Source organism: Sander lucioperca, chromosome 1, assembly GCF_008315115.2.
Source record: "Sander lucioperca isolate FBNREF2018 chromosome 1, SLUC_FBN_1.2, whole genome shotgun sequence".
Lineage (NCBI taxonomy): Eukaryota > Metazoa > Chordata > Actinopteri > Perciformes > Percidae > Sander > Sander lucioperca.
Genome location: NC_050173.1, coordinates 43,715,666 through 43,851,150, shown reverse-complemented (window position 1 = coordinate 43,851,150; position 135,485 = coordinate 43,715,666). Strand labels below are relative to the sequence as shown.

Sequence of the window (135,485 nt, the reverse complement as noted above, 5' to 3'; positions counted from 1 at the left end):
TCTCAGAATTCTGACTTTTTTCTAAAGTCTAAAAAAAAAATTTCAAGTTTAAACTCACAACTCAATACATTTTGTTCACATGTGGCCCTAATCCTCTTCCGTAAAATTCAGATTTGATTTTGATAAGAAATTTATGTTTAAAGTTTGGGAACAGTCAAAATAAAGCTTGTAAATTGTCTGTCTTGGCTGTGCTTTGTGCTGAGGGTCACCCATGATGGCAATGAGGCGTGCTAAACACATTTGTTTCCATTACGAATTATCTGTAAACTGTGATATTTTCTGGTAAACCTAAGCTGTACCCCAAGTTCGTACTTCATACAAATAGTATACAGTATAAAAAACACATTTTACCATTTTGCACTTCCAGGAAATTATAAAGCTCATGTGCAGTTTAAGAAAAAACATGTGATTTTGAAATGCCACTGCTAAATAAACTTCCTAACGGGAATTTTTTTTCCAAAGTACAAACAACTGTAAAAAAAAAAAAAATCAAGAACGGCCAACCAGGAGACTCAGCTGATCATGATAAGCCTGCTTAAAACGGAGCTCTTATTTACAGCAGTTTTGTACTGAGCATCTCTTTTAAACCAATAGGGAATAAATAGAAGAAGAACAAAAACACATTTGTTCTTTCATGCTGGCTGTATTAAGCATTATTACAAACCGTTATTATTCTTTTTCCAGCCATTATTTTTTACGAGTGAAGGTTTGCTGAGCGTGCTCTTTACAGCTCTTTTATAGCCTGGCTGTACATTCCTATAATTAAACTCATTCACAGGAAGCTGCCCAGCAACACTAGGCCCCTGCTGTTGGCCGCTGTGCATCTGCACCTGAACAGCTGTTTTATAGCTGAAACAACAAAACAAAAGTTGCTCAATTATATTACCATCATATTGGCCTGTGGAGTATTTTTTTTTTTTGGTCCCAGGTGAGCACAGTGAATTAATGCTCCCAAAACCCTTATTTAACACAGCTTCTATGTTTAAAGAAATACTTTTGGTAAATGCATTTACTTACTTTCTTGCCGAGAGTTAATAAGAAGATTGACACCACTCTAATGTCTGTACGGTAAATATGAAGCTGGGGCCTGGGGCTAATTAGCCTAGCTTTGCACAGAGACTGGAAACAGGAAAACAGCTAGCCTGGCTCTGTCCAAAGCTAACAAAAATCCACCTAGAGCTGAGTAGTTAGCACTAGAGCTGTAATCAGGCCTTAAAAGTTAGGCCCAACAAGGCCCGAGCCCGACAAGTACATTTTGATTGCCAGCTTTTTAAAAGCCCAAACCCGTTTACAGCCCGACATTATTCAAATGTGCACACGCACACAGCTCTTTTGCCTTTTGTCAAGAATGAGTCATTTATAAAAACTTTTAACATAATTTATTCACGACTAACGTAGGCTATAGGCCACTTGGAAGTTGGAACAAAGAAATAAAATAAGTCCTCCAGAGGCCAGCCTCCGTTTCACCTCCTCAGTATCCATTTTCGTGCTAATCAAAACGCATCACCTGACCGCTCATTTACCGTGCAACCCGGAGCGCAAGCCGAGCCCGGCCCAAGCCCGTGTACAATGATAGAAATTAAGACTGGACCCGATGGGTTCGGTCGGGTTCAGTCTTAATTTCTATCATTGTACACGGGCTCAGGTCCAGTCGGGTCCCGTCGGGTTCGGGCAAAGATCTTCAGCTCTAGTTAGCACAAGCAACGACAGCCAACATGACTGAGCAGACAATACATAGGCACGTACAGAAGATATTGCTCCCCCTTAGAAAAATGCTCCCATAGGTTGTTTGTTCAAGCAGCAAGTACGACTCATATCAACGTTTATAGTGGTAGCACCCTCTAGTGGCAAACAAACACAGGACTTATACCCAGGAGACCAGGGTTTGTGTCCTATTTTAAAGTGCTCATATTATGCTTTTTGGCTTTTCCCCTTTCCTTTGTTGTGTTATATATCTTTTTGTGCATGTTATAGGCTTACAAAGTGAAAAAGCCACTCCAATGGCACTTACCATCTCCAACAGAAAACACTGTTCACAAACTGCTCCAAACAGCTCTATTGTAGTCCAGCCTTTACTTCTGTGATGAACGTGCGTCACTTTGTAACACGTTATAATGCTTGCCTAGCTGCTAGCATGGCACTCCCTCATACTCTGCAACTGACAAGCTAGCAGTACTTACTGCACATGTGCGACTCCCAACAGTGATGGGATAGAAGTGCGATGCCTAACTCTGTAGCTAAAACAGAGAGCTCAACACACAGGGTGAAAAGAGGAGCTGTAGCAATGTGCAGTACAACAAATATGTGGTGAAATTTCTGAAAATTAAACCACGTAAACCTATTCTGGTACAACCTCTAAATACAATTATGAACCTGAAAAGGAGCATAAGATGAGCACTTTAAAAAATAAACTGCAAGTTTTGAATCAAACGGAACTATGTCACGTTGTGAGTCACATGCATTATTTTTTTGGCATTTTAGGCCTTTAGACATAATACGGAAGAGAGAGGGGGAAACGGTCGGAATCGAACCCGCAGCTGCCGCATCGAGGACTGAGCCTCCTCTATATATGGGTGCGTGCTCTACCAGGTGAGCTACCCAGGCGACCAAGGGTCACATGCATAACCAGAAGTTGAGTAACGTAACAGATTATTTTAACCCAAACCACAATTTTTTTCTATACTCAACCAAGGAGTTTCTGTGCCAAAAGGTTACCAAACTGCGACCATTTAAAACCGCAACCATTACATTCTGTCGTGGGTTGTCTTAGAGGGTAGGAATACACGACCTGTATCGTCGTATGGTTTAGAGGAACTGTTGGTACAGAAACATCACAGCAATAAAAAATATTAAAACAAAAGAACAAAATGCCATAAGTATATCACAGACATAACACTGGAGGCTGTCTGTTATTTCACCGTTGCTGGACATTGCATTTTGCCACACTTTTGTATTTCTTCCAACATTTCCCATGTAACCATTAGAAACCACGTTAAAAGCCAAGACTCTATTATGAAATTAAGCTTTAAGAAGATTAGGTCAATAATATCCTCATATTGATAGGAGTGCTACGACTGTAGGCACTCCCACTGAATGTGTGGCCCTGGATAAACACACCCAAACACGGCTGCACATTAATCATCTGCTCCCACTCAAATGTAAACTAATGACGTCGACTTCTTAATCATAATTGAATTGGCTTGAATCACAAGATTCCTAACGTGGCAATGTATCATGTTTTGGGAGCTTAGTTCCACCTGACAGGTTCATTCTCTCTCGTTTTCCCCTCATTCAGCTCTGGAGAGCCCTTTCAAGTCTTCCCTGCTGGCCCTGTTTGGAATCATGGATTCAGTGAAGAACCACATTGTCTGATCTGTGGGCTGCACTCCAAGTCTTTCTGTGCCTGAACACACACAAAATATGGTGTAATTACAGCAGTGACTAACCCAGCGCACAATAAATTGAACATTAAATCCTTTAACTATTTGATGATAGCATCAGGGGAATTGCAAATGATCCTCTACTTGATAAGGATTACATTTCAGAGAGTGTTAGTGATAAGACAGTTCTGCTGCGAGTATGCTTTTATACTGGGGTGAAGATTGCCCTGAACCAATCAAAATCCAGTATTCTAGCTGTACATAAAATAAATGATCTTGGAATTCAGACCACACTTCTCTGTTGTGTGACAGGCAGACATGTTCCATATTTTATATCTTACCAAAGAGAGAAACCTCCATCGGTCAACAACAACAAGCTTCTCTCAAACTATATTTCTTATCAGCTGATGCATCCGTCAACACAGAGCTGAGCAGCAGCATCTCCAGTGAAAATAATCACAGCCGTGACTATCCTATCTGACATGTCATCTGGCTCAGAGTGATTGGTTTCTTTTTCATCTGGACAGCCCTGCGGCTATCTCTGTGTCGCTTTGAACACACAAGGAAATTCCCGTTAGTGTTTATTTAAACATTATTTTTTTGCTTCTGCATGTACGTGCCAGTGCAGGAAATGTCTCTTTCAGCTATGTGTTAATGTGATTGATTGGCCACTGTGATGCTATTGAAGCAAACATGTATCATCTGCAGTCTGTGCCCAGCTGCCAGGACGCCTGTGTATCCTGCACTCTGCAGGCTTATCAAGGATCTGAAATTTGTAATAGCAACACTTATTTTTTGACCTTTTGTTTTGAACGCTGCTCAATCATGTTTACAGCGAGGAGCTACACAGTAACGGCTTTGTTTTACAATCCTGCCAAAATCATTAGTTTCTCGAATGGCTCCTAAAGCCAGTCCATCATAAACCCCCATGTTAAAATGGCCCAATTTACAGCAGAACTAAACATGTTAACAGCCTGGTTCAAAATACGGTTTTGGTCTCTACAGCTAATTTCCCCCTGTGGGGAGTTAATTTTTTTATAACTCACCATTTAAATCATATTATTGCCTAAAGTTGGGCATAATTCCGCTTTGATTGAGGTGGCTGCCAGGAGGCGGGTATAGACTTTTTGGAATAGGCAACTTCAGGCACTGCCAAGATGGCGATGGCCAGAGCCACCAGTAGCCACATACTTTGAGCTTCATTTTGCTCTTCGGAAACCTATGTATGACATCAGAGATGACGTCCATATTTTATACAATGTATGATGGAAACATACATGTGCAGTGCATGCAAGCTAAATGACGTCCTTTGCTTTTCCGCTATTCCACGGCACAGGGAAAGTAAAAACAAATCGCTTATTATACCACTAAAAAGGCTCAAAATATCACCAAACTTCAACGGTAGCATAATGAGGGTCCCTAAATGTTAACCGAAGCATTGAGAACTTTGTAAGTGTACAGACAGTTTATTAAAAAGATAGATTATAAAGACAGTCACGTTCTCGTATACAGGCGGCCTCCGTCTTGGGAGCTACTATCTTTGTCAATGCTTCGGTTAACATTTAGGGACCCTCATTATGCTACCGTTGAAGTGTGGTGATATTTTGAGACTATTTAGTGGTATAATAAGCGATTTGTTTTTACTTTCCCTGTGCCCCGAATACTAGCGTTGTAAGCTAATCAGGGGTCCGCGCTAGCTTCTTTCAAGCTATAAACACATTCGATTAGCATGAAAACATGTCCCAGAGAGCGATTGCGTGGGTACACATCTGTTATTAACCCCTAGGTTCGTTTTGCGCCGGAATTGTCCTTTAAGAAGACATAACTGTTTGTTTACAAGATAACATAGGATACATTGTCTGATGAGGTTTAGTTTTCTAATGTAAGTTACTTTCAGTATTTTCACAAAACACCAAAATAATCACTATGAGGTGCAGCTGCAGAAGACTTAGCTCAGTGAATTTACCAGAGTAAACAGTTAATCTGTAGATTTTTAAGACTCGCAGTGACATTTATTGTGTCAATTTTGTTCACATGCAGCTGATAGAATTGTAAAAAATAGTTTGTACTTCTGTCGGATGTTGTTAGCTGGCATTCAGTTCTTTCTTTGTTGTCCCACACGGAAAATGTGCCTTGCAATATAACAAAATACAAAAAAATTAAAACAGACTTATACACCCGTAAAACCAGAGAAAGAGAAGCAGGAGAAATCCTGCTCAGTTCAACATAAAATTATAGCATTATTAGCTGTAGTAGCTATTTGTCCTTAGTCCAGTTAAAAGAAACTTGAAATCAAAAGGGCCATTATGTACCTTTGGGCTTCATTGTATGCAGGAAAAAGGTTTATACCGAAATGTATTTTTCTGTTGTGGCTTATTTGTCCGTTGGCTAGCAAACAAAGAACAAAAAAATCATAGCTCATGTTGCCTAAAAAGCCTCGCTGACACCTCCGTGATAGTTCTGACTACCTACACAAAATTGAGGGGTCTACAGTGTTGCCCAATTTTTAAACAGGAAATAACTTGCAAAAGAAAATACTTGAAGGAATTAACAATTTGTACATTAATAGCAGGGATGCAGCGAACCCGGGATTTGGCTTCGGATTCGGCCGAATACTGGGCTTTTTGACGGGGTTCGGTTTCTGCCGAACCTTAGAATTTTTTTCTACCGAACTGAACCCTATGTTTGCACTACGCACGCTACACTGGTCGACGTAATGACACCGCCGTTAATTACGGGAAGGTATTTATGTAGATGGACCGTTCAATGCTGTAAGAAAGTAAAAATGGAACTTGTGAGCAGAAAAAGTGTCGTTTGGCAGTACTTTCAGTCAAAAGAAGGCCATTCAAGTTGAGCTACATGTTCAATTTGCAATGCCGATTTGTCGCGTGGTGGCAAGGACCCTAAACTATACACAACATCGCCACTGTTAAAACCTTTGCATATGAAGCATCCAAAAGAATACAAGTTGTGCATGAAGGAATCTACAGACAGTAGCCAAAATGCAGCAACTTCAGGTACAGCAAAGGTAGGACAGTCACTGTTTACTTCATTAATGTGTCTACTGTGTTAATGGGAGTAGGATTCGGCAGATTCGGATTTGGCAGAATCTTAACCAGTGGATTCGGTATTCGGCCAAACCCCAAAAATCTGGATTTGGTGCATCCCTAATTAATAGTAGAACAACAACTGACTCTAGGTTAATAACTGGTCGGAGGTTAACAAAGTAGGTTTTGACTCAATTCGATGTCCTATTGAGAATCCATTTAACACTGTTAACAACATCAACAACAGGCATGCTGAGTTATGGCTAATATGACCTTTCATGTGTAGTTTACAGGCTTTTGTATCGTAATGATAGTGACAGAGTCTGAGAGCGGACATGAAGCCAAACAGGAACGTGGAGGTCTTTAAAGCCGAGGGTAAACATGTCACAAATGGGTTGTGAGCCCAGTGGGAGAGCTTCTGATTGCTTTCATTATTCCGTTTCACATCAAAATGTCAACCAGCATGAAGAAAGCAGTCCCACTGTGTTCGTTGATAATTAGAGGATCTATTTTCCCGTTTCACGTGAAGCCAGCTCTCTGGAATAAAAAAAAAGATTGGCCGAGCAAGAAAGTCCCGAAAGTTGTTTTTTAACTTTGTGCTTCGCTTCCTCCTTCAGACCTCCATCTAATCTTACAGTATCTTTTCCATTCACCATTTTACAGTAGAAAGGCTTTGCTGCGGTAATATGAGGCAACGTCCGTTGATGTGTTTAACGTCTCACGATCACTTGTAAATAACTTGTCAGTCAGTGCCTTTTTTTGTTTCAGTTTCTGAGCTTCATATTTCACTTAACACCTTGATCAAGTCTCTGAAGTGAAGAAAACAAAACTGACAGTCATATAAAAACAGAAAAAGAAAAGGCACAATAGTATTTTACAGTTTTTAATTACGATACAACACACAACCTGCAAATGTTTGATTGGAGCCTCAAGTTCATTCAGTACTTTTATATCCCGTTTTAATGCAAACCCTGCAGCCAATCAGAATTGAGTGTTCACCCAGACCATGGTATATCAGTCCTTATACTAAAAGGCAACCACTGTAGTGCAGCTTAGTAAGAATCTTCAATTCCTATGCCTATAGAGGGGAAATATTTGTTTTAAAGTGATAAAGTATAGATATATTTTTTCAATAAGGAAGTGAAGAAAGCATAACTGAACAATTCAATATCACATTTCAATCTTCTGCTGCAGGCTAAATGTTGTCGGAAAAGATGTTACTATACTTGTGAATAAATAAGTATTTATAAGTATATAAGGGTGGCAGTAGCTCAGTCTGTAGGGACTTGGGTTGGGAACCGGAGGGTCGCTGGTTCAAGTCCCAGTATGGACCAAAGTACAGAGTGTGGATTGGTAGCTGGAGAGATGCCAGTTCAAGTCCTGGGCACTGCCAGGTGCTCTTGAGCAAGGCACCGTACTCCCCCCCCCAACCGCTCAGGGTGCTGGTCCAGCACTGGCAGCCCACTCACTCTGACATCTCTCCATTTGTGCATGAATAGGTCCTGAGCGTGTGTGTATTTCAGGCCTGTGTAGTGATTTCTAACAAACAGAGTGTAAATTGTAATTTCCCCACTGGGGGATCAATAAACATACAAAAAAAAAAAAAAAAAAATCAATACAGGACTGGTGTTGCACTGGCCAGCTCCCTGTGATTGGATTTAATTTCTGTGCATGAAGCAGAGCAGTGTGAGAAAAAAAGAATCATGGTTTGCAATAATGTTTAATGCAGAGCAAACACCATGAAAGAAACAAATGTGTTTTATGTGCATTTCCACTCTTTATTCCCCATTGGTGTGGGGGAGCTGTTCAATGGCAAAACTGCACAGTGGACACATGTGAGAGTGTTGACTCTGTGTGTCTGCATCACCCCACCCCAGGCTGCTGCTATTGTAAATACAGAATGAATCCCATCTCCCAGAGGCTTTAAATGATCTCTGACCTCTGTTGGACCAGCAGGAATTACCACAGCATCATTAGAGCAACAGGATAGTCTCCTGCATAACGGAGGCAGCTAATTGGAGCAGAGATGCAACAGAAACATTGAGTGAAGAGGAAATATTTTCCTGTGTTAAACACTGGAATAGCATAAGTGTTTTGGTATTGTTTTTTGGTTTGTGAACAAGGCTTTTAAGCCTGAATTGTTTTGTTGCCTATTGTCCTTTTGTTGTTAAGCGGATTTCATGCGCTTCATTCTTTGGCTATATATATATATATATATATATATATATATATATAGCTATGAATATTGCTGAGTAATTGAGGAGCTGAGTTTCTCTGTGAGGTTTTTGCTGTCACTGCTCATGAGCTCTGAAAACCCAAGCTTTCAGATTCAGTAACATCGTTTAAGTCATTTATAAAAAAGTAGCTTTAACAAACTTACTTTTATTAATGTTATGTTTTTCTTATCTGTTCCTATTTCATTGTTAAAGTCTCTTCGGTCTTTTCAAAACAAAGGATTAAAGGATCAAAACATTAGGCTGTATATGAGTAGAGTTTATTTGATGTGCTGTTTTCTTTTGTAAAATTGTAATGCATTTTTTGATAGTTGTGTTTGTCTAATGTGTCCAGTTATTGATAATCCTTAGGGTTCATTTGCAATCAAAGCCAGTATTGACCTTAAAGGTTAGTAATGGAAACAATGTATTTGTTATTGTAATTTAATTTTAAACAATATGTGTTAGAGGCTAGTTATGTATTAGTACACGTGTATTTTTTGACGTTATCTAACAACTTCAATCAATATATTCATTATTTCTTTCTCTCTATTTCTTCTCTGCACCACTTTTTTCATTCTTTTTTATTACATTGTTTTGATTGGATTCTCTAAGGTTTTTTGCAACTCTAGTTTTAATGGTGTTGTATAAATAACTATTACTAAAGTCTATAAAATGCAGCCATGCTGGTCATTTTTGCTCCAAACCAGAGCAGAAAGTAGCTATAAAGTGACTTACGTAAAGCTCTGCACCTGCTCTGCAGCTGTTCCTCAGGTGCAGATTCACATGAATAGTTCATACCTTAATTTCACAGAGCTCTGGTTTTGAATATATGGCACAAAACTCCAAACAAACTTTCTCGCAGGTAGGAAACAGCAGCTGTTGCATTTTCTGATATGCCCCTAAACAAGTTTGGCTCAATTTTTGTGCAGAGAAAACACAATTTGGACTCCGTCCCTGAATCATAAACAGGGGACTGGTGGTGAGAACTTGATTATGATAGCACATTAGAATATAGGGGTAATGCCCACAACCCATAAGATTCAATTAGTGATGTGTCTTACAACTGATTAACAAATGAGTGGAGATGTGTTCATGCTGTGGAGGGTTAGACACGAATATTTGTCATACAATAAATTATGTTGGTGAGGCCCATACGGTTCTCCAGGAAAAACTGATTAATTCTCAGCTACAGTTTTTTTTAAATATTCTTTGACATCCACTAATTATCTTCCAAAAATATCCCTTAACTTTTATGTGAACGTAAAGAGATGTCATTGGTCACAACTCTTACAGAAATAATGCAGTTTCTGTTTTACTTATCCAACTATTTTGGTCTCATCAAAGATTGCAAAGATTACCATAGTTGCACACTAAGTGGTATCTTATTCCATTTCACATTTAATGGCTACAAGGCCAAAAATACATTTTTTTATTATTATTTTGTTAATTGTGCTGTTTGTTGTTGTTGTTTTTTAGTGCATCATGCCTGCACACTCTAGTTTAAATGGTGTTGTATAAATATATATATATATATATATATATATATATATATATATATATATATATATATATATATATATATACATACACACACACACACACACACAAAGGTAGGTAGTTTATCCTTGTGGTTCTCAACCTATGGGTAAAGTCCCCTGCAGTGGATCACAGTATGCTGTAAATCTGGGGCGTTGTGAGATGATTAAAGGGGAAGAAATAAAAATCTAGTTTATCACATAAATTTGTATAATTATTTTGGACTTAAAGTGGATTATGTACTTGGAAATGCTAAATAAGGGGTTTACAGTAAAATAATTATGGTTGTATGCTTGACAATTGTATGTTTGGACAGAATAAGTCAAATAAATGTATCAATCTAAAGTATGAACAACAAACTGTCTCTGCATGTGTATCAAACTAAGAGACACCATTTTTTAATTTATTTTAATCTGCTTTTTCTACATTTTTTAACTCCTCTCCAGGTTACATCTTGCTTCTTGCCTACTTTAACTTTAGGGATGAATTAGTCTCGCATTGCCAGACCTTCCTCCACAGCGCTGCGGAGGAGGGTCTGGCTAGTCCACACAGCATTCTGGGATGGGAGAAAAATATGCTCTGGTTTATTGGTTTATCGTCTTGGGCGGCGCTACGCGCCGGACCACAATGATGGTGCCTCTGCAAAATAGCCTCGGGAAGGAACTTGTTTTGGTGGAACAAGTGTACGTTCAAAGGTTGTTTTAGTCATGCGACAGAAAACTCAGATTGGACAAATAGTCTAGCTAGCTGTCTGCAGAGATCTGAGGAGCAATTAACCATAGTCATCATAAATTAAGCAGAGTTTAAAATTACAACACAAAGAAAGCAGAAAGTGACGGACATCCGGCCAAAATGAGGGACATCTGCGGAATGTCGTGGATACAGACTAGGGATGAATTGAGGTCTTTCTTTATTTCATCCAATCAGCTTTAGCCCTTCAATGACATCTTCTCAGTTGGTGCAACAAGTGTAATATCTATGAAATAGATGAGACGAGAGCACAGGGAAATCTCTGTATAAAGATCAATGTTCCCTGCATGGACAAAGTCAGCAGAGAGAGCCGACTGCCTTTATTGTTGCTTCCCATGCAGGGAGCTTCACAGGGTCACACACATAATTTCCTAGCACAGCATGAATGGAGATGAACCAGTGCTACAGCATGAATCTTAAAGCAAGCTGCAGTCTTTCAGCTCTATGTTATCTCTGGGAGTTTTTTTTGCTGGTGTCAGTGGTTTATCCTTCCCTAAACGTGTTGTCAAAGAGGAGCTGGATGTAGGGATCATGATGAAATATTTCTGTTCCTGGGTGAAAGCTCACCTGCCCTGTGAAACGATCTGTGTTCTGCTTTCTGTTTGATGCACCGCTGAATTGAAACGCTTTTCTGCACTGAGATAATTTCCTCTTAGGGTTGACTCTCTAAATGCCTCTGCAGTTTATCCTATAAAAGCCATGCCTCATTTATCAAACCTCTGCTGGTTTTATTGTGACAAAGAATAGCAGTAATTGACAGTGAGTGCTCCCTTCAAATTTCGAACAAATGCAATTTTCAAGCCCAGACAGAGATGCAAGTTCACTGATAAAAGTCTGGTTCATATTTTTGTGAGGGAGCAATCAGACTACGCTCCTTTGGCGATGACTTCACACACGTTTGGCAGCCGGCGCTCGCGCTGCAACATAATGACTTGTTGTTTTCCAAAAGCATCCACTCCAATTTCTGCCCTCTAGTCCAGCTTTAGACTGTGGATCCAAATTTGTCTAAATGAAAGGCTATTAACATGTGTCACACCCAATTATGTTCAGCATCCTTGTCTATAATTGCATTCTGCCCGGCAACACAATGCTGGGAGAAGTTTCCTCTCATTAATTCAGACCACCCAGCTCTTTTGCACCAGCTGCACTGAAGATTTCTGACATTCGACTAGGAACTAGGACTAGGACTCTGTGGTAGTTTTAGAATGGAAACTCACATTACTTGTAGTTCTCTGCTCAAGCGACAGAACCACTGATGTACAATCAGCCTTGAAACCAGTGGGAACCTCTTTCACAGCTCAAATCAATCCACAGATGTATGTGGGAATTGCTGGCCCTGGGTCGATTTGCTCTCATTTGAAGCACAATACTCTTTTTTTTCCCCAAAAAATATTGTAACCTTCTCCTCTCTGTGCTTTAAGATTGTGAAACAGCAAAGAACACAGAGCCTTTTGTGTCGTTGGGATTTCTTCAGATGGAAAAACAAAGATGAGGAACAAAGGCTAAAACTACAACTGTTATTTGGACCAGCAGTTGAAAGAAAATTAATACAGAGCCTTGAAAAAGTAAATATGACTGTAGCTTATGACTCTTTAGTTTCTCATACAACAAAACATGTTTTATCTTAATGATGTCTACATTTAATTTGTATAAAATTGCTTCATTTAGACCATTCAAAGCATTTTGCATCTTGGGAGCTGTTAGGTAGGTGTGTGTGTGTGTGTGTGTGTGTGTGTGTGTGTGTGTGTGTGTGTGTTTGCCTCCCTCTCTTTTCCAGGTTGGCTGTAAATTGCTGACTGGGTACACCTGCGTCAGCCAGCTGCCTGGATAAAGGAGGGAGGAAACCCTGCAATGGTTGGTTCTTACCTTAGCCTTTGTGTGCTGGCAGTAGGCTGCACTAGGCCAGCGTGTATTAGTAGGTTTTACTCATTTTTTTCTGGAAAAGGAGTGTTTATCTTGTGCTTGGTTGTGATCTAGTTCTGGTTTTGTTGCTCTCTAACATTAGTTGTTTAGATAGGTCCATAGATTTGTTTAATAAATTATATTACATATGACATATTTTTGTAACAATCGCCTCCCACCCTTCTTAAAGTTCTTCTTAACATCAATGGTTACTCTCTGGTTCATAGGGTCGTAACAGGAACATTTACCCATCCCACACCAACTCCAAAACTGGCCCTCGAAATATCACACTAGTTTCTCTGTTTAACAGATACATTCCCTGGAGAAACCTGTGGTTCAAAGCCATCTGGACCTTTGGACAGTCTCAGCTTCATTAGAAGAAGAAAAAGTCCTCTATGACAGCTACATGTATCCTTACTCGACACCAAACTTCAGTTCCTATAGAAACTTTCCGAGCCTATGTCTTCTATTTCGTAACAGTTTATTAGTTTCCTGTGGAAATGTACAGCTCTCATAATGACCTGGGAACACAGAGGAAGCTTAACCTCGCCGACGCAGCAGCAGCTCCAAATAGCTTCCATCGGATTCCCGAAGCTCCCCTGCCATCTGCAGCACAACACCCACCAGCACCCAATACACTCGCTAACGGAGGTGGGGGTTAATTAATGGAGCCCTTGCTCAGAAACAGCAAGCATATGCATTAATCATCTCATCTATATTTAATATTCAAAATGCTTCGCTGATTTCTGGTGCAACCCAACAACACTGGATTTTTCCTCTTCCAAGAACCAGACTGCAGAAGTAAATCCTGTTCATTATCCTCCTTTTCCCAAGTCAGTAAAGCAGTCACAATGACCACATGCAGGCCCGGATCTTGGCACAGGCATTCTAGGCACATGCCTAGGGCCCATGTGCCAGTAAAAGGAAGAAAAAAAAAAAAGTAATTAGTTTAGTTTTCGATCTAACACTTCATCTATTAGTAGATTTTTTAAGTATATATATCATATTATATTAACAAAAAGTACAGTAAAATAAAAACGTTTACTCCAATCGCGGGAAAATTTGTTTTCGGTTCCGTATGTTAGCTAGCCATAACCGTTACACTACCACTTCCTTGGATGCCATTGGGTGCAGCAAAGCGGAAAAAAAGATAAATGAAGAACAAAGAAAACGACAAAGAGAGTTTTTAGACAAAGTTTATCTCAGGTCCTTCAAATAAGCCTAAATTAGATGCATTAAAATACCTCAATAACAAATTTGCATAATAATTGTGGCAGTTAAAAGTAGCCTAATCTTGTTTATTCACCAAATAGCAAAGTATCCATTGGAGGGGGGCCCAAAAAAGGTTGTATGCCTAGTGTAATTTTTCCATTTAATCCTGCTCTGACCACATGGATACACAGATGTGTTTCACTCCAGTGCTGCTGTGTTTAGCCAAGTTGGCAGCCAGTAAAGTCCCCCATGCCGTCTTTCCTGTCAGCTCGTCCAACATCTTTCCCCCCGATTTTTTTGGATGACCCAATCCAGAGACAGATGGACCAGACCAGGCGCCCTTGTTCCCTCCCCAGTGTCGAGACAACCTGCCAAATCCACTGCAAAGTTACTCTGAACTTGATTGGCCTTTATTGCAGGCTGACTCACTCGTCAAGCCATTGGTGCTGCTGCTGCTGCTGCTGCTGCTGTTTGAAACAAAGAGCACTTTCTCAGTTAGGATCTTCACATGCAGCTGCTTGATGAGTTAAATAGTAGTTGGTGATGACGCACAATAATTTTGTGATATGTTTAGTGCCACTGCGTGTCTCACTGTGGTTGTTTTTCCCTTTCCAGAGATCACTTTTCAGTCAGACAGTGTGGGCGGCACAGCTACACAGCTGCACAGTAAACACAGTATCAACTTTTGAAAAGTAACCCTTTGATGCAGAAGTAGGTTAAAATTGCCCTGGCTGGTCGGGTTTTTTTTTTTTTTTGCAATACTGTTGTGACAAAAAATATCTTAGCTTTTACAGTAGGTATACTGTTCCTCATAAATCTTATTTTTCTTTTTTATCTGCTAATATAATAAACTGACCCTTCTTTTTATCCAGCTAACATCACTGTAGATGTGCTGTTGCCATAGCGAATATGATAACTTAAGATAAACTCTTTCTGCAAGTTTGATAATTTGTTAATGAACATAACAAAAATTACAAATTTTAAATAGTTGTTTATAAACAATAGCATACACTTCTATTATGAACAAAAACAATTGAATCTAGAACAGGTAATTTTTGATGATCATCATTCCACATATGTTTATTGATTGATCATGACTGTACTTCATGTATGTTGAAGATATATGCTGACATTTCCATTTGTCACATCTAAATGTGCCGGATTATTGCCTGCTAGTCCTTCTAAGAATTGCTAGATTCATGTGTTTGATAAAGGAACTTTACATTTTTCAGCCAATAAACTCCAGAAGGGATCAGTCGATTTGACTTATATAGCAGCATAATGCATGTTAACCAATCAACTCACAGTACTGGCACCTTTTTAAGTGGCACTCACAAACTCACAGTTTAGCTCTCTGACACTGCTGCTGCTGTTCTTTGTTGTTGTGAATTTGCTGCTATTTTTAAGCAAAGATCATAGCTAAATCCCTGCAAACGTGTGTAGAAAGCTGTCAGCGTGTACGTCGTATCTGTAAATGTGATGATTGTGATCTGCAATGAAGGCTAACAGAAAACAAGGCCAGAGGAGGGGATAACAAGACTCACATTTAGTGGTGGTTTACTTGACTAAGAAGTTGCATCGATCAATACAAGAGAGCTTGAAGATTTGAGTGTTTAGTGTTCAATATAGAACTTTTTTTTCTTTCCTGACTAATTAATCTAAAAGGGAAAAGCAGTTCCTGTTTCTATTCTTGTTGTGTGATTGCACAGGTGTGGGTTTTAAAGGGAGTTCTGATAAGTTCAGTAACTCAAAACAATAAAAGCCTCCATCTCTTGTTGTTTATAATCTTCACACGCAGATCTGAACAGGCGACTTACTTCTTAATTATAAATTCAGCTCTTTCAGGTGCATTACATGACGGAGCTAAAGGTCACAGCTGCTTCACACAAACTCTAGAAGCCTGTATTTTTCTTGTCACATTATCATCTCAGTGCTCCTCATAGCAACATAACACTAGCATTGTTCTGCTTCAGCGGCTGTGAACGTGAAAAATCAGTGTCATGTGTGATTGCTGAGCATGTTGACCTGACAGATTAATGTGTGCTGTGCGAAGTAGCATAAAAGCATAATTGCACATGCACCACATCCACCTCTTGTGCTCTTCATCATGCTATGCCATAATTGCTGCTTTGACATAAAGGTAGGTTGCCAGGGTACAATAATTGCTGTCTGGAACTTTGCGGGATCAATCAGAAAGCATATATAGCATGTAATATGCACACATAACAAAACAAGTAATCTTTGCTTTTTAGATACAGAACAAACTTTAACAAATGGCAGGAGTACACATAGAAAAACAACCTCTTACACCAAGTTTCTGAGAAGCTTATGATTAGAAAGTGCAAGTATGAGCTGTTAAAGCTATAGTGTGTAGTTTCTGTCTGCCCCATGAGGAATTCTAAGTAATGACAACAAAATTGTCGGCGCGTCCACATGATACAAGCCTTCCATGACCGCGCAGTTGCTAGTAGCCAAGGAGGACACAGAGGATTAAAAAAACATGGACTCTTCAGAAGAGGTCATTATCTTCGCTCGAGTTTCTGCATGGGAAAGTCACCGGATGCCACAATCTTCTGAATGTAGTCATACTGAGAAATACAGAGCGTTGTGTGGAGCTGATAGTCTTAATTATCTTTGTAGCAACTCATTTGGCAATGGCTTGAATGTCACAGATGTTCATTAATATAAAAAAGTTACACACTAAAGCTTTAAGCATTCTAGCATTTCCTTTGGCTTGTTAAAACCAATATATTTAATTAAAATCTAATGCAGCTCATGACAATGTTGGTGGAAAAAGTATGAGCGTATGAGTCATAAGACAGAAGTGATATAAACCAGTGGAAGCATGAATAAGAATAAGAATCTACGACCATGCCAGAGGCTCAGTGGGGCAGTAATGAGTAAGGGTGTGAATCATCACTGGTCTCACGATTCGATTATGATTATCCTGTCAACGATTCAAATCGATTCAATATCCCGATGCATCACGCTGTGTCACCTCCTTAATATTATCATATATTGCTACACATGGTTTTCATCAACTAATTCAAGCAGTCAGGTATACATGAACTAGCCTGGCTCCGCCCTCCTACATACTTCCGCTCAATTTTAATTTCCCTTCAGTACTCCGTCTGCGTTTGCGGTATATTATTGGGTTTTCTCTGACCAAATATTTGGCGGTCCAATCAGCGAACAGAGGGAGTGGCTGAGAACGATAATGTTGAGGTTGTGGTACCGTAATGGCGGTGAAGAAAGATGTGGTCCTTTGTGGCAACGCTGCCAAATATCCAGAAGTTAAAGCCTGAGCAAGAACAATCTTTGCTGAGTTGTGTTGGTGGCCGTGATGTTGTAGCCCTCCTCCCCACAGGGTTCGGGAAATGTTTGATTTCCCAGCTTGCTCCATTAGTGGTGAAAGAGTTGGCTAAGGCGAACGCTAGCAATGCTAAGCCGATAGTTGTTGTCGTCTCCCCTCTTGTTATCCTGGTCCTACTAGACAGTACGTAGAAGGGAGGATCCAGGCTACCAAGTTATCAAAGTTATTATTAAAAATGACTCAAATTTGTGATGGTATTGTGATGGGTACTCCTGTTATACTCTTTTTTTATTTTTTATTTTTTTCGAAAGCAAAGTAAAAAGAATTTACCTTCAAAGAAAAAATTGCTTGAAATAATGTATTGAAAAATTAACATATCTGTTAATTATTGTTATTCATCTTTTTTTATTTTATTATTCCTTTATGCCAGTTATTGTCAATAATCAACCTTAAATCTAGACTGAATAAAAGATGATATTCTGGTACAAGTAGAAAATGTATAACAAGCCTGGATATCATTAAATGTTAATACAAAATCCAGCTTGTTATCGTCACCAGCAGTACCTAATGGTTTCATATGACATTTTCATTGCAGGGAAATACTCCCAATGTAGGCCTCCTTGTTAGGTTTCCTGTCAAAGAGAAAATATTAAGAGGATTTAGGGATTATATTCAATACATGCGGTGACACCAGTCCTTTACATATTATTAAAGTTGGGGGAAATACATCACGTTTTGTCATAATTGCCTAGGAAGTTGATGCACCACATGCAAGTCTCTAGGACTAGGAAAATACCATTAATTTACTCCGCTCACTCCCTGAGGATTTCTTTGTGGGAAGCCAACTGCCAACAAACAAGACACTGATCATCACACTTTGTTTGCACAGTCTCGTATGTACGTTTTTTGTTCCATACATTGTACCTATAAAGTTTTTTGTGACATGCAGGTTCATTTTCATCATTTTCATACAGTATATCATTTGTTATTTTACACTATATTTTCCATCAGCCTCACATATTCAAATGTGGAAGCTTCCCAGTAAATATTTAATTATTTAACTTCAAATTTGGTCTACTGTAGGATTCAAGCGATGTAGATTATTGACTACCAGACTTCTTGTCAAGTAGGTTCTGGTCTGAAACAACATTTAGGCCATCATAGCACACACTAAAAAAAATGTTTATTAATCAGATTGAATGTATAAGTAATAATACTAAAGGAATTCAATGAAAGGGAAAAGATCTGGAATAGTTTTACTAAGTATAAAAAAAGATTTCCAGCTCTCGACTTCCTTGCTTAATTTTACCAGCAATTAGTCTGCATTGGCTATTAAAGAACGAGCTAACGCGCGTCAACGTACATTTGCATTAGCACAAGTGGGACAATGAAATTAGGCAATGATCCCTAAATCAGCATTTTTCATTATAAAAGGTGAACAACTGGAGATTAATTGTACTTTATGTACAGTGTATGTATATACACACATCTTTTGGATGAAGACGAGTAAATCTCATAAAACCTCATACAGCAATGCACTCACAGGCCAAAGTCATAAAGAGGCACATAATGTTTTCTACACAAACCCACGCACATGATAAGGTGGACCTTCTGATATATGGCACCATTCATCATGCTGCTCTCTGCGCTCCATCCGAGTATTACTCATTAAAGTAAAAGAAGCTGCATATATTTCTTGTCTTTACAAACGCTCTGCAGAAGAGAATAAGCAAAGCACTTTAATTTAATTTGCCTAGTTGGTGGAAAGAGTGGAAAAGGGTTTAATAAGAACTGTGGTTCTCGCCTCTGCGGTTCAACTGATGCCATAAATAAAGCTGTCCCATAAGACCAGAACATGCAGTATAGCAACTATAAAAGTGTCTCCCATGAGGTAAAGACTCCTGCAAGAATAAATGAAAGCCACTCTGAAAGTGCACCTTTTTGATTAAAACTGCCAGATATATAAATTTCATGTTAAGGTTCCCTGTGTCCCATCATCCCATAACTTTATTAAAACACCATTAGGATGTTACCGGCTGAATTAGTTGTGTAACCAAAGTGTCTGTCCAAAATGTCTCCCTGCAATGCAGAAATCCTGATGCAATTAGGAGTTTCTCAGTTGTGAAGAAAGCCCAGAGGGACGAGGACGTGTGTCTTATCCAGTCCAGTGAACCAGTTTTGGTTTTGACACGAATAAACCTGATTTTCTCCAGGACACTGTGGTACTCTCCCAAGCTGATTTGTCACAGCATTTTTTTTAACAGATACAGTAAATCTATTAATAAAACATTCCTCTTTAGTCAATTATTAGATCAGAAATCAGAAAAAATTGAGATTTTATAAGCTAATGAGGAAGAACGGCTGAAGCTAGGATACATTGTTGTTAAAGTAAAAAGACCCTGCAATTGTCAATATCAATATAGACTGCATTAGTTATAGTGAGATGTAGCCTAATAAACTGTAGTGTAGACAATCTGAAAAGTAGCTAAGTGTGTTTCCGCCAAGTGAGCAAAGATTGTATTTATGAAGACACAGTTATCATATCCTCCAAATGTTAATATACAAAGTAAAATAAATTGCTTTTAGGGACCGTTCGGTATTTATGGAATGGACCACCAGAGGAAAATAGGGGAGGGTCATGTATTTTTATTCTTTGCTGAGGAGAGGGTCATCCAACATTTTTCAGTCCAGAGGGGGGGGGGGGTCACCCAACTTTTGCATTCATGAAACAGCAACATTTCAAAGTGGCTTGTTTGGTGCATATTTTTCCATGTAGCTCTTAGTCTCGGCCCTCCTTCGCTACCAGATGGTCTGACCGCATACGCAGAGTTTGCTGGGGGGCAGTGGGAGCTGAAGTGGGTGGCTGAAACGGGTAATTGCATTCTTTAAAAAATGAGTGGAATAATTAATTATATCTGGCATGACCAGATATTTTATAAATATCTTAAATAACACAAAACAACTAAATGGTGGTAGGTAATACATCAGATTTCATATACTGCTTTAGTAAAAAAAATATTTCCTGGCTGACGATGAGAGCAGCAGGAGGCAAAAAATGAAAGTTGGGAACTGTTTGTTATTTAATTAAGGGGCCACTGGAGGAGTTTTGGGGCCTTTAACCTAAAAAGACATGACCCTCCCCTCGTCAGTAATAATTTTCCTATGACCTTCCAAAATGATTTGAAAAAAAGGAATGACCCTCTCCTTGTGTGTAAATTTGCACTTAGCAAAGAAGTACAGATATCATTTGGTTTTTACAGCCATGACATACAGGAGTTAACCTCTGCATTCTCATCTTACACATCACACTCCTCTGTTATGGTGTGGTGGCCATTTCAGTAGATTTACTCACTAACATTGTTGTAGAAACACAATAAGCATGGAAACTAAATGCAAACTTCATGCATTGCTGCATTACTTCAAATACTAAGTTACTCCTTTAGTAAACTAATATTCACGTGAAATAAAACATTGAGGCCATTCAGCAAGGGACGCTGGGATATAGGCTAACCAATTCAACACTGGTTGCTATGGACTTGTCACTAGGCTTCGTCATTGTATATTTTAGCACATAGGTAAAGCTGCTGAAGCTGAACATTATATTCCAAAACATATATGTTTATTTTTAAAGCAGATTTTAAGTTACATTGTAACAATTTAACAATTCGCCCTTATGAAATCCAATCGCGGCACGGCTGTTTTGGAACGCAATAGACAGACGCTTAAATTCAACTAAAATGTAACGGTGAACAATCAGTGTTGGACCTACAGTCTGTTGAGATGCCTCTCCAAACTCACCATAAAACGTTAAGACACGTTGAGAAAAAAAGATCCCTATTTTGCCGTAATCCAACGACACGAAAAAAAAGTAATCCACAGAGATAAGTAGATCCACAAAAAGGTAAATGATACGGTGTATCCAGCAAGGCCGATATGAGCGTCACATTCATCAGCCAGCTCCAAACAGGTGAACGATGCCTCTCCACTTCACCGTTTTAACAAAGTGGAATAAACGTATAAAAGTCCAAATCTACACAAAACCCGCAATCAATTAGTAAGCTGACATCACATGTATATATACATGGCATTTAGGAAACCTTTATTGCAAGGTTGGCACGGCAAGATGTCCAGACATAGTGCAACAGTAACTTTCATTTTTTTGCGTCCTGCTGCTCCCATCGTCAGCCAGGTAATATTTTTTTTACTAAAGCAGTATATGAACTCTGATGTATTACCTACCACCATTTAGTTGTTTTGTGTTATTTCAGATATTTATAAAATATCTGGTCATGCCAGATGTAATTATTCCACTCATTTTTTAAACAATGCAATTACCTGTTTGAGCCACCAGGGTGGCAGTGCTCCTCCTGCCACACCCAGCAAACTCCTCGTATGCGGTCAGACCATCTGCTAGGGGGCCGAGACTGAGAGCTACATGGATAAATATGCACCAAACAAGCCACTTTGAAATTTTGCTCTTTTCATGAATAAAAAAGTTGGGTGACCTTCCCCTCAGCATAAAATAAAAAGACATGACCCTCCCCTATTTTCCTCCGGTGGTCCATTCCATAAATACCGAACTGTCCCTTACTGTTGCTAGTCTGGACATCTTGCCGTGCCAAGGTTGCAATAAAGGTTTCCTAAATGCCACATTTGATGTCAGCTTACTAATTGATTGCGGGTTTTGTGTAGATTTGGACTTACGTTTATTCCACTTTGTTTAAACGGCGAAGTGGAGGAAGCCTAGTGACGAGCAACCAGTTTGTGTGTTAAATGTTACCCAGAGTGCCTTGCTGATTGGTCTCAATGTTTTATTGTTTTATTTCATGTGAATACTAGTTTACTAGAGGAGTAACTTAGTATTTGAAGTAATGTAGTAATGCATGAAGTGTGCATTTAGTTTCCATGCTTATTGTGTTTCCACAACAATGTTAGTGAGTAAATCTACTGAAATGGCCACCACACCATAACAGAGGAGTCTGATGCGTCAGATGAGAATGCAGAGGTTTAGTACCTGACACTGTTGCAGCTCCCTCCACCAACCAAACCTCCACCTATTTGCTAAGCTTGTGTTAGTGTTGATTTGATGAGGATTTAGCAGAATCCTTGCTCCCTCAAAAGAGCAGATCCTTTTTGGCCAAATCTACCTGTAAAACCAATTCCTTGATTTCATTCAATTTCAATTCAATTTTATTTACAATGTCAAATCAGAAGAGAAGTTATCTCAGGACACTTTACAGATAGATTAGGTCTAGACCACACTCTATAGTTTACAGAGACCCAACCATTCCCCCCAAGAGCAAGTATTTGGTGCGACAGTGGTGAGGAAAAACGTCCTTTTTGATTTCATTTCATTTGAGTTCTCATGTTGAAATCCTAAAATCATGACTCACATTCACTTACTTTCATGCATTTTTTTCTTTACTTTGTACCTTCTAAGAGCACGGTCAGGACTATTTTTTTTGTATTTGGTTACATTAAGCTTGTGTGTGTATTAATGTGTGCATGTGTATATTTATTAATGCTTATTTAAGAGTGTGCGCGGGTGTGTTAAAGTAGAACCAGTGAAGTGTATCCCTGCATTGTTTCACACCAAAGAGGTGAGCTGACCTTCTGCAAGCTAATTAGGGTTTGCAAGAGTAGAGATAATGAGAAGCAAGCACGCCACATGTGAAAAAATACATGACTCTCCCATTTACCGACAAATTAGCTGCTTAGATGGTGTGTAACTCAAAACAACAACTAGTAGGTCAAAAAGGAGACACAGCTGGATAAATATCCTCAGGTTTCCCACCACTGCCTGCTTTCTCTTAAGATGCCTGCTAATTCCTTTACCTGTGGGGCCTAATTAGTCATTAGTACGGATGAAGTAGGGCAGGAGGAGAACAGACCTAGGTGTTTTTACTCCTCTGCCATCTCCCCTGGAGCTGGATGATAACATCGTCACCAGTGGCCGGCACTCATTACAGCCTGGGCTGTGCTTCAGGACAAGAGCTGTGACAAGACTCACATTCTCCAGAGGTGAGGGAGAAGAAAGAGCCCCCTGTCATTTATTCATATAACAAAAGTCATTATCCCGGCCTCAATAGCTGTCCGCAGTTCCAGTCTGAAGTCTGAGAGACCGCGGAGGGCGTGTTCTCCATGGAAGCGGGGAGCTAAAATAAAAGATTATTCACTGAGAGTGTGAAGAGTTCATTCCCGAATAATAAGACATCTGTTTTTTTGAAATGTTAGTCCCTTGCATAAAAGGATGTGATAACACAGGGAGCGACAGGTTTAAATTGACTCAAAAGTTCTAAAATGAACAAAACTAATAAACAAAAAACTTTTGACATAAACCTTTTTTTCACATAATATACAAGAGTGTGAAAAGTGTAAATTTTTTGACTAAATACTGTAATAACCACTCAGCCAAGGTCAATAATTGACTATACTGTAACTGTAAGTTGGAAGTTTAAAATCATCATGTATTTTAATTCTGTCCATCTTTGCTGGTCAGCAATCTGCTGATCATTGCTGCAGTGCACGTCTTAAGATGTGTTCAGACTGAATGTGAAACAACTTTCGGAGGCATTGTGACAAGTCATTGCCAAAGGCAATAAACATGTTTCTCTCATGGTTAGGACAACTTTTCATCACTGTTTCCAGTGTTGCCAGATTGGGCTGTTGACCTAAGTGTGTGTGTGTGTGTGTGTGTGTGTGTGTGTGTGTGTGTGTGTGTGTGTGTGTGTGTGTGTGTGTGTGTGTGTGTGTGTGTGTGTGTGTTAGAAATTGGGCTACTTCTGACAATTGGGCGGGCTCTAGGCTCTGATTGTGCTACTTTTTATCAATCTGACAACACTGGCTGTTTCTTTAATGCTTTTATGTATGAAGGTGAAGCTATGTGTGCGCCATGCTGCACAGCACAGATTTGGGAGTCTGCCAGGACATTTACTCATATACAAAGTTGTTAACAATACCTCATTCATTTTTTAGAAGATCCGAGCCTTGACATGCAAACAAGACAAAAGTGCTAATTGGAGTTCTTCAGTTATCAACTACACACAAAATTTGGCTTTGGCCACATTGCACAGAATTTGAAAGTGTAAATACATGAAGAACTATAATCTCAGCACAACAAACATTCATGCTTAGCGAGATGAATTGTGGCAAAGACACAAAATACACAGGTCTTCTACTCGTAGACGAAGCAGAATTTTAATGCCAAATATGCTGATGTGTATAACAGCAGATTAAGAGGCATTGACAAACATAAGGAAATAATCTTTGAATTATTTGTGTTTGTGAAAGGTACACTATCACTATTGCTAGCATTTAAACATCTTTGACTCCATAGGAGTGTATAAAGTGCTCTCTCAAAATAATCCATCCCTTATAGGTAATGTTAGAGGTGGTATGTTTGTGTTTTTCTACAGTATGTAGTGTGTACAATGCCACATGTCTTACAGTTCCCTTTATAGCTTGTGTGAAAACTGTGTGATTTCTATGTTCTGTATACTGAATGAAAAACATTTTATCATTAAATGTGATTACATTTTAATCAGTTCTGGCTGTAACCAGCTACAGAAAACCTCTTTCCATGGGCTAATATATTTACTTAAGTCCACTGTGTAGTATTTTCTTTTTCATTTCTTCTGGATGAATGAAATGAAAAACAACAATTAAAAATCATATGTTCTTAATGACTTTGTGATCACCAGTCAGACACTGGAGATGTTCCATTCCATTAACAGCTGCATTAGTGTTACTGTATTAAGCATCATTGTACTGGCTTCTCTCTGAAGGGAATTTCTGTCTTTTGTCATAAGATTAGACTCTGTTCCAGTGATTACTCAGAGCTCAACACTCAACCTGCAGGTGAGAATCATGCCTATGCATATCTTTGCATACTTAAGCCTGAATATTTAAATGTAGAACATTCTAATCACTCAATATTTTCATGTCCTTGATGTTGATACCGTGATATGTTATACTCATGTTCCTGTGAGGCTGCAGAGAGTGACAGAGGAAGATGTATTCCTGGGAAATCAGGAAGTGGGTTAATGTGGACACATCAGTGGCTACTCTATGCACACACACCACACACTTCATCTATGATTCATGTTTTATTCCTTAGCCCAACGTTTCCCAGTCTCAATTGTTACAAATAATAATGTATTAAGGAAAGGCAATTCATACATATAGCACAATTCAGACACAAAGGCAATTCAAAGTGCTTTGCATTAGCATAAACATATAAAGCAAATACAGGACTGTTTGTTATTTATTTCAGGGGCCATCGGAGGAGTTTTGGGATCGTTAGTGAAAACAGACCTAACCCTCCCTTCACCAGCAATACATTTTGGATGACCCTCCAAAATGATATGGAAAAAAGGGATAACCCTCCCCAACAATTTATTGATGCCTTCTGTACTGGTTGGTGTTTGGCAAAGACATACAGATAGCCATTGTTTTTTTACAGCCAGACATACATGACTAAACCTCTGCATTCTCATCTTATGCATCACACTCCTCTGTTACGGTGTGGTGGCCATTTCAGTAGATTTACTCACTGACACAGTTCTGGAAACACAATAACTGCTGGGGCAGTGGGATGAAGGTCGCAGACACCAATAGACTGAACAAACTGATCAGGAGGGCTGGTGATGTCGTGGGGGAGGAGCTGGACACACTTACGACCGTGGCTGAGAGGAGGATGCTGTCCAGGCTTCAGTCCATCTTGGATAATGTCTCACACCCTCTCTATGTCACACTGGCCCAGTAGAGGAGCACCTTCAGCAGAAGACTACTCTTACCCAAATGCACCACAGAGCGCCACAGGAAATCGTTCCTGCCTGTGGACATTAAACTTTACAACGCCTCTCTCGGAGAGTCGAACACCCCCTCTCTGTAATCTCTTAAACATAGACAATCACTCTCTTTTTTATTGCACTACAATCATCTCACCATAGACAATCATTTCTCCTTTTTATTGCACTATTTACACGTTAACACTGTACATTTCATATTGTATATATTATTTCTGTATATTTGTTTTTAATATATATGTTAAAAGTCTGAATAATATATGTTGTTTGTATATGTTGTTTGTATACCTGGAGTGGTAACAAAAATAATTTCCTCCTGGGATTATTAAAGTATTTCTGATTCTGATTCTGATTTCTGATTCTGATAAGCATGGAAACTAAATGCACACTTCCTGCATTACTGCATTACTTCAAATACTAAGTTACTCATCTAGTAAACTAGTATTCACATGAAATAAAACAATAAATATTGAGACCATTCAGCAAAGCCCACTGGGTAATAACGAATAAACACTTTTTTTTTTTTTTAAACAACACTGGTTGCTATGGACTCGTCACTAGGCTTCCTCAGTCATTGTATATCTCAGCGTAGGTAAAGCTGCCGAAGCTGAACATTATCCAAAACTCCATTTCTCAGACGAGCATCAATTTGGGAGCTTGCATGCTACCACTCCTTCCTTCTCAAATGCCTTGAAAAGGCTGTTGTTTATATATATAATATCACCGGGACCGAAAGGATATTTGAGTTGGGTATGGCTACAGCCTGGAGACCTCCCGTCTCATGCCCTGCCAGCTGGTGCTGTCTGCAAGCTTCGACTTTTCAAAATAAAAGCTTGCATCTGGTCCGTTATGTTTTCGTATGGTGTTTTGGATGTTTTTGAACTAAACAGTATGGCAATCATGCTAATGAATAAAATTATTTTTTCATCAGATGTCTTAGTTACAACACGGTGGAGCTAGCAAAACAGTTTTGTGTTTAATATGTGCGAGCGGGACTTATTCAGTTTGAGAAATCCCACGGTCTCTAAAGATACAGTTCAAATTGTCTGGCTGACTAAATAGGAAGGCACCCATCTTTTAGTGATAGGGGCCAAGACTGAGAGAGCTACATGGATAAATATGCACCAAACAAGCCACTTTTAAATGTTGCTGTTCTCATGAATACAAAAGTTGGGTAGCCCTCCCCCCTAGACTAAAAACAATTGGATGACCCTCCCCTCAACAAAGAATAAAAAGACATGACCCTCCCCTATTTTCCTCCAGTGGTCCATTCCATAAATACCAAACAGTCCCTAAAACACAAAATTCAACAAGTCATAAAACAAAACAAAATAAAGCCAGTAGAATTAAAATACTTTATAATTACACACCATTTACTGGTTTCAATTAATATTAAGCATCAGCACATGCCATGTTTAATGCAGTGAGCTGAAGCCTCTCTTCACTGTAGACTTTATATAAAAACTGCTATATTAATGCAGTCCATTTACCACAGGGTTAGGGTTGAACTCATTAATAATGCATGTCAACATTCACCAAATGTGTGTGGTTAGAAAAATTACAGAGTGGGTCCTCTACTCAAGCGCACTGAATATCAACAACCTGAGAAAAGCCACAGGGGCCCATGATATATCAAGACACGTCAGAAGCTCAATAACCTATTTATACTGCGAGGGGGCTGCGTGAAAAACTCACTGCTGTCGGCTCTCACCAAGGGGGCCTCGATGCAAAGCGACAATTCACAAGCTGCTAATCAGCAATGCCAGAGGATAGTAAGAAACAACGCCAAGATCAAGGCACAATACATCATCGGCTCTGTCACATTTTGAACGTTAACCGAGCAGTGGGAAGTTCGTCTTCAGGTCTCCCACTGTTGAATCTAGAAGTGCAAGAGAAGGAGAAACCTCCTGCGTCTTTTCTAACACCAGACTAACACAGAAGTGCCTTGTAAATATTCTCTTTGATCCGGCCGGCCTGGCACAGGTTGACTAAAAATCCAAGTACAGGCATTAGACGACAAAGGGATCTGAGTGAGCACAAGCCACATGCATGCCAGGCTCTGAGGAGGGCCAGCTGATCACGCCATCTGGCCTTCCCAAGCAGGCTTGCGCTCCTTGAAGAGACACTCGACTGTTCTGCAAAGACTCAGGGAAGTGAGACTTTGCCACATGACAATAGCTGCTGGTTCGATGTGGAGAGAGAGTGGCCTATTTTTGATGAACACACAGGTTTCAAGGATTATTTCAGCTGGAAAAGTTGGAAAAAGCAGAGCTGTTTAATTCAATTCACTTCAATTCAATTTTATTTATAGTATCAAATCATAACAAGTGTTATCTCGAGACACTTTACAGATAGAGTAGGTCTAGACCACACTCTGTAGTTTACGAAGCCCCAACTATTACAGTGGTTGCCTCAAGAGCAAGCATTAGCATTAGCTATTGCGACAGTAGCAAGGAAAAACTCCTTTTTTTGTTAGGAAGAAACCTCGGACAGACCCAGACTCTTGGTAGGCGGTGTCTGACGGCACCGGTTGGGGGTGTGGTGAATGGTGGCAATAATAGTCATAATAAAGATAGTGAAACAGTGACCACAATGGTAGTCGTAGTAGTTCATGTTATAGTAGGGCACAGCAGGGCGTGTGGTGTGGCACAGCAGCCTGGGTGGACGCGGTTGGACGCGGCAGGACGCAGTCGGACACTGCGGGGAATCGCAGAGCGTAGCAGGGTGTAGTAAGTCCATAGCGTCAGCTGCACCCAGGACCCCGGTGTAGGTGCCACCCAATTCCAAGGCGATGTTCTGGGTGAAGAAGAAGCATATTTAAGCACATCTTGTTATGAATCTTGAATAATGCTGACTTCTAATTACGGCAATTCAAAGTAGGACATACAGCATCGATGAGAGTTGTGTGAAAGCGTCCTTGTTTCAGACATTGTTCAGTATGTGAATGCACAAATGAACACAAACACACAGACACTAAGGCATGGATACCCGACCCGAGCCCGACGGGTCCCGACGGGTCCCGACGGTACCCGACGGGCCGGGCCGGGTTCGGACAGATATTTAGAAATGATGGTCGGGTTCGGGCCGGGCTCGGTCACATCAGCGTGATAAGGCATTTGTTGTAAAATGGTGCTGCGGCTCCTTTAAGAGAGCTCAGTGTGTGTGTAAAGTGGGCAGAAGAGAGATAGAGAAAGTGGAAGCAGATGTGTAGATGCGACCGGAGCAGAGTTGGTGGAATAAGTTTAAGTTTTGTACACAGTGTGTGCGGTGTCTGAGATAAACCCCAGACTGAAAACCAAGTTCATTCATCTGCTCACCAGAAACGGGATTTTAACCCCGACGTTATATAACGTCGGCCCTGGAGGAAAATTCAGCCCGATCCAGGCTCTAACAGACACACATGGTAAAAATCCTAGCATCTGACAGGTATTTTTCCCATGAAATTAAATTAAATGGGGGCCAGATTTCATAGAAAATACTGGGATCTCAATCACCAGTATTTAAGGATTATACGGATGCTTTAGTATTGTGTTTTGATATTCTTTCAAAAAGCTACCAAGAAGGTCTTTGAAGATTGCAAGTAGGGATTTGTCGGCCCAGGATTCCAGGCTAAAGGCACTAGTTACTGAAATGGAAGATTTTTTAGTTTGAACTGTTTTTTCCAGCCAATTTCCTGCTACAGCAGCAATATTAGTGTGGTATGGATTTTTGTCTGCAACAGCATGAGACTGCAGACTTTTAGCAGGTCAGGGTCAAAGTCATTCTGAGAGGAGCACAAACTACAGGTTTTATTGTGAAGGAGCTCATGTTGTGTGTATACTGAAGCTCCGGGAGACCTGCTGCTGTTTTGCCCTCTTAGGTCTTTTCTCACACAGTTTTGTTTAGATTATTGGGATTCACCTCGGTCCATTACTGCTTGTGTTATGTTAAAATAGCTGTGTTGCACTCGCTGAAGGCACATCATATCTTTAACCTTCCCTTTTTTTAATCGTCTGTTTCCCGAAGCAGTGTGCAGCGGACAGAGAGGCAGCAGTGTTGGACCCCCTGCATGTATAGACCTGCATGCAGTCGATTTATGTATAATAATCGTTTAATTCTGTGGAGTCTTTGCGGTGTCTCATGCACTGGTGGTGGTGGTGGTAGTAGTTTAGTATTCCCTTCATTAGCCATCTTAAATTATTTCTTAGTCCAACCATCATTATTCATAAGAGGTGGTATTATAAGGACAGTAGTGACAAGTCTTTGGGTGATAAAGATGTTACTGCTGTGCTTAAGGCTTGGTATACCATGGTCTTCATTATGTTGGCCTTGCTAACCTGAAGTCAATCACAGCTCCATGATTTTATCACACAATAACTAAAGACATCTGGAAAAATAATTATATTTAGTATTTAATTCACCTGATTGAGGATCTGAAACTGGTTTCTATGCCGCTACATATGGTCTTTATAGTGGATCATGAATAATAAACCCCAAACATCCAGTTTTGGGGTCAGGGCTGAATAATTGATTTTGTAGCACTTGCCACATATCTTCTCTTCTTCTTCTACTTTAACACATTTGTTAGGTTTATTCAGGTTTCCATCCAAACGTAGCAGATATTTTTACAGAATTTCCAGAAAAACTGCAAAGGATTGGTTATGGATTTATTAGATATTAAGCCTGCTTTGGACAAGTGTAGAACTCCAAAAGAAGTCCCAGAAAAACATCTAAACCTATTTTGGTCATTGGTATACTCCCAAATAATGTCGCAAATCAATCTATTTTAAATGTCTGCAGACATTCAGAACAGGTAGTGGGCAGACATCAACATTTTGAACCTGCCTTGCACATCTGTAGATCTCCAAAAATGGCCCTGGCTTGACTTTATAATACCTTTACTTGTACGCCCACAGACTAACCCAAATGTGTCATGAACAAATGTCCAGGTATTGAACCTCTGTTGGAAGGGATACAGATATAATTAAGATGTGAATTTTCACTGAAGATTCAAGGGTCTTATCACTTATATTAGTAATAACCTATAGTCCTAAATCCTTCCACCTTCCCTTTTTTCTGAAGCAAGTATGTTCTAACTCACTGCAGTATTTGTTATTGGAAGATTTTATTTTTTTTTATCACAGCGAGTGAGCCTTCCAAGCGTGGGCGTCTGCTGGAGGCGGCATAATCCTCCTTGGTCTCAGATTCCAAACAAACCAAACATGAAAGGAAAGTGCAATTACCCAGCCTTATTCCAGATCAATTGGATGCCATCTCCAATAAATGTAGTGTTATTTCTCTTCATTTTGACTTTGCTGCCTCTTCTATCGCTGAAGGACCATATGGGCTTTGTTTCTGGGATCTGTGAGAGAATTCACAGATGAAAAGTAGGTGTACATAACAGGGATGGATTGATATATCACTCTGACATATTTGGTTTTAAGGCGCAGTATTTCCCTGCATTTCTCTGTAACACTGAACAGGTCAGGTGGAAATAGGTCAAGAATCAAATTTTGGCAGAAACATTGATAGATACTGAGTGAATATCTGCACAAAATATTCCTCAGTGACTTCAGCATTAAACATAATGTTTCTCTTTCACTCAGTCACTCTGTCAGATATCAGATTCACATGCCTGATATATTGTCTTTATGAAAAACTGTTTCATTAATTGCTTTGCATGCTCATTTCCTATTTCAAGAACTGATTTATTTGATGTTTTATGTACTATTTTAGGGTGATGTAACAGACTGGACATCAGAGTTATATTCATTAACATAATGTATTATTTCCCTTTTAAATTCAAATAATAATAATAATACTTAAAAAAAACACATACCTCTTAAAAAATATAATTTAAAAATCACAAAGTTACCAGACAACAGGATTTTAGAAATGGAGATAATAACCTATAGGGCAGATAAAGCTGTTGAGGTACAGCCTTGAAAAATAGCAGATTTAATTGACTGACTGTAATTGTTGGATGAATAGTGAATATGGATGATTAATTGTCATCTGGAAAACACAATGCAGTTTAGCATTGAATCAGAGTGCAAACAGTAGCATGTATATTCAGTAGCCAGTTTATGAGGTACACCTAAACTGATGCTGTCACTTCAACAGTCCTGCAATAAATCCTGTCTTCATGGAGGTTATAGGCCTAATGGACAGGGTTTTAACCAAAAAAAGTTCTAGAGATGTGCTTTTATTAGAGGGTAAGAATAAACAACCAATGTGACTGTGAGGTTTGGAGGACTTGTTGATCATTTGTATCTTAATGTTATTCTTTCATTTTTTATTATTATTTTTACCTTAGCATAACTAGTTTTGTTGCTGTATGTGATCATCTTTTTCTACATGTTTGTCTTTCTTTTTGTATAAAGTGAAAATATACATCATATTGTAACAATGCAAAAATGACGCAGAGAAATCTTAACAAGTGCACAAAATATATCTACTGTAACCTAGAAATATATTTGTTATCATTATTATTGTCTGTTGGGCCTCAGAAATCCATGTGTTCAGACACATTGGATTGTAAAAGAAATTTTGGCTTTAGGTGTATGGCATGGTTACATATATAACCACGTTTCTCTGAATGAAGATACTATCTCTCAGCTCGAGGCCAATCAGAGACCCATTATTAAGTAATAGTCTACATCAGTCCCCATACATTTAAAATAAGGAACGGGATAGAGAGGTAGTGACTTCACTTAGATAATCACGGTTAACCTTCTCTTCTCATATTGCTTGGTGTGAAATTACCATTTCAGATTTAAAACCTGTCAGACTGGTCAAGGTGCACGGCTCTGACAGTGACAGTCCATTTCCACAACTCATTCCTTCTGGTCTGTCACCTTTTAGCTAAATATAGTTCCCAGTTTCTGCTCCAAAGTATCCGTCTGACAGGTGATGAAGGCATATTCTCTGCCACTCAATCATAGTGACATTCACTGAGGGACCGTTCTTCCATACCACACAATAGCTGCTTTCCATTAAATATGTATTTTATTCTTTTTTTTAAGTCTTTCAATGTACACATGGAAATGAAAACCACATCAAGGTGAACCAGAGATTTCCATAAACATTTTGCAACATGTTTTTCACTCCAGAACAAACTTTATTCTGCTCTCACATCTCTTGCATACAGATTCTCAAAGACATAATCCGCCTACAACCTGCTCGGCTCATGACAAATCATCCTGATGCAAGGCAAATTCTTCCATCCTGAGAGGCCCAGAGAGAGCTACGGTCTATGTGTTTTACCAGTAACATCCTATTTTAGCTCTCACTGAACCATAAATCTACAATTTAATCATCATGTACACATAGTGTGTGCTTTGCTTAGTTATATAGATGCCAAATTGAATGTCCTCAAAGGAAAATGTGAGTTGGACTGAAAGCTGCAGCATAAAGACAACATAGCCTGCATGTCAAATACATGTAAATACAATCTGCCATGTATCAGACAACATTATAAAGACACCAAAGTCTATTGTGCATCTTTATTTTTAGAAAATTACATTTTTAATTCACACTTCCAGCTTTGCCAACATTGTGGAGCATTATTATTACATTACAAATGAGATGACATATGTATTTGAGTCAGAGGAATAGCATGCTAAGGTGCACCTGATAATTAAGATTATAAAGTTATTTCAAATTAAAATCTCTGTTTGAAAATGTTACAAATATAACTGCAGCATTCAATTTGGTTGTCTTAGACTTGGACATGATGTGGGAGTTGTTGGTCTTGACTTGGGACTTGACTCCACTCTTCATTGACAAGATTACTCGTGACTTGCAAAACTTGCTGAAATTCGCCACACATGCAATTAGGCAGGGGCCGGTTATCGTTTTCAAGGTATACTGTGGTTTGAAAAAGTCAAGGTTTCAAAACCACAAACATTTTCTGTCATACCGTTTCTAAGGTATGACATGTTTTTGTGTGAGTGGACATAACGCCAGGAAGTGAAGTTCAGAAATCTCTCTCCCTGCCAGTATGCATTGTGCTTAAAAATAAAACACATTGTGTTCTATGGGGGGAAAAAATGTTTTCTATCCAGACATTTAAAAAAATAATACATTTTAAAGCTGGAATTGCAGTACCGCAATATCGTGAACCTGTGATATTTTTCCTGAAGGTTATCACACCGTCAGAATTGTATACGGGCCCATGCCTACATGCAATATGCTTTGATAACAAAAAACAATTTTATTCACCTCAGCGGTGTTGGGTGCGGGCAGGAATCTTAAAATCTTAAAATCAAAACTACGTGCATGACAGGACACCATTCGACACCCATTAGAGCTCAAAGGCACAATGAGTAGGATTTCCCCAAAAAAATATTTTTCAGACTCCAACAAAAACAATTCCTCTCAAGTAGAGCTGTAATCGGGCCTTAAAGGCCCAATATATATTTACTGTAATAAATCCAAAAATGACCCCAATGCATCATCAGATATTAAGGAAACATGCTAAGTTGAAATACTATCTTTTCTGACAACAATGCTAATGCCAGTATTTTCTCGTTTTGAAATTTCCGTTCCATGACGGAATTTCTGTTTGTGTTTTGGCCTGTGTGTTGGTATCAACTGCCCAGTTTGTCAGCCAGGCCGGGTTGCCAGATATACCTGTAAAAACGTAAACCCAGCGCGCTATAGCTGTGAGGTTAGTACAGCCATAAAAGCAACAAACAAACGAACAGGATCAACGGAGATTGATTTTACCCGACAAAAAAAACGGCATGTTTCTAATAGTTGCGTGACCAGAGACGTAACAAACCCGTCTGGGTAAATATTGGAGATGTATTTGAAAGATGGAGACAGCTTAGAGCCCAAAAGGACGCAGAGTTGGCTAATTTCCTCCTGAACAGGTAAGCATTAGCTTCAGGCTAATTTATCACAGCTACTAGGGACGGGCATTTTATGTCATTTCGACATTTGTGTAGCTACTCACATTGAATTATATAGCTAGGGTACTCGAGTTGGTTACTCACAAAAACAATTGAGACACAGCCAGTGAAATGATCCTGACTGGTCCTGGCTAACGCCGCCATGCTAACCCTGCTAACTGCTAACGTTACCAGGACCAGGCAAGCAGCCACGGCTGTTTACAACGTGTAAGCGGCTGTAGCCGACAACGGTGAGTTATTTGAAGCCAAGAGAGGGGGGCTGTAAATCGGAAAGAGAGGACCTTGAGTTTGCAGTGTGTTTAGCGATTGTTACAGTAATTCTAAGCCAATAAAGTGTGTTCAGTCGGGTGGAAAAGGACGGCAAGGTCCTATCGTAATTCTAAGCCGAGGAAGTGTGTCTGTCTGGCGTGTGGAGAGGATGGCTAGGTTGTGGGATTTTTAGCAGTTCCTACAGTAATTCTAAGCCGAAAAAGTGTGTCTGTCAGTTGGGTACAGAGCTCCACGTGAGCACGGGTTTTTATGACTGATATCAATATAGCCGGCATCTAACGTTAGCTACGCCGCTGTGCTGTGGAGTAATGTCTGGCTATGTGAGACAAGCGTCTAGCAACATTGTTGTGGATGCTCCGGTATCAGCCTGGCAACCAACGTGAACTTCGAGTCTGGGGAGGAGGGGGCGGAGGAGACGAGTCTCTCCAGTATTTTGAATTTGTACTGTTTAACTATTTAAACACTAGCTGTCAGTATTACATATTGCACCTTTAAAAATTAAGCCGACAAGGCCCGAGCCTTACAGAATTCGGCCCGTGCCCGACAAGTAGATTTTGATTGACAGCTTTTTAAAAGACCAAACCCGTTTACAGCCCGACATTATTCAAATGTGCACATGCACACAGCTCTTTTGCCTTTTGTCAAGAGTGAGTCATTTATAAATTTTTTAACATCATTTATTCATGACTAACGTAGGCTATAGACCACTTGGAAGTTGGAACAAGGAAATAAAGTAAGTCCTCCGGAGGCCAGCCTATGTTTTACCTCCTCAGCAGAAATTTACGCGCTAATCGAAACGCATCACCTGACCGCTCATTTACCGCTTGCTTTCACCCGCTGGCAAACATCGTGACCCTCATTGAGCCGAGGAGGATGGGCCAACTTTGAATATTTACAAACCGCAGCTGATAAATCCTACTCATTCTGCCTTTGGGGATTATTAATTGATTTATTTGTGATTTGGTCGAACAGACCCTTTAAGCAGTAATCAGGTTCCTGGACATGCAGCCAAGTGAGAAGCAAAGTAGCACCATACTATATACACTCAATGTTTAGTGCAAGACAAAAAAAAACACCCATTCTGCAAAAATCTGTTTCTTATCTGTCTCAAGAGACTAAGAGTTTTACTTTATTGCTCACTCATGTGAATATAAGCAGTGAAAACAGTGAGAGACCATACATTTTACCCAGTTTCAGCCAAAATATGAAAAATGTAATATTATAAAATATTCAAGAACATCTGTGTTCAAAAATGCATCTTCTTTTGAAGCTTTGCTGCATCACATCACATGTGAGCACACATAACTATCACGGAGGCAGAGATTTACTGTGGGAGGGGACAAGCATTACATCAAAGACTTAACAAGCATGCACTGCTTCAATCCTACATCTTATGCAAATCATCATGCAGGGCTTTACATTGCCAACACAAGACACACACAAAGAAAATCAGAGAATGCACAGGAGAAGATGCGAGCAGGATGATGCAACTGTTTGGAATGGCAGCCATGTTCCTGGGAGGAAGAAAAAAAAGCCCTCCCAATGTGGGAAAAACATGTTTCATGAAAAACCAATGAGCATCACAAATAAAGGGAGGAGTGACCTGGTATATTTAAAATCTAGGTAGCTGCTTTGATCAAAAATTGACACTTAAAAGAGACAGAGATGGTTTTCAGGCTACATCAGGCACTTGAGATAGGTGATGCAAAAATATTGACTTATTGAAGCCAAGCCACATGTGCTATCGACTTCTGAAGAACCTCCTACTAAATAATTGCTCCCCAAGGCTTCTGTCAGTTGCTACTCATTGTGAAATATTGCACAATCCGCTACGGGTAAACAGGAAGGATTTGAAAGTGTTTCATAATATATAGTCTATTCTGGCTGGCAATTCAGATGTGCCATGCGAGTCATAAAGGGATGTTATTATCTTTTGAAAGCCATACAATGACATTTCCCTCTTGTATTTTTCTCCGTTAGTTTTCTCTCTAGCAATTTTTACCACCGTAAAAACACTCACTGAATACCTATTGTTTGCCTGTTTTCCAAAATACTAAAACTATTTAATAAAAATACAACTGAAAGAAATAATAACACAAGAGAGAGAGAAAACTGTGGGGAAATCGTGGCTAAACAGAGCTGAGTGGCAATTACCTTCTCAGGGAGAATTATTTTTTAAAATGCTAGAATAATGACCTTTCTGGCACTCTGGTCATCTTCAAATCACTGTGCATTGTACTGGTTTATTGCATGCGGGAAAATCCCATGAGGTGCAATCCGAAGTAATTTAATGGAACTGCTGCTGGCTAATAACCAGGGAATTATGTTAGTTTGCATTGTGTACATGTGTCATCCCACTGATGATAATTCAGTGTTAAATACCGCTGGATTTCGCTTGGGCCTCACATTCCTATTTCCAATTAATGTTTTAGGCTCTTGCTTTAAGCTTTATAAGCCTTCAGGCTAGTGTTAATTTCCATCCATTGGTGCGTCTTTCATTTCATGTTCTAGAAATTTGTGCACAATATTCTTCAGTAAAAAGAAATGGCCTTTTCCATCACGAAAATTTAAAATGAGACACACAAAAAATTGAAAGAGCAAAAGCAATTGTTGATCAGTGTGAAATATAGTAAGACATTGCTAAACTGAATACCTAATCAGGGCTCAAGTAAAGAGTTTAGCAATCCCTAAAGATCCTTTATCCTCTGGGATCAGACATGGAGAAGTAATGTATGCTCTAATTGCTTTTCTAGCCCTTATTATTTATAATTCATGCAATTCTTTATCTTGCTTTGGGTTTTCGAGCCATTTGTAAAAGCTTTAAGCATCCAACTTCTTCTGTACAGGATTTTATATGTACATGTATTTGTGTCTATGTAGGTGTAAAGGGAATGTCTACAGCAGCCGCAGAGTGAAAGCAGCACAGCAGCAGCAGCTTCAGTTTTGACAGAGCTCACATCTCAATTCAAAGTCAAAGTACATTGGCATGCATACTGTTCGTTAAAAGAAAAATAGACTTGAGCATAGAAATACAGAGTAAAGCGTAAATGTGTAGACAGTTGTATTGATAAAAATTTGTAAGCATATTGATGAAAAATACACATACAAATCTATTTACATAATTGCCCTGAATGGCCTAATTCTCCCAGAGATGTTACAGTAAAGGGATGGATAGAATATAAACAGCACAAGAATCTGAGACGATTGACAAATATCTCACTGTAAATGTCATCAAATAATACAACACTATTTGTCCATATGTACCATATATGTTATATATTATACCTTTTAAATGTCCGTTTTTTTTATTTAAAAAAAGGGTGTTGGACAGGCCCGACAGGAAGTGGAAGTGCTCGAGCATCCAGTCATTGTTTTTTAAATAAACACCCTTCGGAGACTCCCAATCCACATCACTACACTATTTTAACAACTAAAACACAGCCACAGTTCTTTGATCCGTGTCATTCATAACTGGCCTTAATGTAAGGAATCATTTAATATGTAGACCCTTATGGCAGAAGCACAAATATCCAGGAAAAATGACAAAACCAGCGAGTCTTGCAGGCAAGATGCTCCACTTCCTGTGTGGTATGGCACATGGCGGACTACGGAACAAAGTAAGAGGCAGTCGGAAAGTGACACATCTGCACCTGGTGGACTGCCCATATTAGAGATAACACTGGACTTGGAAGTCTCATGTCAGAAAAGTGTTAGGAATATTTACCAATACTGTAGAAAACAGTCATCTTAAAGAATGGCTGTTGCTGGGCAAAATAACACATAGTGATGCATACTAAGGCATGGATACCCGACCCGAGCCCAACGGGTCCCGACGGGTCCCGACGGGTCCCGACTGTACCCGACGGGCCGGGCCGGGTTCGGACAGATATTTAGAAATGATGGTCGGGTTCGGGTCAGGCTCGGTCACATCAGCGCGATAAGGCATTTGTTGTAAAATGGTGCTGCGGCTCCTTTAAGAGAGCTCAGTGCGTGTGTAAAGTGGGCAGAAGAGAGATAGAGAAAGTGGAAGCAGACGTGTAGATGTGACCGGAGCAGAGTTGGTGGAATAAGTTTAAGTTTTGTACACAGTGTGTGCGGTGTCCGAGATAAACCCCAGACTGAAAACCAAGTTCATTCATTTGCTCAACAGAAACGTGATTTTAACCCCGACGTTATATACCGTCGGCCCTGGAGGTAACAAGTCTCCCCTGGTTTTCTGATCACGGTCGGAATCGAAGCAAGCAGGAAAGGTTAACACATTGAACATTTTAAATTAAACAGCTTATTAACGTGAGCTTGTTCCCTCGTGTGCGCTGATGCCTCATCTGTTGACATTTCCGAATGCCTTCCAGTTGCTTAATAAAAGCGGGCTTTCCACACAAACAAACGTACATGTGTCATTAGTATGAGAAAAAAAAAACAACGAGATTTTAACTGTGTCGGGCTCGGGTCGGGCTCGGACATAAATATCATAATGCCCGACGGGCTCGGGCCGGGTTCGGTCAAGGCTCTGTCGGGCTCGGGCCGGGTTCAGACGGAAAAATTTGGCCCGATCCAGGCTCTAATGCATACACACACTCAAAGCATTGACACTTAAGGGTGGAGAGGCAGTCAGACTGGTTTGAACCAGTTTGACTTCCTCTTAGTAAGCTGACTCCCTCCTTGTAAACGAGTGAACAATACCCGAGGTGAGGGAGAGCGGGAAATCTCTCTTTCAGGGTGTTGTCCTCTACCATTGGATGATTGAGTGTCAAAAGGCTGGGACCAGCCTGTGCACCAACAAGGAAGCGCCAAAGTCTAAACCACGGCTGCCTCCCACCTTAGTATTAACCAATCACAATAGCCTGCACATTTTACATATATTGAACTGTGACTGTTGAACTGTACTCTTTTTGGGGCGAGGAAAGACAGAGAAACAGCAATCCGCTGACTGTGGCTTCTCAAACCAGGAAGATCCTTGTATACAAGCTCTATTATTATTCCAGCTTTAATAAACCAGCCTTAACTGAGAGAAGTTATTTGTCTTTTGTCCTAACTGACCAATTGGACCACGTCAAACTTTGCAGACAAAAATCCCTCTCTGGTCTTGAGAACAGTTTGTCAGTTTTTGTTACAGTCGGCTATGTCTCCGTGCCAGCCGGCTCTAAGTGTTGCATTAGATGAAGCTGAGCAGTGATCCGTTCTGAGAGGAGACATGGATGAGATAATTACAGTAATACATTACACCAAATCAGTCTAGTCCTGTTTTTACCTACCTCACTGCCTCAGCAGGTCAAACTCACACACGTAGACAAACCAAAGCTCTTGTCATCCGTGCTATTATTGAGAGCAAGATTCAAGAAGGTTTCTGATTGCATCATTTTGTATGCGCTTCACTGTATTATATTTCTTTGCTGCTCTTCTCCATTGCCAGTGGAGAATATATTCTTTTTTTAGGTTTCAGAAAATTTTCCAAATTGCTTTTTTAGCACTACAGCCTCCCTCAGTTCACACTTTAGCATGACACATACCGTGTAACAGTGACACATGCAGTTGTACGTAGCTCAATTTTTGTCTTTAAGTTATCTAAATAATTTCCCTTATTTCACAGTTTTCAGTCAAATGAACATTATTATGAGCTTGTTTACATAACCTCATCTAATTGCACTATTGAGTTTATTTATTATTTGTTGCGTTTCAAAAGCATATTTTATATTCTACTCAGGTTTTGACTTTTGCTGCTTTATTGACGTTTCTTCATCCATAAGGATCAATAAAGTGTAATCTTCTTTTCCGTTAACCAGATTCTCTCCAAACTCATTACATAATGTGCAGCATCCCACCAATTTCAGTGTTTTCCTGACAACAATGTACATTACCAATGGAATTGTGGGTGTCAGTGCCGGCTGGTTACAGGCTTACAATGCACAGGTCATCTCATTTTCCATTCAATTCCAAGTGGTTGCCATGCAACTACACGTTCGGGTGCCTGAAGACCCAAAGTAAACAATCTTTCTTCTGTCTTTGCAATGATAACTCTGAAAGCTTCATTCAACACCCCGGGAGCTCCAAATGCGGTGTCATCTCCAGTTTATTTGCCGGAGTGTGTACGGTAAACATCTCAGGTTGTCAAGAGAATTAGTTCTCAGCTAAAAGCTCCACGTCTGTCACTATTTGATGATGCTTTCAGAGTGAAATTCAAAACACAAAAAAATTGTTTCAAGTTCAAAACTAGAATTTCAAGTAGCTCAGGTTTAGAGTGCTATTCATACAATAAAAGATGTCATCTACATCAGCACACCACAAATCTGAAAAATGATCTGCATACAATTACTCTATAGGTGGAGGCGCCATTCTGTCATTCAAATAAATCAAAGTGGACGTTTTAATGGAATTTCACTTTATCTTTCATCCATTTCTAACTTGTATTTAATCCAAGTGACGTTGATGCATAAACCACCACCTGTCTGCCTTTAAGCAACATTAAAAACTATCTACAGCGGGTGCATGGGTGTTGAAACTATTTAGTAGGAATCCATGGCCATAGTGAAAACACAATTTGATTTGAAGCACTTTGATTAAGGCTTTAGAGACTGTATAGTTCATTACTGTGTACATGCACAGCACATAAAATATATGAAATGCAGTGATGAGTCTGTGTATAGGTGCTAATGAATCCATGCCGTTGATAACAACACGGGCGCCAATTCTTTTGAAGCATCCAGAACGAGAGCATTCTCTATTCACAACCCGTTTCCTGTCTGTGTCGTTTCAATGCAAAGGCAGAGAGGTCAAATGAATCACAGTGCGTGCTTTGATGCTGTAAAACATTTCTTTACATTTGTGATAATTGTAAAACTAGAAAGGGAGTACACTCAACATGAATTTTGACTGTTTTTCTAAATTCATGATCCTGGTATAGTGCATTATGGTTCACCAGTATGGCTTGGTTCAACACGGGAAGTGAGCCATCGTTTATGTTATCAATTGCACCTGGGCATCATGGGCTGATGTGACATGACAATTTAAAGGCATGTACCCTGGCCTAGAAAAATGATCTGCAACATCTTATTCTATCCAAGAGTGAAAGAGTGTGTATAAATTCACTGTGCATTCCCCTGAATAAAACCAATGAATATCCCACTTTATGACTATGAATGGCCACAGGTGCAAATGAATGGCTCTAAATTGACGACAACAAGGCTGCCTTTCTCTCTGCTGCCTCAGTATCTGCCAATTACAATCCATTTCCTTCCCTCGCATTTCCACTCCAAACTTTGCTCCAGCTTCCTGCATTTATCTCAAGTTATAAAAAGAGAAGCTGCATTCCTGCATGGAAAGAAAATTTTAACAAAGCTCCCCAGAGGCTGGCGTGCCACAGGGCGATGAGGCAAAGATAGCACTCCCTGTGGAAAAAGAGCTAAGCACTCTGGGGTGAACTCTATTTGTGAGGATTGTGATAACCTGTGCATGTAAACGACTACAGTTTTTTTTCCAATTGCTAACACACTAAAATGACATGCATAGCACAATTATTTAAACCGACACACAGAGAGCAAAACCTCTTTTCAAGTCTCCAAAAGTCTAAACACATTTTCTGCTTTACACACATTTTGCAGTTCAAAATGGCACTTTTTAAATGAACTGAACACAGTTCTCTGCATAAGACCCAACAATCTGACATAAAGTTACATTTCAAAACACTGCCATTAAAAATGACACTACATGAGCTAATTGGCCATTATATGTGCCACCTGGCCAAACACCTCGATGGTTAATTATTACCACTTCAATCAGGAATTAAGCACTATGAAAAAACCCCAGATGAACACATTTTTTCTGCAATTTTCTTTTTAAGTTTACTGTTTTTTTTGTGAGCATATTTTTGTTCAGTCCAATGTAAATATATCTGCTGTGCATATGTTGCACAGCAGATATATATGTTGACTTGTTTGGTGAAAAATAAAAAAATAAATGTTTCAACAGCATGTGTGTGTATCTGCAAATATTTCTGTGCATGTGAACAAATCTGAAGACTTTTCTACAATTTGAACTATTTTAGTATTATGGCAAAGCATATTAAAGATGAGAGTGCTCTTCATTATGCCCAACAGTGTGTAGTTGGTTAGACAAAAATCTGGTAATATGAATGAAGTGTGTGTCATTTGGTGCAAAAGTTTGATTTTGATAATGCTATACACGTATGTAGTTTTGGTTGCAGTGTTTCATTTTGCAGGATATGTGAGGTATTTTGCAGTTTGGGTGTGTGGTTTTGTAGTATTATGTAGTTTGTAGTATTTTGATAAAACCAGCCTAGTTTGCAAAATTGTGTTTTAGCAATTGGAAAAAAAACTATAATAAAAGGAGGTCAATCCACTGAAGCCCATCAAGGCCCGAGAAAACAAAATGTGTTATCTGGTGCATTTCCATGGGACTTCAGTGACATTTCAGCTGATTGGTTAATGGTCAATCTTCTTTAAATGACAGCTGTCACTTTATAAGTACACTAAAAGAAGAAAAGTTATTGACCACCTTAAGCTGTTCGCATACAGTGGCAGTAGCAGGTGTAGACATCAGACTGCTGGCAAGAGCCATGGATAGATTAGGAGAAGACTAGGCTATTTCATAGTCTTTTAATCACAGATTAAAAAGACATAAGACATAAGTAATAAATATCAAGATCATAAAAAAGATATTAAAAAGCTGAAAACCTAACATTTAATTTCCTTGAACCTTTTATGAAAAGATTTACACTATGTGATTTGTACTTACTTAATGTTCAGAGGCTGCTAGTTGAGATTGTTTAGTTTGTTGTGCTGCATTTAAAAGCAGTGGGAAAACTGCTCCATTTAAACCCAAATGAATATCTATTTATCATAAATCTATTATTAAAAAAAACTGTATTCCTGATATGTTGACTACATGCTTGCCTGTATAAAAATGTCAAATTTATTTTTGTTCTGTGCACTGACTAAAGATCAATGCAAGCTCAGTGTTTCAAAGTTAATTGGAATTTCCTAATTGTCTCTATTTCACCTATAATTAGTGCTAAATTAAATAGTTTTTTTCCAGGCAATGTCTTAGAAAAATAAAAAATAAGAAATAAAGCAGAATTATTCTAATTAAGTGTTACCAATCCCTCCATTGATATACACAAGTATGCCCCAGAAAGTATTTGTATAATTGCCCTGAAATATATATATTTCAGGGCAATTATACAAATACTGTACATTTTCAAAACCAAGGCACCCCATCATAATGATCATTATGATGGGATGCCTTGGTTTTAAAAATGTTGTTGCATTAAGCGACACAAAGTCAAATTTAGAAGTGGCAAGAATGCAGTTGACAGACTGAGGGGCGTAAATGGAGACAAACAGACACTGATTGGAAGTATTCAACACAAATTAAGGCAAAGATGTATGAAATGTTTTAATGTGATCAAAACATTGCAGTTATGTTTTATGACTCCATTGTATTATATACAGATATGACATTTCAAAATACAAGAAACCACTGAAGCTTCCTGAAACTTAGGAAATCAGTCTGTCTGTGTCGTCAAACACAGTCATAGTCCACACATAGAGTGAGTGTGTGTTGATACAGCAAACATCTGTGCTGTCAGTTGGGGAAACTGAATTTTTGCTTTGAAATGTATCTGAACACAGGCTCATTGTGTCCTCAGAGGTTAACAGTATTTTCGCTGGTACCCCATTTACACGTACATGGTTATTTTGAAAAACTGAGATATTTCCCTTCGTTTGTGCCCTTCGTTTACACGCAAACGGAGAATTTGCATCTGAAAAAGATTCTTTCTAAAACCTCCGGCCAGAGTGGAGATTTTGGAAAACTTTGTTTGCATGTAAACAGACGTTTAGGCAGCCGAGGAAGTGAGGAAGAGAAGAGAGAGGAAGTGATTAGTTGCTGTTGTTGCTATTTTCAAGATTCTGATTGGCTAACGAGCTTCTCGTTACACTGCCACCTACAGGTTTGGCATGCTCTTGACGGCATTGACGGCATATATACACGGGTATGTGTAAACGAACACTTTTCTGAAAACTGACAGCTGTGCACAATGTTATTTTTGAAAACTGAGAGGTTGAAATGTCCGTTTATGAAAATAGCCGGCCACGTGTAAATGTAGCAAGATTTTGTGTTAATCAGTACAGGTGGTTTCACCTGTGTTGATGGCTCTCATAGTTTGCACCTGTGGTCTGCCTATTTAGGTTCCTTAGTGTGAATGTTTCACCCTTTTGTCCTTTTTTACACCGAAGAGGAGAGAAGGCACGTGTTTCTCTCCTCAGTCTGTCACATTGCACTGAGGGTTTTAAAGTTTGTCTCAGGAGTCCCCAATTGTGTTAGAACGCCTCCATGTGAGAATAAAGCTGTGGAACATCCATCTGCCTCCTCTGCATCTGGGATCACTCTGATGAAACCGTTACACAAGAACAGTCAGAAGCTCTTGTTTTACACAGGGCAGGGATTTTGTTTAGTTTTAACTTTTCTGTTTTTTAGACATTGACACCTGGGACCTAATTAATAAAATGTTCGGATCAAATTTTACCTTGAATAATGAGTTGTTCAGAAACCTTGTATCAGGTAGTTATTTCTAGAAACTTGGTTTGGCATGAAATGATCTTAGCTCTGTAAAATGGGACATGACATGTTATGCTGCTTATATTGGAGTATGACATTTGGGAGTGCTTTTACTCTCAGATTGAGGAGGAAAAACTGCACAGTGGCTCACAAGGAGAGTGCATTTTCTTCAGTTATTAAAACATCAACATTTATGAAATTAAACAGTATCTGAAAGATTGCTGCTGGGTGACAACTGTTTTCAGAAGACAGCGACGGAATCACTGAGTAAGTTTACATGCACACCAATATTTGACTATTATTCCGAATATGACAATATTCCAAATTTGATACAGATCATGTAAACAGCATATTCTGGTTGTCATGGTTAGCGAGGATGGTGGACCCAAATGCAGAGAGCAGGCGAAGGAATAATGAGCACGAGGATTTATTAAACACAAAAACAGGAGCAAACCAAAGGCGGTCCAAAAATGGAGCAGGCAGAAAACAACAGAACAGGCTACGACGTGCTGACAGGAACAAAACCAGACACAAACAATGATCCGACGAGAGACAAGGGAAAACAGAGAGGCTAAATACACAAGGTAACGAGGGAACGAGAGGCAGGTGACACAACAGGTGGAACAAATCAAAAAAAGGCGGGAAACAAACAAAGACAGGAAGAAAGCTAGACAAGACAAGGGAGACAAGACAGACTACAAAATAAAACAGGAAACAAGCACAATACAGAACAGAAACCGACTACAAAAATAATACACACCACTAAATACCAAAACCCTGACACTGGTTGGATATTCTGAATAAGGCCTTTTTCCGAATATAGCATTTTCCAATTAGGACATGTATGATATTCAAGTAATATTCAGGTTTTAGAAGCATTCTTTGTATATGTATACACGAATTTGGAATATGAGTCCCAATCAGGGTTTTTACAGCAGTTTACGCCCAGTATACGGCCTCTTGCCTGTTTACGGCTTATGGTCAGCTCGTTGCTATGGTTGCTGTACACAAACCAACCAGCCAACAGTTTGCAAGGCTGTAGACCCAAGGGGGTAAGCTTCTCCTCGGACCGCGTACCTCCTATGGTGCCATTTTGATGCTACCAAGCCATCACTTCCCGTTAGCATTCCATTGACTGCCATTCATTTTGGCGCCACTTTGACAGCGAATAACTTTACATCTGAAGCGTTTAAATACTCTATTTGTCCATTGTTTATTTCTAAAGAAACACGACAATGTATAAAAGGCTCCATTACCTTGTACCTCACGTTATGGCTCCGTAGCAGACGTTTTTGTAAAAATAGGCTAACGATTGTGTCATAACCACGCGACTTATTGACGTATAGTAGAGGCATTACCGTATAGTACAAGAGAAGCGCGCAGGCAGTTTTGTCTCACATTAGCTGTTTAAGTGTAATTACTAATGTTAACTAGCATTTTAGTTAGCAATAATTAGCCTGTGTCCATGTTATCTCCTTACATATACCTACGCTCTCCGTCTCTGCAAGATTGGGAATGATTGAGATTTCTCTTGGCACAGCTACCAGAAGACTTACAACTTTCAGACACGTTGCTCACGTCACATTTACGTCGTCTCTCTCAGTTGGAGGCTGCGCAGTAACACTCGGCCATCCCCGGAAAAGTGCTTCTAATGGCCTTCACTGGTCTCCGTCCAGAGCAACGGGATCTGTCGCTCCATTCTTATAGTTTGTCTATGTGTAGACCAGATAAGAAGGAGAAACACAGCTACTTTTAAACATTATCGAAGACTTGGATATCAACGGGTTTTTGGATATTCGCACACATTGCTACGCCAACCTTTTCAAGAAGCTGGTTGAAGAATGAAAGAGGGACGCCACTGCTGGTAAATTTTGAAAAAATCATATTTTGCACGGCTACATGTAAACGGGGATATTAGTGGAATATTCACTTTCATTAGCCATGTAAACAGCTTAGTCGGAATATCGTCTTTTCGGAATAAGGTCATAAACCAGAATATTATGTGCGTCGTAGTCACTGAAATGTAGTTACTGAGAATTATGTACTTCGTAAAAAGTGATAAAAAAAAGTCAAAGTATACTATGTAAAAAAAAAAAAAAAGTCATAGTATAGCATGTAAAAAAAAGTGATTAAAAAAAGTCACAGTATAGCATGCCGAAAACAATTATGAAAAAATCATAGTATAGTATGTCAAAAAAAAGTGATAAAAAAGTCAGAGTATATTACATTACATGTCATTTAGCTGACGCTTTTATCTAAAACAACTTCCAATTAAGTGCTTTCAACCCTGAAGGTGCAAACTCCAGACAACAAGTAGTAAGTGCAAGTACATTAGCTTTAAATAAGCAAAACTACAAAGAGCCATATGAAAGTGCAGCTTTAAGAATATATATTAAGTATATATTTTTGTTTTATTTATTTTTTTCATTTTTTTTTTTTAAATTTGTTGAAAAAAGTCATAGCATAGTATTACGAAAAAATTTATAGTATAGTACGTCCAAAAAAGTGATAAAAAATTCATAGTATAGTATGTTGAAAAATTCATAAAGTCATATATATATATATATATCGAAAAAAGTCATAGTATAGTATGACGAAAATTTGTCGTATAGTATATTGAAAAAAAGTAATGAAAAGTCATAGTATGTTGAAAGAAGTAATGAAAAAGTCATAGTGTAGTATGTCAAAAAAGTCAAGACATAGTATAGTATATCAAAAAGGTTGTAGTATAGAATGCCGAAAAAAGTGATATAAAAAAAAAGTCATAGTATAGTATGTCGAAAATGTCATAAAAAGTCATATAGTATATCAAAAAAAAGTCATAGTAAAGTATGACGAAAACATTCATAGTATAGTATGACTAAAAGAGTGAAAAAAGTCATAGTATAGTATGACGAAAAAAGTTATAAAAAAGTCATAGTATAGTATGTCGAAAAAGTCATAGTATAGTATATAAAAAAAAAGTCATAGTAAAGTATGACGAAAACATTCATAGTATAGTATGACTAAAAGAGTGAAAAAAATCATAGTATAGTATGACGAAAAAAGTTATAAAAAAAAGTCATAGTATAGTATGAAGAAAAAAGCCATAATAAAGTATGTCAAAGAAAGTCTGGAAGAACAAGCTCCACACAAAAAGGCCCAGTCCAGACTGGGAATCGAACCAGAGGTCAGAGACTGCAGTGCCTATTTGCTGGAAGTATGTTGAAAACAGTCATAGCATAGTATGTCGAAAAAAAGTCATAAAAAGTTCATAGTATATATAGCATGTCAAAGTAAGTCTGCAAGAACATGCAAACGCCATACAAATGAGGGTCAGAGTCTGCAGTGCCTATTTGCTGGTGCTAGTTGGAGCTGTGCTGACCATTGAGCCACCGTGCCACCAAATGAAGTAAAAAAACAGTTTAAGCATAGTATGTCAAAAAAGCCATTAAAAAGTCATAGTATAGTATGTTTAGAGAAAAAAAATATTTTAAAGTCATAGTATGGTTTGTTGAAAAAAGTCAAAGTATAGTATGTCAAAAAGGTTGTGAAAAAGTAATAGTATAGTATTTTGAAAGAAGTCATGAAAAAGTAATAGTATAGTTTGTTGAAAACAGTCATGAAAAAGTAATAGTATAGTATGTCAAAAAAAGTCATAGTATAGTGCTTCAAAGAAAGTCTTGAACTTGCAAACGCCACTACCCGGACTGTGGATCAAACCAAGGGTTAGAGTCTGCAGTGCGTATTTGGAGCAGTGCTAACCACTAAGCCACTGCGCTACAAAACAAAGTGAGTTGAAAACAGTCATAGCACAGTATGTTGAAAAAAGTAATCAAAAATCCATAGCATAGTATGTCAAAAAGTCATAGTATAGTAGGTCAAAGAAAGTCTTGAAGAACATGCAAACTCCACAGCCCAGACTGGGGGTCGAAACCAAGGGTCAGAGTCTGCAGTGCCTACTTGGTGGAGTGCTGACCACTGAGCCACCATTCCGTCATAGCATAGTATACTTTATAGTATGGTATGAAGAAAAAAATCAAAGTCATAGTATAGTATGTCGACAGGAGCAGAAACTTTCGTTTCACATCCTGGTAGCTCGTGGTAAGTCTACCTTGGATGGTTTAGATGTTATGGCTGATAATCAAAATCCTTATGGAGAAAACCAATGGGATTTTTACTTCCGGAACCACACTGTTGAACTCTATTACTTACTATTTTAATTATTTTAATTTGATCATTTGTTACTGTATCTTTATTTACAATGAAGCTGCATAAATCTCATTATCTACTGCACGTAACACTGGAACAAACAAGAAGATGACCATTACTCATCCAGCTGATTTCCCAGCTCATTGGGACGATTGAACCAAAAACCTTTGGGTCACAAGACTGTGTCTCTAATCTAATTACCCAATTACTATCCTCCCCATCAGCAGAACAAACACAATGGCATTGAAATGAAGCACACTGTTTATGTGTTATCTGTGGGCAGTGCCTCTGGGAAATGAACCCTCAACCCTGCTGATGAGTGCCTTGCTCTACATATTAAACTCAACAGGACCACACTTCAGCTCTCTAAAATCCCAACAGGCAGCTGATTCACTTTTCTCAGCACCTGGGTGAAAGCAGCTTAATGGTACCTCGGGTGAATTCGACGTCGAGTTGAGAGGCCCTTGAGAAAGTAGATAAATGGTCCTGCCTGTTATAGGCTCTTGTTCTACTCAGCACTGAGGAGAAGGGGACATTTTCCTGCATTTAGTGTGCACGCTCAAAATCACAGTAAGTGATTTCCCTTTGTTTTCTTTTCTACTTCAACTCTAAATTGCAGTGTGGAGAAAATTACTTTAGCTGCCTTCCGAGGAAATCATTTGATCAAAAGCCTTGACTCAATGTGCCACAAAGGCCAGAGCAGAGAGATTAATAGACCTGAAGCAGCTAGATGCATTAATTCACAAGATTCCAAAGATTACATTTTTATATCAATTCATTCTTTATTTTAAATGTTAGCATTTAACATGCTGAGCACGTTGTTTTACTTCAGTACCATCATTCTTCTCACACACCCACAACAACCAGCCTCCTCCTGCTAAGCAACACCTGAGGGAAGGAAAAGCATTAATATCCCACTGCAGATACTTTCACACAAACCAGCCGAATGTCCCGGGTTTGAGCAAAGCCTAATGTTCACCATGATAGATGTCATAAGACATGTGTTTATTAGTGAAACAACAGCCGTAACAAAATGGGGAAAATAAATCCACATCCATCTAAACTCTTCCTGAGGGGTACTGACCAGCCAGAGGAGCTGCTGTAGTTATGATTTATGTAGAGTGAGGTTATTTTGAAAGATTTTTACTGGGGATTTAGGAATGAAAACTTGGATTTCAAGGGACAGGATTTAGGTTTAGATTTTAAATTTTAAGATTTGCCAGTGGGACAGTTAAGTACATTGCACAGCGGAGTATTCTTCAATCCTAGTTCAAATTCTAGGCCTTTCATGTGTGCAAAACGTATGTTTTTCACAAATTGGGGAACAGACTGGTTTAGTGTTTAGAGTACAGCCCCTTTTAAGATAGCCAACTCGGGTACATCAAATTGTACCCGAGCTTGTTGGAAAAATGCGTATGTGTGACGTAGTGGGGCAGGTGTGTTCTGGGTAGTAAAAACAAAGTATAGCGTAAAAATCAGTCTGAGCCTACGGCGCGAATGTAACAGTAACGCAGTCCATGCTCCAGTCGAACGCTAGCAAGAACAGCGCCTTTTGTGCCCGTGAATGTGTACCAGTGTGAGTAATAAAGCCCGAGTTCATTACTGCAACTAATCGACGCCTCACTGTTTTGTGCTTCGGCTCTGTTGACCCGGACTACTAGACGCAAGTAACCTGCTACGAGCCAAGTTATTAGTTTGAAACCAGCTCGCTCCCAACTACGGTTCGGAGTGTGGAAGCTGAAAAGGTAACACTGACCACCTTAGCAGAAGACCTTTACAAGGTGGAGCCTAATTGGTTTAAACCAGAGGTGTGGAGGAGCAGATCAGATGAGGTCAGTGAGGGGCGGATCGATGAGGAGTTGTTAAGATAACACAGTCAATAGAGGAAGTAGAGAAGCTGATTCTTTGCATTGATGTCTTCCACTTCATGTGAACAACCTGAAGAAAAAGCGGCCTAAGGGGGGGATTATGGAGTAGAAAGGGAGTGACTGTGTTCTTTGGTGGGAAACGGAGAGTCTCTTTTCTCCCAAGAAGCTGCTGAAAGAATATGAAGATGTCTGTATTTATCAGGATGGTACTGGTGTTGTATCTAGTTCTACATATTCTCCAGTCATCTTGTACTGACTGGAGGATATATAAGATATATAAAAGGTGGAGGTAGCACCTCATTTGCATTATTTAAGGCCCATCTGTAGCAAGCAACATACTGTATGCTGTACCCAGCATGTCGTTCTGCGGTGTTATAGTTAGCAGGGTCCCCTCTCAATACACTACACAATGTGTACGTAACGCACTACTAATATGTTCCGTATATCTCAAGAGCTCCTACTGCACTTCCTTGGGTCCTCAGCAAAAGCCTACACTCGACAAGTGTGAAGTCAATCGGATGAAATGTTGTCGTGAAGAGCGACAAACAGACAAAGACTCCTTCCATTTTAGATAGATACATTCTCTGGCTCCAGCTTTCTACATTTTTTAACTGTTTTTATATTGTTGTGAATTGAATATCTCTTGAGGACAAAACAAACTATTTTATAAAAAACTATTTCATAAGAAATGTAACTTAATATGTAAATGTCATGTAGTGTTTGACAGTCCTTTTGTACTGACTGTGATGGCTGCTTCCCCTTTCCTAGCTGGTTTTTAATTTTGGTGTTAGACTTCTGTTTATTAGGATTACAGATTGTTCTTTTTTAAAACACAAACTACATATACCTTAAAGCTAATTGGTGTCCTAGCAATGATGACCTAAATGAAGACATGGACATTTAATAAAGTGATAATTTTGAAGTATTTTTTTTCCAGGATGAGACATTAAAAGCACAATTACATCAAACTTTTCTCATCTCTGTCTTGAAGTTTGTCATTCTTCACAAGGATGAACTATAGAGATATATAGACTTCCTCTGAGGGAGGAAAATGAGCCCTGATGTCTTCAACTGTGCAGGACAAATGGAAAGGAGAGTGAACAAGCAAAACAAACCATCTTCATCCGCTTATCCGGTATCGGGTCGCGGGGGGAGCAGCTCCAGCAGGGGACCCCAAACTTCCTGAGCCACATTAACCAGCTCCGACTGGGGGATCCCGAGGCGTTCCCAGGCCAGGTTGGAGATATAATCCCTCCACCTAGTCCTGGGTCTTCCCTGAGGCCTCCTCCCAGCTGGACGTGTCTGGAACACCATTCCTAGGGAGGCGCCCAGGGGGCATCCTTACCAGATGCCCTAACCACCTCAACTGGCTCCTTTCGACGCAAAGGAGCAGCGGCTCTACTCCGAGCTCCTCACGGATGACTGAGCTTCTCACCCTATCTCTAAGGGAGACGCCAGCCACCCTCCTGAGGAAACCCATTTCGGCCGCTTGTACCCTGGATCTCGTTCTTTCGGTCATGACCCAGCCTTCATGACCATAGGTGAGGGTAGGAACGAAAATTGACCGGTAGATCGAGAGCTTTGCCTTCTGACTCAGCTCTCTTTTTGTCACAACGGTGCGATAAATTGAAACGCAAAACAAACGTTATCCTTTATATTGGGAGGAAGGTTTCTTGTACAAATCTCTGAGCTGAGAAAACAAGGCTGTACCAGATACAACTATAGTAAGACTGTTCAGGTAGGATTTGGGGTGAAGAGAGCCTTTTATACAAGATACAGTGAGCTTTAAAGGAACAATTTGAATCATGGTTACATACACTTGTTTGGCTTTAAGCCCACAGTCAAATAAGAGTAAGAGAAGTCTGTAATGTGTTTGTGCTAAACTAGGCCAAAAATGTTTTACCTGCCACTTGAATAAAGGTTTTGAGATTGCTGTGTTGACATGTTGACTGAGTTTACAAAACTAAGGTTGAATTATTGTATGTAATATAATACCAGGGTGAGCTGAGTGGTGAGCAGGGTTAACGAGCCCATTCAGACAACAAATTAGTATAGTTTATAAGTTTATAGTAACTTATAGTTTCCCTCTATATATATGCCTCGGGCAGCAATGACAGAGGTTACTTTGGCTACAAAGTGGCCCAAATCTGATTCTTTTTTTTTTTTTTGGGGTCAAGTGACCAGGTCAGACTTCTTCAGAAGTAGTGTGAACACTCAAATCTTGCCCAAATCTGATTTTTTCAAATCAGATTTAGACCACTTCCATATGTGGTCCTGAATCAGACCCAGGTCAGATTCTTTTCAATGCGGCCACAGCGTGAACAACCAAGACGGATTTAATGCGACTTTTACGTCAATCTACATCGACATTTGTCACAATTATGTGCCGGCGGGAGTTAGCCCTAGACACAGACAGTAAAATTAAAAACTTGACTAGGCCTACAAAATACAAAACAGTGATGGAGCAAGTCAATGGAGGGAGAGTGAGGTGTTAGACCTAATTAGTGTATGGGGAGATACTTCAATCAAAACTAGAAAGATCATACCGTAACCACTCCGTTTTTGAAAAAATAGCAAACAAAATGGCTCTCTTTCTCTTCATTCTTCTCCTCCTCAGCACCTGCTCATTAATGTTACGGCTGCCATTACACAAACATTTTGAAATAAAAGCGAAAAATGCTTAATTCCTCCATAACCTCCCTAACTTTAGTGCAACAGCGTGCTGCGTCTGATGTCATTGTTATTGTTGTTTAGCGCATGCGGGTCAGTTCAAAACCGCAAACAGTTCACACTGGAATCTGATATAGGCCACATTTTAAAAGGGACTTTTAACAGACAGACAGGGCATCGTAAGAAGAAGCATCTTTTTTTTAATGTATTTGACTCATAAATAATCAAACCATTTTCTCATTCTTAACTTCAGTATGGTTTTTGATGTGTGCCTGTGTGCGCATTAGATTGAAATATTGGCAACGCCATTATTATATCTAATATGATGCAAGAAAAACTCCTAGTTAAGTACTGCACTAGCTGCAGGTGTACGTTAATATTCCATAAGAGTGTAAAAGAAGGAACATACGCTAACAGACAAACTTTTACTAAACACAGACTTAGCGAGCAGTGCAACAATATTATAAACTGAGTAATGTCTCTAAAGTATGACAAATAAGGACTGATATGTCCAGGTCAGCCTGACGTTACAATAACAGCATATGGACATTCTGTTATTCTCAATATGACTCATATGCAAAGTCCTGAGCGGTTTTGGCTCAGGCTTTACAGAACTCCTGACTCTAGTTTTTAGACAAAAGTTAGGGTAGTTCATGCAGAGATTAAAGAACATTTATTAAAACACAGACCTATACTTCTGCATTAGTCTCCGGAGAGGTTGTAATGCGATGATTTGTGTGTGTGTTTGTGTTTGTGTGTTTGTGTGTGTGTCTAAGTAAAAGTGAACCTGTGTGTGTTTGTGTGTGGGGGGCTGAGGTTGACAGCTGTTGCCATGGGGACAGTTGATGCTGGAGCTTTGGGAGATGCTCCTCTGACTGTCGTTACTCCCAGCTCATGACTGTTGACACGATCTGTAGTCTTTAATCCAGTCGACATGGATCACAGTCTGCAAATGTTGGGGACTTAACTTCAGAGCCATCACACAGCTGTTTCTTCTTTGGATTGCTGAAATAAGAATGGCTGATTTTCTGAAGCAAAAGCTGAATGTCTTTATCCATAAGAATGTCTTTCTATGCAGGTTTTTTTTTAGGTTTTTTTTTATTTCTTGACATTTACGTAAGGTGCACGTTTTCCTGAAGAGCAGTGGATTTACAAAATGTAGAAGGTTGGATACTTTTGAAAGCTGGAGGTATGTTTGAGTGGAATACATTCGTGGCTCTTCAAATCAAACAAGTTCAAAGCAACACAAATTATATGCATCCAACTTCTCCACTGCTCCACACCCTTGGAAACACACTTATGGTGTATTCATACCGGAAACACTGCTTTGACTGTACGCCATTAGAACGATTGATAGGATGCAGTCCCAGCTTCTACAGAAGACTTTTCCACATCATTGGGTGACACCTAAATGAACTCAGTTAGCCGCTGTTTCTGGAGCTCTGATTATTTACTGCAAAATGCAGTAGATGATGTATTTGTATTACTTCTAAATTAAATCATAATTCAGAAAAGTTACATACTGCAGATTGAAGCAGCAATAAACACCCTGTGAGATTGCAAGAAAGAGGAAAAACTGTATTGATCCTAAACCAGGGTAATTCACTTACAGCAGCACAAGAGTCAAAAAAGCAAAGGAAAGACAGCTGCAACACTGTTGAGCTCTAGTATGCTGTTACGTTTCAAAAAACAGTTACTTTTCATAGAGCAAATGCAGAACAGTGAAGTTGTGATTTGCAGCAAAAAAGTGCAGAAATGTAAAAGCATATTGCACAGAGATGTGCTCTCGTAATTAAGATAAGTAGACTTGTTAGGAACCGTAGGCACAGAAGCATCCCCAGCCAAACTTAAAGGGGCGCTATGCAGTTTTGGCAATTTCTTCGCTGTTTTCTCGCTTTTTGCTGGCTCAGCCATGACGATAGTGTGAAAAACTCCATCGCTACCTTGTTAGCCGGTTCCTGAATGGCCGTATGTGTGCAGTGCCATGAAGCAATTTGTTACGTCGCGAGACCTGATATCACGCGATACTTCCTGACGCTGAGGCTGGCGGCTCGCCGGCCAAAAGTTGCAAGGGTTGTTTTTCCGCTCACAGGCACCCAGGGGGAAGCGAGACGACCACCATTCAACCCGAAAAAAGTCATATAACCATTCCAATGACTCCGAAGCTGTTCAGTTAAGGTAAATTAAGCTAAAAAAAACTGCATAGTTCCCCTTTAATTGAGATAGATATGTTTGCCAACTCAGTGGTTAGTTGTCATCTTCAAAGACTTTGAAAACTGTGAAATATACTGTTTTAAAAACACAGTGAAGTATATATTTGTTTCCAAGTATGCCTTTCTACAATAAGCATCCAAACAGGGTAATTGTAGAACAGAAACAGTCTCATCACACATTTTTCATGCTTTACGTTAGTAAACAAGCTACCCTGCAAGACATACTGTATAGTACTTTTGGGGATGCTGACTTTTTGCCTGCATGTAGCCAATACATTCTTGTACAATTTCATAAACACGTGATGTAAAATAAGAAGTTTTAGTTTAGTTTTGTGGCATCCAAAAAGTGTTTTCCTTCTGGAGCCGAAAGATATTTTTGTGTTGCCACCTCTTTATTATAATAATATCATAATATTGCCAAATACATAAAGGGAAAGACTTGATAGTAAAGAAAATAAATAAATAAGAAAAAAATCAGTTCATAAAACACAGGAAGGTAAAACACCTGTAAGGTTTTTCATCTCGGAGGGGCAACCCTCTCAAGCTCTAAAGGTTACATTTTGTGGTGGAGTACAATTTGAGCCACTGTCATATTATACTCACTGTAATGTTCAAACTAATTGTTATTTAATGGCAATGACCAAAGATCCCGTGTTTCATGGAGCTGACATACTGACAAGGTTCAATACTGAACTGATTCACAGTCACAATGCTAACTGTAGATGGCATGGCTTTGATTTTTCAGTCGAGGGGAGACGGACGGGGAGGCTGCTGTCAAAAGCCGCAGCACTGAGGATATCATGCAGCCCAGGGCTGCTCTCGCTGTCATTCCAGCCATGGCTGTCTAGACACATCAAGAGAATTGGGTGCTGAAGCTGTGACACTTGCTTACAGCTACAGAGGTAAGCGTAGTGACACTACGCTTACCTCCTGCTAGCATCAGACCACATCCTCTGGGTCGCCCAGTACGAGGGAAATCTTGCTCATCCATGGTGCCTGGCTCAGACTTCCCATGATCTGCTGTAACCCCTCAGCTGTCAGCATGTTCGGATGACACGGACGGGGCCGTTTAAGGACAGTTGTAGCCTACCAATTAGGATCAACCTAAAAATGTGGACTTGCACAGCACCGGCTGCACGTCTCCCTTGTTTAGTTTTAAAGCTGTGCAAGGCAACTTCCCAAGAGAAAACTAAAACTAGTGCAGTGGTGTATAGTAGTGCAGTATTCAAATCCTTTCATTAAATTGCAATACAACAGTGCAGAAGTACTGTATTCCAAGTAGAAGAAGGTACAGTAAACGTTAATATTGGTATTGGCAAAAAAAAAAAAAAGTAAAAGAACTTATCTGGGAGACTTGGCCTTTTTTAGAGTGTAAACTTACTGATGTGTTGATGTGTTGTAGCGGGTCCCTGTGTTGCTTAAGCCAAACTGCTTTTTTATTATTGTTGGGTTTAAACTACAACAATACATCGCATCATCTTGTATAGCTATTTGATATGTAAAAAATCATCATGATAAATGTAGTGTTAAGTACAATATTTTCCTCTGGAATAAAGTAGAGTAGAAGTATAAGAGGAATTACAAAAATACAAGTACCTGAAAACTGTAATTAAAGGATAAGGCTAACACACAACAACCCTGTTTGTGGGTCTCAGACCCAAGCCCATTTGTTCTTACTTAAGACATAAATCTTTTTTTTTTTTTAAGCTGAAGTTATTTCAGCTTGGCACTGTAGTGTTTAGCAGACGTCACTCAAACAGGAGTAAATAGTGCATTTGTTAGGGACTACTTTCAGCAGGGGATTAACGATACGATATGATACGATACACGATACATCTTTTATTGTCAGCCAGGGCTGAAATTCTTTTTGCATCCCTGGGTAGCTCATATGAAAAAGAGGACATAGACATACATACAGACATACATAAGATGAATAACACCAAAGGACATACATGAAACATTACCACAAATGACATAAACACCCTAGTAAGGAAATAAAGCATACTAAATCTTACACCGTTGGAAAGCCTGTTTAGTTTCCTTTCAAATGGTGCCCCAGTTGTAAGGAACATGCATTTATGGGATGAGCAGCAGTGCTGAGTATGTGGGTTGCGCCCATGAAATATTTGCCAAATCTTCTCTGCCAATGCCAAACAGCTTATTCTGCCATTAACTCGTTTGGTATTTGGTGGATTGGATGATTGAAGTTTGAAGAAACAAGACATATTGGCAATTGAACAATTTATTCATTTCACAAACAGGAGCCTCAGTAGAGTGTGGAAGAACCATACACAGCCACAACAGCCTGGCACCTCCTCCTCATGCTGGTCACCAGCCTGGTTACACACTGCTGTGGGATGGCATCCCATTCTTCAACCAGCATTTGTCGCAAGTCAGCCAACGTGGTTGTGTTGGTCACTCTGGCACAAACAGCACGCCCAAGCTGATCCCACAAGTGTTTAATAGGGTTGAGGTCAGGACTGCTGGTTGAAGAATGGGATGCCATCCCATAGCAGTGTGTGACCAAGCTGGTGATTTTACTGTACATCTTATTGTTTACGTTTAAGTTTTATTTTTCAGTAACACTTTACTTGAAGGTATCTACATATGAGTGACATGACACTGTCATGACACATGAACCCTAACCCTAACCCTAACTATAACTATAACTATAACTATAACTTGTCATGACAAAAACCGAATGACACTTACTAAAAGAAGCGTTATGTCATAAACGTTTATGACTTGTTTACAATGTTTATGACACGTTCATGACAGTGTCATGTCACTCTTATGTAGATACCTTCAAGTAAAGTGTAACCTATTTTTCTTGTCAAATAGTGGGTGGTTTGCATCTTCAAGCTTCTAAAACTTCTTCGAAACAATATGAGCAACCTATCACAAAGGGTCAGAAGTAGATGTTTTGTTCTGTTCTGATAAAATTGTAAACCACAGTATTAAATCATTAAAACACCCTTTTTAATGTCCCAATTAACTGCCCTGACTTTGACTCTCGATGCCCCTGCTGGTGTTGAAACACCATGTGTTAAAACACCAGTGATGGGAAATAAAAGACAGATCCACAGTCTCCACACCACGGACTTGGTTAATGAGTCAATAATATGGTTTTCCTGTTCTCATTTCACACATCTGAGCACTCCGCCCACAGACGCTGACTGAAATAGCTGCCGTCTAATGGTCCTGAGAAAACAAACAACACATTGCATCCTGTTGTCTTCTGAGAGTCCTTTCTGCTCAAGCTGCGAGCGGCGAAATAAGACCTCCGTTCATGCACCACAGGAGAGGCCACTGATACAACATGAAGGCATGCATTTCATCACTTCAAATAAATAATCAAATATCAGTGGCACTGTGGAGAGGATTTAAGATTTATTTATGTTTATGCATGTAATCACAATTTAAGGTTTTAGTACTGCAGCTTTGGATACTGGTAACTGCAGTGATCCAGAATCTGTTTAATAATCATTTTGGCTCAGTCTAAACAAAGTAAACATTACATTACAGTATTCTTTGCGAGTATTCAGGGTTTCCGCAGGGTCTTAAAAAGTCTAACATTTCAAAATCAGAATTTTATGCCTTAAAAAGTCTTAAATTCGCTGAAGTAGGTCTTAAATAATTATAAACAGACCTTAATTTTCCTACATCCATGTTACGCTACCTCTAATTCTTCCCCAGCACTTTATAATAGTTTATATTTTTATTTAGTGGTGTTGTAGTTCTTTCTTTTGCTAGTCCAAATATAATTTGCTGCAAGTCATTTTGTGACTCTGCATTTCGTTGCACTTTTATGTCGTGATATAGGTCTTAAATTTCATTCATAATGGTCTTAAAAAAGTCTTAAAAAGTGTAACATTTGACTTGGTGAAACCTGCAGAAACCCAGGTATTGCACACCATGATACTGTGTCCATCCTCTGTATATTGAAAACCTCATTTAGTTTTCTCCAACTAATGATGGCGACGATGGGAAATCTATCAGCTCCAGCTCCAAATATCCAACCCTGATAACAGCTGTGAAGCAGCCACAACTGTCATGCTTGAAACCAGTTATGTGTGAAATTGTGTTTGAAAATAATCAATTATTTTAATCTGCTTGAAGTAACAGCTGGCCAAGATTCACCACAGCTTCAAATGCATCAGATGTCAAAGGAAACCAAACGGTGACACTTTATAATAAGCATCACTAATAAATGGTAAATTGACAGTTAATTAAACTTAAATTAATAGTTATTTTACTGTTAACTAACAACAAAATGATAATACTGTTTACTAATTATTAGTTATGCTTTAATTGATGTTATTTTAAAAGTTTATTGTTCACATCTACCCATTTGATAACCCTTCACTTGAAGGTATCAACATAACCGTGACATGATAATGTCATAACTATGACATTACACTGTCATGAACTTGTCATAAACGTTATAAACAGTCATAAATGTTTATGACTTCTGTCATTAAGTGTCATTCGGTTTTTGTCATGACAAGTTGACATTGTTTGGGTTGTCTTGATTATGACAACTTGACATTAATCAAAGTGACATTACCAGAAGCTGTCTTGGTCATGACAACTTGACATAATGTCATCCTGTTTAATGTCAAGTTGTCTTAATAAGGACACTCCAAAGAAATTTAATGTCAGGACATGTTCATGACAGTGTCATGTCATAGTTATGACAGTGTCATGTCATGATTATGTCGATTCCTTCAAGTAAAGTGTTACCAAACATTTTATATATTATATTAACTTTTTGTTAATGATTAAGAAATTGTTTGTGAACCGTCAGTAAACATAGTTTGAATGTCTGTTGTGGTTAATAAAGACTTTGTAAAGCATCTATAAACATTATTTAGATAGCTATTATCAGTGCTCAAATAATACAAGAATCATCTCTTTTATAGATCACCAAAAGAAGATCTAATGGGGCCAAAATAATGTTACTTGATTCTTTATAATCCATTTATTGATCATTAACTTATTATTATAAGGATTAGTTGCAACTTTATAATAAACAGACAGTTTACAAAAAAATTATTAAGCACTGACAAAGTATTACCTAACATATTTGGTAATACTTATACTTTGGTTTAAAAATGTATGACATTCCCACCAGCCGTAGCTATTGCTATCGCTTTGCGTCTAGTGCTAACTAGTAAATATTAGCATGCTATTACACTAAACTGAGAGTAAACATTGCTCGATGGTGTTTTAAGCCTCCAACGTCTCCTTCCAGGCAGCGCAACCCTAACCATTGCCTAATCCTAGTGCAGCGCTGCCTGGAAGGAGACGTTGGAGGCTTAAAACACACATAAACGTAAACATTGTACCTGTTTTACATCAGCATGTTAGCATTGTTATTGTGAGCATGTTAGCATGCTGATGTTAGCATTTAGCTCAAAGCACTGCTACTAGTGTTACAACCTCACAGAGCTGCTAAGCACGGCTGTAGACATTTATTATTCCACAACAACAGAGGCTAATTTGGATAAGGAGCACATGTTCCGGCAGCACAGCGAGTCCCCTGTCTGTCACTTTAAACTATGAAAGCCAAACGAAAATACAATATGTGCATATTAGTGGGATTGTTTTGCTAAGTGTGAAAACGTTGTATTTAGACGGCTTTATTTCTGCTGTTTGCACATACCCAGTACAATTACAGATTCAAAGTGTAAACCTTCCAATTCACTGCCATTTCTGACAGAATGAAGAGCAGGATGTTAAAACATACTGGCCACAAGCTGAATGCAGCTGCAGAGTGAGCAGATGGAAACCTGAGGCCCTGCCACTGGCTGCCCGACATTTAACATCTGCCATAATTGCTGTAAGGGAGTTGTTGGTGACAAATGGTCCTTTGATTTGATACACACAGCACTTTTTGCATCATCCTGCCATGGGACACAACTCCAAATAACATACAAGGAAGAATCATTAAAAACATTTTTATTGGACAAAAGGATGAAACTCACTGTGCGATCAAAGACCTTTTACTTGCTGTGTTCAGTGTGAGTAAATTGGCTTATTGTTTCTCTGCTCTCCTCTCAAAGCTACTCTGCAGGAGGCTCGACACTGTTTATTCCACTATATGTTGTCTTCTCCAACTCACGATTCAAACTGACACGTTTACTGTATATTTGCCTGCTGTGGAACAGAAGTTAGGTTCTTTTTTTGGCCACAACAAAACCATATTTACACACCCACCAAATACAGAGCAACATTCATTTTAAGTGTTGCATTTATGGCCTCCTGATGGATGTCCAACATCCACTCTCCAACTCCTAAGATAAAATATCTGGCTCTTAAGCTGCTTAATGCTCCACTATGTCCACCAGCTAGTCGCTAACTGTGTCTGTCTGCTGTTTGGTGCTGGGCAGGTAGTGAACAGTGGGTTTATCGGAGCATGTTTGGTGAAAACAGCTGCTTGCAGCTGCTGGAAACAGTTTAATTTACTGTAAAACCAACACAATGAGCTCAAAGAAGCTAAATGCTCCATAAAGTTACAATGTTGGTGAAATCTTCATCAAGCTATTCATTCACGTAAATTGTCATTTCAGTCATTGATACAAATATAACTTTTGACTAATGGTTGTTGCCGCAACATGAAATATAGTGTTGTACAAAAGGGGGTGTGCAATACTGTTTTAATTTAAATGTGAAGATGTAGAACAACAAAGATACACAGGTTATACTAACAGCTGGGTTTAGTAATGGCTGTATCAAACTGTATGATGAAAAGATAGAGTTAAATATGTGTTCCCACACACATTCAATTAAATAAGTCACTGCAGCATCAGGGACACTTTTAAAGGCATTTATTGATGAAATACACACTTAGGTTTTGACAAAAGCTTCTGTAGTTTTGTACGTAAGAAATTCCAGCCCCGTTCTAGACCCAAAACTTGAATTCAATGTGGCAATGGAAACCAGTTCATTACATGTGCAATAAATAACAATAACACAAAAGGAGGAAAGGGAAAGGACACCTGAATAAGTGCCTGTGTTAACCTGAAAATAAAAAAAAAAAATAACTGAGAAAAATGTCACAGAAAAAAAGGGGGAAGGAACGAAAAGAGAGAGAGAAGACTAAAATAAAATCCAGTCGTTTTGTATTTCGGGTGCATTAGTGTATGTTCTGAGATTTCCTGGTCACCCTCAGGACCAGAAGGCATTTAGTGACCTGAGGAACTGACTGGAAAAACGAAAAACAGTAAAAAAAAATAAAAATAAAAAGTTCTACGCTGAAACCTGGAACCATCTGAGAACCGTATATTGCACATCTTCCTTGCAAATACAATAACCACATTGCCAGATTCACATTTTTTTTTTTTTTTGCTCTTGACCTAAAAAAACAAGACGCCTGTGTGTCTGTTATACACAGACGGAACACTGCGTAGCCATTAACACACCTGGAATAATACAAAAAGGGAATTCAATTGCAAATTCATAATTTAAGCCATTTTATGAGTTCGGATTTCACAAAAAAAGAGAAAAATACAAATTTGTGAGCAAAAAGGAGAGCAAATCTCTTTTTAATAATTCCAAACTACTGCAGAAGTCACCTTTTCAGCATAAATAAATAACAGTAATTAAAAAGAAAACTGGACAGATTTATTGACAACATCTGCTATGGCTCATGGGGGCACGCCACTGTGAGGTTTGGGAACCCTTGACCGATTTCCCAATTTGTTTGGGAATTACTGAAGCCAACAATCTCAATTTAGCACTTGTACACAAAAGTCAAGGGGAGTCGCTTTCAACCAGTGCGTCTTTGAACAACCTTGCCGATCCTACCACCAGTGAACAATCTCTAAAAGCAACAGTCGCGATCCTGAAGTGGTAAAACAATCAATTTCATTTCCTTTGCTCTTCAAAATGCTCCACACATTGAGACGCGAGTCAGTGCACTTGAGCACGTCGCTTTTCCGAGCAGGCATCAGCTGCAGCAGTGCAGTGCTACGACACCCCGGCCAGACATAATGTTTTTTGGAGTGTTTTAGTCCATGTGGCCACACGCAACCCTTGAGGTCTTCCTTCTCTGCCACACGCAAAGCCTGCCTGTGAGATTACTGAGCTAAGAGGACCCAGAAATAAGAGAGAGCGTGAGCTGGGCAACAAAGAAAGCTATCATACTCCCAGAGTAGACACTTACTACAGTAGAGTGAACATAGAAGAGCCATGTTTGAAGTTGCCAAGACTGATTCTGCTGCCAACAAGCTTGAAATGAATGTTGCAGCCTTTAGAGCACTCTGAGACGTCCACGCGTTCACAGACTGTGTACAAAGAAGAATAAAGTGTTTACTCGTCTTCATACTGTGGTGGTGTGGTATAGCCTACTACTGACAGTCCGCCTGAAGAGGCGAAACCATCTCGAATCAAAATTTCACGCAGCTCACCCAAGCCTCACACAGATCCCAGCCAGAGATAACAAACAGGCTGACAGGTGTTCAGGGTCTGAGCAGAGAGGATGAGGCCCGAGAGCTGAAGCTCTGTCAGAAAACACGGCCTCACTCCATGCAGGATACCTTTTGGAGCCGACACCGACCCCTATCTGCAGCGAGGCAGAGTCGAGCCTCCTGTAAGCCTCTTAGCTTGGCTGCCAAGCGTAGCGGCATTGATGTCTCAATGTCGCTGCAGATATAAAAACAGCCCGAACGTCGATCCATTCTGTTGCACAGGAGGTGGAAGACGCAGCCAGCAGTATTCAAAGTACACACACTCTGGTGCCGAGAAGTTTAAAAGAACTTTAGGAGGATTAAAACTAAACCAAGTATGTGAAGTTTCATAGGCAATTCTCAATCCGACTCTGAGGAGGCGCAAACATCTCACCAGAGCCACCTTTAATAAGTGTGAGTTTCTCTTACAGAGGCAGGAAATTGCAGCTAGCGCACCCGATTTCTCACCAGTTTTATTTTTCACAGCATCAGCCCCGTCACACTCTATGACTTATTAAAATTCCCTCTATTTGCTTTTTCAGAGCAAGCCCAGGCGGGTAAACCAAACCCAACAAATCAATGAAAAAGGGGGGGAAAGCCAGCACCTTCTATATCTGCACAGCAAGACAGCTCTGATAAGACACCACCATGGACGCGAGCACGAACAAGTTCAGTGCAAAGATGTGTGAAAAAAAAAAAAAAAAAAGAAAGTACTTGGCAACACAGTGCTTTTTTTGTCTCTGACTGAATTTTTCTTGAAGAAGTCTGAAGTTTGAACGAGGAGTTGTTAGCACCAAAGGAAGCACCAGCGTCAGAGACGGACCATTTCACACCGTCACTGTGGCAAAGACCCCACCCTTTCCATCCGGTTCCCCATCCGTCACACAGATCAGAGGATTCTTTTAACAATGCTCAAAGAAAATACACAAGGACGAAGTGAAATGCTTTGTTCACACTGCTGCCTTTTGTGTTGAAGGTTTCTTCAGATGTTAGTGTATACGGGTCTACTGTATGAAAGTACAAAAACCTGCAGGCTGTAAAATAAAATGTTAACTGCTGCAAAAAGACAACTATATAACATCAGATCTGAGATTAAGAAAAGGACTACAAAAAACGTCTTCACGGCAATGAGGAAAAATGTGATGTGACATGGAACGGGAACATTTTTTACCCAAAAGGTGCAGCAGTGTGAACACAACCACTTAAAACAAAATGGGTAAAAAAATTAACACACATACAGATGTAACCTTTTGTTTCAATGCCAGTCCTAAACAGTACAACGCAGTGCTCTGCATAATACAGAAATGTATGTGTTGATGACATTTGTTTCTGTTTGTAGTCATTATAAGTAGCACCTTGTGTTGGGTGCTTTACAGCTTAATCACCTGAGGAAAAAGCGTATATGCACATTTAAGAGATTTCATCAAACAGACTGGAGAACCATGAGGTGACAACACGTGAACATGACGAGGACTCTGGTCGGGTGAGGCGAGGATCAAGGACTGAAGTTACAGATGGCTGAATGGCAAAATAACATTAACATTTGGGATGGCTGACACCAGGGCCACACTACATTTTCCCAACATAAGATTGTAAACCAGATCATTGTGACATTGACATTGTCTTTTAAATGTACTTGACATTGGCCTTATTTCTATGAAATAACCTGTGGATAAGCCTTTAAAACACCAAGTCTGCACTTATAAAGACATATTAGCGCACATTATTACATTGTTTTGTGTGGGGATTTTCAACAAGTTCTAACACAATACTCCATGCCATGAGCTGACAAGCTGATGGGCTCATTGTTTCTGGTTTTAAATCATTTCAAGAGTTGATCAGCAGGTCTTATAATACATCTATGATATCGGTTTCATTTCTTTCTTTTTTTTACCCGGGTAAAAAAAACAAAAAAACCCCACCAATTTCTGAATTTAGATTCTACTTATCAAAATGTTGTTAGCTGTTGCAAAAGTGTTCACAGAATGTTTACAGAAATAAACAGGAAGAGAAAAATGGGGAGACTTAAAGCTATAGTGCGTAGTTTCTGTCTCCCCCATGAGGAATTGTAAGTAATGACAACAAAGCTGTCGGCGCGTCCACATGATACAAGCCTTCCGTGATCACACACCACCCCCCTCCTCCACGCATTTGCTAGTAGCCAAGGAGGATTAAAAAAAATGATGGACTCTTCAGAAGAGGTCATTGTCTTCACTTGAGTTTCTGCGCGGGAAAGTCACCGGATGACACAATCTTCTGAACATAGTCATACTGAGAAATACAGAGAGAGTTGTGTGGAGCTGATAGTCTTACTTAGCTTTGTAGCAACTCGTTTGGCAATGGCTTGAATGTAACGGATGTTCATTGATATCAAAAAGTTACGCACTAAAGCTTTAAAGTAACTGAAAATGCAAAAAGGTTTGGGTTGCAATTTATATATTTTTTTTATATTCAGATTTTCACCCAGGTATACCAGGGTCCCAGCAGCTGGTGTAACTCATTTGCATTCAAATCTCGTTTTAACCCATTTTTACTAGGATTGTAGATACCGTAATAAAAACCAAAAACAATGAACCCTTTACATAGGTTACTGGATTGAGAACCTTGAAACATAAAGGTTGCCATAAGAAGGGGACTGAAACACACAGAGATCAAAGACTGCAGGAGGAGTTTTGGTTGAGCTGGTTGAGTACAGACCTGTAGGCTATAAAAAAAATGTCCATTTAATACACACGTCATAGGTCCTTCTGTGGCAGGGTTCCTATACATTTCTCCATATCCAAATCTCCAGATCTCGGCTTTAAAGAGTACGATAGATATACAATGGTGGATGAGACGACTGACTTTTTTGCCTGAAGATCACTAGACAAAATTGCAAATACCATGACAAGAGGGTTTCCAACAAACGTCTGTGTGTCATACCTTTCAGACTTGTTAACCAATTGAAAGAAAGTTGCCAAATTAATATATTTTTTCCAGACTTTTGGAGCCTAATGATGCATAAGAACCCTGTATGTGAACACACAGACAAAACAGTGTGTAGTGGACAGATACAATGCAAAAGGGGAAATAATTGATGTTTAGTTACAGAAAGGTCAGTGAGGTAATACTACTTGAGGTCTGACATGGCGTTTCAGGATCCAGTTGTGGTAACGTTAAAGACAGTTTAGCAGTTTACTATGAATGTTGTGAGTAAAGACATTTGTGTCACACAGTTGAGAACAGCTAGTTCCTGAGGAACAATCCTCCTCAAGATTAGAAACATACATTTATAAGCACCAAATGACCGAAAACAGTAGTCATTTCTTTTTTTCAGAAATTCATTATCAAAATGCTCAAAAAACCTCCCTGTGCAAAACCTGAATTTGCAAGTTCTCAAAAAATACTTGAAAATTTGTGTCTTGTGACGTCAACAATATTGAACACTGGCTATCCTGCAAAAGAAATCCAAAGTTTATACTGGTTTCCTGACAAAAAAATAATATCCACTTGACTTTCAGAATTTTTTTTTTTTTTAAACAGTGTAACTTTGCGCATCTGCAACTCCAACTGGCAGTGAGAAGTAACTGAAAAATACCCCATAAACACAACAATGTCACGTCAGTAATCTGCATGTTTATCAAACCGGCCCGTCTGTGATGTGTCATACCGAGGAAGTCCAGCTCTGAAGAGAAAGCTCGCAGTTTACCATGTTTTGCTCTTAACTTACAAATGTCAACCCACTTCACGGTGGGCGAGAAAATGTCCGTACTTCACACCAGAATTAAATTTGGGCAAAATAGGACAAGACGCAGCTTCAATTTGTCATGACAAGACAAGTGAGACTGCCGTGTATTTTACAAGCTACACAAATCATTTCTATTGCAGCTTTGAGAGAGTTTTGCAAATGTAGCGGAATGAAAATGAAATTTATGGAGGGTGCAGGGTGCAAACATCTGCTGCTAGCAGCTCAACCCAAAAGCTGTGCCTGCCTGGTGCTACAGAAACACAATGACGGATATTAAAGGACTGCATGGTGTGAAATCTACAAAAAAAAAAAAAATGAACAAGTTCTCTGCCTAAATATTGCATTTGTATGTCCTGCAGGTCATTTTTGAACATGAGTGTTTTGTGTAATTATTGTTAAGACATAATTTGTTGATGTTGAGGTCTTAAAAAAACAAACAAAAAAACAACAGGGAAGGCAGGTGAGATAAGGAGCATTAGGGTGTGGGGGGGGAGGTACTTTTGAAGCTTAAAGTCTTGTAATGCTATGAGAGCAATAAAACACTCAGATCCCACATACACACAAATGGCAGAGGATTTTGATATATTTGTTTTGTGTCTTTCTCAGACAACATAAAGATGCATCTATATATTTTTGATACTGATAGTGAGTCTGTCTTTAAAAATCCCAATTTACCGCCTCCGGACACTTACCGCCCCAAATATAGATAGCACTTCTGGGATCCACTTCATTTTTTTTTTTAAAACAGTCTAAAGTCTCTCTTACTCTCTTCAGCCTCTCTCTCTCTCTCTCTGTAATGACATTTTGTATGTACAATATTGGTATATAGAACATAAATTACTACACAAATTTTTTAGCCTATTCACAATTGACAATCATCAAGAACCCAATAGCAAATTAGACAAAGCCAACAAAATGAAGGAAAAAAAAAAAAAGATTCAGAGACAATTTACTTGATAAACAGCTAAGAATTGATGCCTGTTATATAACTTTTTCCATATACTTTCTGTGCTCCCAAGACGTGTCAAGTGTATTGTTGAAGAAAAAACACCTTTTTATATATATATAAAAAAAAAAAAAAAAAACCTCCTCCCCTCTCAGTCATTGTCTCAGGAGGATGAAATCTGCATGAAGCTCAAAAAGACGGTCACTTGATTCCCGACATCTTGTTTGCGTGTAAACAGAGCACCAGTAGTGTCTTGGTTCCATGTGTCTCTTCTGTACAAAAGTATAAATATATGCTTTCTCTCCATTAGTTTTTTTTTTTTCTTTTTCGTGTTGTTCACATATCTAGGATGTAGCGGACAAAAAAAAAAAGGTTGTTTTAGTTCCTAAAAACACACCAGTGTTGCAGTGCTGTGCTGGAGGTTGCCGGTTTTTCTTGTAGTTGCCCCCCCCGCCCCGCCCCTTTAGATCCCGATTTGCTGGCTTGTGTTGACTTTTACCGTCGGGGGTGTTTGCTTGGTGTTGGTTGATCGTCTTTGCATAAATTAAAAACAAAAAGGTTTCGGCACAGTCTGCGGCCACTGGGCCAAAAAAAACATAACAACCACCGTTGTGTCCGTTTTAGCTACAGCAGATCCATCTTGGGTCTGTAATGGAGCAGGAGGGGGGATTTCTGTAGAGGGAAACAAAAACACAACCTCAGAATGAGCCGTTTTTTTGTGAGACCACTGTTCGCTAAACCCCTCCTCTAAACAGTTACAGGGTTCATACGCATTTTGACCAATACTTTTCCATGACTTTTTGGCAAATTTCCATGACTATGTTTTCCTGAAAATGTCAGTCGACATTATACAATAAGAATAAAAATCTGTGTTAAAGTTTTCCCCTTAGAGGTTTAACAATAAAATTAATGACAATGTATGTAGTTCATAGTGGGATTTGTAATATCGCGCCCCGAATAGAACACTGAGGTTAAGACGACGTGAAAATACATTTATTAATCACATATTATAATGCTGTGTTAAAAAAAAATTCCATGACTTTTCCAAAACTTTCTGGGTCTTTTTATGTTTACAAAACCTTTCCAGGCCTGGAATTTGCATTTTTTCAAATTCCATAACTTTTCCAGGTTTTTTCAAAACGTATGAACCCTGCAGTTAGCTTATCAACTGTGGCATTCGTTCCAGTTTTGACTCACGCAGAACTAAACCAGCATCGATTCGCTAGTGACAGCTGATCAAATACAACAGAGAAAGATTCCCGCTTTAGCCCGCAAATTGATAATTGTAAAAAAATAAGAAGCTGTTTTCATCTACTCGTGTCTGAAATGTAGGACCAAATTGTTTAAAAAAATGACCATAAATTTGGGTGCCTTGGTGGCCTAGTGCTAGAGCAAGCGCCCATTTATTGAGGTTCAGTCCTAGGCGCAGAGGTTGCAGGTTCGATTCCGACTTGCGGCATTTTCCTGCATGTCATTCCCCCTCCAATAATGCAGTTCAGTTAAAGGTCCCATGACATGGTGCTCTTTGGATGCTTTTATATAGACCTTAGTGGTCCCCTAATACTGTATCTGAAGTCTCTTTTATATAGGCCTTAGTGGTCCCCTAATACTGTATCTGAAGTCTCTTTTATATAGACCTTAGTGGTCCCCTAATACTGTATCTGAAGTCTCTTTTATATAGACCTTAGTGGTCCCCTAATACTGTATCTGAAGTCTCTTTATATAGACCTTAGTGGTCCCCCAATAACATATTAATGTTAAACAACCTCATAAAGTGAAATTTCCATGCCATGGGACCTTTAAATTTAGCTGGCTGAAATATTATTGGAAAATCAATGGAGCTATCAATCTCTGGTATTTTTGAATATTTAAACTATTTATTTATTTATACTTCTGAATCCATCAAACTGATTTCAGGCTTAGAGTGGCAGCAGCAGCATTTGTCTGGCGTGAATTAATAATATGCGGAGATGGCTGTATACGGCAACATAACTTAAGTTCCCTTGTCTTCACAGGCAATGCAAAACTATCACTATGTTAAACCACGATATTTGTCTTTATGAAGCATGACTTACCTTAAATCTCCATCTTGTCACAACAACAAATTTCAAAGTGTGGTCCTTTCCCAAGATCTCCTCATTGCATAAAATGTCCAGCTGTGAAAAGACGACAAAAGGAGTAAATTAGTGAACAATTTCTGGCCTCAGAGTGTTTGAACTGAGGCGAACACTACGGCTAAACTATGACAAACGCTGGTTGGGGGCCCCTGTTGTTGGATTTTCAGGCAGCGTCGGAGCAGCGCGATGCAGAAATGAAACTTATTTTGACATGTAGTGTGGCCCTTGGCTTCTGTGCAGCAGCGGGGCTTTATGGCGAGAACACACAGAAGTTCAATGCTGAACACGATGGCAGACTCCCCAAAACTACCACCCCCCACCCCTCCCTGTGAAGTCAACATTGATATCCTGCTGAGCAGTTCCTCGCATCTGCCAGTCAATACTGGGAGACGGAGAGAGGGAGAGGGAGGGCTGGAAGCGAACACTGCCACAGCGCCACCTGTTGGCTGCCTGCATCAACACCAACCAGCCTTTATCAGCAGTGACAGAGAGGTGGAAACTGTCCAGGTTTGTGATTGGGACGATGCTCAAAATAATCCAGAGGAAGAGCTGGAGAGCTGTGACAAAAATCACTGTGAAAGTCAATGAGGGCTTTTGTGTCAAAAATCAAACAATTTGGAGGGGGAGGGGGACACAAAAAAAGATCCCTGATCCGGTGTACAGAAAGCTGTACATCGGAGCAAAATAAACCTGCAGAAGAAGAGTAAAGACTGTGTGAATGTGAATATGTGCAGATGTGAATATTTGCTGGATTACATTGTCTTCTGTGATAAGAAATTGTTCAGGTTTCTGGTAGCATAAACAAGCTATTTAAGTAGGTCAAATTGGGGCTTTGGAGCTTTGCTTCTTTCTTGTGACATACTGTACCAGAAAGTGTAACCTCTTCAGGACTCTTCAAACTATACAAATGACTCAGTGAAACAAGGGAACATCAGTCTTTGACATTTCATCGCCGTCTAGTGAAAACCCCGCATCTGAAAAGGTTCTTAAGATAATTAAATCTTTTAAAACCCCATTTTTTTTCTGACAATATGCAACCTCTGAGGAAAGGGCCAGAAGGGATTGATTCGTTGGAAACCGCGTCTCCAAAATGTGAGAATCTTGTAGGTCTTTACATAGTGTAGATACCTCCTACACTTCACTTACAAAGCAACTGTATATATTAAAGTCACACAAGTCGGTTTGGCTGTTTCTTCTATTTATGTATTCATGCGTTCCCTTCCTGCAGAGACATTTAGATGTGTGACAGGATGACAGCGCTGGGTTTACAAACACGAGGAATGAGTAAATGGCGCACTGTTTTCTGACAAAGCCAAGTGTTGTAAAGCTCTGCGCTCGGCTCGCCGCTGAAAACGGAATCGGTGCGAACAGCTTTTGATTTGTTAATAGAAAGGACAACAATGGCTGTTGGAGAGCGGCCGTCCTCGCCAAAGATGTGCTATGGAAGCCGCCGATATGATGGAGCCTACCCACTCGTCTCTGTGACAGCCAGTAAAAAAAGACACCCAAAAATAAAAAAAAATAGAAGACACGAAGGCGTCTGATGATTATTCACTGCACTCTAAAAAAATCCATCTGTCAAATTATCGCCCCCCCCCCCCCCCCCCCTGCTGCTCTGAACGGGGTGGTTTAAAAAAGTAAATAGAAAAATCACCACATGTACATATCATAAGGGCTCGTTTCCTGCTAAATATAACAAACACAAAAAGGTTGTGTATGAATCAGTGCAGAAAGGAATAATTAACAATCCTTATGTAATTTCTTGTGATTAACTAAACTTTCTTCCAAACAAGTTTAAACAAACGCCAAGAATTTAAAAAAAGGCTTGTTCCAAATTGCTACAAATCTGTTTTTGTCAGGCTTTAATGAGCGCAGTTGATTTTATCGACATGCAGAGGAATTAAAGATGACTTGAGAACCATAGAATCCATAGGTGCACCCATTTTGTCACAAAATGCTGTAAAATTCATTTGGGTGACTCTAATGCTATCACACCACCCAGTAAAGATTCTTTGATTAAGAATAATTCATAAACTGAGGTGATTCTGTAAAAACTTCAAAATGCACTGTGCAGGCTGAACTTTTCAACATTCTAGCAGGTGTTACTCGCCGTTCAAAGCAATGGAACAACAATAAAGCACTGTGTTGCTTTATCTTGTGATCTTTGTGGTCTTATATCTTCACTACAGCTACAATTGGCATGCTGTGACAGACCTAGCAATGGCTTCCTGTCCTTAACGTGTTATTTTTCTGTACCTCATTAAATGACGTCAGGTTAAGCTTTTTGGCGATGAACTTCTTGAGGTGGAGGACTGTGGCTTGTGCTGAACAGCGGATCCACTTGCGCTTCAGACCTCGGAGCTTGCTGCTGTTGCACTCCAAGCAGATGCTGACCTGTTGGGAGGAAACGCAAGCAGAGAGCAGACGCTGAACATGCTTCTGTGGGAAACAAAAGCCCCTACAGTCTGCACCAAATAGAATAGAAAGTTGTACAGAATCCAGCAAAAATAAGGAGTGCTACTCCTGATCAGCGCAATGAAAAGACACAGGAGAACAAAAACGAAACAACTTCAGCAAACAAACATCCACAGCCGACAACACAGCTTCTAAAATAATAGCTCAAATAAATAAATACAATGTAACTTTGTACTAGAATAAATAATTATAACTTCATCATTAGAAGTAAGTATTGCACAAGATCCAGTAAATTTGTGGCCAGGTTAGCTCAGTTGGTAGAGCAGGCGCACATATATAGAGGTTTACTCCTCGAAGCAGCAGCCGCGGGTTCAGCTCCGACCTGCAGCCCTTTGCTGCATGTCATTCCCCCTCTCTCTCCCGTTTCACGTCTTCATCTATCTTGTGGAAATAAAGGCCTAAAATGCCCCAAAAAATAAAAATAAAAAAATACTACTGGAATCACTGAATGCATGTTGGAGTTAGGTCTGCTTATGGCTCAGGGAAAGAAACTGTTCCTAAGTCCGGTGGTCTGTGCTTTGATGCTCTAGCGCCCAGTGCAACATGTGGTGCCCATGATGGTTAGAGACGTGAAAACATCAATAAGACAGTTCCTATTAAAGCTTTTAAAAAACTTTGTTACATTAATGAACGTCCGTTACATTCAAGGCATCGCCAAATGAGTTGCTACAAAGCTAATTAAGACTATCAGCTCCACACAGCTCTCTCTGGATTTCTCAGTATGACTACGTTCAGAAGCGGCCCCACATTATCGCTAGCTTGGCTGTAGACTTTTTAGTCTCGCTTGAAACCAAAAAGTGGGAAAAGGCAAGAGCAGTGCTTATGTATTTTATGATTACTGATTTCATAATAACGTTTAATATGTTTATGTATGCACCGACAACCAGGGCAAATTTCTGGTAAGTGCTACTTACTTGGCAATAAATCCTATTCTGATTTCTAAATTTTAGCTTGCAGCTCAATATGAGAGATGAAGTATATATCTGCATTTGAAATACTTAGAATACAGTAGTCTGCTGTCCAAAAAAAAAAAGCCCAGAGAGTCACTGATTACCGCTAATCTTTCATGAAAACAGACTGAAGGATTATAAAAGTGTTATGATAGCTGGTTAGTTCAGCCTGGCACTGGTGTGATTGTACCGCACGGCCCACTGAACCAGTATTGTCTGTCTGTGTTTCGCTTATTGTCTCCTTTCATGCGATCAAGCTTCTCCACCTTTGGCCCGTGCTCTTGGTTTTTTCTCTTGGGGGGGCACACGGTAGGTGGTTTTGGCAGTCGACGGTTGCAGGAGTCAGAATGCATTACTGCCACTGAGCTCCTGCCCCCGCACATATCAGAAGACAGAAGAGGACAGAAGCCTCGTATTTCTTCATTTGGAGGTGTCCTTCTGTCACACTCCCTCTGTCTGTTATTGTCTCTCTACTGAGACAGGAAAAACTAACATTATCCTGGTCTCTGCTTATACTTGGAAATGATCTCTGTTGTTCTATAAGCAAAGAGCAACACCGTAATATATCTGCTTTCCGGTGGCGCTGGCAACGAGAGAGGCTCGTAATGTGGAATAAAAGCCTCGGTGGTGATCTGGACTCCACAGCGGCTCAACGGCAGTTTCATTACATTACAGCACATTAGTGACGTCTTTACGGAGCCAAAGAGTCCTGCTGCATCTATACACACTCACAGATGGAAATGATGCAACAGTGAGGCATTTCAAGAAAATATCATACGTGCATTTTTTGGTGTAACGCAGAGAAAGCGTGGAACTACTTTACGGGCTCATTACCAAGTCCTGCAGAGGTCTGAGGCAATATGTCTGTTGTTCTTCTTAAGTCCCTGTGTATAGTTGCGTATAAAAGAAAAGCTTGAGTCTCTCTGTGTGAGGTTTGAGTTCAGACTGCTGGAAAAAGAAATCGGGCATTGAGAATTCAAGGCTCGATTAAGAATTTATAAACAAAGCTGTGTTCTCCAATTTCTCCAAAGTAGACTCTTTAAGCCCAAAATAGCTGTAATTTACACAGTGTTTTCCGCAGAGATCTTGTCAGAATTTGATGTGACCTTGTCCGGAGTTTTCATCCCTCGTCTGAAAATATGAACCCCTGAAACTCCACTACTTCATGCTGACAAAGTAGGTTTCTTTTTTGGTGTCAGTGTTTTCATTAGCTTTCTCTGGCACTGCCTCACGCCCCAAGGTTGCACTCTGAAAGGGCGTCCAGAAGACAGCGGGGAAGTGTTCTGGAAGTCGGCCATGCGTGCAGGTTCGCCTGCTGGTTTTTACACCTGAGTGGCTTCTACATCTTCACTGAAATCATGATGTGGGGTTGTCTCTCATCTTTATTCTTCTTGATTGCAATTGGTGCTTCCGTCCCTCTGGACCATCTTGTTTAGCATTTGCTAATTTTCTCTCTGCCTTTCTAATACAGTTCATTATGGCATCCTCTGCTCTCTACAATCTGGGCCGGTTACATTCTGGGAAATAAAAGGGCTTCAAATGACCTTTACTGCATTAAAGTAATGATCTCAGGGATTTCCTTTTAAATAAATGTCTGTTAAGTCACTCTCTATCGTCGAACTGAGGTGACACGATGGCGATTGAGCCTGTGGCCCACTGATGAGAGCCCTTGCGTTACGTGGCATTATGAACTGTATCTTTGGCGACATTCCCAGGAAAAATCACAAGCGCTACACAGTTAGTGATGCGCACCCAGCAGTGGTTGTTCCGCCAGAGAGGGTAGGCGGAGCTAACGCGAGAGATTGCTCTTCACCACTTGTGTGTGAAGCGGTGTACTGTTTTTACGGCCTCTGCTAGCGTTGCGACGCTATCTGAATCTCTGGGAAGTGAGATCCAAAACCACGTCTGTGTCTGTTCTGACGTACTCACCTTCTTAATGTTCGCCGCTTACTCCTCCTAACTCAAATGATCCCTCACTCCACCGTTTTTTTTAATCCCACCTCATCGGTAATGGATAGAAAGGATTTGCCTTGTGAAAAACTCTAGCGAGTGTTCGACTATGTGTTTACATTCGGCATGTATGGGGACTTTCTCTCTCTCAGTCCTGCAAATCTTTTATCTTGTATTCCTCGGCTCTTTCCCTCCCTCCCTCCCTCCCTCCCTCCCTCCCTTCTTCTCCTCCTCCTCTCAGTGACATTTGACATGACTGCATTCAGCTCACACAGACTGCCGTATTAGCTATTCTGAACGCATTCTGCACTGCTGCAATATCCAAAGGGCAAAATCTCTAGCTTCATCGGGGCAGCCTGCTTTCCCCACATGGCAGTAAAGAGCTGGTTGAGGAGATGACCAGCTAGCTTTAAAAGCTTTTTATCCTCTTAAAAACAACGAATAAAATGATGTAAAAAAAACAATTTTCTTCAGCCTATGCAACACTACAGGGAAGACGTTTTGTGTTTCTGATAGCTTCTGTCCGGCACAACAATAACTCCGCTCTCTCTGCATTATTAATATCATTCTGCAGGGCTCGGGAATGTGCCAGAATACAAATGAAATCAAGAAAAGCCCATTTCCATTTTAAACGGGTTCAGTGGATGGCAGTGGTGTGGTGCTGTGGTGTCTGTCACTAAGTGGATCTATACAAATCAAACAGCCGCACCGCCAAAGACAAAAGAATCCAGTAATTGTAAAACAGCCTGGCTCACATGGGGGCCACTTTTATAAAGGCAATAATTGATGTGCAGGCTTTAAAAGGCAACTCTACCCACAATTATCACCGACCGTATTTTTGTCCCGTAGAGCTTTTGTTCCTGAGAGACTGCTTTGTAACCTACAATTATTTTATCCAATTTGCTTCTTCTAATCTCTGCTAAAACAAAGCAATGTGTACTGCCTCCCAAATTTCCAATAAAACTGCTTTACTGTGGGGCCGGTTCTCCTAAATTACACAAAAAAATATATATTCTCACTTACCTTTTGTGGTATTTAGCATGCAGATTGTTTTGGTTTTATGTATTCATATTTTAAAATATCTGACTCTGATATTTCTGCCTCCATAAGATTAGAATTAAGGATGGGATACTGTTTGTGGTGTTTACAGCATTGAAAAAGGATGTCAAAAACATTCAACACCAATTACTTTTCAGAAACATTAGCTCTGTTACTCAGAATAATCCTTAGACCTCCCTGTCAAAAGTTTGTTCTATTCAAAGTTTTGCAAAAGTTAAGCCAGGTTAAACTTACAGGTTCATACTTGTATTTTGGGTTTCTACTAGAACATGTTTGCATGCTTTAATGTTCAAATAAACTATTATTTTTCTCATACTGTCTGAATATACCTGTATTTACCCTCTGTCTGAAACGCTCCGTTTTAGCGCCTGTCTCTTTAAGAGCCCAGTCTGCTCTGATTGGCTTGTAAGGAATATATGGAGCTAGCCTCGTGAGAGCGTCCTGATCTCGCGAGCTCCAGTTTTCCACTCGCGGATCAGTCTGGCATCTTGACACAGAGAAAATTTGGAGCCGTTCGCCAAACGACCGACCAATCAGCGTTGGTTTTGAGGCAGGTTTAGGTGTGACGCAACGAGAAGCGACTGTTCAGTCTAAACAACATGGCGGCTTCCACGGATGAGATGAGCGTAGCTATCGCGCAATTTTTATCCGAATTAGAAAGTATTCCTTTATTGAAAGAAGAGCAAAAAACGGCACTGGAGGCTTTTCTCGGCGGAAAAGATGTTTTTGCTCTTCTCCCGACTGGTTTCGGCAAGAGTTTGATATATCAACTGGCTCCGCTAGTCGTGAAGAAAATTAGCCTTGTGAGACCGTCCTGATCTCGCAAGCTATCTGGCGGAGTCAGGTTAGTGATAGACAGATGGTTTATCCAATCAGCTAACCAGTATTTTCGCCCCTTCCCAAAAGTTCTCCAACGGAAAGTTCCCAGATGGATATGCCGAGCAAATGCGAAGCAATCCATCTGGAGTCAGGTTAATACGGAGCACCTTTACAGGGCTAGTTCTTAAGCCATGAGTGGAAAATCTTAGATGGGGGAGCGGCATATTCTATTGAGCCTGCATGTGACACAGGGAAGGAAGCCAAATCTGAGTGGTTTGTTGACTCCCTTGTTTTCTGATTAAGGCAGCCCACAAAAACCTGAGTGGGTTGTCTTATTTCACAGTTTGTGGGTTAGTAGGCACTTCAGAAAAAGTGAGTTGTTCATGATATGTCTAATTTAAGTAAACTGCTCATTTTAAGAGAGGAGATGAGAAGCATAGATTGTTTCAGATCAGTGAAAGAGGGCTTACCTGCTCGTCGCTTCGGTGATAGTCGTTGTCCTCTTCTGGTTTCTCCTCTCCTGCCTCCTTATTGGCCGTCTCCTCGGATTTTGTATCGCCTGTGCAGAAAACCAATGGGAGGAAGAGCCATGTTGTAAATTCTGAATACAAATTCATATTCGCTGCCAAGAGTAGAGCACAGTAACAGATCTAAACATGCACATATACACGGTAAAAACAAAAACAAACTGATCCCAAACAGTGGGGTCTTTAGCGTATAGTTCAAGGACACTACTTTGTCCCGGTTTATGTTCTAGTCAGTCCCGTGACTGAGCAGCATGTTTCTCTCATCATGCTCATTAACTTAAGTCAAGACGCTTGAGCTTAATTGACGTCCATGGTGACCCTGTTGGAAACAAGACTTGTCGGGGAAACGGCTGTTTGTCTCTCTGCAGTATTTAAACAGCCTGGGCCTGTTAAAGCGTAAAAACACCTCCTGCAGAGTTCCATTCGTAAGGAAATTACATGTCCGAGGGTGTCAAAGCATCCTTTATGCGACGCATCCGCTCTCTGGGCACGTCTCTAATACAGGGCAACTTCTAACCAGAAAAAAACCTGGTCATTCTCCACACTGATTAGCCTACAGGAGGGCTGGCATCAGCTCTACCTTAATAGAGTTTGTCTGGTTTTGCCTTTTGTGCCTTTTTTCTCAAGAAAATGGAGCCAGATATGGAAGGACATTAGAGAGAGAGAGAGAGAGAGAGAGAGAGAGAGAGAGAGAGAGAGAGAGAGAGAGAGAGAGAGAGAGAGAGAGAGAGGCAATCTCTGAACATATGGTAAAATAGGAAGAAAGAGATTTCTCACACTTTGCGCTACTGAGGGTAATGTGTTCAGAGTGCTGCAAGACAAGAAAGGTACTGTTGAATAATACACCACACAGAGCTTTTGGTTTGGAGCTGGAAGAAGCCTGACTGATGCAGTACACCTCGAATCGACTGTATTAACGGAATGTATGTGAAAAGCTGAATGGAAAAATGCAGTTTATCAAAGGGGAAATGATTTAAAAGAAAATAAGGTTGTATACATTTTATAAATGTGTTCCTCAATCTGAAAGTACCTTTCAGCATTTCCTCCAGAGAGTAACACTGTAAATGTTGAGGGACAGATAGTAACAGCACAACAGCAGTACGTCTCAATCAGCCGACAGAAAAATAAACAGCATCAGATACAAAACTATGTTACTACAGAAACCCAGTCCACCAAACTGGTGGATAAAAGTGACACTGGGACCCAACTATATACAGTATAAACCTAATTGCTTACAGGGCCAACTATTTTATTGTCGTTACGGTCAACTTTAAGTTTAAGTGGCAGCAAGGGCATCAAATTAAACTAGTGACATCTGCAGTAACCTTGTAGGATAAATGGTATTTAAATGAAGGAATTGTGTTATGGAATTAAAAACTATATATTTAACACAGCTAGAATAAAATTGGAGAAACCTGACAAGTACAAGTGCACAACAGAGACGACTTCCGATGGGAAAGGTAATAGTGTAGCAGCTGTTCAGAGGAATGAAAGGCCACACCATTACTTGTTGTGGTGCATCTGGGGCTGAAACCTACACTATCATTAACAATTCATCTCAGAATTACTTTCTCGAATAATTGATGTAAAAAATGCTAATCACAAATCACACAACCCCACTGCAGCTTACTTAAATAGCTTGTTTTGTCTGAGCAACACGGCACAAGTCAAAGATATTCAATGATATACAACAGAGAAATCACCAAACACGAGATGATTATGTCCATGTGTGCAGACCCCCGATGTAGTACAGTATCCTCACCGTATCTGCATCCGTTTTACGACTCTATCTGGTCCTTTATCGATTAGTCGCTTAAGCTCTAGGTACATATTGTAAAAAAGTACTAAAATCAAATAAGTCTTAGTATTTGAGTTTTCCACAAAGTTATGCAGAGCCGGCCCAATGCATAAGTGAACTAAGAGGCTGCTTAGGGCCCGTAACTACAAGCGCTTGAAATGCCCCTCAAGAGAGCTTGAAACAAAGCCGGTCGGCCCATACGCAAGTTGCATAAGCTCCCGAAAAATTGTGCAAAAAAAAAAAAATATATGAAATATAAAAAATATATGTATATGTATAATATATAATGTTTACAACTTCGATGAGAGGATGAAACGGAACTATGCGGTCATGAAAAGAAGTAAAAGACACAACATGACAGTGAATTGCTGGAACAGAAATCAGGTAAACTTAAGTTCTCTCCTCTCTGAGTTTAATGTGAGCAAATAACAGTAACGTTAAGTTTATGTGCTAGCTTGCAGTGTATCTCTCTCTAGTCTGTCTGTCGGTCTGTGTGTGTCTTGCTTGCTTGCAGCCACTTCCAGTGTTGTTCTGTGACTTTGTATTTTACTCTCACTTCTGTCATGCACAACTAGTCTATCTTTTTCATTTGATAAACATTTATAAACTGCAGCTTGGAAAAGATGTGTTCATATATATATATATTTTGATATAGATTTTCTTGTTGGCTGTAATACTGTAGTAGTATTGAATTTTTTTAGATATGAAACAGTTATCAAAGTCAAAGTTGCAGTGCTGTGACAAAATTGCTGCACAGATAGGTATTGCTTTTCTGTAACCTTTAAAGACAGAGAAATTCAGTCTATTCTTCCTGGATTCAGTGGATGTAATAACATGGGCTGTGTGTGTGTGTGTGTGTGTGTGTGTGTGTGTGTGTGTGTGTGTGTGTGTGTGTGTGTGTGCGTGTGTGTGTGTGCGCGCGCGCGCGCGCGCATGCGTGGACAGTTTACTTCAGCTCAGGCTGTAGATGGGATTGCGTTCACACCTCTGTGACCATTTTCCATTCGGGCCAACTGTCACCAATTCCACTGAGTATTACCAGGAGAGGTCTAGGCTTGCTCTGATGTCTCTGTGATTGTTGTCTCCAGTCGGCCTCACTGATTGCTTATCATGAGGGGCTCCCTCTTATTGTCTCACCTTCAAACAACCCTGGAGTATCTCAGTGACTCTACACAGAGATGGAGACCCCGTTTGTGTTTGAGGAAATGGAATGATTGCTCGAGTCTGGGGGATTTTAAGAGTTTCTTTCTGTCTCACACAGGGATCTCTAACATACAATCAAATCACAAAGGCATGTAGAATGGCAGCATCAAGTAAGGCTACATTGGGAATAAGATGGAGTAAACTAGCCGTGTGTGCGTTTGTGTGTGGGAGTTTATATTGCCATGAAAGTGAAAAGTGCACTCAGCAGACTCATCAAAGCACCATGTCCCTCCATTTTCTTGGGTTAAGTGCTCAGGAAACCAGGGAATTTAGAGAAATGAGTCTGTTCTGTGTTGGTGGAAACAAAGTCATTGTGTACATACTTAAAAGCAAAGTGAATACAGCTTAGACTTATTTGTGATGTTACAGTGTGATGTTATCTGTTAATGTTACAGTGTCATTATTGTTTGACTGACAGATGATGGTGCATACCATGTGTGTTTTTCTGTCCATTTGTAACATCTTAGGAACCCTCCACTCCTGCTATTTGACTGATTGAAGTGAGCATTCACACAGCCTGCATCGGCTGTCAGATGGTGCGGCAAAAACGCAGGTGTTTCCATTCATTTTGAATCGGGGTAGTGTGTTTAGGCTGCGGCGAGGGGTGGCGGGGTTTGCCACAGGGGGGAACCGCAAAAAAAACGTAGCGGGCCTGCGGCAAAAAGTTTAGCCTGATTCAACTTTTGGAGAAACGCAACCCCACGTCACGCTGTGGTGGCCAATCATGTATTCGGCGATCAGACTTGTCAGTCGGTTTTAAGGGGTTGTGAGAATCCCATACAGTAAACAGGAAACATCACTGCCTCTATCTCTGCCACAGGAAAGTTTTAAAACATGAAACAAAAGCACTGAACTGTCAAGGAGTCTGTGTAAAAGCTGAATGTTCGCCAAACAACAAAGCACAGTCGATCTGTCTCGCTCGTCTCTTTTCTTTCTGTCTTTTTGGTTACACTTTACTTGAAGGTATCTACATAAGAGTGACATGACACTGTCATGAATGTATCATAAACATGTCATTACCGTTTAAGACATAACACTTCTTTTAGTAAGTGTCATTCGGTTTTTGTCATGACAAGTTATGGTTAGGGTTAGGGTTAGGGTTCATGTGTCATGACTGTGTCATGACAGTGTCATGTGTTCATGACAGTGTCATGTCACTCTTATGTAGATACCTTCAAGTAAAGTGTTACCGTCTTTTTCCGTGAAGCTGCCTTCAAGTGCGGTCGGAAACGTTACAAACAGTAGTTGTGGAATATAAAGTCTACTTGTTATTGCATTAGGGGGGTTAAAGAACATATGTTGCACACAAATGTTGGCATTTCTCTGCACCGGAGTCTAACTCCGATACATTTATTGGACTTAATGTAAACAGCATTAATATTTCTGGTCCTGAATTCAGCTCTGGGGAATTAGAAGTGCTGCTCTGTCTTGCGTGGTTATCAATGTGCCAGAAGCAGATTTATTTAACTGCGTTGGTTAGAGAGGGCACAGGAGAAGGTTTCTGTTTCCGAGGGACTCTGGTTAAATGAGACTTTAATCAGATGTAACGCAGTTCAGCCCGGCTGGCAGCGGCAACATTAACAGAGTGCCCACTGTCATTAGTGTAGTGTGATCTCTGCTTTACCACTTTAGTTTGCCGTTCTTAAATAAGAGCTAATGAGGAGCATCCATTTTCTAAGACTGGAGAGTAAAATGAGAAGTAAACAAGCCAGAGTCTGTGTTTACTGCAAAAAGTTACTTTAAACCCCATGTAGGCATGCTGGATATACAAACTATCACTATGGCCTGCATGAAGCAATTAAAAAGATGTCTTTGGCCTTTGGATTTAAGAGACAGCATAGGTCACAAGATCTCCGTCAATTTTAACACGTCTGACAGGGTTAGCAGCATTTCCAAATGTCTCCATTTTAGGGGCTCAGAAACGCCAGAGTAGTGTGGACGCAAGGAAAAAACGTAGAGTTGTGAAAATGAAAATGTAGTAGTGTGGATGTAGCTTTATGGCGTTTTTCCATTACATGGTACCTGCTCAACTCGCCTCGTCTCTACTCTACTATTTTTTGGTTTTCCATTATGAAAAAAAGTCCCTGGTACCTGCTAACAGGTACTTTTTTTAGTACCACCTCCGTCCAGGTTCCAAGTGAGCTGAGGCGATACCAAAAGGTGACGTGAAAACCTGCAGACTACTGATTGGTCGGAGAGAATCGTCACTAATCACTGCGTCATCATTGCCTGCGACAGACGGGGGGGGGGGGGGGTCCTGAACAAACCCACCATTTAAATAGTTTAGCCAGCTGTGTTTTTTTTGCTGCCTCCAGCTTCTTTTGAAACTAAATTTGTCTTCTGGCAACGATCAGCCACATGCCGAGAGTCAAAAACAACACGCCTTCGACGTTCTGTGTGTGTGTCGCGTTAGGTCACTGCAGTTTCCTGCGGCGTCGCTATGACAACCAGCCACGCTCGCCTCACGCATGAGGTAGTACTAATTCTGCAATGGAAAATGGAGGACGGGGCACCGCGGCCGAGTCGAGCCGAGCCGAGCTGGTACTAGCAGTGGGTAAGCGGCATTAGTCCCTGAATTATGAGGAGGAACTTTGTACTAAAGTGATGGTACCACATGGTACCACATTAGCTTCAGCTTAACTTTGAAAGATGTTTTAGAACACCATGGATTGCTGATGTTGACCGCCATTTTTTAGAGTGGACGGTAGGGTTGGCATGACAAGCAGGAGGGGTCACTGCAACTCTGAACACTTCCTGCCACCTCCCTTCAAAATACAATGCACTTCATAAAATCGCAACCTATGCTTTAATATGGGAATCCATGTCTTTGAAGGTTTTATAGAGCATTTATTCAGCCGTAAGGTAAAAATGATGGCACTTTCAAGAACCATGCAACACTTCACGGACATTTTTCCTCAGTGTTTTCTTAATCTCTTAGAGTGTGTTCAGACTTGGGTCAAATTATTCAGTCGGGACAGTGTCTTTACTCTACTGCTGCTACTTTGGTCCATCTACCATGATAAAACCAAAGAAATCCAGTGGTGTCTGAGTGGGTGGCATTATTGTTCTTGTGTGTAAAAAGTAAAAAAAAATATATATGTATGTCACTACCCAAGGCTTGACACGTCAAATGTTTGTTTTAGCACACTGAACGGAAATGGTGGTGAAACGCAATCAGGGTTTTTGGTTTCTATTTCTGTTGCTGTATGTGCAAATGATCCTTAAAATGTGTTTGTGTACAAACATGTATGTGTTTGTGCGTGTGTCTGCATGTATAATAGCTAAAACTGACTTCAAACGACGGGGTACAGGAAGCAGGAGAGCAGTTCAACTTTTCATTTGAGCCTTAATTACTAAAATCAGAGAGGAGGATTAAGGGAGCGATTACGCCTGCCGGCATGACAGCCCTCTGGCCACATATTTACGCCGGCCTTGGGAAGCGAGTTGATACAGAAAAGCCGTCATGCACAACAAGCGGGCCAGGGACTCCTTCTGATTGGCTAAACTGCATTCATTTCTACCGCTTAATGGCTCCCGCTGTTACTTGTGGTCTTGCTTCTAATGTGACTCGTTACGAGTTGGGGGCTTCATTTCTTATATAGCAAGAAACTCACGCTGCCGATGTGACAACTTTTCCTTGAAACAAATTTTAGCAGATTTGTGAGTAAACATGTTACCAGTGTTTGGTCCAAAATGTAAAAATGAGCCATTTTTCCACAGGCACAGTTTGGCCTACCTTAATCAAACTGTGCCGTAAAAAAACATGCCTCTGGCCTCCCATCCTGCTTGGACTTTCAGACACCAGCGTTCTTTACCTTGCTGTGCCATGCGATGCCATTTTCCTTAAACGATTTTAAAGGTTATGTTAAAACGATAGAACATGAGTCCATCCACACGTGCAAATGTTTTAACTAATGGTACTTTTATTTAATTGAAATGCACTTGAGATGTCTTTGCCTCTTTTGTGATTGTTTTGTGATTGTAAATTGTTTTTATACGTAACAAACTCTTCCACCACTTGGAAGTTCTTTCTTCTTTTCTTGTTGGTTTGTTTGTTTGTTTGATATTTGGAGGACCTTCAACACATAACTAATATCACATAATAAAAAGGTAAACAACACCTTTGGGCATGCTGTGGCTCCCATGTCTGGAACATACTGCCTTAAAAGTCATGTTGACGGGGGAAAACAATTAAATCTAAAGCCACCTTGGGCAGTTCATGGATTCACGCAGGAGCTGCCCTCACTAAAACAATTTGCGTATTAACAAGATGGAGCCGAGACAGAATCTCTGTGAATCCTCTGAGTGTTTATGAAAGCAGCCGAAGGAGGGTGTGCGGGGAGGACCGTACCATTGCGTTGATCTAGATGAGTCTTCATGTTGCAAAGCTCTCCTTTAATGTCTCCAGGCACCTCCATCCCCAACTTCTGATAGAACTCCCGCTGCTTCTTTATCTCCGCTGCAGGGGGCAGAAAGAGAGGAAAATTAGAGAGGACGGTGTTTTTCTCTCAACATCCTTGCTGTCACTGGGGGGGTCCAATGGTCTGGCTGTGTGTGTGTGTGTGTGTGTGTGTGTGTGTGTGTGTGTGTGTGTGTGTGTGTTGTAACCTGCTTCATTAGGTCGTCCAAGCCCAGCAATGACAGCAAGAATATTTTATTAAAATGTGTTTGTTTTATAGCGATGCCAAGCCAATTTGTGAACACTAGTTCCTAGTTGGATCTCTTGTGGGTTGCATCCATAAAGAGAGGCGATACACGACACTTACCCTCTTGAAGTCCCGGTACCAACTTGTAGACAATGTCTTGCATTGTTCTGTCATGGCTGAAAAAAACAAGAAATTGATTAGTTACCTTATTAGTTTATGAGAAATACTATTCTGAATTTTACACCCAAGGATATAAACCACACATCTGAAATATTAGACATGTTATACTCTATGTACTTCATTCTGAGGGTCCAGACCCCACCAAGGGGCCATGAGATGAATAACAGGATAGGAAAGCAGAAAATACATTACAAAATACATACACACAATAGAGTTCTGTTTTTTTTTTTAGACATTCTTCTAATTTGGGCCTTTTTTTCTTGTAAGTAAGTTCATCTATTCAGGCCTCTATATGCAGACATACAGTATGATGAGGAATGATCACTTTTTGGTTGAACTGGTTGGAACCAGACATGTCCAACCTGTGATGAAAGGCCGTAAACAGACAGAGCTTTGTTGTTGTTGCCACAAAGGCCTACAGTACAACTTCAGTTACTGGTTACTCACCAGTAACTGTGAAAATCCTGTGTGGTCGAAAGCAGAACATCTCAAACTGACATTTATTGAGAGATGTCAAATGTGTTAAGACTGAACAATTTAAATGACACCTGCTCACTGAGGCCAGTGTGCAGCATATGCTCTGTCAGTCAGAGTGTTAAATGGCCTTTCCCTGTTCCTCAGTGCAGGTGACACAGGTGCGCAGCGTGGGCTCCGGTCTGCCACCGCTACGCTGGTGCGTTTTGACAACCAGCCGTCGCAGCCAGCTAAACGGACACGACATGTTGAGTGTGTTGTGGAGTAAAAACTCTAGAAAAAAAAATAAAGTGGTGTGTGAGTCATCGTATCTTGGGCCAATATTAGCTGCCCGGTGCTGAAGCTCGCTCCACAACGCAGCAGAACAATGACCCCTGCTGGGCAGAGCTGGTAGTATATTTTCACGGCCAAGTTTGGAGGTTTGAACACTGTTACTGAGATACAAATATGACACAGATACAGTACCAGTCAAAGGTTTGGGCACACTTTCACATTCACCTGAATGAGAAAGTGTGTCCAAACTTTTGACTGGTACTGTATGCTCTGTTAAAATGTAGAGAAATCTTTAAATTTGGGATTTTGATCATGGTGGTGGAGATCACTGTCTAGCATGTTGCTCACATATGTATATAGGTATCATATACTGTACATAAAATGCCTGAATGTATATTTTCACTGGATAGTTTTAACCATTTGGTATATTATGGTACAGATTAATTGGCCTATATGCTGTATGGTGTCTGTGTTCTTTCTTAAAATAACATTGAAAAGGAGATTTTATTCTAAATGAGGCTTTTACCCTATATAATAAAGGTTTGACAATAAAGGCAATGTAAAGGCGAGTATCTTTTAACAGCCAGGCAGTTCAGTTGTTAAAGCAAGGGTAACTGAAAACTGTAGTCCCTTTTAGGATGATAAAACAAGCAACGTACACATTTTGTATGTATTCATCCAGCAGTGGTGCATCACTGCAGCAAAAACCCACTACCAAAAAATAAAGAATTGATAAAGAACTTACTCACGTTCCTCTCCATAAAGTGTAGCAATGGCAATTTAGGTGTTTAGGAGTTAAAAGTATCCAAAAATACCAAAATAAGAAAAATCACCTGTTTACTATGGGTGTGCAGGGCCTTTAAGGTCGGGATAAACAATATCTTAAGGTTTATGTTCTTTACAATTACAGGTCATTTAGCTGTGACTTTAAACAAGTAAAATATTTACTTATAGACACCAGCTACATTAACTAATTTCCTTCCCAGAACTAAAGAACGCCAGGCTGTTTTTTGTAATGCTATGTATGATTTTGTGGTGGTTTTGTTCTATGTATGTGAAAATTAATTAAAGCCATCAAGGAAAGCCACACTTGACAGTACAAGAGGCTGGATTAGTTCTGCTGAGCCAATTCTCTGTGAGGAGGCGCCTTGAGTGTGATTTTGAGTTTAATCTCAAACATCAACTTTGATTAATCTTCTTGATGAGCAGATGGGTTTTATGTGTCATCTGATGAGAGTTTTGCCTTCAAATCACTTGTGATGTTTCCCATCAACTCCAATTTCCTGAAAACAATGAGGCAAAAAAACAGCTGTGCAAAAAGTTAATGTGTTTGAAATGGAGCAATCCCTGCAAAACAATGAGTCTGCAGACAGCGCAGTTTAGACGGTAATGACTGAATTGCTGGTACATATTAAGTTTGTGTCGCATTAATCAGACATTAATGCATGAGCGCTCAGAGGGGGCACGAACAACAACATCCCTCAGAGAGGAGGATTTAGTCTGGCAGAGGGAACTTCCCAAAAATAATAAGTACACAAACGTGACTTCAAAAATATGATGTACTATTTTTTTTTTTTTTTTTTTTTTACTTAATTTCAACCTTAAGAGAAAATAATTTCATGAAATTGTTTAAAGTCTCCAAACCAAAATCTCAAAACCAAACTATCAGCTGTCGAGTTGCATTGTGGGCAATGTAGGCACCAGGTTTTGACATGGAAGAAGAATGTGTGGAATAAGAAGAAAAAAGATGATATCTCTACGGGTCAGATTTCATAGTACTTTATATACTTATTTACTCATGTATTTAATGAATAACTACATATATTATGTATTGCACTGTAAGCAGTTCATATTTTCTAGCTGCATTCATTTATTTATTGAACCTCCTTATGTTCATGTATCTATGCCTATACACATACACAAAAATAGACTACCCCCAGCAGAGGGACCACAGGTGGTTTTTTCTTGCTGATGAGTGCAAATAAACAAAAAAGGACCAACAGCACTTTGTTCCTTGGTAGTTTATTGTTTACTGGCTGTGCACTGCTGTTGCCCCCAGAGGCAGCGAGCAGCTCCCTGCACACTGATGGAGCACTGACAAAACGTCTGTGTGTGTGTGTGTGTGTGTGTGTGTGTGTGTGTGTGTACATACATACAGAATGTGTGTGCACTATAAGTTTGTGAGAGAGGAATGCAGAAAGTAAGGTAGAGAGGAGAGGACTGTAGGTACAGAAGGAGAATGGAATAGTACTGAAAGACAGCAACTCGCAAGTGTGTGTGTGTGTGTGTGTGTGTGTGTGTGTGTGTGTGTGTGTGTGTGTGTGTAGGATCTGCAGCGGCTTCCTCACTCACCCGATGTACTGCAGTGGGTGGCTCTGATGAATAACAATCCTACATGTGGGGCATGTGTTGTTTTCCTCCAGATACTTCACTAGGCAGCTTCTACAGACTGGAGAGAGAAACACGCACACGCACACGCACACACACACACACACAGATGTAAAATAAATCCATTGACAATGTTACTGTGTATTTAGTATGTTTTCAAATGACAAATGTTTCACTTTTGTGTGCCTGTGGCTTAAACCATAATCCTGATTATCTGCTAGGTACTCTGATCACAATCACTCTTGGATTTGAGGAATGGCAACCACCTTTTTAAATCGTCTCACTTTCAGCTGCAAAGCAAGCAAACTTTCCTAACGATGGCTCATAATTACAGCCCGACTGTGGCTGGCTGTTGTTAGCTTATTAAAGACATATATCATCTCGCCGTTTATGTCTGCTGATACGCAACACAAAATTGTCAGTACAGAAGTGCCAAACATATATTTGAGGTCATTTAGAAAGTGTGTCCCCAAACCGAGTTCTTCCACCAGAGAGCAAGTTTATTTTACACTGTAAAATGCCCCGATCATATGTTGGTCTTATTCTAAGGCTGCACCAGAAATAATAAAAGCTGAATTATTAAACTGTAAATGTTGCCTGTTTGGATCTGTTTTTCCCCTTTAGTCAATGTTTACAATTTTCTGAATCAGGTGCCACGCTCGTTGTTTCATATTGCATTTAATAATATGGCTTATATGCATACTACTTATCGATAAATATGTCAACCGTTTTTCCTATCAAGAAACAATTTAGTCTATAAAATGTCCATCACAATTTCCCAGAGCTCACAGTGGCATATTCAAATTGATATTCAAAAAAAGCGGCAAAGAGGCTGGAACCAGGGAGGCAATGTGTGGGATTCTTTATTTTTCTTAACCCTTGTGTTGTCTTCCATTGGACCATGCACTCGTCATCCTCCTGGGCCAAAACGTTTTTGTCCCTTTTTTCGACACTTTTTCAATGTTTTTGGTGCTGTATAAACACCACTAACACCAACTTATTACTAGTTGTACACTTATTTTTGGAATTCATGGTCAATAAACCTCATTTACAGGAAATTATCCCTAATCCTTGAGTTAAAAAAGCAGAAATGATGAACTATTTAGACTAATATTAAAGGAAGGACAATCACAGAAGGGTCAACGTTTAGTCGGGATACTGTTTCGAAACGTATCAATTTCTTTTGCAAATGCTAAAAAATTTAACAAAACACACCAAATTCAATGAAATTAAGAGATCCGATCTTTTGTTGTACTTGCGAAGCGCGTGTATGGAATCATCTGTGTTATTTTTGGTTAATTAAAATTAGGAAGTTAAAAAGAAACCAATATTTCTGAGAAAATGGGTCAAATTTGACCCAAAGACAACACGAGGGTTAATTAATTTTCTGTCGATCAACTAACTGATAAATCGACTACACGGTGAAAGAAACAAAGCAGATAGAGAGTTAACATGGCAATGCTCAGTCCCTCCAAAAAAAACGTGATTATGCGATCGCATAATTCAATGCATAATCAGCCAAAGTCCGCATATTTATGCGGGGGCCGCATTTTTTCAAATACGCCGTACTTTCGTCGCATAAATTGCTGATTTCCGCACAAATTATGCGGGGCTTGCATGATTTCATAATCCCCGCATTTTCGTTGCAAAAAAGTTACATATATCTTAGCAGAAAGTTGAAAAATGTTGCGTTTACTTCACACAAGAGCAGCCATTTTCCCCTGTTGCCATGGGAACGTTATGAAGTGACAATTACGCGACGTGAACATCATCGATAAGCTGCAAACCCCGCGATGAAGCCGTGATGAAACCGCAGTTTTTGCAAGTTCCCGCAATTTCATCGCATAAAATTGCATAAATATCCCGCATATTCCATCGCATTTTTTAAGAAAACGTGCCGCATAATCAAGGATTTTTGCCCGCAACAATCACAAAAAAACTCTTTTCTTTTCTTTTTCTGGAAGGACTGAATGCTGTAGAAAAAGATCCCCACACTGATACAATGAAAAACACTCTGGTTTCATTCTGACTTTTGATGAATAATCTAATATTAAAATATATGTTTAAACATACTTGACCTTTCACCTATGGAAACCTTCATGTGCATAATACCAGACATATTTTGAGAACCAGCACAGCACTCCATCAAATCCATCTCCACCTGACATTTTTTTTTTTTTTTTTTAAATCGCAGTCTCAGTTTTTTTGGAGCGTGTGTCTAAACAGCTGCAATGGTGACGTGATGTGAATCTCTTTGTCTCGAGTCCCTGATGGTGGAGGCCCTTTTTTTTCCAGAGTGAGAGGGAGAATCAAAGCGTCTCGTCTACACTCTGATGCTTACAGTGAGCAGAACAGCTCCCATCTGTGGTGAAAGAGCTCTCTCTAGTGGGCAGACAATGTACGACACTGTCTGGGCTCATCTCACACATCCAAATGCAAGTTGTTCTTGCGTATCGCTGCACGCTTTTGTTACCCTTTCAGGTGTTTAGTTCAGTATCTTGTTTAAAGCTAATTAGAATTGCTTTATGCTGCAAACAGCAGGGAGAAAAGGTTTGCTGTTGTTTGGTTTTATGTATCTAACAATATGCAGTTTTGGATTTTGTGGGTGGTGATGGCGCAGTGGATATTACACACACCTTTGGCGTGGGAGACCTGGGTTCGATTCCCACTGCGATACATCAACCAATGCGTCCCTGAGCAAGACACTTAACCCCTAGTTGCTCCAGAGGCGTGCGACCTCTGATATATAGCAATTGTAAGTCACTTTGGATAAAAGCGTCAGCTAAATGACATGTAATGTAATGTCAACTTAACACTCAGAATGGGGTGTGAATAGGGAGTGATCTGCAAGGTTTTTCTCACTTGAAATAAACAAACAATTGGGTTTCAACACAGAGAGCGACTGATTGGTTCACACTCCAGTTTTGATTACATTATTCTCGTCAAAATCCACAGACCCCTTTCATTATTTTTGCAGCATTATTATTTCACAACAAGAACCTCAAAACATCACCTTGGCTCAGATCTCATGTGAGCAGGGCACCGGAGGTTGCAGATGGGGTAATCAGGCTGAGACCTTGTTAATAACTCAGTGGCCTCCCTAGGTCTTACAAAAAGGCTATTTTATCACCAGACTCCTTCCTTTTCACTTTTGCAGGCCATAGAACACAAGCCAGCATATAATGCAGATGGGTTAATCTGTTGGGACACTATGAAGCTTGTGCTGCTGCACAACAAATGAGAAACGCTATGGCTGAAAAATACACGAGGCCCTGCTGGCTGTACAGGAAGTATCTGGCTGGATGGGTGAGAAATCTTAAAAGGAAGCGCTGCCCTAAAACGTGTTTCGCAGGAGTAATGGAAAGTGCCAAAAAGCCCTCAGACGGTCTACAGCTGTATTTTATAATGCATTCCCTACACCTAACAGTGTTTTGGCCCAGATACATTTACTCAAACTTAACTGTGTGAATGCAAAACAAAAAAAACTTTAAATCATAGTGATCCTTATCTAAATTGTGAGCTCCAGGTGAAATCACTGTTCTGTGTTTTTTTAACTAACAAACTATGAGAAAAGAAAAAAGAAAATCAAGCCCTTTCTTCAACCCTACACACTCGGAAAAGGTCATCCATGCTTTTATCATACCTACACTAATGCCTTTTTCAAAGCATGTTTCTTTGTCAGAACAGCCTCCAAGTCTGAAGCAAAAATCTGGGGCACATTTAAAAAAAAAAAAAAAATGATATTAAAAATCATTTGTTTTCTTTGGCTTTTTCTTGGTGTTAAAATTTCAAATGTGGTTTTGAGTGTGTCGTGTCGGTCTGGTTTATTTCCCCTTTTTCTTTTCTCTCTCTCTTCGGCAAAGCACTTTGGTTTTGAAAAGTGCAACATAAATAACGTTTACTTACTGGATCATATTTAAAGATGAATGGACACAAATACACAAAACGACTTTGAATGAGTCCAACAGTCGAACAGGCTTCAAATAGTTGCTCACTAATCAAAATGGACAATCAAATTGGCTGCTGATTCAACTTTCTAAAACACATTAAAATACTTGTAATAGTTAATTATGTTCATATTCCAATTTGATTACGGTAAACTCAAAACAAGCCCATGTGGTCTTTATAAGGCCTTGCCATTTTAATTTTTGAACTTCTACAACTGAGGCACAGTGAGCGTTTTATGTGAATTTCTCCTTACTTTTGAAGAATGTTGCATTCATTTGCGGAAAATCAACAAAAAAGAAGCGATAAACTTGACTGAGAAAGAGGGTTTTGCATGATAAAAACAACGTATAAATAGACTCTGTAGATTGTACACTGTTGAGGATATTTGTGCAACAATTAACAGATTGTATTAAATCCATCCTGTTAGAAAACACAAGGACACTTTGAAGTAATTATGTGTGACTTGCATTTCTTCCAAGGTGTATTTTATTCAACTCTAAAATGTTTCATAAAAGCAGCTTTTAGGCTTGAGAGGTTTTATGTAGAGTGATAGTAAAGGCTGTAAGTGAAGATCCAAACAGACAGTATTATCCTACTTTATTGAAAACACCCCTGCTAATGATGAACCACTGTGTGAATGAGATGGCATCTCTTACCTTCCTACGAGGGCTAATAAATGTGCAATGAATCTCTTTCTCTATAAGTGTGTGTGTGTGTGTGTGTGTGTGTGTGTGTGTGTGTGTGTGTGTGTGTGTGCGCGCGCTTGTTTTACTATATTTGTGGGGTCCAAAAACCCCACAGTATACTTGTGGGGTCTGCACAGCCTTGTGGGGCCCAAAATGCTGGACCCCACAAGGTTAAAGGGCTGTTTGAGGGTTAAGACTTGGTTTTAGGATTAGGGTTAGAATTAGGTTATGGTTAGGGTTAAGGTTAGGGTTAAGGTTAGGCATTTAGTTGTGATGGTTAAGGTTAGGGTAAGGGGCTAGGGAATGCATTATGTCAATGACGGGTCCCCACAAAGATAGTAAAACAAGTGTGTGTGTGTGTGTGTGTGTGTGTGTGTGTGTGTGTGTGTGTGTGTGTGTGTGTGTGTGTGTGTGTGTGTGTGTGTGTGTGTGTGTGTGTGTGTGTGTGTGTTAACTTCAGGTTTAAGGCACCGGGTTCCAATATTTTAAAATTATATTTATATATAAACCATGAGAGTGTTTTGTTTTATGGGTGAGACTGCCAAACGATCAGCAGAGAGACGAGGCACTTCATAGCTTGTGGCGTCACAGAGCATACAGATTGAAAGCAGCAGTGCTATAAGTCAAAGTTCAGCTACAGACAGAGCTGCATGGATCACAAGAGGCATTACTCTGCCTCCAGGATTCTTCCCCTAGGGGACAAATCCTAAAGGTAACACCCTCAGAGCCTTGGAGACCAACACAACCAGTGTGTCAGATAAACAAGAGAAATCAAAAGAGAAACTGGTGAGACAAAAAGCTGACGACAAGGAAGAGAAACAGAAACGACACCAAAGGAAGAGCAGCAGGAGTGACAATTTGAAACTATTTGAGACCACAAAGACAGACAGGAAGTGTGTGAGGAGGGACCTACAGGTGTGTAAGCACTCGGTGACAGTGGTGGCGTCGATCAGGTAGCCATCACACAGACGACATGTGATGTGGGCGTTGATATGACACAGCTTTATCTTCCTCGTCAGCATGTCGGGGTTCTGCTGAAGAAGAGAAAAACAACATTAGAGATTGAAGCTTACTGTACAACCCCGTCTCACAGCAGTTCGTGAAATGGTCACGTTATTTAATCTATTGATTTGTGTACACGGACACGTTTACATGTATCTCGTTTTTTTCGTGGTGGTCAGCACGTTTTTTTTAAACTAATGTATTCCAATGGGACGCATCTTTCGTGATCGCAGCACGACTACGGTAGCGAGTAGTATGAAATACCAAACATCCGCACAGGGAGGTTGGTCGGGGTGGTGGATGGGTCAAACAACACAGGACTTTCACCCCGGACACCGGGGATCGTGTCCCGGCGTGTGACGTTAACTTTCCCCGTTCTTCTTTTCCTAAACCCAACCTCCGTATAGATGCTTCCCATTACGTGCTGACCACCACGAAAAACGAGTTAAACATGTATAGATAGATTAAAAATTACGTGACCATGGGTGCCTGGATAGCTCAGTTGGTAGAGCGGGCGGGCCCGGGTTCGACTCCGACCTGCGGCCCTTTGCTGCATGTCAATCCCGCCTCTCTATCCCCTTTCGTGTCTTCAGCTGTCCTATGAAAATAAAGGCCTCAAATGGCCAAAAAATAATCTTAAAAAAAAATGATGTGACCATTTCGCAAACTGCCGCGAGACCGTGTTGCAATGCAAACTAACACGACCTGACTGAACAACATCTGCAGCTGACACAATGCAACACTGCAGACACTGAACAGCATTATTTGTTCTGATTTTCAGTTACATTGAATCATTATGAGAACATTAGGGCATCAGTTTAATTGGTAACAAACAAATTGTGTGCTGTTCCAAACATTTATATCATATAAATATATCAATATATCAAAACCATTTACACATTAAGACACAGACACTGTTATGTCTCTGCAGTCTGAGTAATTATAATACATAAATAATTTAGTTTGAACTAAACTACAAAAACGTCTAAGACTGAATGCATTTATTTTACAGGGAAACTGCTTCTTTTAGGGGAAAGAAAAATATCTAAAAACATTACCTACATGTAAACGAAGATAAAAGAATTCATAGACCGCTTTTACTGGGTCTTTTGTGACATTGTTTTAGAGGAACAGGCCCAATCTGTTATTAAACTGGGTGGCAGACTGCTCTGCGGGTACCACGGTGATCCCTTCCCGCAGAGGTTTTAGGTTCAATCCCTGCGGCCGCTAATCTGTCCTACTAGTCTGTGGGCGACAGTGTGCTACTTCCTACTCATTGTATGCTGCTCTACACTTATAGCTTAATGGCTAAAGTGTAAATTGCATAACATCACAGACGCTCAAATAAAAGAAGTTGTAAGCGTTTTTGAAAACACAGAATGCGAAAGACAGCAGATTGCAGCATGTGGGCAGAAGGGATATAAAAGAAATCTCCAATCCGTGATGGTTTTCAATCTGAACTTAATTTAGCCTCAATAACCAGGGACATCATTAAGGGTATGTTCTTCTTTTGTACTGTAGCAAGAAAGCACACGTAGGGCCCTATTTTAACAATCTAAGTGCTCGATGCTGTTTTAAGCCTCCAACATAGCCTTCCAGGCAGCTAACCCTAACCTTAACCCTAAACATAACCATTGCCATGCTGCCTGGAAGGCGACACTGGGGGCTTAAAACACCAAACACCGATCTAAGCGCACCGCGTGAAGCGCCTGGCGCAGGTGCGTTTAGTGCGTGTACGAATCCACTTTTGCTAGTTTGATGGCGGAAAAAAGGTTCAAAAGGGTTGTACTTAGTGTCTTCATTAATTCATAGGTGTGTTTTGGGTGTAACATGTAATAAACCAATCAGAGTGTCATCTCCCATTCCCTTTAAAAGCCAGGCGCGTTTGTACCTTGGCGCATTGCTATTATGGTGTATTTGCACCATATATTGCAATATTTTTATTTGTAATCTTTTGCATGTTTGTGTGCTGCTGTGTGCTTAACAAACATAGTGTGTGTGCGCTGTGCTCGAGCCGATAAAGCTGTTAAAATAACAATGAAATGCTGCGCTATTGACTTTAGACCAGGTTTTTGTTGGTCAATGGCGCGATCACTTTCTGCTGCCTTAAGATAGCAATACGCCAAGAATGCACCTGAACACACCTCCCTGTAAGACCAGCACAGCCATGGGCGGAAAGATGGCTGCAGGTGCATTTGCTATTTAAACAACGTGGGCGTTGGACGGGAAATTGACAACTGCGTCGGTCTTAAACTAGCAAAGACACTTGCGTCGGGCTTTGCGCTGCATTGATATCGAAACCAACATCATGCAATGTTTTCATTTCATAGCTACTGCTACGTTTAACATTTGAGTGAGTCAGTCACTCATTGATAAGTGAGTCCCATCTTTTTTGACCAATCATTGTTATCACATTTTGGTAGATATAAACAAAACAGGGAATCCATGCACATTGGGGACAGAATCGTTTTCCCAAAAAGAAAATATAATTCATATAAATCCGCAATTACACTGAGGTTAATCAAACACACAAAAGTATTTACACAATTCCTCCAAATACCTAGAATAATGCCTCCGAGTGAATAAGCCACTGCAAGTAAAACACAGCCATAATCACAACAAGGAACATTATGTTGGATATTACTGCAGCATTTTATGTCAGCTTGCTGTGCTTCAATGTCTTCTATGCCTCGTCTTATTGTACCCAAGGAGCTCGTTAGCTATTATCTCTGCTTTCCTGCCAACCACAGTCACTGTATCCTGTCCGTATTCATCTTCTGGTTGTGTGTCTTTTCGAAGAAAACTCACTCAAGAGTCTATTGCAGCACTAGTGGCCTGTTTGATAATGCTATTATAAACTCGGTGGTGCTTTTACTATAATCAGAGACAAACTTTCGGGTATGGGTCCACTATTCCACTTCACTAAGACATAAATGATCTCCACAACGTCCAATTGTTTGGCAGTACTTATCGTTAGGCAGGTAATAGTCATTTATTGCTTAGCTTTGTGCTACTTTTAAACCACAGTGAAGACCAAGTGAGCCAAGATCAGCTGCACCACACAGAGTCTTCAATTCAACATGTAGCTGCATGATCACAGTCAGACAAGCGGGGCTGACAGGGAGCTCAGTTGGTGATTCATGCTTTTAAAAAAAATGTAGGTGCTACAGTTACATTTACATTTATCGGCCGTGGCTTGGTAGCATTGCATTTCCCCTGACTCATTTCCTGGTTCTCCTTCTCCATAAACAACATGAAATTAAGGAGAGGGTTAACTTTTCCTGCTACAGATTTCCCACCGTGGTCAGAAAGCACAGGGGAGACACTTTATTTTTCCCACCATGCCTCTGGAGTCTGTACTTGCTCCGAAGCTAATCGCCGTCACTCGTTTCGAAGCTAATCCCCGTCACTCTCTCATTGGCTCTTCCACACACTCCCCACGCTCACACACACACACACACACCAGCCTTGGTATTCTCTTAAAGAGATCGACGCACACGCCAACGCACAAGTTTAAACTTCAGGCCACTTACATAGGCTGTGGTGAAAGCTCTGCGTCTACTAGCCTGTTAGCTCAGAAACACCCATCAGTGGCCGCCAACAGCAGATATGGTTTCTGTGTGTCCTTATTTCAATTACTACCAATGTGATTTTGTTTTACTAATTAGTGTCCAGAAGTGGATGCCAAAAAGTAACCCCAGTTCCCTCTCATGTTTTCAAACTCAACACCAGTTATTTCAACTGGGATCAGGTGGGATAATGTCCCCTCACTTATCAAAATCCCAGTTTTCTCTCCCCAATTTTGAAGTTTCACAGTTGCAGTTTGAGTGACTTGCTTTTAAACTTGTCAACCGTGTCCTCTGCTCAGCTTTTGTAATCCAGACGAACTTTGAGTTGATAAAAATACAGATACATACATCTATTTTGCAGATGTGTATTACATTCAATCGTTAAAAAAAAAAAAAAAAATCTATCTATCTATCTAACTGTGTGCTCACAGCGTCAAGGGCAAAAGTGTAGCCTGGGTTTTGCCTCTCAGGCTACATACAATCCAAAACACTTACCCTTCTCTGTATGTCAATGTGGAATATTTTCAAAAAAAGAACTGAAGATCAATCAAAGCTAAAGCAACGGGAAAATTGTCTTCATCTTTGCATATTGCTTTTTATGTTAAGTTATTGTGGCTAGGCCTGTCACTATAACAAATTTTGCTGGACGATAAATTGTCCCAGAAATGATTGCGATAAACGATAATATTGTCGTTCTGAGACCATTTTCATCTAATATAATGATAATGGCATAATAATGCAGGTACACCTTTTCAAAGATCAATACACTTTTATTTCTAAAGAATATTTAACACTGGAACTGGAAGACATTTTAAATAGCCACAATATGTCTTTGATCTCCTTTAGTACGTCGTCTTTCACCCCAGGTAATTCATACTGGCTGTCAAATGTTTGCAGCATTCGTCGAGTGTTTGTTTGTGCGATAGACTACGGGGGACGGGCCGACACCCACACACACACACAAACACTGGCGCACACACAAAAACTGGCGCACACACCAGACGCCAGCCACCACGTCACTTCTGTTTACTGATAGCTATCGTTTACCTCAGGCTAATTAATTAGCTAGTAAGTGGCGATTTCTGGCAGCCAGCCTTCCAAAAGAAAGCATAATGAAATTAAATAACTGATCATTAACCGTTGACCGACAAGCAGGTAACAGAGTCTCAGTTCACCGTCTGGGAGTCTCTGACACATTTTCCGCACTCTGTATCCGCGGACAGCTGTAGGCTTGTACCGGTTAATGTTCTGTGCATTGTCGGACACCTGCAGGTTGTCAACTGTGTGCTTTGGAATGAAAGGGAGAAAACAGGACGCTGAGTAACACGGCGGATATCGCTCATATACTTTTTGACGGCGCCTTAACTGCAAAGTGCCGCGGGAAACCCTGCTCCAACAACTAGCGTTTTCTCTGTCTCTCTCTCTCTCTCCCTCCCTCCCAGGAGTCCCGCCTCCCCCCACACAAGACCATGCGACTTACAAGAGGGTTCACTCCTCGTTACGCTAAGGAACCGAGAGTGGTCCTCCAGTCTCTTTGGTAGAGAGAGAGAGACAAGGAAAACAAACAAGTATGCAAATGGTAATTATTGCAGCCGGAAAAATTATCGAGCTCATTTTTTTTATCGTGCGATTAATTGATTTATTGACTATCGCCACAGGCCTAATTTTGGCTTGCTGCTTTATGTCCCAGAAACAGTGTAACAATACACACTTTTCAACCACTTAGCTGTCAGCCAACATATTAGCAATAACGATAAAAATAGACATAATGTGTAACTTTTTTAACTGATGGAGTTGCTCTTAAACTTATAAAAGAATGACCGTTACGAGCTTCTGTCTGTAAAAATCATCCTTTGTGATGTCATATCAAATAATTTTTATTATGTTTGCATTTGTTACACGCTAGATACACTGATATAAAGTGTATCGCCCAATCGATTTTGAAATAACGTCAAATCGTATTTTATTCCAATTAATCTCAGGTCACTGAAGGAAATAAATGAACAAACAGTAGAAATGCCCTAAAAAGTCAATAGATGTGGTAAATATTAGTTTATCATGACTCTTATAATCCAAACCAAATTGCTATTGACAGGCTAACTGACAGACTTTTTAATTAGGTAGATCCTACAGAGAATGTCTTCATCAGCGATAACTTCTAAAATAACAAGAAATTCAAAGAGAATGTCTGAGCTGCGGGTTTTTTAAAATAAGTTTTCTTTTGATGAAAGTCGACAGCCCTGTGGTATCAGTGTGAGTGTAGAGAGAGACGCCCCGAGGAGAGTGCTCGGCTGTCTGGCTCCACTCGTGGACTGACTCCTGAAGCTCTCCCTGAGTCATATTTGCATTAAAGATATCATACATTGATCTTATTTGATGTTTTTTGTCTACCCTACCTACTCTAAAGCTGACTGCTTCTGTCTCCTTCATCCGTCAAATCAACCAACAGTTTGTATTCAGCATATTTGCCAGCTGCAGCAGCTCCAGCATGCTTTAACAATAGGATAACACGCAATGAATGCACAACTGCTGCTATAGGTTTCTTGTGGAGAAATAACACGGAAACTAATAGACCAGCTCACTGGCCTGAGTGTGTGACGGGCTGACTAACTAACAGACTACAACAGAACAGAATCATCAGATGTGAAATTACACCCAGCAGCTTCCACTCAGATAATGGCTGGTTTGGCTGGTGACTTAGACACGGAGACAGCTGGCATCCATCATTTAGAGGCCCCAGCCTGTTCTGAAATCCTCGCTGACTGCTAAAACAAGGAAAGTGTCTCAACTCTGAGATAGAGGTGAAGAAGATAAAAGACACTAGATAAACAGAGAGGGTATAATTGTTGTCTTTGCAGACAGACAAGAGGCTCCGATGTCAGCTTTTCAAGAACTGCCTCATGACTTTTTTTTAAATGATTTCATGAAGCCAATATGTCAGAGTTAGAGTTACAGTATTCGTCAATTATTCAATTAAGTTGATCAACATACATGTGTGAAAGGGCAACTCCGGACCTGATTCTCTAGACATTGTCCAGAGTTCATATGAGAAAACAGCTTAAGTCATTTTAAGCAATTTCTCAAGAGGAAATTGCCAAATGTTCCATAAACCAGCTTCACAATTGTAAAGATTGGCTTTTTTTGTTTGTCTTCTATTGGGTTTTTAAAAGAAGCAATTTGAAGATGTTCCCTTGGGCGTCAGGAAATTGTAATGGGAATTTTTCACTATTTTCTGAGTTGGTACGCTACAGAATTGACATTTGAGATGCACATAAACAGGAAATTCTTTACTAAAGCTAAAGGCTGTTTATGCTTCTGCATCAAATTGACGGCGAACCCCCCTCCGAGCCCTCCGCTGTAGCTCGACGTGCACCCCTAAAAATTGGTAACTTCGCGTTGAAGCGACGCAGACCGCAATGACTGTGATTGGTCAACTGGTCCTGTGTGTTGATAGTCGGTTTTTCAAGCAGCCTACTGTGGGGAGTAGCAACATGTTAGTTCGCTGACATAAGCTTTGCAAATAAACTCAGACATATACGGAAGTGTGGTCCTTACCCCTAATACCGCCATGCGTCGACTGTGGATGGTGCAGCAGCCACGTCTCTTCCTGCGGTTGTGAGGCCGACAGTGTTAGCTCCTCATCATGGAGAGCCTCTCATTGGAGCCTGTGACAGAGAGAGAAAGCAAAGCTGTTAGAAAAGATTAATTCTGAAGTCTCACTGTTGATGTTACAATCTGAACATTGGGGCTTGGCAATATCCAAACATAGTATTCTTGGAAAGAATACCACCTATAACCAGGTAAAGGAGTAGTTCTACATTTCAGGAAATACACTCATTTGCTTTGTTGCCCAGAGTTAAAAGAGAAAAATCCATACCACTCTCATGCCGGTCTGTTTATATATATATATATATAAATAAATAAATAAATAAATAAATAAATAAATAAAGCATTCAGCAGTCGTTCAGCTTAGCTACCCACAAAGACTGGACTAGCCAGCACACTAGGGGTGCACGATATTGAAAAAAATGTGATATTGCGATATCGATAATGAATATTGCGATATCAATATTAATTTCGATATTTTTAAACATATGTAAAATTACCAAAGTTATGGGAAAACGCATCAAAATAGATTTATAACAAATAAAAGTTTTCTTACAACGCAAGGTTTATTTCAACTGACAGTCATATTGGACTGGTCCAACATGTCTCTACAGAACAGGACATGTTTTACTGCTTGGACAGTATAAAATAAATAAATAAAGAGCATGTCTACAGAAGAGGACATGTTGTACTGGTTGTATATACACGACTACAGTATAAAAAACAATGCAATGCACATCTGTTGGCTTAAAACCAAAGTATTTCCAAGCTACCGAGGAGGAGGCATTACCCTACAGTCACATTAGCTACAAGAGACAGCTACCATTCATTTTCAATGGGACTGGCCGTTTGGCCACGAGCGACTGCCAATCAGAGTGAAGGCAGCATGAGGGCAGCGTGGACGTATGTCAGTGGCTCAAGTCGAAGAAAATAATTCAAGATGGCGGACAACGCTTCAGGACATGGTATTTATGTATATATCTGATATGTTTGGCATTTAATCTCATATATTGTGTTACTTTTATCGAGAAATAAATACTTTTAAATCCAAAAACATCGTTCTTGTGACTTAACAATACCTCTGAAGTAACTTTTAAGACGTGGTTTAAGGTAGCACCGGAGAATTTCTGTTTACTGTTGCCAAGCAACCAGGGGTAGGCTAGGCACGCCCAGGAGGGCTTCATGTCGCTCTCTTTTGTAGCTAATACTTTTGGCCTCTAAAGTTTCTTTTCAATCTGTTATTTCGTCGTCTCCCAGAGCAACACTAATTTTCTTACTTTTGTGTTCTTTTTGCTCCACTCTTCGCTCTCTCTTTAGCTCCTTTCTTTTCTTTCTCTTCGTTTTATGGTTCTGCGGAGGCTCCACGGTATGTGCGTCGAGCATGTGGGTGTGTGTGGTAGAGCGAAGAAAAGGTGAGAGAGTGACGGCGATTTTCTTCGGAGCGAGTAGTGACCGTAGAGTGTTAGTGAGAGAAACTTAAGTGTCTCCTCTGTTCTTTCTGACCACGGTGGAAAATCTGTAGCAGGAAAAGTTAACCCTCTCCTTGATTTCATGTTTATGGAGAAGGAGAACCAGGAAATGAGTCGGGGGAAATACAACGCTACCAAGTGATGTGTATTTTTCAAGAGGTGAATCAAAGAGTATAGACGTAACAAGAGGAGAAACTCAATGGAACTGCAGCTCCGCCATCTTGGACTGAATGTAACACAACGTTCTATTGAGTTTCCCCTCTTGTTGCTTCTATAATCTTTGGGTACATGTCGGGCGGGATGCAACGCACTCAAAATATTGCGTAATTATCGCGAGACTTTCGGTATAATATCGCGATAACGATATTGAGTCGATATATTGTGCACCCCTACAGCACACCCAAAACTCACCAATTAGCACATTAAATATAAACGACAATTCACTGTTTTACGAGGGTTAAGCCCTGCTCTATTTCTTGACTGGGAGCAGTTTCCCGGAAACAACTGAGACTCCAAGAAGTTGGTGGTCCTGGTCAAGATATACCATGTCGCATAACACCTAGATAAAATGGCACGTTGTGATTTTGACACTTCGGTTTTTGTACAAAAATCTATGTATGAGATATAGTGGGTTAATTTAAGCGCTTTGGAGGTGCTCATAGGTGAACTTTATTACTTTTGGGCAGAACCAGGCTTGCCGTTACCAATCCATTTTCCATATTTATTGTCAAGTCTTCCGACTACTGCTTTTACTACAACCTCTACATTTGGTTTGCTTTTACTGGGCGACCAAAGCAAAACAAAGCTACCAACAGAGAGTCAAACTGAGATGGAAACTCCAAGGAATAAATACTTCACAGTACCACCCACACTGTTTGATTGACGAGCCAAATACCACAGCTATGAATGCTTGACAAAAAGAAAAAAAGAAAAAAGAAAAAAAAGATGATCCCATGTATTGCCACACACAAGTTTGATACTATACAGGGTTCCTGAAAGTTGTGGTTATCCTCCACAGAGGACAACAGATTTCGATCCTCCAGCAAGGCAGCAGTGACTGGTCACTGCCATCACTTTGTGATTCATTCCTTAATTGTAGGAGTCCGACCGCTCCAGTCACGATAGGAAAAGGGAATGCCTGGCGAACACCCACCACTCTTTCATCCTCCTCCTCCAAACACACGTACATACACAGTTTAAAATAAAAAATAAAAAGCTGCCTTTTAAGTCTCCGGTAACAACAGTAAGTCTGCCGGGCTGCCTCTGTCTGCTCATCAGACCGTGAAATTAGCCCAGTTTGTCGACAGAGATTAAATGTGGCGGTGGGCTGAGGAGGCTGCTGAGGACACACACACACACACACACACGCGCACACACACACACACACACACACACACACACACACACAGTACTGCTGCCTACGTATTAGAGAGCCGCCACGTGCTGATGAGCCTCACGCAGATGTTATCCTTACATGACGCCTGGCGACTCCTCTGTGATGTAATGTTTGCAATGTTTTATTCGTGCCTTGTTGGGGTTGAGTTGAGGTCAAGCAAAATTTAGGAATGTTTCCTTTTTCTTCGGTTTGGTTTGCTCAGACGGGTGTGGGAACATAAAACAACCCCAAATTGTTGAGGGATTAGAAAACAGATGTTGATATCTGCTATCAAGCAGGTACTTATACTTGAGAAGCTCAACATGTACCAAGGGCAGATGCCAAATGACAAAATAAAATACCTCATGAAGTGAGCAAAAAAAGCATATTTTGACTAGGGCTGCAGCATATGAGGGAAATATGCAGTTACGTTGTTCAATATCACGCTAACGATCTTACTTGCGATAAATGAACAGATATTAAACTGTGTACTCAGTTCTGCCTTTCAGCTGCTTTCAGAATTCTGCTAAAATACAACAAAATTGCTTGTTGAATTTACAACAAATTTAAAGAAATCATTTCCAACATTCTTATATTGAATTGAATATAAAAGGCACCACTAAAAAGAATGACAGTTACATTATAAAGGGCAGTTTTTTTATTTTATTTCAACTAACACAAAAATTCGGAAGTGTCTTTCGCAATATGTCGCAGCCTTTCACGATATGGTTATTGCGCCAGTTGATATCGCGATGACGACAAAAAACAATATATTGCGCAGCCCTAATTTTGACTATAGTGAGACAACACCAAAACACTCTAAACGTGCTACACTGTATACCCAAGAGCATGTGGACACCCAAACATGACACCCATGGGTTTGGCACTGAATGACGAGGCATTTTTCGATACTCGATGCTAAGGAGGCAATTCCGTCGGTGCCTAAAAAGGATTTATAACATAAAAGTAAGGGTTAGTGTCGGAGACACCCCACAAAAATAAACAATCCACCTCTGAGTTCAGTTCAGTTCAGAACTAAAGCTGCTGCATTCAGGGTCATTTGAGGGTACCAGTTGTGTGAATGCCAGTAAAATACATTAAAGTGCTCATATTATTAAGTGAATAACCGGGTTATGCCAGTTCTCCCCGTATACGTGAGCTAGGAAGAATGGGGAGAATGACTGGAGTAACTCTACCTCCGATACAGTAGGTGGCGCTCTGCCAACGCACAACGCTTTTTATTCCGGTTGACCTATGTCAACATTACACAGACCGACCACTAAATTTGTCAAATTTAACAACGTAATGTTTAATTTACACATTATTATTTCAGCGTAGGACAGCACAATGTTCCCGCCTGATGACTGACCTCTTGTTCGGCTCATTATGACGTTATCTGTAACCAGTGACGGGTGGAATTAGCAAGCTGACTTTGTTAGCGAGCTAACTAACATTAGCGTTAGCCAGAGGCCGCAGCGGGGGCTGCCCGGTCCCTCCACCTTTTTTGCCGAGACACAGCGTTGACAGCCCGGGAGATGGACAGTCGCTCCATCTCCAGCTGCTGCCTCAGCAGGGAGCAGAACAGACGGGCCGCAGGTTTTTTTTTTTAACCGGGGTAAAGTATTTACATGACGTTTGAGAAATCGGGGTATGGCCTTAAGCCGAATATAATTGTTTTTTTAAACTGCATGTAAACGCACTGAAAGACATTTAAGCTGTAAATAAGACTATATAAAACATTTACAGAAATACAACACAATGCAAATGCAAATAATTGTTATCATTACAGAATAATCTATTATTTTGTTTTTTTTTAACTAATTGCTTTATCATTTGGTCTATACCAGGGATCTTGGACAGGGGGTCGTGGGACCCCTAGGGGGTCCTCAGAGGCAATGCAGGGGGGCTTTCAAATTATTGTTATTTTTTTTTTAGGTTTTTTAAAAAAAATTACAAAGTCTTAACATGAATCCAACATAATATTAGCAAATGTAAATCCCCACTGCTAACTGGCCTATAGGTAAGGTAGATACTAAGGTAGTCATCCACAGATCCAGTTCATCCTAAGGATTTACTGTGCCACATGTATGTTTAACATTAAAACATGATTTATAAAATCATGCCAACAATTATTATTATTTGAATAGCTTAGTATTCTATGCAAAAAAAGGTATGTATAAAGGCTTTAGGCCGCCCTACACGTTATTGTAGGCCCAGTTTAGTATGCAACTTCATTTTATACAATATATGTAGTAGGGGGTCCCTGCTCCGTCTCTTTTTCAGTTAAGGGGTCTATACAACATCAGAAAGCGGTGAAAAAAGCCCAAGGTGACATTTTAAAAAGTCTTGTTTTGTCCTAAACCCATAATGACCCAAAGAATATCAGTAGAAGGCTAAAGAAACCACTGAATATTCACGTCTGAGAACTTTAGAAGCTTTAAAAATGACTCAAAACAATTAATCGATCATTAAAATTGTTGCCAATTAATTTTCTGTCTGTCCGCCAATTAACCGACGTATTATTGCAGCTCTAAAAACAAGTATATCCACAAAATAATCTGAGAAAGAACAGTTGAAAAAAAAATCAGCTTACATCAAGAAGTCCTATTTGTTACTGTTAGGAGCTCCAGAAGCCTCTCTGATATTCAGTCACAACATCAGATTGCTGCTAATGTTAACTGTAACCGTAGTGATTCACGATGAAACTGTGTTCAGCATCACGCATCCTCCCACTGAAACTTGTTGACTGAGCAGCAACCGCTTCCCACAAACCCACTGACGGTTCACACCACCGGTTCAGAAACCAGCTGATCTGGTTTTATCAATCATGTTCTATGACAGGAACAACAAACATCATCACAGCTGCCTACTTCCTTGTGTGTTGGATCCTGAACACGGTTCATATTTGAGCTGATTAAATACAATTAAAAAGGTTTTAAGAAAACACTAAAAACAACACCAGAAATTTGCTCTTGAAAACTTCAGTTAAAAAATGTTTAGCAACGATCTCAACATCGACATCTCAATCTATTTATTTTGGCTCAAAGAGAGGTACACGTTGTGGCATGTTTTCTTTATTGTCTGTCTGGTATCTTATCACTCTGAGCTGCAGAGGTTGCAGCTTGCTCACTCTCTAAAAAGGCCCTGATACGCCAAGCAGACGGTCAAGAACTAGTGGCGACAAAGGCAGACTGTGGCATCGCCTCACGTCGCCTTTGTCTTGGGCAAAAAAATGCCCTTGAACACACCGCAAAGACTACAGCCGACGGCCAACTACGCCTGAGTGAGAGGAAATTACTCCGGACATAACCGTTGCATTTACAGCATTACAAACTAGGTGTCTGCGGCGACGTTCCCGGCAAAAATCACAAGCAGCGGAGAGTTCGCAACGTATTTTCCATCATGCAGCAGTGGTTGGCCTGTCAGAGAGGGTAGGCGGAGCGAACATAGTAGACTTTTAAACCGTCTTAAACAGTTACTATGGCCGAACAAAGAAAAGAACGATGACTAAAGACGATAAAACTTCAAAAACAAGTGAAAGTGAGATCCAAAAAAAAAAAAAACACACAGCCATAGGTACTGCCAAAGAGAACGAAGCGGTGATCTTCGAGATTGTGACTTTAAGAAATATGTGTGTGACATTACAGATGCTATATGCATGTTTTTTTCATACAGTGTTTGGTAAATGAATGTGGCTATTTACATGATATTGTTCCCCTCCAGCTGCTTTGGCTCATTAAGGAGAAACAACAGTAGAACTAAATCAGATTTCTAGCAGAAAATGTTTCTACAACTACAAGAATTCCTCCCACAATAGGCTGAAGAGGATAACAGATATTACTGGTGACTGAGTCACTACAATTATTTTGTCCTGACTTTATTATGTCAAAATCTATTTATTTTTTTAAATCCACGAACTGACATTGGTTTCTAGTTGTCACTTTTACATGATTATTCTGTGGTCACAGCCAAATTGTCGAGACTGTGGCTCCAATCCACTGCTTAATAATGGTCGCTTGTAACACTGGTGAATGGGAAATTGTTGCACCAGTCACTCAGGATAAGAGGATCAGCTAAATGCCTTAAATGTGAAACGTTTTTGAGGGTTGATTTCCTTTCTGGTGCCCTTACGTAACAAAGTGAAAGCAAAGCAGAGTCTAGCTGCCTCTCAGAGGGGCAGAAATAGCAGCGCAGGTTTCAGTGGTCTAACTGTTTCAGGATCAGAGGTAGGGTTGGGTAACCGAAACTAGGGCTGCACAACCAATCACAATTGTATCGAAATTGCAATATGGACTAGTGCAATATCCAAATTGCAGGGGGGCGCAGTATTTGTTAATGGCAAAATATGTGTCCAACCATTCTGAATGAAGTACTGCGGTGCTGCAGAGATGTCCCGGCCTACAAATGGTATCCTAAAGACTAAAGAAAAACTCTTAGCGTGGTACAGTTCCTCGCAAAAATCACACTATAATCATTTTAATTTCTTTCAATGTTAATAATTTTCAATGAAAATAAGAATAATGATACAAAAACGATCATTCCCTCCAATATCGTGAATCATATCGCGATTAGATATTTTCCTCATATCATGCAGCCCTAACCGGAATCGGACCGCATAGGACGCAAATTTCAGTTGCTCATTTCGGTTCCACTTAATGCGTCGACTGAAATATTTCCCCTCTGTCGCTCCGAAACGGACGTAAAATATCACACTTTCTCTGTAGTCTACCATTAGCTAGCTACCATAAATGTAGGCTACTTTTAAAATGCCATATTTTCCCTCTGGGCTCACCTAAACGGACGTAAATGCATATTAACTATTCACTGCACTTGATCGCAAGTAAACATATTACATTTTTGATGTCATTTTTCAGTTTTTCAAGAATCGGTTTAGGAATCGGAATCGTTTTAAAAGTACCGGTTCAGTACAAACGACACCCAACCCTAGTCAGAGGTCACTTGCCCCCTCTTAAGTGCTAAATAAATAAATTGTAAACATGTACAAGATGGTGAACTGTGCAACTATGAATGGGAAACAAATTCACACATCTTCATTCAGTGCAGAGAAAGCTTTCCATCTTTCAGCCAAAGTTCTGATGCAATGCTAAATAGTTACTGTTACTATGATGAGGGATCTATTTTATTCACATAAGGACATGTGCTCCAAAAGCAATGTTTAAAATGCCAAATTTAGTTAAACAACAGGACACAATATGCAGTTGGCAGCATTTCAGTGTCCCAGGCACTGCTTGTTGTGAAGTGCAGCGCCAAAGCAACAACCTAAAGGCTGTTTTATGCTTCTGCGTCAACTCCACACCGTAGCTACGCCGTCGCTCCTATGGCGTCGTGACCCTTTCGGAGTTCTGCGTCGGGGTTTTGCGCGTTTCTTTGCATCGCGGTGCATTTCACCGCCAGAACGCTAGGGGGTGTGTGGTTTCCCCAGGGTCAATCTCTGCGAAACTATTTCCGACAAAAGAGAGAGAGCCAGTTCATGTTATTTTAGCAAGCAAACTTTAGCACAACTGCCCACAAAGTACTGCTTGCTGGCGAAGTGCTAATTTCAAAACGTTACTGACATATAGACACTTTACAAACGGATAACCCCGTCATTGATTCGACGCAGAAGCATAAAACAGCCTTAAGCCATCAAATACAACGCCAGAATAATTGAGATCAGGAGCAGGAAACATATTTTTGTCAATAGGCTAGAGACTCTAGTAAATACCAAAACTACTAGGGATGTCCTGATCAGCTTTTTTTGAAAATATTTAATATCTGCCGATACGATATTTGATCAGATAATAGAGCTGCGCATAGTTTTTTTGTTTACAAAAATAACTAAGTAAACAAAGTAACTGAAATATCTCTTAAGCTTGGATTAACTGTTGGTTGTTGTTAATGTCAACTTTCTTTTATGTGTGATGGGAGAGTGAAAACTGCATTCCTGGTGACTATGAGAAAAAGTTGCTCTGTGTACTAAAGTTAACTTTTGTTACTGTGGCAGTAGACAACTTTTGAGATATGATTTTGGTTTTTAAACATAATTACTGCCAGTAAAAACCTTTAATTCATTGCAATAAAAACAACAAATCAGATCAAATTAATTTTCACTACAAATGTACCGTTTCATTTTTGCATCGGGTTGTCTAAATTCATGAATCATCTGAATATAATATATACATATAATCCCCAAGAGTGCCAGTATGGATGGATAACCTGCAACAAGTGGTAAAACAGTTCCACATTTTCAGGTAAAAATTATGCAGGTGGGCCACAGGTGTAATAGAGGAGAAGACAAAAACAGAAGGACAAAATTTGAATAATATTTGGCACTGCAGTCTTGACTACATTACCTATATCTCTTTCCTTCACTCCACCCTCAGGATAAAATATAGGCTACATTTTTGTTGTCCCACTTCCAACAATGTCACACTCTGTTAGCATATGTTTACATACAGTATTTAAATACTGACATCCGAGTCTATAGTTTGGTGCTGTGACAAACAAAGAATGCACTCAAAGTTGTATGGCTTCCAGGTGGCAGCCACTAATAGAATGTAAGTCATGCCTTGAGCAATGCAAAAACACGGATAGAAGTCCTCTGGATACAGCCAAGTCTGGAGATTAACAACATTTGCAGTCAATCACGAGCTGCACAACTGTCTCAGTAGCTGATAAGTACACACACACTCTGGCATCACAAAGAGCCCCTGTTGGCCTGCCTGTGGGTATTGGAGTGTTTGGCCTCGGGATAAATTGGCTGCCAGCTGGCCACACTGAAGGCCTGCATCAGTGGACGGAGCCAGGAGGAGAGGCCTCTTCTTGTTGCGGGAGCTTTGGCTTCACTTCAACACACACACACACACACACACACACACACACACACACACACACACACACACACACACACACACACACACACACACACACACACACACACACACACACACACACACACACACACACACACACACACACACACACACACACACACACACACACACACACACACACCCCTAGGCCACACACTTTGACAAAAACAAGCACACAAAGTACACAAAAATTTCAACACGCTCTTGCCCAACTGTAAGCATTCACACAACCGCCGTCACACACAGGTATTGTCTCCTCTTAATTCTGTTTGATGGCCCTCAATCCTCCAGCCAGGATTCAATGCCTGGGGAAATCAGGCAGACAATAGACGCCATCCAAAGAGAAGCAGACTGCAGCCGGCCAGGAGGGCGTACGCGCTGCCAAGAAGCAGAAACACTTGAATAATTAAGCTTTGAGTTCAGGTCGTGAAGGCCAGGAGGAGTGAAGTTAGTGATGCTAATGTGTAATACGCCTCGCAGGTCAGACACAAACACGGAGAGAACAGACCCAAAAACTGAAACTCCTGGCTGCTTAGGTTTGTAAATATATGATGGGTTTCTTTTCAATGATTTTGAACAGTAGTGCCAAGTGTCAAAATCCTCCTGCTGGGGACTGAGGTAACATTTTTGCCCACTGGCAACTTCAGTAAACTATTTTCATTGTAAAAAAAATAAAAAATAAGGAAAATTTCAAACACTGTATGAACACTGAAAACTTTCCAGAAAGGCAACAGGTCACAACAGGCTACAAAACTGAAAAGCATATCTGATGCTATCAAATTTACAATAACAAAAATACATAGAATAATGAAAATAAAATGTATGCATTAGGAGTGTTTAAATTATTTCCACCTTGTCTACATTTAAACGTTCAAAGCACCAAACATTTATCATTCCGGTAATCGGCACTTCTGAGTGATGCCGCTGAATGTGCGTTTGCGTGTTAGACATGTTTCCATTCACATAAACTACAACGGTAGAGCAACGGCTACACGCCGTCCTTGTCTTAAGCCCCTGACACACCAACTCAACGGCCGACCGTTGGCAAAAAAGGCAGTCGGACTGATCAGTCGGCTCTCCGAGGTCCAAAAAGTGCCTCGGAACACACCGAAGCGACGCCGACTTGAGCGTACGTTCTGCGCATGCGCGAGACGTAATACGTCTCCATAACCGCAGGCGGCGCTAATCTGTATTGTCGCCCAAAAAATGAAAACTGGCAGCTGATTGGACGAACATGTCATGTGGGTCTGGCTGCTCCTGGATTTTTCAACCGGGCATAATGGCGACTCGTTCAGAATACGATCTCATATTTTACGAAGATAGTTCACCGAAATGTGTTTCTGAAAACATTTTAAGCGAGAAATAGGCCGTGCAGTTGCTGAATCTGTCTTCATTTCAGATTGACAAAGGTCAGTTTAGAAGATTTTCGTCAGATTATGAGAGGCTAATCCCGCTCGTCATTTCCGGGTTAGCACTCCACCAATCAGATTGGTCATTGAGTCCGACTGCCCGCCCTCCGACCCAGCAAGTCAGGTCGGCCAAAATGAAGGCTGACGGCTCCTCCGACGGACGACGGCACGGAACACTCCGAACAGACTCGAGTCACTGACCTCGCCAGACTGTCCGACGGCCGATTATCGGGTTGGTGTGTCAGGGCCATTATACAAAAAGTCTCTTCCAGAGGCAGACAAGAGACGCAAAGATTCAGCCATCTGATCCCACTCCCAAGATCAGCAAAGTCAAACCACCAGACAAAAACTTGTATTTTAACTGAAAGTTCAGTCTACACTCACTCACTTTGCCAGTTAACCTGGAAGCAATTATATATCTGACAAAAATGTATTAAGTCAGAATCCACCATTCATGCAGATTTTTTTAATTCACCAGATGTATCTGAAGTCATGCAAGCTAAAATAATTAGATCGACAAAAAATGATTTTGCATCTATTTGGATAATCGACTATTTACGTGATTTGTCAAGCATTTCTCAGAATGTCCGGACATTTAATTGACAAAAAGTTAGTCAAGAAAGCAAGGATTGTTAGTTGTAGCCCTAAACACGCTCTTTTCACACAGACCCTGGATATGAGACAATGTACACCGCAAGATATTCAAGATATTCTTTGTAATGTAATAACTTGACATTTTTTTGTCAAGCCCTGTTTTGAACATTCATACATCGGTAAAAAGGAGTGTCATACACATAATTTACAAACTACAAACTTAGAATGGAGCTAGGTGCTAAACAGGCAAATCAAGAGTTGCTTTTTGGTCACTTTAAGGTTTAGCGTAGCGCTCTACAATCAACTTCGACCACCTTTGTGATCACTGCATTTATGTTTGAGAACGCTAGAAGTCACTGTAATAAAACAGGGTTACTTTGGTTGGTTTAGAGTTAACAATGAATTATTTTTGCAACCAGTGTTCTTCCTAATTGTTTCCCTACAAACCAAAGGTCCAGGTCTGGCTCCTTAAAATGCACTTAAAGGGTAACTACCGTTTTTTTCAACCTGGACCCTATTTTTGTGTGCAAGTGACTGATAGGAACAACAATCTTTGAAATTCCAAAGAGAAGAAGAAGGTCCAATATTAAGCGTGAACGCTGTAACGGGCAGCCACAGACCGGGCTGCGAAGTAACCCTACGGGGCAAATGTTCAGCATCAGTTTGGTCCACTAAAAGTGCCTTTTTTTGCCAATAAAAGGCTTAGATTATTATTCTTAAGTGTCTGACAACATTATGGAAACAATCCCTACAGAGATAGACCCATTTAAAACCTCTTCAAGAGATTTCTGTTTAACCAGAAACAACTCTGAGGTCGCTAGCGCTAAACCCACCAGACTCCATTTAAAAAAGCAATACTTTTAGTGTGTGTAGAGCCAACATATTTGCAGATGTAAATAGGTTAACTATGTGTTTATTTCAACCAAAACTAGAGTTGTGATGGTTGGAAAAGTGGAAAGACGACCCAAGACGGCTTTTCATAGTTTTATTTTGTTTCTGTCGACTTTGAATGAGGTGTATTTTACGATGCTACAATTACTGTTTATTTACATGGAGTCTGGTGGGTTTAACTAACGAATTTTTGCAGATGTTTTTATGTTTAAAAAAAAGTAACTTACTCTTTAACAGAAAGGTCGACCTCCTTAGAAATCCTTTCCCGTCAGTGGCCAAACGAGCACTTTTGTGAAGGTAAATACAAACTGCATAATTGCCCTATTAACTGACATCGTAGCTTGTTTCGACCGCTGCTAACTGCAGCGATCTCGCTTAATACTGGACCAATGTCAAAGATTATTGTTCCCATCAGTCACTTAGACACAAAAACATAGGAAAATAGGGTCCAGGTTGAAAAAAAACCCTTTAAACAAAACACCAAAAAGGTTTATGTTATTTTCATAATTTATAAAAGCTCAAACATTTCAGACTCTTCGCTATAACAAACATGTGTTCAACGCATCCAAGGCCACAGCAATGACGCACGCCACATCTGTTTTAAACTACTCTGTTTGAGTAACTATCTATGAAGGCCAGGATGATCCTGTTATTGATCTCAGGACCTGATGCAATCAGCATGCAGAACATGGAGATCCTGTTTACTTACATGCAGTACCTTAAATGTTTTCCGCAAATTCAATACAGTGGGAGATTAGACGGGAAAAAAACAACCCATTTACAGATTCAGTGTGCTTATCTCTGGTAAAACATGGTATGTGCTGCTTGAAGTAGGCTGTGTGTCTGTGCCATGTGTGGGGACAAACAATAATGTGTGCACCAGTAGAGGTTTTCATCATACCAGTTTTAGTTTTACCACTCATGCTAAAAGGGTTGGGGATTCCCACTGGAACCCCTAGTACAAAACACTCATCATGGCACTGTAAGGAGCTTTGGATATACGTTTCCTCTAAACAGCATATGCTATTAGCATCGCCAAATGGGCTCGTTATCCAGCTCCTTCAAGTTATTAAAACACAGGCGCTATTATAGAGCACGTTGTGGTCTTACTGTGCACAGAGACAAGGACACAAACACAGCCAATATTAAGGAGAAGATATCAAACAGTCTTAACACCCAGAGGCTCAGGCACACATTGGCCACCCCAGGCGGCAGGAAGATTAAAATAAAAATATGATTCAAATGAGGAACAGAGGCTCTGAAGAAACATGTTGTGCCCTTCTCTGTTTCTCTCTATCCCCATCTGCTTAAGAAATACATCCTGATGATTACATTACGGCTGATTCAAATGATGAGACTTCACTTAACTTATTCATTCAGCTATTACACCAGGAAACCAGGGGAAATCTGTCTCTTTAGCTGCTAAACGCTCCTCTATGTTTACCAGTGTGTCTGTCTGCTGTTTGCTGCTAAGCAGGTAGTGCTTTTACAGCAATTTCTCTGAAATCAGCTGCCTGCTGCAGCTAAATACGACACTATGAGAGCGCTCAGAGTCAACCAAAACAGTAAGGTTAAGGACCGGACAGCTAAAATTGTTTAGCTTAAACTCACTTTGAAGCTGGGACCGGCAAATTCAGGTGATAATTCTCTGTAGGTTTGTCTTTATGAGCGACTCCTTTCCCGTTATTACTCCTTTTGTTTTGATTCCAGTGACATCTTCAGTGCTTGTAGCTGTGTTGTTTCTGCAGTGCCCTTCAAAAGATATCAGCTGTCAATTTAACTGAGAGTACAATTAGTACAATGATTGACACATGACTACGCTTCAGTTTATTCCAAACCAACATAAAATGCATTATAACCTAAGGGACTGGGGTGTTAAAGATGTTCAAATGAACCGGCTCCTACGAACCTGCTACAGGCTACATCAACACTGTTTTACATTAACGAGTGATAGAAAAGACATAGTTTCTATATGAATACAGATTTTTGAGGATTTAGGATCTTTTTTTTTAAGTCCCTAATGTTACGTTGTCAAATGGTCGACATGTTCATCATTAGGGTTCACACACAGCTCTGTTAAGCTCTTGATAAGAGCAGGGCCCTTGATCGGCCACACATCTTAGCCACAGCCCTTCCTAACTGATAACCTCTCTTCAACCTAACTGCCCTTTGGTCCAGAGGTTTGGGACGAACTCTGGCGATTCTCTGCAGGGTTGGGCGGCAGCGTGGCAGAGCGTCACTTAAATGGGCCATTTGTGTGACTTCCTATTGTGTACTTTAACCCCTCAATGTAGCACAAGTAGACTTTATATTTTACAATTATTGTTTTCCATCAGAGCGTTTTTATGATCTCAACATTTCCCGACTTCACTTGAAGGCAGCTTCATTTCACGAAGAAAGAGAAAAAGAGAAGGGAGGGAGGAATTGTGCATTGTGCTATAGTGTTGCAGGGAACAGTCAACTCCTGGCCTTTTTGTTTCAGTGAATCTGTCTCAACTTTTAGGCACTCCCCTGCGGCCCCCACCACCGCAGCCTAAACCCACTTGACTCCCCAATGGGAGGCAGGGCGCCAGATTCTGTCTGAATACAGCCTTATGATGCAGTTTTTGCTGTGAGAAGGGGAAAAACAATGATCATCAACTCCAAGAAACCTGGAAGATTAACACTGATTGGCTTCATTAATAATCAATGGTCAATTTGGCATGAATGCAATCCACCGGACAGTACTGATACCAACAAAAAGTACATTTTAATTAAGTAATTAAATAGGCCCTGCCTATGTAATCAGCACCACTGACTGCTTCTCCCAGAGTAAAGAAATAAGAGGATTTCAAGTTAAGCAGATGTAAAAGTTATTATTATTATTATTATTATTATTATTATAGAAATTCTGTGTTGGCAAGGGAACTGTACATTTTCTTTCACAACTGTTACACAATTGAATGAAACTGTCAAGATACCACATCTTTGGGCACTTGGGTAGCTCACCTGGTGCCCATATGTGTTTACTCCTCCACGCAGCGGCCGCAGGTTCGACTCCGACCTGCGGCCCTTTGCTGCATGTCATTCCCCCTCTCTCTCCCCTTTCATGTCTTCAGCTGTCCTATTTAAATAAAGACCTAAAGCTTTTTACCAAAATACGAGGCTGTGTAAGCCTTCAGAATATTTACTGTCACAGATATCAGGGCAGACAGATTAAACTGCACATTTAAAGTACTCTACTACGATTCAGCGTGACGGAATTATTATGAATTTCCTGTGTTACACTTCAGTGTTTATCTTGGCGTAGCAGATGAGTTGATAGCAGTAACTAAAAAGCTGCTTGAAAAACATAAATGAACCTGAGGCAACAACGTCGCTGACCTCGAGACAGCCGAACGTGACGAGTGGATAATATAAAAGGCTCTCAGAGGACTGAATGTGTCTGTTGTTTCCCCAAAGAAATGTCAAACACTCCCTTTCTTCTTTCAAGTCACAGCAGTAAGCCCGGCTTTGGAGCAACAGTGTAATCCTGGCTACATGTTGTCAAGATGCAAAGCTTTTCTATCCCAGATAATCATCTTCGGGACCACCAGCAGCCGGTCAAATGGTGCTTTATTTTGGCAGTGGCTGGTGCAATAGCCACATGTAGTTCACCAGTCCCACCATTGGTAACCAACGGGTCTCTTTTTTGTTCTAAAAAAAAAAAAAAAACTCTTGTCTGGTGAAATATTGTGGCAGATATGGATTCACCGACCACTATAAAAAGGTGAATAAATATTTCCAACCCTGACAGCTGCATGGTAGTACACTTCAAATAATGTACTTGTGTAAGCATTACTATAAAGTAGTGCTGTCAGTTAAACGCGTTATTAAAGGCGTTAACGCAAACCCATTTTAACGCCGTCAATTTTTTTATCGCGAGATTAACGTTCTTTTTGGCAGAGCAAACTTTGTAGTTTTTTTCACATGCTGTTGCAACAACTAGTAACGTTAGAACAACTACAACACCACACCGGATCTAGCTAGACCGGAAACATAACAGGCACGCCGCACACTTGTTTGGGCTTGTGAGCCGGCCAAAGAGTAGTAGGCTAATGTTACGTTTTGAGTGGATGGTGAGCGCGAGACGCCAAAATGGATGTCAATAAGATTCTGAATGGAAAGTTTGCTTTTAAAAAGTTGCCAAATGGTTCCATTGACAAGACCAAAGTGATCTGTGTGTTTTGCCGTTGTGAACTGAGCTATCATCGCAGCACGTCCAGTCTGAAATACCACTTGATGGCCAAGCACACAGCTGATGCCAATTCTCCGCCCCCAAAGCCAGGCGACAAAAGCACAAAGCAAGCCGATCCACTTTTCCATGTTGATAAGAGCATTAAAATGAGAAAAAATAATGGGACAAAAAGAAATCTAGGGACATTTAGAATAGATAAAAATGTGCGATTAATTGCGAGTTAACTATGACATTAATGCGATTAAATCGCGATTAAATATTTTAATCGTTTGACAGCACTACTATAAAAGACAAAATATGGATAATATGACCACAAATGTTTTGTAACTGCAAATATCAGTGGGTCATTTTTCTATTAAAAATGAACTACTGCGTTGTGAATAAAACACAACCATAATTCATTTGTGAAAACACATTTACAGGTCTCATACAAAATGAAACAAAGGCTTGGATTTGAGTTAGATGTTGCTTGTAATGTGGGAACACTGAGGAAATGAAACCTTTTGTAGTGGCTCTGACTAAAGTGTGGTGCAGACAGCATGACTTTGGCTGTGCTTTTGCCCGTCCCACACACTTTTTTGAGATCTGAGACAAGAATCCTTGAGTCTGCAAAGCATTCACGCTCACAGCCGTTACAACGAGTTGTCTAGTTGGAGAGGTTTCACAGAGCTTCAGGGCCTCGTCAACAGTTTTGCAAACATTTTTCATTACGTGGGACAAAAACAAGATGCACTTGTAGTTGTAGCTCCATGGAGACGAGCCTGAGATGTGAGCAGTATCCAATGAGAGAGCAACAGGAAAACCGGGAAGCAGGGAAGGAGTGAGTCAGTGCACCAGTCTGCAATTGTCTTAAATAGTTGTTCATTTTGTGCACCCCCCTCGACAACATGACAACAGACTGGGACTAGGGATGTCACGATACCAAAAATCTAGTAGTCGTTACCAATACCACCAAAAGTACAAAATACTCAAAGTCGATACCACGGTGTGTATAAAAACAAAAACAAAAAACACCTCAACATTAATTCCTTTAACATTTGAGGGGGCGCTCTGTTTCTGTGCTGGTGGGTGTTCTTCTTCTTCTTCTTAAAGGAACACGGCGACTTATTGGGACTTTAGCTTATTCACTGTAACCCCCAGAGTTAGATAAGTCCATACATACCCTTCTCTATAAGTTCCTTTAAGCAATTAGCGGCAAACTACTTGTAGGTGTATACTGCCTCCGTCAGGTCCGGAACAATTGCATCCCCCGGTACCTACAGTGCTTTAGAAAAACGAGTACCGTCACGTTTTTAGAATTTTGGTACTGACTTGGTACCGAAATACCGGTTCTCGTGACATCCCTAACTGGGACAATGAATCTTTAGTTGTTTGAAATATTAGTTATGAGGCCTAAAAAAAAAAAAGTTTGGTTCCTGTTGGTTGAGGTCATGGGTCGGTAGGGAACACATGGACACACAAACACACACAATTAACTGTTAATAATGTAGGCTAATTAAAAACTGACCGGAGCCCATCACTGGACACACCAGAGGCCCGAGACACAAAGTAAACACGCCTCTGTGACCGGTACCGGGGGGTTAGCGGTTAAAACTGAGCGGAGGATGTGCGGAATGTGTCGGAGCCTGACTGGCCGCTCGGCGTCTTCAGACAAAGCTCAAGCTAACAGGCTAACGGCTTATTAGCTAGCCAAACACCGAGCGGTAACATCTGCGAAGATTGGATCTGTGAGCGCATTGATCTGCTCGGTGTGCGTCTTATAACAAAGAGAGCGAGCAGCCGCCGGACTCTAACCTCTGGTGATCCGTGCAGGACTTCACTGTGAGCCGACTGTTAAGAGACGATGTGACCGGCAGGTAACATTAACGATTATCTGCTATTGTAGCAGAGCTGCAAGTAAACGCTGAACTGAGCTGTGTTTTTTCAGTGTTAAACACAGTGTTCATGCACGACTGATGACTAATTATAGTTCGCCTCAAACTTTTTATTTGTGTATTTATTTAAATTTGTATTATTTCTTCCCCAAGCTCATAAAATAAATTTGGGTCGCACATAAATTGACAGGGTCGGTCGGAAACCGGAACCAAACTATTCTTTTTTTTTTTTTTATTATGCCTAAAACATAATGCTCATTAAGGCTCGGGGAAAACAAGTAGAGGCGCTACATCACACAGCAAAGGCCACATATCTAAATCAGCGAGGTGATTTTTAACTGTCTAGTAACTGAATTAATAAAGAGATCAGACTCAGCACAGTAGGTGGTTGACAGCTCAATCACAATGTCCGTCTGCTTCGCTACTAGCAGTTTATCAGAGCAGCACGTTACAATGTGGGGAATGTTTTTAGGAAAGGTATTGACAAAGCTCAATCCGTTGCTGATGTGTGAGAGAAAAAAAAAAGAAAAGAAAAAAAAAAAAAAAAAAAAAAAAAATCGCACTGCAGGTCAGACACCAGGCTATCAGCAGCTGGACGCGTTTTTACCCTCTAAAGATCAGAGTACTGGGACCAGTGGGCCAGGGACAGGGGCCTTGACTATAAGTGAAGTGTCCTTATTTAGGCCAAGTGCATAAGCAGCACGGCATTGAACATGCAGGGTTTTTCCTGACTCCAAATGGGGCGTGGGCCTTTGCGGGGGTGACTAGGCCCGGCAGGAAGCATGATCGGTTTTGTGTACAGTAAAGGAGTCCGTGTTACCTTATTTGACAGAAATCTATATGCATTTGCCTGTCATTTCTGACAATTTGATGAACAAAAATGCCTATTATGCTTTAGTAAATCAACCCCCAATCAACAAAACTGCTTAAAAAAATAATATTAATAATAAAACACCACCGTTAAAATCACCGGGAGAGTCCGGCACAGCCTGACTGAGTCTGGACAGTAAAACTGAGATAAGCGCTACGATTTAAAGCGTAACTCTCGCCAAAATGCAACCCAAGGTCTTTTTGTGAATGTACCCGAGTCAAACTTTCATTTAAAAGCATATTTAGGACGGAATAGCCACTTTTAAGATTTACCGTATTCTCGCTTTTCGGTCAAATGGCCTTTTGAATAGGAGTGCTAGGGGCACTTTTAAGCTAGCCTCAAAATAGCTATTTTTAAAACACTAAGAAGGCTCGACACAACATGAGACTTTGTTCCAAGTATCACCAGGGGCTCTACACCTTAACGAAAGCATTGACAACATTGTTAAGAAAAATAGCTATTTTGAGGCTAGCATAAAAGTGCCCCTAGCACCCCCATTCAAAAGGCCATTTGACCAAAAAACGAAAATACGGTAAATCTTAAAAGTGGCGATTCCGTCCTAAATATGCTTTTAAACTAAAGTTTGACTGAGGTACATTCACAAAAAGACCATAGGTTGCGTTTTGGCGAGAGTTACGCTTTAAGTTTATGTTCTGCTTTTTCAACTGTTGTTGGGTAAATTGCCATTAAAAACACATTCGGAGAGGATTTTAAGTGTGGGGGGGGGGGCGCAGACATTTCTCTTTGCAGGAAAAACCCTGACATGAGCTGCTTTCTGACCGGAGGGATTTTTGCAGTTCCTACAATCCTTTTTTTCTCGTGTTCCGACTAGACCAATTTGGGGATTATTAAATTCCTCTGGCCACAGTTCCTGTAACTCTTGCAGCTCCTACTTCAGGGCAGGGTCTTTTCTCTTTTCCGCATAGTGGTGGTTAGATGGCTATGATTATAATAACAAAAAGGTCAGTTCCTATGACCACTTGGCCAGTGCGAATGCAAATGGGAAAAACGGTTTTGGGAGAAGAGTAGTTAGTAGAACTGTTTAGAAGTGGACTGTTCCTATAACTACTTTCCTGTAACTACTTGGTTGGAAAGAGGCTATTGACTTCAGGATCACTGTAGTTGAATATCTCGGAGTCAGGACGAGGAGTCGAGCAATTACAGCCCCTGACACAACAAATGAAGATTTTGTTTGTGATAATGACAGCGGTGGCATTAACCAAGACAGTATTACAGCGCTGCCTCCAACTGTGGCTTGCTGGATGCATTTTTACAGCCTCACGAAACACACACACACTTAAATTAACCGTCTGCCACAAGTTAGATTTTTACAGGGTTTTCTCTTTCTGTGACAGTGTCCCGGGGTTCAGTGCTCTTCCCCTCCTGCCACGCTCAAAATAATCTGTAGCCTAGAAAAGCATGATTAGGCAAAAAAAAAAAAAAATTGTCGTGTGGAGAAAAAACAAAGGATTGGCTTGTACCAAATAAAGGGTAATCTAGATATAGTTTCAAAGGCCATAACTTTGTGACTTAATGCTAAATATGATCATGAAATGTCATAGATTAAGCCATTCTACTAGCAGCAAGTTAGAGATAGGCATTTAAGCTATGACTGCATCGTAACAGATACAATGGTAATCCAAAAAAAAAAATTTCAGGAACTTTCAATCGTGTTAATTCACAGTGTAAAAATGAATGCACACCATGTAAAGACTCTTCTCGCTTAAGGCTGTGATTTTATTGTGAAAATTTAAAAATTGTGATAATATTTCCCCCCCTACACACCTCTGGGTAAAGTGACATAGTTTCAATGTTGAAGGCTTAAGTTTTCTAATTACCGACCATGTGTCACTTCAGTGTCTTAACCAGCGTGTCAAAAACTGTCCCTGTCAGAAATGTCTCTTCTGTAATGAACTCAGTGCTGACAGTGTGCAGCGAGTCCACCACCTGCCACTTATCCAGACAATGCCTTGGTGATGCACTGTATTTTAAACCTGTATATTTACCCAGGGAGGTTTTGCCGCCGCTGAGCATGTATTTTCTTTCAACAGCGCCCTGCCTAATATTCTTAGTACAACTAAAACTAAAATAAACTACAACTTGCAACTTAGCAGCTCCGGCTGGTGCGACTGGGGGTTTTGTACTTTGCTTAAAGTCACATGAACCGTAGCCAGTAGAGGGTTATAGTCATCTTTCCTGCCTTGCTTTTCTCAGCCAGAGAAGGAATTCACAATAAAAGTATTATAGTAAAAAGCCTGAATCATTAACGGTTGGCCTTTTAAGCCACAGGCTTCACATGCAGTATTTTACCGTTTTTCAAATTAAGGCCTCATTTCCCTTAAGACCTTTACTTCCTGTTGTAAAGAGGATGCTGCCCTTCACTTCCCTTGCACCATTGATTTTACTGCAGCAAGGAAGGGTCTGATGACAGCCCATGGTAATAATGTGAAATTACAACTATGCAGTAAGAATAGTATAAATGGTATAACGTAAAGTAGGTAGCTACAACTAATGATTATTCTCACTATCAACAAATGTCCTGATTATTTACTTGATTAATCATGTTTTTCTTTAAAATTGCCAGAAAACTGAAAAATGCTGATTATAATTTTCAAAGTGGCTTCTTCAAATGACTTGTTTTGCCAGCTATATGATTACGAAAAGCGGCAAATGTGAATTTCAGTTTCCAGCACAACTGTTTCGATTTATTGACTATCAAAATAATTGACAATTAATTGGCTGTTAATAAACTAACTAACTCACTGACTGATCGTTTCATCTCTAAAGTAAATTGACTGAAAGCAATCCATTCAACTTCTTTTCAAGTCGGACTCAGTGGATCCAAATTACAGCCAATAAACACTAATGGCTGACTAATTACATAGTAGAATGTACAAAATAACTAGAATAACTTGGTGTATTACAACAGGAACTCTTTATATTCTCAGACATGATGGCTTTTACTCAACTCATGCTTGCACACTTCTCCAATGAAACAAACTCACTTCCTGTGCACCAGAGAAAAATATAGCGGGTGTTCAAACAAGTCATTGTAAAAGCTTTCATTAACTGAAAGATGCAATTGGCTAACGTTTATGAACATACAGATCAATACTTGTCCTAATACTGTAACATTGGTGTTTAATTACATACTGACATGTATCATGGAGAGTCTGATCTTTATCAGCCATGTCTAAAAACTGAAAACTGTCACTAACTGTCACCTCTAGCTTACAAGTTAAGTCTGTCCCCTGCAAGACCCTTCAAGTTACGCTACCCTGCTTCAAGTTACACACCTCCCTTGCAGACCAGACAGACCCTTCTCCTAGCTTACACCTGTCACTGATGCAAAACACACACACACGGTTAAGAGAAAAGTCGTCAGGTCAAAGTAGTCCTCTTCTGAAGCTCTTGGCCTACTGACCTCCATGATAATGACACCAGACACCCTGAGGGCCAGGGAGAGTTTGGGGGAGGGGGATGGGGAAGGTGGTCCGGGACACCACCACCCTATACAGTGAGATCAGCTCTGCCCAGGAGGGGCCTTTGGAAGTCACATTACTTTAAATGAGGGAGGGAGAGTAGGGCGTAGGGAAACTCATTTGATTTCACCATTGATTAATCTGCTAATCGTATTTTTGGTGAACCAATAAAATAGCTTCTTTTGTCCCAACTAAAACACATATAAAAAGGGATACTTTGCCGATTTCAATCCAGGTCTGTGTCATCTTTGTGTGGGCAGTGTGTTTAGATGAACGATGTGTGGTGACAGCGCACGGAGATTGGAGCAACGCGGCTCAGCGGACCTCCGTGACACGGTTCGCATCCTCCGATGGATCTCGGCAGAACAGAGAGAAGCCGCACACTGTTCATCTAAACACACACTGCCCACCAGTGTTGCCAACTCTTTTCCAATGAAAGTAGCTGGCACTAGCTCCAAAAAGTCGCTAAAAGTAGCTAGATGACGCCATGCGCTCATTTGCATATTTGTGACGTCACTACGCAATCACTTGCATAAAGCTTAGTGGTTGTGTCAGCAAGGTAGATAGAAAGAAATAGAAATCTGTAGCAAAATAATCACAAACTCACTACAGGAGTTTACAGTATATTGAATAGTAGCCCATATTTGAAGTAAAAAAAAAATAATTTAGAAAAGGAAGGGAGAAAGATCAAAAAACAATTCTCAAAGAAGGCGGAGAAAAGGAGCAAATGTTTGTTATTCTTTCCTTGATAAATGACTTGAATGATGATTTAATTGTCAGCTCTTTCTCTGATTGATCAAGTAATCTATTAGTCAACTTTCAACACCCACCCCTTCCTCTGAATAACTGCTTTAAGATCATAAATCCTTATCTGTTAGAGGATGTACATTGTGTATAAACGTTAACAGATAAAGCCTTTTCAACAGCTAGCTGTCAACCAATCTGTTATATTTTTTTTTAGACTGAACAAATGCCATTTCCATTTCTCAGAGTAAACATATTCAAATGCACCATTCAATCTGCGGCGGAGAAGAGGCTTGCTGCAACACGGAGGATGCAATGAGCCATTACGTGGGTTTGTTGGTTAACAGGCTCACAGCCGTGTAGTGCCGTCTTGCTTTTCCAGTTTTGACCACAAACAGGGGGCTCCAGGCCGCAGGCAAAGACAGGGTGAGTCGCTCACGGACCCAGAGATGACAGTTTTTATCCATTTACTGTACAAGCTGGTCTGAAGTACAAGGCAAGCAAGTAATTAATTCCTCATTTGGCCCACCGGCGTTCATTTACAAAGGCTTTCTGGGCTCGTTAAACCGTCAGAGATGCTAAATAGTGCTGTCACTTGTGTGTCGCTCTGTAACAGACTTTCCAGGGAAGTAAGTGCAAACACAGACCTTCGCTGACCCTTGACCAGGGTTTTTCAAACAGCTGACAGACCACTAAATGAAAGCTAACCTGTTTTATTGTCCGTTTGGTCCTTTTCAAGAGGGCCTCAGTCCAGAATACTGCCAGGTGAAATTGTGTGATTGTTGCCATGCACAATGGTGTTAGTGTGCTGATGAACTAACAACCTCCTAACAAATCTTCAATCTTAAATTCACTTTAATAAATCATATACCTCTTACTCAAGTCTTATTTCATGCCAGTAAGAAGAAGCCAAGCACTCTCTTGTCCACAACACCAATCATTTGTTGAGTTTCCTGTGAATTATTCAACTGAAAACTGAGTGGGCAGCGGGACTCTAGTAATTACTGTTAACAAAAAAAAAAAAAGCAATCAGATTCAAGTTTTGTTTTTTTATTTGTTAAACTTGTGTAATATTAAGTAATTGTTTTTATTCCTGCAGGCATAAAGAGAAGTTGAAGCATTCATGAACAGTGGCCACAATATTATCTACAGCAAAGGAAGTGATACAATTTAAGCTCTGGTGATTTCATGCTTTACAAACCTAATGTTGTAAAGGTGATTAATGCATTCAGCAATGTCCTACTTCATTTTGGCTTTGGCTCTACCAACTCAGGGATTCCCCCAAAAAAGTTGATTAGCCCGGTGGCAACTGTCTTTTTTTCCACAAAGTCATAGACTGATGGCAGCATTAATGTAGCGCCCAATAGTTTCTTTAATAACAGAATCAAGGACAGAGTTGCGAAATTGAGAAATTCTGAAAAGCTATAAGACATATTCCATACATTAAGAGATTAAGGAGATTTTCAAATTCTGACTTTCTAAATTTTCAACCGAGCTGTCTTACTGTACCTGTAGTTTAAAACAATTCTTAAAAATACATTAAAAAAAATAATAGGCCTGGTGGGGTGCAACTTAGGCCTGGTGGACCACCAGGCTTGCAAAACACTGGGGGAAACACTGCAACTCCACAACGTGTGAGGGCTATCCTAAACAAACAGCTGGGTGTTTGGTGCAGTCAAATTCAATCATGATCAGGAACCAGTCAAGACTAGGGCTGCACGATATGCATCTAATTGCGATTATTTTGACTGATACTGCGATTGCGATATGATTCACGATATTGGAGGGAATGATCGATCATTATTCTCATTTTCATTGAACATTTTTAACATTGAAAGAAATTAAAATGATCCTAGTGTGATTTCAGCGAAAAGATCTGTACCAAATAAAGATTTTTCTTTAGTCTTTAGGATACGATGTGTAGGCCGGGACATCTCTGCAGCACCGCAGTACTTCACTCAGAATGGTTTGACACATATTTTGCCATTAACAAATATTGCGCCCCCCTGCGATTTCGATATTGCACTAGTCCATATGCGATTTCGATACAATTGCGATTAATTGTGCAGCCCTAGTCAAGACCAGTACAGAAAACTCAACATGTGTAACGAGTCACAATTTTGAATATCACATATACAATATAGCAGCCAGGGGGAAGGTTACATCACCTAAAAAGCCCAAAGAGAAAACCTTCCATATGCTCAATGCTGTGTTCATTAAACTGCCTGAGTTTACAAGTGAGTCTGAAAGCCGCCCAGCTCCTGTTTTTTTATCACATTACCGCTGCACTACATAACAAACAAGTTTAGAAATGTACCACAGAGCACTGAGAGTGACATTTAAGAACAACCTGGTTCTCCCTCGGATAAGTCTCAGGAGTAAAACAGACAGAACAAACTTTAAAACCTAAAAAAAAAAAAAAGTAGCCTTCTGTTTTCTCCACCTTAATCTGTCTAAAGCGTCTGTCAGCTGGTGTTTTAATGTCAGCATAAAAGCAAGTCAAACCATTTAAATTCACACAACTTGTTGACGACCGGCTACTCAAGATGTTGACATAAAACAGATACGATCGGTGAAAGCACAAGCAAGGCTGTGAATCTTATCTGGAGAGTCTAAACAGCCAGCGTGGCTCCGTCTCACCCAAGGATATTAATCTGCACGGATTTAATGTGTATTATTCTGTCCTCTTGTGTGTCTTAATGCGCCTTCTTAAAATTATATTTGCTCTGGCTACACAGGACAATTTTTCATCACACAAAGTCTAATTTGAACATTTTTACTACCATTTTCGTCACTGTGGGATTTCTATGTCCTCTAGTCTGAACAGTAACTCAGGAAAATGCATCATCACTATTGGATTCAGAGGGTTTTCTTAACCTATGGTCTTAATACTGCTACATATAGTATCCCTTGGCTGGTAAAGTCTTCTCTTGTTACTGCTTGCTCCAGTCAAGAGGGACATCTAAATACAGGAAACAAGAGAAGAGAATGAAAAGCTGTCCCATTCTCTAAATTCTGCTTCTTGGCCTGGTAATAACACGTTGATACGATCACCACTGAACAGCTCTAAGTATAGCTGTGAGTACACCCAAGACGCAGTGAGGACGCAATGAGATCCGATTGCTCAGACCACATCCGAAAGGTGGTTTGGGTCGCATACGGCCACGATTTTTTTTTTTTAAGCAATGTATGCCCAAATGTGTCCTGGGCCACATTAAGAACTGCCTACTTAACTGACGTCAAGCTACAGGTAGCTCTGCCTATTCAGGCCGTTTTTGTATTTTTAAACATTAGTATTTTTAAAAGAATTTCTCGTGTCACAGAAACCACTCAGAGCGAATCTTGTGTTTTTGGTTATCATCGCACTGTCGGCGATGAGATTGGTGTTTTTGTTACGGTGCTCTGCACAGCTTAGAAACTTGCCGATGTTGTGGCTTCTTGCATGGCTGGTTAGAAAACTACTGTATCTTGCGAGCCAACCGCTAACACACTAGCTAGTCAGTCACAACAGCACTCCAAGCCGATTTTTTTCCCTTCCGTTTACTATGCCCTTTATTCCCACTGGCATTTTGTCCTCGGGATTGTACATCCTTTCAATAAAGGGTTATTAAAAAAGTGGAGGAAAGCGCTCTGAACTAGCATGCTCGCCAACTGGCAGCTGGTTAGTCATTTTGGGCGCTCCGGGTATCCATTCCCTCAAAATGCAAAGGTCAGCACTATGAACTAGATGCTTGCTACTTGTCAAATGCTCAAATTTGCATGTCAAAGTCTAACTTGATGTAAAAGATGCATATCAATTTGAGAAGTCAATTTCAATCTCTCAATTCTAAATGAGTTGATTTTGCTGATTTAAGTGGTGGTGTGACCGGGCCTTTAGGCCATCTTCAGACCGACAACAGGCTGCATGACTAAAAGCCAGCACCCTCATTCATTTCAATAAGACCTCTGTGTTGACACAGCATCAGTCACTAAGCAGAGGGCTTCGGTTATAAAAAAAAAAAAAAAAGACAAAAGGAGGGTTGTCTGGTAAAGAAGTTAAACTTGGCTCAACTTTTGCTGTAATGCAGTGACATCTACTAACACACCACACAACAACGCAATTCTACTGTCAATACAATTGTCAAGACAAGGGATCAAATGATTGTTGCTGAGATAACTTTAACTTTACAGAGTTGTAAAGTAGTATCATAAACCACTGTGCAGTTTTTCAATATGTGATAAGCCTTTTAAACCCTTAGAGGTTTCATTGAAACTGGACTTTTCCAGCATGTTTCATCGCCTCGTGGGTACCTGAAGTAACTGATTTCCGGTTACATGATTGGCCACCGCAGCGTGACGTCGGGTTGCGTTTCTCCAAAAGGTCTAAATTTTTCCAACAGAATATAAATGACATTGGACTGTCTGGTCCAAATGCCACTTTGGCTTCACAATGTTGCTGAATACTGTAATCTAATTGACTTCTTCCACAGAATTCATTTCTCAGTTCTTCTCAAATGTTTTAAGAAACTGTGTTGAGGAGAAAGTGAGACTGAGGATTTAAAACAGCTTCTCGTTTAGGAAGCTACCTGAGATCATTTCCTGTCACAAGAAAAAGACAAATGCACCTTATGGAGTTTAGGCTAAACTCACTCCTTTTTCATTATCAAGCAGTCCTCGTCCTAAAGAGGCCATATCCTGCTCGCCTGTCCTGTAGCGCCGAGTCTCTGACTATCTGACTGCGCAGTGGGACCTTAACATTGTTTAAACAGAGCGTGGATGCATTTGTTGGGGTAATGGGTCAAAATAAATGTCCTTTTGCTTGATTCGTAGTCATTATGCATTAGAAATCCTGCCATAGCATTTTAAAAAAAACTCATTAGATACTATTCAATTTCAGGTCAGAGGTCAGCTGTCCAGAGAAGCTGCAGGTCATTTGGTGTTTCCCTGCAAAGTAAGCAGAAACCTGACATGCTTGGCCGGCATGCGCTGTCTTATGTAACAGCCATATCATATGGTATCTCTTGAGCACGAGCCAAGTAACATTCAGCTGGCCAGAATCTATCATTCAGGTCAGTGAGGTCTTTCAGTGGGCTTTGAAAGGAGCCCAGCAAGATGAGGTTTACAAAAGGTGACGTGGTGTGGTGTTGTGTAAAAATGCAACTGTTTAACCTCACCGGCTTACATTAGAAAGGGTGGCTGTGGCAGAGAAAAGCATCCTTTCACTTCTGATTGATGCTATACATAGATTAAGATTCTGGAATCAAGCTGGTATACTTTTCCAAAAGGAAGGAAATCAAATCAAAAGGAGAGGAGAGGAGAGGCTGGACTTACTGTAGCTCTCTTTCCTCTCTAACGGTATAAAGCATCAGAGAGCGGCTCGGCTGTTAAAAACACGAGGACGCCGGGTGCAGTTTAGATGCAGCATGTTACAGAATTTCGAGGCTACCGAAGCCAGCAAATGCAGAGAAAACACTTCACAAATGTAATAATTACCCGGTAAAAATGTGAGTCAAGCACTTTAAACAACCACCCTGTTAGTCAGGTTCTGGAGGTTCGTATTTTTACCGTATACCTTCCACTCCCATTTGAAGCTGCCAACATGCACAATGAAGCCTGGGGCAACTTTAATGTCAATATACAGACACTGCCCTAGCTTGAAGTCAACACTGAGATATTTAATACTTAGGTTTCCCTGCACCAAAGCTCTGCTCAGCATGAAAGTCTGTGGTTTACGGTGCACGCAAGCATCAATTTGATGATCTGCAGATCAGAAGGTATCTAGGCGTCTATGCTAAGATTTTAGACATCAGGGTTACATGTCAGAGTTGGTTCAACAGCATTTCAGTGACTATATTTAAACGTGAAGAAAGTCTTAACTGCACACCGAAATGAACACTGCAAATGTCTTATCAAGTCATTTCTGTCCTACAAACCTTGCTTTCTTTAACTACGTGAAAAAAAGGTGCTGAAAGGCTATTTCAACTTGGATTTTCAAGAAATGAGTTCCTGTATTTTATAAAGAAAGAAAAATGTGTCATGTTTAAAGAAAATGAAGATCCCCAACATCCCTATCAAGAGGTCCAAGAGTGTTATTAAAAAGAAAAATATTCTGCTTTGAAAATTAATTTGTGTCTTGACATGGTTTTCCCACAAGACAGCTGAATTAACTCGTTAAAAATTCATAAAATTACACTTAATCCTTTCTCCTCATTGAAAAATCCAGAATCTATGAATATGCAAATCCATTTCAATTCAAAAGTTGAACTACTGGACGCAAGATGTCTCCTACCTAATTAAAAAGCCCATTTTCGTGTGTGTGTGTGTGTGTGTGTGTGTGTGTGTGCGCGCGCACTGGAGGCCATACATCACACTGCAATGTTTGGTCACGAAATCCTGCTCCTACGTTCAAAGTCAATCTAATGTGAGCAGAGATAAAGTTTCCTTCTCCAGCAGATTAATGTGAAAACAGCCATCTGGTGTCAAAGTGAAGGGGGACATTAATGCCTCAATTACAGACATAGATGACTTGATAAGTCACGGATGTTTACAGTGGCTGAGACGGCGCTTATATACAGACAACCACATTTAGCACAGTTTAAACCTAGACACCTACATCGTTTGACCTGCTAATCACCCCCAACCATGCTTCCTGTGTTGCAGAGAGAAAAAAAAAAGTTGAGGAAACCCCTGAATCTAAAGCCTGCTCCTGTCCTGTGTCACTCTCTGAGTGAAGGTAAGATATTTTAGCTGCATCTCGCCCCCAAAAAACTGCACAGACTTGTTGGCTGCTCTCTTGCATGCCTTTCCCCCCCACAATGTCACACAGGGCTCCTCGCTGCAGCAGCAGTCTGGCGAGGGGCGACATCCACCCTGAAGAAGAAAAAATGCACCAACTTTCTGTCTTGATTTAATCTAAACCTCATGTAGATCCTCCACACACACACAAACACGCACATACTGAACTTTGGACGGCAGGAGGAAGAGGTTAGCCTAATGGTGGACCATGATATTTTTTTTCAAGAACATTCCGGCTGAATGGGAAAGAAGAATTGGTGTTTGGCTGAGAGGAACAACAGCATTTAAACATGACGAGACAGGCAGTGAGGCGGCTGCCAGAGCTTCTTCTCCGGGCCGGCTAACAGTGTGCATCCAGGCTAGCGTTAAAGCCGCCTTTACAATGCACGTTTCCCCTTAAAAACCCCATCCCCGGTGTGCAACTGCAGGGCCCGGCGCCGCCATACACCACCACATAGACACATACAACAACACGTATAGCATGCCCCGTAGCACCAAGCGGAAAGAGACATGCGAAAAATGAGGAGGAGGGGGCACAAACCGGGACCGTAATCCGGCGATAGACCCACGGGGGACGGAACATGAAGAGAACAAGTCTAGTTAGACGAACTAACCTGTTTGGGAGCAGCACGGTCCGCTGGATATTGGGTTGAATCCGAGTTAAATCCACTATCAGTACAACAAAGAGGCGAAAATGACCGAGCGGCCGCGGAACAGGCCGAAACAGCACTCCTGGAGCAGTGAGGCGCATGCGCAGAGCACAGCCGGAGGTGGAGGGGGAAGAGGGGGGTGCATGAGTGCAACTAATTCTTAAAATTGATCCGCTGAGTGTGTCATTCATTATTAATTTTAAGGAAATAGCCTGACTCGATAGTTGTTTTCATTGTGTGTGGGACATAAAGTCAACACAAATAAAATATAGGCTGCAATAAACCTGTTAGTCACTCTGTCTACACAAATAGGCCTACAACAGTAATAAAAACAGTATAAGGAAAGTACAGATTTTTATTGGAATTCCACAGAAAAAAAAAATATATATATATATATATATATATATATATATATATATATTAAGAGATAATATTGTGACTTTATTATAATACAACACAGATGAGATTCTGCAGTGAACAATCCAAAAAAAAAGTTATTAAAACATGATAAGAGAATGAGATCTTTTTGTTTAAAATCCATTTCCACAGTCAAGAATTAACCTTTATTCTCAATTTTTAAAGCCAACGCAGAGTATTTAAAGTGCTCAGAAAAATGGAAATATGAAC

At 40.2% G+C, this 135,485-nt stretch overlaps 1 protein-coding gene and 1 long non-coding RNA gene across 3 annotated transcripts; both read right to left on the bottom strand.

Annotated features, from left to right (window-relative positions):
- Nucleotides 1-63,659: 63,659 nt before the first annotated feature.
- Nucleotides 63,660-67,472, bottom strand: LOC116062531. The gene is made up of 2 exons (XR_004108029.2): nucleotides 64,776-67,472; nucleotides 63,660-64,727 (listed from the first exon to the last, which is right to left on the bottom strand). It is a non-coding gene; the product is annotated as an uncharacterized LOC116062531 (long non-coding RNA).
- A 269-nt stretch (nucleotides 67,473-67,741) lies between these two features.
- LOC116062520 (polycomb group RING finger protein 3) lies at nucleotides 67,742-134,961 on the bottom strand. 2 transcript variants are annotated; one of them, XM_031317220.2, is made up of 10 exons: nucleotides 134,823-134,961; nucleotides 103,587-103,696; nucleotides 96,374-96,491; nucleotides 90,791-90,887; nucleotides 87,632-87,687; nucleotides 87,217-87,324; nucleotides 79,808-79,896; nucleotides 74,341-74,478; nucleotides 72,043-72,123; nucleotides 67,742-70,639 (listed from the first exon to the last, which is right to left on the bottom strand). In XM_031317220.2, exons 2-10 carry the CDS (start codon nucleotides 103,599-103,601, stop codon nucleotides 70,592-70,594), a joined length of 750 nt encoding a protein of 249 aa, XP_031173080.1. In that variant the 5' UTR covers nucleotides 103,602-103,696; nucleotides 134,823-134,961; the 3' UTR covers nucleotides 67,742-70,591. The 2 variants fall into 2 exon arrangements, with proteins under 2 accessions (XP_031173080.1, XP_031173079.1); XM_031317219.2 differs by having other exon boundaries at nucleotides 96,374-96,494; nucleotides 134,823-134,951.
- Nucleotides 134,962-135,485: the final 524 nt, after the last annotated feature.

Bases quoted from the DNA above. Each gene is read 5' to 3' on its own strand.
- LOC116062520 (XM_031317219.2), bottom strand. The intron at 87,325-87,631 runs GTAAGTGTCGTG...TGCCCCCTGCAG, and splicing joins GGTACCGGGACTTCAAGAGG to CGGAGATAAAGAAGCAGCGG. The intron at 74,479-79,807 runs GTAAGCCCTCTT...TCCTCCCAACAG, and splicing joins ATCACCGAAGCGACGAGCAG to GTCAGCATCTGCTTGGAGTG.